At 36.8% G+C, this 116,012-nt stretch overlaps 4 protein-coding genes across 7 annotated transcripts; 2 read left to right on the top strand and 2 right to left on the bottom strand.

Annotated features, from left to right (window-relative positions):
- Nucleotides 1-1,145: 1,145 nt before the first annotated feature.
- LOC127158868 (amine sulfotransferase-like) lies at nt 1,146-2,876 on the bottom strand. Its single transcript, XM_051101841.1, is given in 6 exon segments — nt 1,146-1,273; nt 1,368-1,542; nt 1,656-1,750; nt 1,856-1,984; nt 2,148-2,351; nt 2,729-2,876. Coding segments are annotated over 6 exon segments (873 nt in total). The 5' UTR covers nt 2,871-2,876.
- A 462-nt stretch (nt 2,877-3,338) lies between these two features.
- On the top strand, nt 3,339-10,160 carry LOC127163176 (GTPase IMAP family member 4). The gene is made up of 3 exons (XM_051106270.1): nt 3,339-3,530; nt 5,824-6,600; nt 9,408-10,160. Exons 1-3 carry the CDS (start codon nt 3,497-3,499, stop codon nt 9,500-9,502), a joined length of 906 nt encoding a protein of 301 aa, XP_050962227.1. The 5' UTR covers nt 3,339-3,496; the 3' UTR covers nt 9,503-10,160.
- Nucleotides 10,161-10,278: 118 nt separating this feature from the next.
- Nucleotides 10,279-18,084, bottom strand: apol (apolipoprotein L). 4 transcript variants are annotated; one of them, XM_051106250.1, is made up of 6 exons: nt 17,955-17,969; nt 16,377-16,904; nt 12,121-12,180; nt 11,924-11,959; nt 11,710-11,808; nt 10,279-11,610 (listed from the first exon to the last, which is right to left on the bottom strand). In XM_051106250.1, the coding sequence occupies exons 2-6, from the start codon at nt 16,778-16,780 to the stop codon at nt 10,677-10,679; spliced, it is 1,533 nt and encodes a 510-aa protein (XP_050962207.1). In that variant the 5' UTR covers nt 16,781-16,904; nt 17,955-17,969; the 3' UTR covers nt 10,279-10,676. The 4 variants fall into 4 exon arrangements, with proteins under 4 accessions (XP_050962207.1, XP_050962206.1, XP_050962205.1 ...); XM_051106249.1 differs by lacking the exons at nt 11,710-11,808; nt 11,924-11,959; nt 12,121-12,180 and adding exons at nt 15,899-15,997; nt 16,101-16,136 and having other exon boundaries at nt 16,317-16,904; nt 17,959-18,083; XM_051106248.1 differs by lacking the exon at nt 12,121-12,180 and having other exon boundaries at nt 16,317-16,904; nt 17,959-18,082.
- Nucleotides 18,085-33,175: 15,091 nt separating this feature from the next.
- Nucleotides 33,176-115,649, top strand: cacng2a (calcium channel, voltage-dependent, gamma subunit 2a). The gene is made up of 4 exons (XM_051106269.1): nt 33,176-35,123; nt 82,412-82,495; nt 108,800-108,940; nt 113,569-115,649. Exons 1-4 carry the CDS (start codon nt 34,898-34,900, stop codon nt 114,111-114,113), a joined length of 996 nt encoding a protein of 331 aa, XP_050962226.1. The 5' UTR covers nt 33,176-34,897; the 3' UTR covers nt 114,114-115,649.
- Nucleotides 115,650-116,012: the final 363 nt, after the last annotated feature.

Here is a 116,012-nt window from a genome sequence, read left to right as displayed (position 1 = left end):
AACTTTACTAGCTCAACACTGGTTTGCTTTATCTAGCCAAGAGCTGTAGTTTGCGTATCATATGCTCATGCAGCAGTCAGGTGTTTTGAGCCGACTGTATTCTGTATTTCACACAGTGCAATGAAAAAAGGCTTAAGCGGCTCTGAAACACAGAAAATCACAAGAGAGATGGTGCTGTTATTTATTTATTTATTTATTTAAATTTTTCATGTTATTTCCCATATTAATTATATGTGAGAACCACTGCATTTAACAGGTAAATAGTGTTTAAAGGGGTCATCGGATGCCTATTTTCCACAAGTTGATATGATTCTTTAGGGTCGTAATGAAAAGTCTCTAATATACTTTCATTAAAAATTCTCAATGGTTTTGTAAAACAACACCTTTTTTACCTTGTCAAAATGAGCTCTGCAAAAATCATCTCATTCTAAAAGGTTGTTCCTTTAAATGCAAATCAGCTCTGCTCGCCCCGCCCCTCTCTTCTCTCTGTGGAATGACAAGCTTGTTTACATTAACCGCGTTTAGCCGCTAAACTTCGTAACTACCACGTTATAAGGAAAGGCGACCACAAAGATTCATGAAAAAGGCTTATACTCACTTCTGCTGTAAGTGAAGCTGGATCATGAAAGATTTGCGCGAACATAGACGAATATATGTAGACCGGGAGGCGCATTCCTTCACAAACAAACTTAATCTACTGCATCTTCAGCAGTCCAGATGTCGGAGTAAATGACGACCACTATTATATTAGATATTAGATCCAGCAGCACAACACCTCAGTCGCTCAATCTGAGATATTCTTGTCTACATCCCTGCTCCAGCATCAAAACATAGTAAGTTACTGGACTGTGAAAGCTGGTCTACGGTAAGAGCTCATGTCAATCAACTATTGTGGGAGCGGCCTCTGTGGGTGTGACAGCACACCAACAGGCATCTGAGAACGGCTCGATTTGAAAAATGGGATATTATTTTTACAGATTAATTAAAAACCACTGCATGGATTTTTATCATTACAGGGTAGATTTGTACATACACTGCCAACACACATTAATGTTCAAACAACATGAAAAAGTGAACTTAGCATCCGATGACCCCTTTAATATCCACCGGCAAAACATGCTGGTTCTTTTGTTTTGTGAATACTTTCAGTTTGTTTTGGTGTCTCAGTCCCAGATGAAGCGCAGTGGTAAGTTCTTCATTCTTTCTTTGAAGATCCGGTCAAACATTTCACTTTGTGCCACAGTGAATGTGTTCTTCCAATCTCCTACTGTGCCTGCAACAGCAAACCCAAACCAATTATAACAACAGAATAAGTGAAGGATACGACCTGTCTACACTTTACAAGACTGCAGTCTTTGAACACTGACCTTTGCGCATAAATTCGGGCTTAAGCAGTAGATCTCCAGAAATAAATTCATAGTTTGCCTTCGGGTCCTTCTTCATATTTTTAAAAGTGGCCTTCTCCACAGTCTGTGCGATAGCAGCGTCATCCAGATTTTTCTCCAAAAACTTGCAGATTTTCTCCACTGCTGTCCTGAGATCCTGAACATGGTGCCAAATACATCAGTATAAGGTATAAAATAAATCTTAAAAATTCTGAATTAAAGAACATCCTGTAATTGCTTTTGACATATTTTTAGGCTGTGATTACTTACTTTGACCATGTCCTCATATGACAGGAAAAGGATGTTATACTGGTCTCTTTTAGTGTACCACTCTCTGACATGATCAAACCAAGATGCTCCGCCAACTAAAACATGAGGTATGAATTGATCATTCTGTTTAAAGTGAAACCTACTGTACAAAACTTGTCCTCAATTTGTTGTTTTTACCTAACATGTGCTGTAAGTCTTACCATTTCCTTCTAGATACTGCTGCAGAAAGTCTTCAAAGCTCTTGGGTGTTTCAAGCTTGGCCCAGACGTGGCTAAAGTGATAATATGACACTGCATTGTCTTTTGGATTTCTAAGCACGTACACGATCTGTTATTTAAAAGACATGATGAGCAGTGAAGCTTAGAGCAAACAAAAATGTATCCAAAATTTGATTTTGCAACCAAACAAGTGACAGACATTGAATTTGCTCACACAAAATAATACATTATTATTAAAGTTCTTGATATTCTATTTTGCACTGGAGACTTAACTTTGCTCTCTTGTCCTTAAGGCCTGGTGGCATCAGTGTGGGTGTGAGATGGGAGGCAAATAACCGTGGAGACGGGCGCAAGGAATAGTCAGGCCGGCCTTCACGGTACTCTAACCAAGGCATCTTCTCAAGATTGTTGGGAAAGTTTGTTTTGTCTGTGGGATCCTCACAAATTAAATTGATGATGTTCTGTGCCCATATTGTACCTGTATAGTTCAGTATGTTAGAACCATAAAAACCACACTCACATTTCTTTATGGTTAGCAGCAAACTTAATGAGGGAGACTGGGACCAGATGTCATGGCAGTTACTTGTGGTGTTTGCTACTAGTGCAGTATCTTAGTATCAGATTTTGAGTCAAAGTAGATAGATAACTATCTAAGCTTGGCTTTTTTTTTTTTTTTTTTTGGCAATAACATTAACATGTGCCTATACAGACAAATGACTCTCCCGTTAGAGGTTTTCACAGTAAAACATGAAATTTCTGTCTCCTGTCTTGTCCCTCCTTGATGAAACCCAGTATAAGAAATTTATTTATGTCAAGAAAAACACATTTTTAAACTGAAATATTTGATACTCATACCTGACTTGGGATATGTCACCAAAAACACATCACTGTCACGAATCTCAAAATGCTGAAGAGAGTCAATGTACTCCTCTGTGGTTTCACCTTTTGCGAAAACATAGCCTTTATATTTACATAGATAGTTGTTAAGGCTTTCCATTATGCTACAATTCTATCCACCTACAACATGGAGAAACTGACAAAAGACCTTTGGAATCATTGAGGAAGCATAGTTTAGTATGCAAAAAGTGACGTTTCTTCAGCACAGTATGGATGTTAATAATTAATCACGATACTAGAGTAATATAGCGTCCATAGCATACATTATACTTTATCAACTGTATTATTATAGCTAAAAAGGTATATTTACACATAAACACAGAATAACATGAACACTGCAGGGTAAAGTGTGACTTTATATTTTATAAATAATAGGTTTTTTTTAAAAAAATTAACAACTATAAATTGATTTGGGGGGGGGCAGGAAACATATATAAATTCCTAAACAACATTAAAGTTAGCTTGCAAGCAACAGGCGTGGTCTTCATAGTTTGTACTTTGGATATGTATGACAGTAAAAGAGGTTGTAAACAGCCTGATCAGAACTGATACAGGATTGCTCATACAATATACGGGAAAAACAATATTTAGATAAGAGGACGGATAAAATATGTTTCTGACCAACTATTTCAGCTGCAACAGATAATCAAGTCATCAGGAAATAATGAATAATTTGTAAGGAGAGCAGCAGATTTGACCAAGAAACACTGAACAGACTGGACGAGAATGGATGAGATAATAGAATTATCCAACTGTCATGGTCAGTACACTCTTATAGATAGACTGTCTTTATTAAACGCACAAGTTACTTCATAGTATAGAGCTAAACTGTTGTAAACTGTCGTAAAAACATGGATTGCAATTGATTGTTTAATGTAGCTGTTTTATTTTGTAGTGCTAATGATGTGTTTGTTATGTATAATATCCAAATTAAGAAAGTAGACTGTAACTGCCACAGATGTAGTTAAAAATACAATTCTGAAACCAAATCTTTCAAGAATATTTAGCAAGTATCCAAAGAACTGCTAAAATACTACAGTATGACTATTACAATCAGTGTTAATACTGGAGAATTTATTATTTATTGCATTTTACAGAACTTGCCATTTTTACAAAATGTTCTATTCAGAGATGATAGTAAATTTAAGACATGTGTTAGTCAATTTCACATTCTGTCTTCTTGATTTTTTTAGTGACAGCCAGCAGTAGTAACACTTTTTTTCTCTTTTAGTCAAATAGATTTTGATTACTGCTATTAGTATTTACCCAACGTAAATTTCACCTAAGGCTCTGACGTCAGTAGGTTGTCATAGCAGTAAAATAAGGCCATAATTATGTTTATCAGATGTTTGGTAATGTCAACAGAGGTAGACCTACAGTGTGTGATATTTGTACTGCTTAATGAAAAAGACCTATACTAAACTTCCCAATCGATAAGGCATGCACCAAATAAAAATTGCCTTTTTATTACTGTCTTTACTGCTACCAATTCAGACCAAGCAACACAAAATTGTAACATAACTAGAGGAAACGGCTCATATGGGAGGTGGTAGAAGATTATTTATGCTTAAAATGACTACAGTATTACTTTTATTTCAGCTGTCCCCTTATTATGTACTGTACAGTCATTATAGTAAAATAAACCCTGACACCAAATAAATTAACCTAAATTTAGGATTTATGCATTTGAAGTACATATAACATTTCCAACATGTACAGTTTCTACATTAACTAATAACTTAATGCATATTTGTCAGTAATACACTACCAGTCAAAAGTTTTTATGTTTTTTTAAAATAAGTTTCTTCTGCTCACCAAGCCTTCATTTATTTGATCCAAAGTACAGCAAAAACAGTTAAATTACTGAAATATTTTTACTTTTTAAAATAACTGTTTTCTATGTAAATATATTTTAAAACGTAATTAATTCCTGTGATTTCAAAGCTAAATTTTAGCATCATTACTCCAATCATATGATCCTTCAAAAATCATTCTAGTATTCTGATTTGCTTTCTGATTATGTTGAAAACAGCGGAGTAGAATTTGTTTCAGGTTTCTTTGATTAATAGAAAGTTCAGAAGAACAGCATTTATCTGAAATAAGAAATCTTTCCATAACAAATGTCTTTATCTTCACTTTTAAAGCAATTAAATTTACAGCATCCTTGCTAAATGAAAGTATTAATTTCAATATTTTCTTTAAAAAACATATACTGAGCTTTTGAATGGTATGGTGTTACAAAAGCTTTTTATTTCAGGTAAATGCTGATCTTTGGATCTTTCTATTCATCAAAGAATCCTGAAAAAATGTATTAAACTGTTTTAAATAAATAAAATGTTTCTTGAGCAGCAAATCAGCATATTATAATGATTTCTGAAGGATCATGTGACACTGAAGACTGGAGTAATGATGCTGAAAATTAAGCCTTGATCGCAGGAAATAATTATTTATATAGTAAAATGTTACTGTTTTGCTGTATTTTGGATCAAAGAAATGCAGACTTGGTGAGCAGAAGAGACTTCTTTAAAAAACATAACAAAAACATACTGTTCGAAAACTTTTGACTGGTAGTGTATATTGATACAAGAGATAGATTTCTGTATTACTAATAATAAACTGAATGTGTTTTAAACACACAATATCCAGGATCATATATATATATATATATATATATATATATATATATATCAAGTAATAAGTCACTTTGTTTCAATGTAATTTTTTTTTTTTTTACAAACTGAATATTGCTTGTTTCACAGCTCTGTATTGTTCCAATACAATTTAGAACAACTTTATGCTCATACTATGCAATCTGAATAAATGCATTTTAATAATGTGATTATTTAAATAAAATCAGATAGATGGAAATAGTTCATAACAAACTATGCCATGATATTTTTGAGTGAAACTTACCTGTTTCACTTATCACAGACAAATATGCATTAAAGAAGTGTAATTTGTATGGTAAAACTGTAATTTAAAAATGAATTAAAAAATGATATGCAATTTAAATGCTCAAATCTTTGCCTTTTGTCATATCGTTTTATCCACAGAGCAAGGTATCAGTCTTTCTGACTGTCCTAACCTGAGAATTGTCCTGATTGGAGTGACAGAATCTGGGAAAAGTGCTGTTGGTAATGCCATTCTGGGCAAGAAAGCCTTTGATGAGGTCGGTGTAAAGACCCGGATGAGTTTCCCGTGCCAGGGTCTTGTGAGAGGACAGGAGGTGCTGGTGGTTGACACCCCAGGTTGGGAATGGTTCAATGTCAATGGCTCCTCTGCATCAGTATGGTCAGTGAAGAAGGAGATAATGAGGAGTATGAGTCTGTGCCAGCCTGGCGCCCATGCCCTGCTGCTGGTGGTGCCGCTGTCATTCTCGTTCTCCCAGCGTGAACGTCGTGCCGTGGAGGAACATGTAGAGCTGTTCGGTCCAGAAGCCTGGAGTTACAGCTTAGTCCTCTTCACCATCTTAGACAGAAAGCAGTTACGTGGCTCCACCTTAAAGCAAGAAGTGAAGTTGAACGTGGAGCTGAACAGGCTGGTTGAGAAATGCGGAGGCCGTTTCCATGCTCTGTACAGCAATCGCAAAGCAGGGGAGGACCAGGTGGCCGGTCTTCTGACTAAGATCAAGACAATGATGGATACCAATGAAGAGTCTATGATCTCCAGTGAGAAGGTGTTGGAACAGGCCAGAGAAATGGAGAAAGAAGAGGTGAGAAAATTGAAGGAAGAGCTTAAGAGAGATGAGCAAATACAACAAGTGAGAGAAGCAATGAAGGCAAAGCAGTTAAGAAGGTCGAGAAGGAGAACGGACCAACACACACTGGATGGTAGGACAATATTTTTGTCCTTTAAGCTCTGGATATTAAACACTGACTAGATGTTAAAGCAGGGGTGCCCAAACTCAGTCCTGGAGGGCCGGAGTCCTGCAGAGTTTAGCTCCAACTTGTCTTAACACACCTGCCAGGAGGTTTCTAGTAAAAAGCTGGTTCAGGTCTAATTGGGGTTGGAGCTAAACTCTTTAGGACACTGGTCCCCCTGTAATAAAGGATATTAATATTCTTAAATATTTTGAAGAATGTGGTTATATTTGTAAAAGGTACTAAACAAGTTGAAACTATCAAAATTTCAAGTCAAATGTAACGCTTTAAATGAGAAGTCCACCTCCAAAACAAAGATTCACATATGACGAGTTCAGATGCAAAACCAGCTAAAAGCCATCTCGGTCAAAAATGAGATAATGATAATGAGTGAATGTTCCTGACACACAGTATACGTCCATCAAATACTTTTACTTCAAATTTGTTAAATTCCAGCTTTAGCCCAATCAGAGGTACCAATTTTAATATTTTCATTAAAAAAAAAATACAATTTAAATACTTTTTAATCTCAAACGCTCGTCTTGCCTTTCTCTCCCTGAACTCTGTGTGTATTCTGGCTCAAGACAGACATACCCTAACTGTCATGAACCGGAACAAAAACAGTCCAGGAAGAGTAAGACAAGATAAGCGTTAGACATTAAAAAGTATATAAATTGTATTATTTTAATGAAAATAACCAATCGTTTCGCTAGATAAGACCCTTCTTCCTCGGCTGGGATTGTTTACAACCACATTTGGGATCATTTGAAGCCGCATTTAATCTGCATTTTGAAAGTTCAAAATTGGGGCACCATAGAAGTCCACTATATGGAGAAAAATGCTGAAATGTTTTCCTCAAAAACATAATTTCTTTACAACTGAAGAAAGAAAGACTTGTTTGTTTGTTTGTTTTTTTCCCATTTCAGAAGTGGTTTTGTTTACTTTCCATTTGTAATTTTGAATAGTCTTGCTGTGTATTTGTCTCATATTTTATGAAGTTTGCGTCGATTTGTTACTTAGTAGGCTGTGAAGCTGCTATGAAACATGAAATGTTGGCAAAGAAATAAGAACAAAATAATAGTAATATTAGTCAACATAGTGCCATATTTAATTATTGACAGAAAATGAGGCTGTGACAAACGAGTGCTTTACATTTTAATAACACACCGTTAACAACGTTCCGCTAAAACGTCTTTTCCAAAAAAAAAATCCATTAAACAGCTTTAACAGTTGTGAGTTGTGTCAAAATTATGTTATCTAATACGTTTATACATTCTGTGCCACTGTAAAGGCTTTTAGTCTGTCCAGGGGCGTTTCTAGAATTTGAAAACATCAGGGGCCGATGGCAAAACATCAGGGGCTAGTGGTGGTGGATGGGAGCTCACATCATAATTACGTAAGATTTTGTTAGACACAGGTGGGTGAACCTGGATCCTTCTAGGGAGTATATATTGGATATATTTTAAAGTTAAATTCATAAATCTGGTGCACTTTGAGAGTTCAAAAATAAGAGCTATAAGGTAACCCATGTTCAGCGTGCAAATTGAACAAAGAAAAAAGGTGGATGACCTGACTCACCCCTCTTCTGATACTCTGAAAACATTGGATCATGAACTCATCGTGTGAGCAAAGTCATATTGTGCTTTCGATTTTAGTTCATTTGACAAATACTTTGCCAAAGCAGTGGCACAAAACAACATTGTTACACTATGAAAAAATAGTAAATAGTAATCACTGCAAATATAAAAAAATATCAAAGTATTATCACAAAATTATAACTTTACAAAAATATATTACACAAATAAACTAATACATTTAAAATATATATATTTGCATGCAAAAATAGACATTTTTTTCAAATTCCATTTTCTTTTTTTTTTTCTAAATTCGTTTTTTTTCTGTTTTAATTTTTCTGAACTCCTTTTTAATGGGTATATTTAATTGTATTAATCAAAAACATGCCTAATTAATTAAAACAATGAAACTCATACAATTTAATGTCAATTTATTAAAAGTTAAGTTATGTTTAGGGCCCTATGAAGTGTTTTATTTTTCTCACCTTATATTTTATTGTTACTAAATTTGTTTTAGCACGTCTATTTATTTAAATGCATAAAACAACTTATTTAACTTATTTATTTCTACATCAGCCTTATGAAATTATGTGTTGTGTATTTAAATTTTTCTGGTTATAAAATTAATTAAGGCATAAAATATTAATTTATCTTTTAATTCATGAAAATTAAATTTTATTTTTGGCAAATAAAGGGGATGCACTAATAAAATGTAAAAGAGGGAAGAAATATTGTGTAGCAAAGTTTTATTAATTTTTCAGCAGTAGTAGTAGTATTAGTACTGTAGGTACACAGTGTCTATAGCTAAACCGAACATTTATTTTGACGGGTTTCCGTAAAATACCTTTACATTTCTGTGAGTATATAACCCTAGTTTACTCAAATGAACCAGTGAACTGCTCACGAAAGTACTCTCAGAGCAGTTCTGGAGATGTTTTTTTTTTTATTTTTTTATGGCAGACGCTGAAATCACCGAGAGATATCACCATATTTACAGATACTAGTCCACATCGCTATTTGTTTAAAGTGTAACGACCGACTTATGAGTAATTCATTCAAACTATGACAATTCGTGAATTCTCAGAAATCATAGGGCGATACAAAACATTCGGGGCTAAAGAAAAATCTTTTTAGCCCTAACGACGCCCCCGAGTCTGTCCCTCACAGTCACGGTTTGTGGATGTTTTTTCTTGTTTTCTACAGAAACGGAACAGAAACACTCAGCTAGGTACAGTACCAGCAGTGACCAGCCTCTCAGTGACAGAAGTACATTTCTGCAAAGCTGCAAACAACAGTGAACGTTGGAAAAGCACCTCACTTAAAACACCATTATCCACCACTGCAACTTCCACAACTCACCACCAGAGGCCATCATAACTTCGCATCTGAACCTGATCCAGTCAGCACAGTTATAACAACCTGTGATATTAAAGCAACTTACAAATGAGGAACATAAACTTCTTTTTTTCTTAACCTTTTTTAACACTTAAAAACTCAGTCATAATATATGTTGCAATGTTTTGCATTTAAACTTTCCTTGCTGTGAAAATACTCTGTAAAGGTAAACGAATATATGTTTTATATATCAAATATCATAATATATCAAATTTTTAAAAATGTTTAGTGTGTATAATGTGTTTGTGCAATCCACAACATTTTGCTCCTTTTTTGCTAGTTGTGGGGTTTTAAAAACATTTGTTTTAATAATGTTTAAATACTGAAATGTGTGTGTGCGTTTAGATAAATTCAGTATGCAAAAGTTGCCTGTGCTTCTTATTTTTTTCTGCTTGTCTTTGATGAGGAGCATTTTGCAAGATGTGACATTTGTAATCATTCCTTTGCTGAAATCAGTCTGTGGCTTTCAGAATTTCCCTTCATGCTTATACACCCATTTTATCATATCACTTGATCTGTCAATTTTTAACTGAAGCACGTGAACCTCCCACCACTCCAAGAGAAAATAACACATGGCAAACGGCAAACGCTTTCACTTGTTCATAAGATGTAACCAGACCACTTATTCAAAACACTCCATTATGAACTGAGTCCTTGACACATAAGACACACACATTAGTGCATTTAATTTTTTTTTAATCAAAGTTATATACAATTGTTGTTTGACGGTGTAAATGATATGTACACATGCATAATAAACAGATTTTTAAGCTTAGACTAAGCTTAGACCAGAATGTAATAATTTTCACGTTTTTTATTTTTTACTTTTAACATACATTTACTATATGCTATAAATTGAGCAGATCTCAGCAAGGCCTACAAAATTCATAACATGAATTAACAAGTCAGAATGCTTGAAAATACATAACTGTTGATAACTGATTAGCGTTACAGGACAGAAGATCTAACTGTAATGGATGCAGTCATTTCATTCAAATACAAATATTTAATGTTCATCTCAACTTGAAATCTTGAATCTTGAAAAGTGCTTTAGCAGCAACTTGCTCTGGAACTAATTTAAGGGAGAAAGAGTTGCTCCAACACATCCTGGCTCTTCCTAAACCTCCATATTCCAATGCATAAGGAATCATGGATCTTCTGCCAGGTCTCCAGCTCAGATTTCCACAGAGCTGCTCTGGAGCGGATGAGCTGTGAGATTTCACTCTTGCTCCCTTTGGCCAGACTTATACTATCTTTGCAAATAAACAGGACATCTAAGCCAATAAAGAGGGCATTTAGAGTGATGAATCCAGCTCTAGCAGACTTTGAGAGCGCTAGTGGTGTCCCTTTTGCCAGCTGCCCAATGTCAGGCAGGTCTGCAGCGAGTTTGGGAATGTTACGACCACTTTGCGCCTCCTGGAGTCCAACCTTGGCTGCAGTTGCAATCACCTCTTCGCTTTTGAGAACTTTAACAGCTGAAGCTGCATCTACCAGAGCATCAATACCTTTGGCCAGTCCTCCTGCACGAGCTATCAGCTTTCCTGCTCCAAACATATCTACAACATCAATTCCCTCTAAATGCTCCTCATTACTGGCCTGCTCCAGACAGTCTAGAATCTTCCCCATATCATCCATGAAATTCTTAAAAATGTTCTGTGCATTTTTTCCATGGTGGTTGTTGACTGCTGCCTCAGTGATGCCTGTGACCAAACTATTGACACCGCTGGTGACCCCCAGACTGACACCGGTCAGAGTAAGAGCCAGTGACACTCCTGCGGTGACTGGCGCAAGAGCAAGGCCAACGATGGACAAAACACCCCCTGCTATCCCCACTGAACTGCCAGCCACAGTGGAGATATTGGCCCCCTTTTTCATCCTGTCCAGCTGAACTGCACTCTCCTCCAGATCTGACAGGAACTGCTCCATTCTAGAGCGACGCTGACTGAATACACCAATGAAGTGCTGAGCGTGTTCCTGAAAAATGAAGGTCATCCTGGTGTGCTGGTCCATCCTAAACAATAATATAAAAGATACAGTTTACAGCCACCACTGACAATGCAACTGAGAGTGAAGAAAACAGCTGATCATGATAAAAAGAGAAAGGTCTTACCTTATTTTGCACAACTGCTTCAAATGATCAAGCATTTTCTGCATGGAGTCCTCACTTAAGTTCAAACTGAACTTTACTAAGGGCTCACCCTTCTTAAGACTGTAAAGAGTTTCAGAATTATTAACAAACACTCATCAAACACTCCACACAAACAATAGGTTTTTAAAGATGTTTGAATCTAACCTCTTCTTAATGCATTATGTTTGTTACTTACCTATCAATATCACTGAACCAAAAAACACTCTTAGATCTGGGAGGGAAAAAATACATAAATGCATAAATATATAAACAATCGATAAAATTATGGAAGTAAGCCTTAGATGATTTAGTAAATACAACTGAGGTGATTCAATAATCTGTGTGTATTAAGATGTTTGTCAAATAACTATTGCAAGAACATCAGAAACTTACTTCTTCTCCATCTTTGCACAGATCTGTTCAGTGATTCGTATGTATTTGTCTAGCTGAAAGGCCAGGACATCAAGGTTACTGATTGAAGGTAGGAAGAAAGTTTCTGCATTGCGTTTAAAGTGGATAAGGAGAGGAGAGGCCATTCTGGCAGCTGTGATGACTGATCGCACACTTTCAGGACTCTCTCCCTGTGGCAAGAAGCTCCGTTCAGTAAAGACAAACAGTGAGGTGACTGTGAGCTTCTCCACTGCATCCAGAAAGTGGTCAAGTTTCTCCAGCCCTTCAAGTGTGTCCTTCAGGACTGGCGCCCAGTTCCTTCTCCAGCTCCTGATATTTGGAGTCAGCTGTGACCTGAGTTATACCACTCCACAGGTATTCACCAAATGCCTTGGCTTTGTTCTCAGAGCGCTTAATATGGTCAAACTTAAGACTGACTTGGTCTGCTCTGTCCTTGATGTTTCTCATATTATCCAGCTCTGTCTCTCTCTGAAGGGACCATTTTTGTTGTTTGTCACAGAAGTCCCTCACTGTTGAAATACAGATGAGTGTGTCCTCTACATACTCTGACAGGAGCTCCTGTAGTTGTTTTCTGAGTCATAAAATCAAAATCACAAATCAAAACAGCTATTAGTTAGTAACAATGGTATCTGCCATCTGAATAAATACATGATTAATGCATTTTAAAACAGTTTGGAAAAACAGCTGCTAAACAAAATGCTGCCTTGTCATACAAAACAGCTATTCTGAAAAGAGCTATTCTGTAGCTCCTTTTAAGATAATATCTAGGTTAAGTTCTTGACTACAGTTTGTTGTTGGGTGTTTAGTTTCATAGCTGGGTTTCACAAGCTCGCGAGTTCAGGCAAATACATATTTGGCAAAAAACTTGATTCATACTAAGGATGCCAAATATTCAAGTTCAAGAATCTGTTATTAAAAAATAATTTGTCTGAACATTAATAGGATGTGTCTAGGTTGGTCACAGTTCTGAATAATAGTATTTGTTCCTGGAACTTGTCAAAATGCATTTATTTATTTTATTATTAATTTTGTTATTATTATTATTATTATTATTATTATTATTTATTTATTTTTTACATATATGATACCTATGTACGTTGCATCCTCTAAATGTATATTATCTCATCTGTATGTAATAATTGTCAAACAAAATGCACCATTTGATCATAAATGCGAGTTTCAGTCTATCTGCTTGAAACGCATAGTGTTAATAATAATTGTTGTTGATCCAGGATGTTGAAAAGAATGATGAAGAGGAAACGGACACGACACCAATACCAAAAGCCATAAAGCCATATTGTTAAAAAAATAATAAATAAATAAATAAAAAGTCAACATTTTTAAATTTAAAACCGAACTGTAGTTTCACTGTATTCCACTGTGAATTTAATGAAACTCATATAGCCAAGCCAAGCAGAAAAAATCATTGTGGTAAATTAAATACATTAAAAGAAATTTTTCACAGTGCAGAACCCAAAGTTTTTCAACCCAGCAAGAGCTTAATCAAACGTCCATTAAATTCCACACCCCAAACAAAACTATACTACTACAGCTACATGGAAAGTAAAAAAGAGCTAACTTATTTTCTGCGATCCAGGCTTTGTAATGTGATGGTAGCTTATCTATAGAAAATAGTGTTTAATTCTTTAAACGTCGTCACACTAGTTATAAACGATCTTAATTCACGTTAAAACGTAAGACTTTAACGTTATGTTGATTATATAACTTGTCTGACTTTGTGTGACTATATAACTTATAAATCCGAAAATAAGATAGATGTATCTAAAGATTACAAATAATACCGACCTGGTCTCCATCGTTTTTAGAGTAGTCTGCAGAAAGCTCTCCTTCTGACATTTGCCAAACTGAAGGAGGAAAGCTAGAGAATCTTTTTATTTGCTCCGGATGGAAGTTTAGGTTTCGCTTTCTTTTTGTTGCTCCGCCCAACACAGGTTCGAGGGTTTAAAAAAATTACGCGTTAAAATCTGTTAAAGCACTCAAAACAGTAAGGCTACTCTCATGAAGAGTACGTGTTAGCTCAGTGTTTTCAGTCACAGGCCCGACAGTGTAAAAAGCGCATTGCATGGATGTACTGATGACTCAGTCTGACATTCCACAGCTCACAAATCTTTTGGGACAATGTACTGTTTGTTCTGCCCATATGAGGGCGCCGTAAGCAAAACTCGTGTCTGCCTTAGGGTGGTACGAGTACAATAAACAGCAAAACGCCATCACTCTGAAACAGAAACTAAATGTTACCAGAAAGTACCAAAATATTCTATTGCTTTGACAGGACAGTGATTCAAGAACGACACATTGCTGCAGTTCCATTTTTTAATTAGTTTCTTGATTTGACATTTTGAAATACATATTGTCAATATGTAGTTATATAGGATGAACAGAGAGCTTCAAACTTAGATCTCCGACAGAATGACAACAACAACAACAAAAAATACAACTAAATATTCAGTTACTGTAAACACAATAAATATTCACTGAAAGAAAGTCAAGCACATCTCACTAATGTTTTTGTTTGTTCCTAACATACATTATTCATGATTGCTACTCAAAACTAGTCTAAAAGTAGTCCAATCATGTTTTTGAGGGCTGTCCCCTTGGGAAAATAACGCTCTGGGGAGTAAAATACATGTTGGCAGGATTCCCCTGCTAAATTAGCATTGCAGGGGCTAAATTTTATGTTACTGGGGTCGCTTCAACCCATGAAAGATATGAAAAACAACCCGTGGCAACAGTGTTAAAGTAGCCCAATTCCGTGGATAAACCATGGACTTGGCAACAATGGTTGATGTGTTAGATGGCTGTGCCATCCATTCATATACAAATACTCAATGCTAATCTCAAATTTGCAAAGTGTTTTCAAAGTATTCTAAGGCAGAAAGAGTTGCTCCAACACTTCCTGGCTCTTCCTAAACCTCCATATTCCAATGCATAAGGAATCATGGATCTTCTGCCAGGTCTCCAGCTCAGATTTCCACAGAGATGCTCTGGAGCGGATGAGCTGTGAGATTTCACTCTTGCTTCCTTTGGCCAGACTTATACTATCTTTGCAAATAAACAGGACATCTAAGCCAATAAAGAAGGCATTTAGAGTGATGAATCCAGCTCTAGCAGACTTTGAGAGCGCTAGTGGTGTCCCTTTCACCAGCTGCCCAATGTTGGGTATCAACTTTCCTGCTCCAAACATACCTACAACATCAAGCTCCTCTAAACGCTCTTCAGTACTGGCCTGCTCCAGACAGTCTAGAATCTTCCCCACATCATCCATGTACCTCTGGAAAATGTTCTGTGCATTTTTTCCATGGTGGTTGTTGACTGCTGCCTCAGTGACGCCTGTGACCAAACTATTGACACCACTGGTGACCCCCAAACCGACACCGGTCAGAGTCAGAGCCAGTGATGCTCCTGCAGTAACAGGGGCAAGAGCAAGACCAACGATGGACAAAACACCCCCTGCTATCCCCACTGAACTGCCAGCCACAGTGGAGATACTGGCCCCCTTTTTCATCCTGTCCAGCTGAACTGCACTCTCCTCCAGATCTGACAGGAACTGCTCCATTCTAGAGTGACGCTGACTGAATACACCAATGAAGTGCTGAGCGTGTTCCTGAAAAATGAAGGCCATCCTGGTGTGCTGATCCATCCTGAACAATAATATAAAAGATATATTGACACTGACAATGCAACTGAGAGTGAAGAATCTGTTGATCTGTTGATCATGATAAAAAGAGAAAGGTCTTACCTTATTTTGCACAACTGCTTCAAATGATCAAGCATTTTTTGCATGGAGTCCTCACTTAAGTTCAAATTGAACTTTACTAAGGGCTCACCCTTCTTAAGACTGTAAAGAGTAACAAACACTCACCAAACTCTCAACATGAGTGAAACGTTTTTTAGGATGTTTGAATCTAACCCCATATTAATGTATTATTTATGTTACTTACTTATCGATGTCATCATACCAAAAAACACTCTTAGATCTGTGAGGAAAAAAAATATAATGCACAAATATATAAACAATCGATGAAATTATGGAAGTAAGCCTTAAATTATTTAATAAATACAGCTGAGGTGATTCAATAACCTGTGTGTTTTAGACGTTTATATAATCAAATAACTATTCTTTTACAATGAACACTGCAAGAACGTCAGAAACATACTTTTTCTCCATCTTTGCACAGATCTGTTCTGTGATACGTATGTATTTGTCTAGTTGAAAGGCCAGGACGTCCAGGTTACTGAGAGAAGGTAGGAAGAAAGTTTCTGCATTGCGTTTAAAGTGGATAAGGAGAGGAGAGGCCATTCTGGCAGCTGTGATGACTGATCGCACACTTTCAGGACTCTCTCCCTGTGGCAAGAAGCTCCGTCCAGTAAAGACAAACAGTGAGGTGACTGTGAGCTTCTCCACTGCATCCAGAAAGTGGTCAAGTTTCAGCAGCCCTTCAAGTGTGTCCTTCAGGACGGCATCCAGTTCCTTCTCCAGCTCCTGATATTTGGAGTCAGCTGTGACCTGAGTTATACCACTCCACAGGTATTCACCAAACGCCTTGGCTTTGTTCTCAGAGCGCTGAACATGGTCAAACTTAAGACTGACTTGATCTGCTCTGTCCTTGATGTCTCTCATATTATCCAGCTCTGTCTCTCTCTGGAGGGACCATTTTTGTTGTTTGTCACAGAAGTCCCTCACTGTTGAAATACAGATGAGTGTGTCCTCTACATACTCTGTCAGGAGCTCCTGTAGTTGTTCCCTAAGTCACAAAATCAAAACAGAGGAATTTAGATCGTAACAATGATATTTCTGAATAAATATGTGATTAATGCATTTTCAAATTGTTCTGGAATAATAGCTTAAACTACTAAGTAGGCCATCCACAGCTGCTATGCAAAACACCTATTCTGTATTTCCTTTTAAGATAATATCTAGGTTAAGCTCTTCACTGCAGTTAGTTATGGGGTGTTTAGTTTCATAGTTGGGTTTTTTTACAAGCTCACAATTCAGTTTATGACATAACTGGCAAACAACCTGATTCATGCTAATGATATGAGCAGTTTGTACTGAAGGACAACTGATTAATAGTATTTGTTGCTGACACTCAGATTTTGTGTGTGTGTGTGTTTGGTATGTATTGTATAGCTCAATACATCAAACAATATACACCCTTTGTTCATAAATTTCAGTTGTCACGCAATGGGTTGGTCAGACATTCTTCTGGTCCAGGATGTTGAACAGGATGATAAAGAGGAAACACTGGCAAACCACCAGCAATACCAATAAAGCCACACTGTTAAAAAAAAAAAAAAAAAACTACACTGACATTTAAAATCTGCTGTTTAACCGAAGCCCAATCAAACTCGCACAGCCATGCCAAACAAAAACATGATTAAGTTAAATAGACCAAATCTTAAATAATTTTTCACTGTGCCCAAAGTTTTAACCCAGTAATAATAAGAGCTTTATAGAATTTAAATTAAATATCACACCCCAAACAAATCCAGCTACTATAGCTACACGAAAAATAAAGCTAACTTGTTTTTCTACATTCCAGGTTACTGTGTTTTGTAATGTGATTGGTAACCTGAAGAAAACGTATTTAATTCTTTAAACTTTGCCTTTATAGACAACCTTAATTCATGTTAAAATGTATTTTAGACTTTAATGTTGTTTACACTTTGTCTTTTTTTCTGTTTGAGAAATATAGATTCTGACATGGCTTTTTATTTTTGACAACTTTTTGTGACTGTAACTTATAAGAAAAAATAAAAAAGAACTGTATTGATTTAAAGATTACAAATACTACCTACCTGGCGTCCATTATTTTTCTGAGTATAGGCAGATGGAAAGTGCTGGTACTGACACCTGCCAAACTGAGGTGAGAAACCTACTGTAGAAAGCAATCTTTTGTTTGTTTCCTCTGGGCGGAGGTTGAAGTTTCGCTTTCTTTTCTCCATTTTCATTGCTCCGCCCGAGTTCAAGAGTTCAAAACAACACTCGAAACAGAAATGCTACTCTAATGATTTTTTTTTTTTTAAGATGTCACTGGCCCTTTAACATATAAAAGGCACATTGTATGTACTGGTGACTGACATTCCACTGCTCACATGCCTTTTGGGTTGAAAACCCCTGCTTTAAAAAGTACTTTTGTTAACACTTTAGAATACTGTTTCGTCATTAATGAATAGCTACACAGAAACAAATGACAAATGCACTATTAACATTCTAGTCTACTAACTAACAAAGAATGATTAATAAATCAGTAGGTTTTGATGCAAATATGTCGTCCATGGATCACTCCTTTTGATCCAAAGTGGCTGTGGATCAAAAGGGGCGATCCGTGGACTACACGAACTACATAGACACATCCCTGGCTGGGTCGTCTGAGCAAGGGTGTAAGATGTTGAAAGACCCGAAACACCCGATGACCCCAGGTTACATCACTGATGATGTGTCTAGGATGCACCTGGAAGGTGTGTGTCAAAATCGGCCTACTAACTAACAAAGAACGATTAACAAATCAGTAAGTAATAGCACTCAGTTGAAAGTGGTAGTTCACTATTAATATTTTTTTTTATATCTTCCGGATAACTACTACAGGTTCATAAACAATGTGAATAATGCAAAATGTATAACTAATTCTAAAGTGAAGATCATGGTAACCCACTGGTAATAACTCAAATATTACCAAATCCGTCAGAAGGAATTACTAATTATTTGGATCAGTATTTTAAAGTGAAGATCATCATCAAACTCCCTAGTAATGACGAAAGTCATTGTAAAATTTGAGGTTTTTGTAAGGTTCTGGATAGTAATACTTTGGATGGATTTGGTAACACCTGAGTCATTACTAGTGGGTTACAATGATCTTCACTTTAGAATACTGATCCAAATAATTAGTAATTCCTTTAGAAGGATGTAACACTTGAGTCATTACTTTACCAAACTGAATAGAAAACTGATCCAAATAATTTGTAATTTCTTCTGACAGATTTTTTAATTATTACTAGTGGGTGACCATGATCTTCATTTTAGAATTAATTACACATTTTGCATCATTCACATTAATTATGAACCACTTTAAATTGAGTGCTATTACTTACTGATTTGCTAAGCACAGTTTCTTTTTGGTTAATATTAGGTACGAAAATGTTAATAGTGCATTAGTCATTTGTTCCTGTGTAGCTATTTATTAATGACGGAACAGTACTGTAGTGTTACTGTACTTTTAAACAGCGAAGAGAGTTGAGATAGGCATTAAATATTTGCATTCAAATGGATGACTGTATATAGCGACATTCAGTTAGAGCAGGTACCCTAGTCTGGATAAAACACTATCCAGACTTGTAACTGGTTAATAGTAGCCTACATGTTAGAAAAATGTTACTTAGATCTGCTTAATTTACAGCACATAGTAATGATTTAGCATTTAAGATTTTTTTTTTTATTTTAATTTGACAGCCGTTACATATTATGCCTCTATTATGATTCATTTATTCTGTACACATATATACAAATGATTAAGAATGTCAGATCACATAGGCTATAGCTTTAATAATAATGGAACTGAAGTAATGTGTGTGTATACACATCATTATTCTGTCTGAAAAACACTGCAGATACAGAATATATTACCTGTTTGTTTCTGATGCAGAGTGTCACACCCCTGGACTTTTTAGTTGGTTTCTCCCATCATTTCCCCCTGCAGCTCTGTGTATTTTGGTTTCTCCCTCATTGTCTGCACCTGTGTTTGTAATCAGTCTGTGTGTGTATATATAGGGTGTGTTTTCCCTCTTGCCTTGTCAGACCTTATCGTTACCTCCCTGTGTTTCCTGTTCCTTCTGCTCTTCCTGCAGTGTTGCTGTGTTAAATATGGCTGCACAATCTATTCAGATTCACTTCCTGGCTTTTCCTAAACATTTTCGCCTCCACAATAGCCACGTATTGTTTTGGTTTTAGTACAACTTTGATGAAAGGTTTTGATCGAATTCAAATGTTGACTACCATACTTTTAGATTACTTTTTATCTAACTTGTTTTAAAAACATCATATTGATATGTAAAAAAAAAAAAAAAAAAAAAAAAAAAAAAAAAGCAATGAGAAAGAAAATAACATTACATTAAACCAGGTTTTTCCAAACCAGACTTCATGTAAGAATTGCAGTGGGTTTCCGAGTTGGTAATAATAAATAAAATCATTTAATTATTAGATTTAATTAAATTAAATTAAATTAAATCTAGGGTAGGGAGAATGTTGATGTACTTGCAAAGTTACTTATAGTCAGTTTGTCTTTTGGGGAACCATCAAAATAAAGTGTTAGCATATATTTAGCAGACATACTACTAATACTCTTATGACTGCTAGTTGACAGAGTTACTAATCAACAGGTGACTAAAGGGTACCATCAAAATAATCAAACTGATATTACAGTAAAATAGTTCAAAGCAAATGTGTCATATTACACATTCATCTGATCTAATATCTGATCTTACAGCTGTTTGAGAAAAAAAATATATTATTATTATTATTATTATAACTATACTTATAAGGCTGAGATCCTGGGCTATAAACAGTCATATAACATTATATAAAGGGGTTATAGGTTATTTGCACACAAAACAGTTTAAATAAAATAAAACCGCAAAGTTTCACTTTGCTTGATATAAAGACTGAAATTTCAGACATTCACATTCACTAATATGCTTTTATATTTAAAACTGCCATGTGAACTTACCATACACCTATGATATCAGAAATTCAAAACACTCTTGGTTCTTGTGTCATGTCTGATTGCGATTTATAAGTTTAAATATGCAGAAGTGTAAATGAGATTTTAGAGCAACAGTGGAGGAGAAGAATTCCAGACAGGATGGTCTATTTTCATTGGAAAAGAAATGGGGAGAAAAATGTCTCAGACATTAACCAAAATAAACATAGTACTTTATGTCAAACACATTAGTCTCCCTTAATGGTAAAATGAAAGCTACACCCCTGAGCAGAAGATGATGATGATTTTTATATGGTATTTGTTGCAACCACATATGTCAACGGCATGTATCTATATGCAAATTTATTAAAACAACATACACTAGAAGTAAAAAGTTTTTGAACAGTAAGATTTTAATTAATTTTTACTCTTTAAAATAACTGTTTTCTAGTTTAATATAATTTAAAATGTATTTTATTCCTGTGATTTCAAAGCTGATTTTTTTAGATTTGCAGCTCAAAAAAAAAAAAAAAAAAAAAAAAAAAAAAACAGCTGAGTATAATTTTTTCAGGTTTTTTTGATAATTAAAAAGTTCAGTAGAACAGCATTTATCTGAAATATAAATCTTTTGTAACATTATAAATCGCGTTTGATCAATTTAAAGCATCCTTGATAAATAATATTATTAATTTCTATAATTTCCACCTGCTGTGCATCATTGATGCATTCATGCACATTTGTACCCACTTTGATATATGAAATGTAATACTTTGCTTTCTGTAGGTTCACTGACCTGTACAATACAGTCCACACGAGGGCGCTGTAAAACAATTGCACAGCATACACCACAATAGTTGTAAAACAACGTTTTGTCTGTCAAATCATTTTCTTTTCGACATTAATCATTACTCTCGTTAAATAATCGCTGTTGTAAACGAGAACTTAGAAACTTAGAACTTATAAGAACCCAGAACTTAGAAAAGCTCAATCATTCTCTGAGAATTCATTAACCATAAGTGTCGGAAAACTATCATAACATGGAAAACATGGAAAACTTAATGTCTTTTTTTTTTTTTTTTTTTAAACGTGAATTACAGTTAAAGTGAATGAATTATGCATGTGAATGATTGGCTATATGTGTGTGAGAGTATGTGTGGAGGCCTCCCGCTGTGTGTTTATAGTACTCAGAGCTGGTGTAGTGGTGACACACTGTTAGACTAATTGGATTGGATTGTGAAGTCTTCCTGGGAAAGGAGTAGTTGGGAAGGTCAAGTATCCCAATATCACTGAAGCAAGCAGAATTTGATTGGTCACAGCCTGTGTGCATGTTTGCACCCATACCCCTCCCTTTTTTTTTCTTTTTTTTTTTTTTTAAACAATCTTATTATTAATTATATGGAAATAAACTAAGAATGTCAGCAGCAGTGCTTGTTTTGTATAGCTGTGTGAATATAATATGCATTCATTTGGATCACTGCATCATCAATACATTAAACTGGCTTTCAGGTGCAGGATAAAGGGCTATTGAGCATCCATCTTTCTTTCTTTCTTTCTTTCTATCTTTCTTTCTTTCACATTGTGGCAGATGGTAAACGATGGCAAGTCCACATTTGTTTCAAAGCAGAGACAGCGTTGCAGATGGACAAGAGCGTGGAGGCTTTATTAAACATCCAACCTCATGTTTCTGCATATTGCAGAGCAATGGGGGTCATCTTAATCAATTTAGTCAACTTAATAAAAAAACTAGGAGACAGCAGGAAAGATAAAATTGTAAATTGCAAAGCGTTATTCATCTTGAAAAGCCACCGTTAGTCTCATACCATAAACAAGCGGCATCAAGTATGCCATGAAACAGTTTTACAATCATTTTACACACCAGAAAAGATATTCTCTCTTGGGGCATCAATGAGATTAAAGTCAAAGAATGAAGAGATCCTTACCCGGGGTGAGCTTTATGATACACGCATGAAGAGGCATATAATACCTGGTATTTATCAGTGTCTGTGTGAGAGAGTGTGTGTATGTGTGCGGAGGGGTAAGGTTATGTCTTCCATTGCCATGGAAACAGAGCCCCTGTGTAAATTTTGCCTATACTGACGCTTTATTTCTTTGTTTCACTGATCTCTCTCTCTCTTTCTCTCTCCCATTCATACAGACCGCATCACACAGCAGCAGCACAAGTAACTTTATTCCTTGTTGGGCTGGTTTGTTCCTTTATTTCCATACGGGTTCAAAGAGACAACAGCAGACAGTATGGATTTCTTAGATAAATATGGGAGCAAAAAAATAACTTGAACTAGTCTTGGTCTAGAGAGTCTTGGACTATTTATTTTTTTTTTTTTATTTTTTTCCAGAAGAAAATGTAAATCGTGGTTGCCCAAACAAAATTTAGCATCACAGTGCTAGGGTGTTCTGGGTTTCTAGGTTTTTGTGTGGTTGCTAGGGAGTTGTTAGATGTTTAATAAGATATTTTGTTGCTACGGGTTGCTATGTGGTTGGAGTAAGACACTGCTATATGGTTGTTGTGGAGTTGCTATGCTATTCTGTGTGGTTGCTAGGTGTTTGCTAAAGTATGCTGAGTGACAGGTAAGCTGCGTCTTATTTCGCATCTTAGGTCACATTTAAAGTCTGCATTCGTCATCAGGGCAATGTCACTTAAGAAAAGTCACTGTTAAATTCCAAAGTAAAAAAGAAATTACAGAAATTACAGGTAGAAAGATGGATAGATAGAAAGATAAATGATGGAAGGATGGACAGATGAACAGATAGATGGAGGGATGGACAGACAGACAGATGGATAGATAGATAGATAGATAGATAGATAGATAGATAGATAGATAGATAGATAGATAGATAGATAGATAGATAGATAGATAGATACATGGATGAATGGGTGGATGGATAGAAAGGCAGATGACAGACGGACGGACGGATCAATGGATAGATGGAGGGATGAAGAGACAGATAGATATGGGTGGGTGGACAGAAAGATAGATAGATTGAAAGATAAATAGGAAAGACAGAGGACGGATGGATGGATAGATGGATAGATAGAAAGATAGATGAAGGACGGATGGACAGGCGAATGAACAGATAGATGGAGGGATGGATAGATGGACAGATGGATGGATGATAGATAGAAAGATAGAGGATGGACGGACAGATAGATAGACAGATAGATGAAGGACGGATGGATGGACGGATGGATAGATGGATAGATAGACAGATAGAAAGAAAGATCGATAGATGAAGGAGGGATGGATGGATGGAGGGACAGATAGATAGAAAGATGGTGGACGGATGGACAGACAAACACAGACAGACAGACAGACAGATAGATAGATAGATAGATAGATAGATAGATAGATAGATAGATAGATAGATGACAGATAGATTGAGGGATGAAGGGATAGATAGATAGATAGAAGAGATAGATAGATAGATAGATAGATAGATAGATAGATAGATAGATAGATAGATAGATGAAGGATGGATGGACAGACAGACAGATAGATAATAACTGGATAGAAAGATGGATGAAGGACGGACGGACGAACGGACAGACGGATAGATGGATAGACAGATAGATAGAAAGAAAGATTGATAGATGAAGGACGGATGGATGGACAGAGAGACAGATAGATAGAAAGATGGTGGACGGATGTACAGACAGACAGACAGACAGACAGACAGACAGACAGATAGATAGATAGATAGATAGATAGATAGATAGATAGAAAGGTGCTAGGATGGATGGATGATGGATGGATGGATGGATGGGTGGATGGATAGATAGATGGATATATAGAAAGATAGATGATGGATGGACGGATGAACGGCATTGAATTTTTCCATTCTGATTTGGCTTACATAGTGGTAATAATTACATAATGCAGTTATGACCTCATATTCAGCATGAGCTAATGACAGTTGTAACAGGCTCCAGCAGCTGGATGTTTCAGAGATGCCGTGAACGGTGGTGGCAGTGTGGCGTCTCTCTCCCTCGTTCTCTTGCCGAGAGACTTAGAAAGAGCAGAAGCTGTAATTAGAATGCGAGGGAGCAAGTCGCTGCTGCAAATTGAAAACATATTGATTCTCCCTCAGCTCTGTTCTCCCTAGCCTGAGAACAGGATGGAGATTCACACACAAGGTAACGGCGAGCAGGAAAGAGGGGTTGGTGGAAAAATCGAGAGAATATGGAAGAGAGAGAGGGAAGGAGATTACATCATGCGCTGGACTCTTTTTTTATTCTGAAAAAGAAACAGCAAGGATTTTTCTATAAAAAGTTTGAGTTGAACCAAATCTAGACAGGCAAATAGCTCCGCCTGTTCATCCAGCTAAATTCTGCCCCACATAAGACGAAAAGAGGGCATTCTAGTCCACTGTACTGACGTCAGGGAAGTAGTTACAGCAAAATAGTTTGCTAGGGGGAAGATTGCTAAGGTCCCAACGTGTATGTGTGTGTCTGGGTACAAGCACCAAAATAGGAGCAGAATTGGTGAAGGCAGATGGTAAGTCAGAAGTGTGAGGCTGTCAAATGCAGTCATATACTGTGTTGTATGTCAGTGTCTCCCCTCAGGCAATACAATAGCTTCCTTATCCAGAGCAGTGTATCACCACTCTACAATCCTCAGGATTCCAATGACAAGAAAAGTGAGTTTTCCGCAATGCCTTTTTTAGCATTTGATTCGTATTCGTTTATTTAGAAAAGGAACTGAATAAAGCATTATATCGCAATGCAAATATGTAAAGAACTGCTTCAGGGCACTGCTGTCAGACATACACACCTGCTGCGCCCTCAGTAGCTGGTGTCAATGAGTAAAGCAACAAGCTATAGACACCAAACACAGCCTGTTGATGGAGCCATGTACTTAAAGTACTTCCACAGCAGAGTTGAATGTTTGGTGGTTTCAGGCTGTGCATTGGGGTTTCACATCAGTAATTTGCTAACGGTTGTCAAGTTTCAGATGAATGGTACTTAAAGCAGTAGAGCACACAACAGCAGCAAAAACCATACACAAGGAAATTCTAGCAAAGCAAATAAAAAATAGTTTTTATGTACTTAAAATGGAAAACATCATGAAAAGTAAATGATGTGTTCTTTTTGTGTACATATATTTGTGACCCTGGACCACAAAATCAGTCATGAGTAACATAGGTATATTTATAGCCGAATAGCCGAAAATACATTGTATGTATTATTATTTTTCTTTTATGCCAAAAATCATTAGGATATTAAGTAAAGATCATGTTCCATGAAGATACTTTGTAAATTTCCTACTGTAAATATATTAGAACTGAATTTTTGATTAGTATATGCATTGCTAAGAGTTTCATTTGGACAATTTTAAAGACGATTTTCTCAAATATTGATTGTTTTGCACCCTCAGATTCCAGATATTCAAATAGTTGTATCTCGGCCAAATATTGCCCCATACTAACAAACCATACATCAATGGAAAGCTTTATTCAGCTTTCAGATGTATCAATCTCAAAAAGATTGACCCTTATAACTTGTTTTGTGGTCAAGGGTCACATTTGTGTAAGTTAAAGGGATAGTTTACCCAAAAATAACAATTCTGTCATCATTTACCCACCTTCACATTGTTTCTAACCTGTAAATACATTTATTTCTTCTGCAGACACAGAAGTTAAAATTTTGAAGAATTGATCAGCATTAAACCCCACTTGCTTTACCAAAACTAAACACAAATATAAACAAAAATATTGCATTTTGTGATACACAGAAGAAATGTGATTTAAGTTGACAGAATTTTTATTTTTAGTTGCACTGTCCCTTTTACTTTTTAAAATTAGGACTTAAAGGACGTAAAATTTTGTTATTAATTACTCACCCTCAACTCCTTCAAAATTCATAAGACCTTCATTCATCTTTGGACCACAAATTAAGATATTTTTGATGAAATTAAGAGTATTGTGATCTGGCATTGACAGTAATGCAACTGAGACATTCAAGGCCCAGAAAAATAGTAAGGACATTGATAAAACAGTCCATGTGACATCAGTGGTTCAACCGTAATGTTATGAAGCTACGAGAATACTTTTTTGTGCGCAAAGAAAACAAAAATAAAGACTTTTCTCAACAGTTTCTTCTCTTCCGTGTTCACGACAGTTCACGTTCATGAAAGACAGTACCACAACGCATGTCAGAACGAACAAAAAGAGAAGAAATTGTTGAGTAAAGTCGTTATTTTTGTTTTCTTTGCGTACAAAAACTGTTCAGGGATAATAGCCACCTTGACTTTAACTATCACTTTAACGTCTCTGCTAATAAACTCCATGCACCTTAAAATGTTAGCTGTAAACTGATAATAGGCACAGTGGTAGCTCAGGTAATATTTCACACTAAATATAAATATCTGTTGCCTACGATAGGCTCACTTATGCCTTTCTGCACATGTGTGAAACCTCATAAAAGCTCAAGGAGTTGAAATAGACGGAACAGACATCAGTTTTCAGCAATTCTTTTGGCAGGATCTTTTTTTTTTACGGAAATATCTCATCATTCACTGGTGCGTCCATGTTGCGCTCACTCATGTTTGATCTAAAACGCAACTGCCCTAATGTTTTGCCACAGGACAGCAATTGTGAGTAAATTTTCCTTTTTTTTTAAGATTTACTTTTTGGAATTTTGCCTTTGTTACAACAGGACAAATCAGAAGTGACAGGAAGCGAAGTGGGAGAGAGAGATGGGAACAGGTTCAGGAAAAGTTCTCGAATCGGGATTCGAACACGGGACGCCCGAACAGCAACGTCGCTGTACGTCGGCACGCTGCCCACAAGGCTATCGGCGCCAACGTGAGTAAATTTTTTGTCATCATTTTAGGACTGTAAAATGAAGAGTGTACAAAGTAAAATATTTAGTAACGGTGTAAAAGTGAATAGCACATAACAGGCACAATTACCGGTATAAACATAGATGTCTATCCGTACAATATGCATGCGTTTTCAAAACCCTCAGTTTACACAGTCCACATGGCGTTGTCAAATTTAGCCACTTTGGAGAGCGTTTTCAAAAAGCTCAGTTTTCCTTGACAAAAATGCCATCTCGGTATGAACGGAAGGCCAAAACGGAAAGAAAAATATGTGTTTTCAAATGAAAATGTATTAGTGTGGACATGACCTGAGTGATTTATTCAGACCTCAAAAAGACTAGATCTAGACTCCTGCATTAGACCAAATGCATATGGCAACACAAAGGCAAAGTGTATTCAAACCAGTCTATCAATTATCTACGGGACCTTCAGGAGAGGGAAATGGTGTCTACCCCTAAGACAGAGTGTGCCCCGAGGCGAGTTTTACCAAGTGACTCCACATAATCACATCCAATTTACGAAACCACAAAAAAGGGAGGCAGTTCAAAGAGCTACCTTATCCTTTGCGTTTCCACAACTCATTCCGGTTCCCTCTCTCTCTCTCTTTCTCTTCTGCAGAGCACAATTCACTTTAAGCATTGCTTAAGCCAATGCTCAAGGGGTGTTTTAACAAGCAGTTGATTAGCGCTGGTCTTTTGCAGGCTAATGTTTAGCTGACATTAAAGGTCCACGTGGGAAGTGTGCACCGTGAACACAGACCTCAATCGTAGGGAATGAATTCCAGAGTTTTCCATGTGCCAGTGAGGCCCAAAACCAGCAGGAGCCACACCATCAGAGAGCCGTTTTAGCAGCAACTCCAAAACCACACGATGGCCCCCCCACTGCTCAAGGATAATGGAGCCGCGCTGAATTTCACTATCACTTTAAAGCCTCTGATAATAAACTCCATGCACCTTAAAACGTTAGCTGTAAACTGATAATAGGCACAGCGGTAGCTCAGGTAATATTTCACACTAAATATACTCTGTTGCCTAAGATAGGCTCACTTTAGGCAAATTTCTGCAACATGGCTGGGATTTTATATCATACATTGACACTATATACACCAATACGCTACAGCATTAATTACACACTTCTGTCTCTAAAATACCCATTTACTTATGTCCATTTAATCATTCCCTGCTGGTTCACAGTAGATCACATACTCAGGCTCAGTGGCCAAAGCCAGAACTCCTGTTTGCTCATTGTTCATTCCAGTGATCATGACACAGCTAATAGAGGCCGGATTAGTGTGCAGGAACAGAGTGGGCAAACACACACAGACTAATGATGGAGACCAGCCAGTCTGCACCACTTCTGCACTGCTCTAACACCACCTCTATCATATTAGTCTGTGCATATTATGGTTTTGGCATGCACTAAGTTAGTGTATGATCTACTTTATAGTTTACCCATTTACACCCATTCTTCTGCCCCCACTGCTAACCATAGCTTTGGATGCATTTATATGCTTTTTTATTACTATAAATGTCTATATGCTATATTTTTTCGCTGCAAAATCTGAAATAGCACTCCCCTATTGCATGCTTCAGTAAATCTACTACCCTACATATTTCCGTCCCCTTCCTCTCTGTATCTGCCAGTGTGCTCTCCTCATCTGTCATCTGCGCTTTGAATCCGGAGTGGTCCAGCACTGTACCAGACTAGAATTTTAAGCATGTCCTTTGGTCAGGAGAAGGGGGCGGTAGAGTCGGTTGCTGTATGCATGAAACTTAAAAGGGCTCTAAAGGCAGCTCTAGCACGGTAACGTGCTATATTATGCGGCTTTGCATTCCTTTGCACAGGACTCGGTGCATATTTGGGAATTAGCCTTTTTCTCTTTTTTGTTTGTCTTTTTTCATGTATGCTTTATGAAATGGGCAATAGGACGATGAATAAGGATGATTATTAAGGACATACAATCAACATGAATAGCAAACAAGCCAATAAAAATGTATTGATAGAGATGCAGGAGGCGATAGCATTAAAAAAAAGGCTTATAAGACTGCATTGTGTGAACTGCATTAAAAATGCTGGAAAAGCTAGAATGACATGATTCTTTAAACCATACATGAAATAAAATTATATATATATTTTCTAATTATATTTTAATTGATTATAATATAATACACATACACACACACACATTAGGGCTGTCAGACGATTAAATATTTTAATCTAATTAATTACATAATGTTTCGATTAATTAATCTAATTAATCACAAAATAAATTTGACTGTGAAAATACCCACAAAGATTATTTAAAGCTATTTTTGTGTTAAATGAGTTAATGAGAAATTATCAATTGTAGCTTTTTTATTTTAAATTAAATGATACTCTAAATAAGAAGCTAAATCTGCCAGCAGGTGGCGGCAAATGTCTTAATGAGTTATTTACTCATTCGATTTGTTCAGATGGCTGATTCATTCAGGAATTAAGTAATTGGCTCTCTTTATGAATGGGCTTTTGACACTTGCTTGGACACCTGCAACAATTCAGCTGTGGCTTTAAAGGTAATATGTTCTCTGCAAAATTGAGCAAAAACCCAAAATATTGTGTTTAAAATATAACACAATATCAACTTCTTATTTACTGAACTGTTGTATAGAATCACATTTAAGCTTGTGATAGATCAGGACAAAATCAGCACTTGTGTCATATTGCTCTTGCTGCCTGTGTGATATCATGTGATATGTGATATATATACTGTAAATATGAGACAAAACACATACATGCTCATTTTTTTGCACCAATATCTTGAATTTTAGGGCACAACATGCATTTGTGGAGTTGTTGCCCTGCATCATATTTGTCAACAGATAAGAAATATAAGATGACATTATATTCCTTATTATTATATAAGAAATATAAGATGACGTACAGGTCTGGGTGGCTAGTGCGTTAACTGCGTTAAAATATTTTGAACATGTTATTAAGTTAACATGTTAAACTGACAGCCATATATATATATATATATATATATATATATATATATATTACACACACACAGTCAAACCAAAAATTATTCAGACACCAGAATTTTTCATATTTTTACTAGTGGGCACAGGAAACTATAGTTGATTTATGTAAGTGAAGATAGCAAAATAAAGTAAACTGTGACATATTATACCCCACAGTTCTTCATACAGTCAACTACCAGTAAAACTGATACAAATTTGGGACCAAAAATTATTCAGACACTTTGACCTTACTGTGTTTTTTCTTTAATTGCTAATGCAAACTTTTTACACTGTAGACTGAACAAAAAGTTATCTGACATAATCAAGATGAATTTGTTCAAGATGAGTTCTTGTTATATTTTATTACAGTTTTCTAAACTATAGTGAATTATCTGTGTGAAATGTTGAAGGTGTCTGAATATATTTTGGTTTGACTGTATGTGAGCAATATCACACGAGTAGATGTGAGATAAGGCTGTATGTTGCCATGGCTGTGATTCTGCCATAGGCAGAAACAAATGTTTAACCACTATACAGTAGTCAACACTTGAAGTGGATCAAAACCTTTCATGAAAGTTGTTCTAAAACAAACAATACCCGTTCTTGTCTTAGGATAACTTTAATTAACTTTTTCGATCCACTTTAAATGTTGACTACTGTAGAGACAGGTGTGTCTTAGGCTGGCCACTCTAAAATGTGCAGTTTTACTGTATTGGGGGTGGCGGGGGGGGGGGGGGGTGTTGTTGTGTGTCCGAAAACCAGTCAGTATCTGGTGTGACCACCATTTGCCTCATGCAGTGCAACACATCTCCTTCGCATAGAGTTGATCAGGTTGTTGATTGCGGCCTTTGTAATGTTGGTCCACTCCTCTTCAATGGCTGTGTGAAGTTGCTGGATATTGGCAGGAACTGGAGCACGCTGTTGTATACGCCGATCCAGAGCATTCTAAACATGCTCAGTGTCCGGTGAGTATGCTGGCCATGCAAGAACTGGAATGTTTTCAGCTTCCAGGAATTGTGTACAGATCCTTGCAACATGGGGCCATGCATTATCATGCTGCAGCTTAAGGTGATGGTCGTGGATGAATGGCACAACAATGGGCCTCAGGATCTCGTCACGGCATCTCTGTGCATTCAAAATGCCATCAATAAAATGCATCTGTGTTCGTTGTCCATAACATACGTTTGCCCATACCATAACCCCACCTCTACCATGGGCCACTCGATCCACAACGTTGACATCAGCAAACCGCTCACCCACATGACGCCTTACACGATGTCTGCCATCTGCCCAGTACAGTGAAAACCGGGATTCATCCGTGAAGAGAACACCTCTCCAAAGTTCCAGATGCCATCGAATGTGAGCATTTGCCCACTCAAGTTGGTTACGACAACGAACTGCAGTCAGGTCGAGACCCCTATGAGGACGACAAGCATGCAGATGAGCTTCCTTGAGAAGGTTTCTGACAGTTTGTGCAGAAATTCTTTGGTTATGCAAACCGATTGTTGCAGCAGCTGTCCGGGTGGCTGGTCTCAGATGATTTTAGAGGTGAAGATGCTGGATGTGGAGGTCCTGGGCTGGTGTGCACGCTCCCTTAAACTTGCGACATCTGTGGCATTGTGCTGTGTGAAAAAACTGCACATTTTAGAGTGGCCTTTTATTGTGGCCAGCCTAAGGCACACCTGTGCAATAATCATGCTGTCTAATCAGCATCTTGATATGCCACACCTGTGAGGTGGATGGATTATCTCGGCAAAGGAGAAGTGCTCACTAACACAGATTCAGACAGATTTGTGAACAATATTTGAGAGAAATAGGCCTATTGTGTACACAGAAAAAGTCTTAGATCTTTGAGTTCAGCTCATGAAAAATGAGGGCAAAAACAAAAGTGTTGCGTAATTTTGGTCAGTGTATAAACAAGTACATTCCATCCTAAAAACCTCTTAAAACTACATCCCATGGCACAAAAACAGTAATATTATTACAATTATAATATTATAATTTGGGCGTCCGCCATGACACTCGCTGAAAAAAGAAGTACCACAAGCGGAGTAATACAATCAAAACCAATACTCCCTACACGCAAAATACGCAAGCTGTGTAGGGCCCAGAAACACCAGGGGGCCCCTTTGCTCTCAAATTAAATTTTTTGCTCTCAATTTATTTTTAGTTTCCTTTTTAAAGTGGGCCAGCTGTTATCAAAACATGAATGTTCATTTCTTTTAATGCGGTACGCTGTCACTCTTTCTATGTAAAAATCAGTTAAATCATCTAACGTGAATGTCATACAGTCTCGTGCTCGAGACTAAAAAAACGTGTTGCGTACCAAGGTTGCAATATGCTAAAAGAATCAAGGTGGTAATAACAGCAACAGTACGCTTATTGAGCGTTAGAAGTAGTATATGATACAAAATAGTCCTGTCATTATTGTTTTAAGAATAATTCATTTTATTTTATTTTATTAACAAAAATGCGTTTTTAAAACGTTGTTATGATAGCTGACGATCCTGTATCATGTAGGCTGTTATAATGAAAAGAACTTGATTTTTGTCAAAAAACTTGATTACATAATCTTCATAACATGTAGTCGGAAACAACCCAGCACCTTTAGTCAGCATGTAAGTATCGATTCAAATCGACGATGTTCGTCCGAAACCATGCCGAAGCCTATATATCCGTATGTTTCGCTCGGTTCAAATGAGAGTTTTAACTGCACCCTTTTCTGTCGCCGCACATCCCTTCTCTGTTGTATAATTTTCTCTCTCGCTCTCGCTCTCTCTCTCTTTCTCTCTCCCTCCCTCTTTCTGAGCCACAGCACGCCTGCCTACATCCCTCTCCCAAATCTTCACTAGCACACAAGCAAAGGGGACCGAAGCAGACCCGTATCCTCCTTTCCCAGCACACCACGTTCCTCATTCTCAGGTCTTTTTGTCTTTTACATGGCGCAAGGGTTCTGCAAGCGGGACGGTTCTGGGTGCGAGAAAGCCAACGCGGATTTGGATAAGCGAGCTTCAGTGGCGGGTGTAGAATACGGCAGTTCCGGCGCCTCCGCCTTCTCGGTCTCCTCTAGCCGGCTCTATGACGAGTAATGGTCGGCTCGTTCTGCTGGATGCTCCCTGCTCTAACCGGATCTTCGACGGCACCATATTCAGCAGCAGATTGCCATTTTCGGAAGAGACCTTCAAAGAGCTAGGAGATACATATGGAAACTGGGGATCAGAATTTTAGGAAAAAGGATATACAGTAGTGCTTTATTTTATTGTTCCATTTTGCTCATTTATGTTTCGTTCTCGATGAATTTTCTCATTCCATCGTTGACTTGATTTGTCAAATTGAGGCGAGAGCGGCAGCAGCAGATTTAGATTCACCTGGACATTCTTTTCGTTGGTTTTGAACTGGACTATCCTGGCCATCCATCCATCTATCCTATATTTTTTTCCGCTCCTGCACTTCAATAGAGCTTTCCCTGTCCTTTCTGTTTTCTCTCTCTCTCTCTCTGCGTCTTTCCCTCTTGATTAGAATAGACTAGGATTTGCTTAGCCATATTAAGAGAGGACGGCGTGTTTGTTAAGCAGCTACGTAGGTCAACAGTTGTTGTAACACATCGAATTGTTTAGATATATTCCGATCCGAAGCAAAGCCTTCCATTACTCCATCAACGCCAGTCTCAATTCCATATTCTTCCTAAACCAGTATTTATCCTCAATTCCTGACACATCAAATGTACGCGCCTAAATTGTCATAACTAAAACCGAGAATTGTTCAACACTGGCTTAATTGCTGTGGCGTTTGAATGACATGCTCAGGCCATTATTAAAGGCCTCGGCAATTAATTATTATCTTTGATTAGTGGCTTTGCAGCGTGAATGTTCGTGCAAGTTTAAGCTGTAGCACTAGCTGCTGCATATCTTACCTCGTTTAGAAAAAAAGACAAGGACAAACGATTTAGGACGGCAGAATTGCTCTTTGTTGGAACAGTGCGGAAAGCGTACCGTTCCACTCCAACAACAAACGAAAAAGCCAGAAAGGCTCACCTATTTCTTCCTTAATCGGTTCTCACCCAAACGCAACCATAAGGTTCCTACCGCATCCTCCCCCTTCCCCCTCCTTTCGCTCAAATATATCCCATTTTTTTAATTTGGTTTGGTCCCGTAAATTTTCAAATATTTATTTCCTATACATCAAAAGGAAAGGGGGTCCCCCTTTCATGGAATGCGGAAACATGGGTGTGTTTGACCGCGGAGTTCAGATGTTATTGACCACGGTGGGCGCGTTCGCCGCCTTCAGTCTCATGACCATCGCGGTGGGCACGGACTACTGGCTGTACTCGCGCGGCGTGTGTAAGATCAAGACCAACAACGAGAACGAGACCAGCAAGAAGAACGAAGAGGTGATGACCCATTCGGGACTGTGGAGGACATGTTGCTTGGAAGGTAAGACGACTCTCTCATGCTCTCTTTTATCCACCCGATGACGTTCAGCGGCCCCCCATTTGCATTAGAGGGTCCATCTCAGCATGTGCACACGTGTTCCTGTCGGTTGTTAAGGAAACGCATCTTAGGCCTGCTGCTTTCATGATGGTTCAGCGGCTCCGCATTCAGAACCACGGACAGCGACAGCGGCGCACAATACTAAAACTGACGCGTAAAGATCTTAAAGAGGGTCTGCTTTGCCAGACTTTCCAAATACAATGCAATAATACAGAACTTGTTAATTGGTTCTTATTGGTCTAAGATGGCCATGTTCTAAAAATTGCAGCTCATGACCAACTTGGACCAGCAAATGACCATCTTAGGCCAGAAAGAAACAATCTACCACAGCTACCAGCTTAAAAGATTATTTTTGGGTTCAACCAAAAATAAAAATGCTGTCATCTTATGCTCACCCTCACGTCATTCCAAAAGACTTCTTTCATCTGAGGAACAGAAAATCCTGGGGATAAAAATCACTAAATCACTGTATAGATAAAAAAAAAAAAATAATAATAATAATAATAATAAAATAAAATCTTTTGTGTTCCACAGAAGAAAGTAAGTCATACATGTTTAAAATTAACATTTAAGAAATAAACATTCTTTTTTGGCATCTATGGTTCCGAAAAGAACATTTCATTCCTTTCAAACCTTTTTTTCAGAACTCATTTTTAAGAACTGTACACTGAAATGTTCATAGGGGAACCAAATATGTGACCCTGGACCACAAAACCAGTCATAAGTAGCACGGGTATATATGTAGCAATAGCCAAAAAATACATTGTATGGGTCAAAATTATCAATTTTTTGATAAGATTATGTTCCATGAAGATATTTTGTAAATTTCCTGCCATAAATATATAAAAACTTAGTAATATGCATTGCTAAGAACTTCATTTGGACAACTTTAAAGACGATTTTCTTAATATTTAGATTTTTTACACCCTCGGATTTTAGATTTTCAAACAGTTCTATCTCAGCCAAATACTGGCCATCCTAACAAACAATACATCAATGGAAACTTATTTATTCAGCTTTTAGATGGTGTATAAATCTCAAATAAAATAAAAAAAAAGACCCTTATGACTGGTTTTGTGGTCCAGGGTCACATACGGTTCCTCTACGGCATTGCTGTGAAACCACCCTTTTTAAAAACCTTTATTTTTAAGAATGGATGAGTAAATCATGATGAAAGGTACATTTTGGGGTTAACTATCCCTTTAAGATGGATTTTCCCACAGGGGAAAGTTATGGATGTAAAAGCAGATAAATGCATGTGTGCACTACTGGGACTTCCACTGGGTAACACCTGGGAAAAATCTCTACTCACATGCACCATGTTCAGAAATGCTCTCTGTAAGTCAGGTCAACATACACAGACTGTTGATTTCCTGTCATGCTTCAGTGGCTGCACTGACTGCTGACTTTGGCCTAGCAATGTCACCTTGTGAGGTCACAGAGCATAACAAATCCTCATCCTCACCAGGGCTAGGAAGAGGCCTGGGTCTCTGAGGCACACGGCCATATGCTATCTGTACACATCCTTTGCTGCATCTAAAGCACAGGAAGATCTACAGTCGAATGAGTTCAATTACAAGGCATATTGACAGATTGGATGTTGATCTTGATCATCATTATGACAGCATGAGTTCTCATAGCCATATGTTGACTAAGGCAGGACGAGTGACTTTGACCACATTTGCGAGCGTGTCCTCAACATCTGCTTTTTCATTTTATCCTTAAGGTCTGTCTGTCAAATGACCTGAAACACTCAAGGCTTACAACCTTGATAAGTAGGAATATCTTGGATCAAAATGCGCTTTGTGAGAACCATTCAAGTGGGCTCTGATGAACATTTCCATGTAAAATATTTTCTAATAGCTTCTAGTTCCTCTGTGTGTCATTGGCACCACCAAATTCCACATGGTAGTCAGTCAGTTGTAATTTGTGATTCATTTTAGCTCTCAGTTACACAGATATTGCAGACAGAGGTCAAATTCTTTGGAATAGCAATACGGTTTGATTCGGTTCAGCTATTAAACTCTCTGTCACAAAATAAATCCTACAGTTTTTGAACTGGCAAAGTGATCACTGGATAAACAACACACTTAAATAGCAGAACATACACTTAAATTGTTGATTACCGTCAGCTCATTTGCAAAATTAAGTGTGGGTCTATGATAAGTCTTAATTAGAAGAGGATTGCACTGCTTGAATTTAAAGCATCTCTGTTCCTTCTGTTCTCAGTTCAGGCTCACACAGATCTCACGCTCAGACTATGACAAAAGCAATTAGCTGCAACAGTAAATAACACTTATCCCTCAACCTACACGGTTGTATCCATCAACCAGGTGCCGCCTCTCAGAGCTCGTCTTGCACTGCCATCTCATAGACTGTGTGTAGGCAGGCCAGGATGTAAATCTCAGTGGTCAGTGCAGAAGATGATTTGCTGGGGAGGAATAGATTTACAGCATGCAGGTGGGCAAGAGTGTTAGTGTAATCTGTCCCTGGAGTGCTCCAAACTGATGAGAGAGGGGAAACACCCTACCCGGACTGTCCTCAGCAATATTAGCAATGCTTCAGATATTTAACATCACATCTACTCTCGCACCCACCCACGTATGAAGTACACTATAGACCAATCCAGAGAATCACACCTACAAAAAGACTTACTTGGTTCAATCAGATGCATTATAACTTCCTAAGTAACAGAAAAGAACCAATGTATATTACATTATCTACATTAAATGGTTCTTTCCAATTGGTGTTAAAGTGCCCCTGTTATGCCATTTCGAATATTGCCTTTCATGCAGTGTGTAATGTACAGTAACTGAATGTGAGTGAAAACAATTTGCAAAGTTGTTAAGCCGAAAGTTATTGTCTCTGCACAGCCTGAACGAGTCGTCAGTAGTTCGAATCCCACTTCCATGATGGCTACACATCATGGTGTAAAACATTTGCATAATTACCACCTATGTTCTACGTTGGGTGGCAGCGAACAACTTCAACTTCCGCGACCCTCAAACATGTCATTTTACTGACACCTGCTTTTTTAATCTCGGGGAGTTCAATGCGGGATTCACAAAACGCTTGCTCTTGAAAGATGGCTTAGTACCCAGTTTATTTGGAGCAGCTGGCTCCACTGAATCACAACCTGTAAGTATGATAAATAATAGATGTTTGTATTTTTTATTGAGCGCTTCAAATATGGAACTATGACAATGGGTGTATCGTTTCTGACATGCTCTGTATGCGGTAGACTAATCACAACAGACTGGACCATCTGACCAATCAGAGCAGAGTAGGCTCATGAAAAGGAGGGGTCAGAGAGACTGAATCTTTGAACTGCTTGAACGAATCATTTGAGAATTGTTGGAAAATGAGGTAATTTCAAATGCATATTTTGAGAAAACAAAAGTGTTATTTGACCTTCCGTGCATGTAAACCTATTGTAGGACACTTCCAAAATAGTATTAGGAACCTTAAAAATGGCATAATATGGGCACTTCAAAACATAAAATGTTAATTTTTAACAGCTATTACTTCACTTTTTACTCTTCAGAAAACATTTAATATGCTGATTTTGGTGCTCAAGATGAATAGAATGAATAGAAAGTCCAAAAGAACAGCATTTATTTGAAATGAATTTTTGGGAGCATTAGTAATGACACATTTTATAAATGTAATGTATTCTTGCTAAATAAAAGTAATACTAACTCCAACATATGAACAACATTTTACTTACTCCAAATCTCTAAACATTAGATTAGTATCAATAATGGAAGTTTACACCAGTCTGTATTGAGCTATGCTGCAAAAATATTTATAGAGAGCCTTGTTTATAGAGATCCTAATGCTATTCTTGTAGCTGGCTCATGTATCCATTCACTCTTTATTCTTATATATTTCAAAGTTTCAGTGCATTTGCATTTATATATAATGTAGGCAGATCCATTTTGTTCTTAAAGAATTTAGAATGTTTAAAAAAAAAAAAAAAAAGTGTTTGAACACCTTAAAGGCGCACTTAAAAACATACGGATGTCATTAGATAAAAAAACCCAAGAGGCATTTATTAAAATAAATAGCACAAGCACACTCATTTTCTTCAAGCCTAAAACACACTATGCACTGCATATTTTAAAACACAGGTAAAACAACTGTAGTCATTTTTATAGTAAGAAATGTGAAGTTACAACTGCAAAAAAGTCTAGCATCATTTGTTCGCAGATGCCACTTAGTTCCACTAAAAATCCATAAACTTTGAAACTAGGCTTAAACGTCCAAATACTTTTAATGGCCAATGCACATTTTTAACTTATAACTTTTTTATTTCCATCCTCAATCACAAAGCAAAGTCAAACCAGATAATTAGGGTGAAGTTTTTAAACATTTTTTTCGACACAAAAGCAAAGCACAATGCGCACTTGCTGTTATCGCACCTCTCAGTGAATGATGACAGCTTGTTAAGGTCTTATTCTGGACACCCACGGAGCCATTATAGTGCCACTGCAGATTACAATGTGTCCCTCTAGTAAGTGGAAGCAAATATGAATCAGCGTGATATTGCATGTACACATGAACAAACTCTTAACACAAGCTAGAATATAAGGTGGGCCACCATTACCGTAGTGACTCAAACCCAAGTGTACTTCAGCAGAACTACAGGTAATCTGCGTTATTAATCTTCATTACGCTAACAATGGATGTGAGGGTACAGCACTGCGAGAGCGCAGCAACAGCACAGCAAAGTACAGTGACAAAGGAGACGCAGTTATATTCCTCGCATACCCAACACTTATCATTCCGAATCTCTGCGACAGCAACTTTCCCAAGAAGACTGATCATTCTCCTGAATGCTTTGAGTCACTGTGAATATTTCCCGGGCCACGGGGGGCTGCTGCTAATGAATGGACTTCCTGCGCAAGTTTTCTATTCGCATGCGGCCAAAGCGTGTGTTTGAAGAGATAACCAGCGCCGTCTCAGCAGGAGGGGTGAAAAATACTCGCGTTTTTCTCACCTCTCGCTCTTTGTAATCTGCTCTTTGTAAGCAAACGTGTGTGAGGTCTCATGCCCGGTGTTCATCCAGGTCAACTAATCCAGTGTGGCCGTGTTGTGCTAGTATTTGTGAATCATGGGAATCAAAATGATCATGTGTGAGGCTTTTTGGTTTAAAAATGTCATATTTTTAAGTATGTGTCATATAGACAGACAAGCCATGGGTTTTAGTCATACTCGGCGCTGCTGTAGAGACGGATTACGCTCATAAACTGATCAGATAAGGATTACTAGCCTGGCATGGATCTGCCCAGCTAATGACCCAGGTCCAGAGTGGCATTACGCAGTATTACAACACTACTGCATGCTTCAGTTCGCTCACACAGGCCACTTGCCCCAAAAACAATCATCCCAGTTCAGCTCTACACTTACCAAAGGAAAAACCCAACCATTTTTTCTTTGGCATGCCCACCCTCTGTAACACTTCAATACTATGATCCACTTATCCTATAAACACTAGTGATGTGATGAACAGTAGGGGAAAAAAACTGGAAGCCAGCATTTCCACTGCCAAAACATCCTCTCAGGTTAACTTATAAGAGAGGAGCCGTTTCATTCAATGCCTTTTCTTATTGCTATGTCAGATGATCGTTACAGTTGTGAGGTGTCATATATCTAGCCAAAGTGAGTAAATGATGACATTTGATAAAATGATAAAAGTTACCACTGGAAGTTCACAGAAGTTCATTAGGTAGATAGATAGCAGTGAATTGAACGATGTGATAAAGACATTTCACTGTTATAAAAATTCCATCGTGATGTGCCTCTATATTTCAACAGCGTACCTAATGTACGAATCACTGCCGTTTACAGTTGAATTGAACACTAGAGGCGGTCTGACAGCTTTTATTCCTTTTCACACAAACATGTACAGGTACAGAGTTTTCACAAAATTACTTGCATAACATTATGACTTGACTTTAAAACAATTTTAATATCCTGCACGATTTGAAAATTGATACTTTTGAACATTGTCGTCACATATACAGCTTTGTATGCATAAGTTTTCTAATTCAGTAGGTTTGCACGGTAACTCACGCAATATGGCGTTCCACTTGAGTAATGAAGAGCTCTGGTACGAACCCAGTAAACTACGGTTCGACAAAACAGCTCAAATCCGCATAAGGAAGTTAAAATAGCACAGCTGCTTCAACAAATGTGTTTTTCTATCACTTTTGCACTCGTTAAAACTGTCGGGTACACTGTAAAAAACTAATATGTTGAGTCAACTTAAAATAATTTGTAACCTGGCTGCCTTAAAATTTTAAGTTCAGTCAACTCAAAAAAAAGTTTATTCAACTTGAAATGTTAAATTATACTAAGTGAAAATGTATTATATTTGAGTTGAGTCAACTTAAAATTTTAAGGCAGCTGAGTTACTTACCCATCTGTTAAGTTTAGCAAACACAAATATCTGTTATAAATAGTAAATAGTAATATCTGTTATAAATAGCAAAACTTAACATTTCAAGTTGACTAAACTTATTTTAGTTGACTGAACTTAAAATTTTAAAGCAGCAGGATAAATTATTTTTAGCTGACTCAACGAATTGTGTTTTTTACAGTGTAGATTTAGGGTTGGGTTTGGTGTAAGGGATATTTCCAACACGATAGAGCATTAACCTTTAGCGACACTACCTGTATATTTGATTTCTAATCAGCTGCAATATGTACCTCAAGCAGCGTGATAAAAACGCAGCAATACGTGCCTTTACTGTGCCTAATGTGATACAAATGTGCCACGGTCGCATATTGAACGTGTGTTTTAGCGCCACTCTTTGGATATTTTACTTTGAAACTGTCACAAAACGTGCAGCAAGGTACGTAATCACTATGTTGCAGAAATGTATTTAGAGGCACGTATTTTCACAAGCCTGGGTCGAAAACTTCTGTGTGACCCTGAAGACTGCAAATTCAATGTTACAAGAATTAATTACATTTTAAAGTATTACAAAAGAAAATATAATTTGACAAATTAATACATAGGCTACTATAATGTATTCATGCATTTTTGACCAAATAAATGCAACCTTTTTTCAAAAACATGGCTGTACTAAGTGTAAATAGCAATATATTCTGTTTACACTACGCAAAAATAGCAGTCTTTTCTGTTATTTATGCTAGTGGCAAGTATTGTATTACATTATAAAACAGTATGCGGTAGTAACTTATTTAGTGTAAATCATAATTTTTATTAAAATTGTTAAATCAATTCCGCCTTATTGGGACAATAAAGCCCTCCCTACACCTACCCGATATTTTTTATTTCAACTTTTTGATTATTTCCTTCATTTTTATTGAAAATAAATGCCTTTCCAATGTGATATGGGATGTGAAAAGGGAGACGTTTGGCAAAAGGTGGACTCGAACTTGGATCGATTTTGTCAAAAAGATGCATGACTCACTTTACCATCTACACCACTAGCTATTGTTATTTGATAGCTGTCTTTTGTAATATTGTCTACTCCAACCATACGTTGTTGGGTAGAGTTAGTGTAAATAGCCTCTGCCAACAAGGCGAGCTATTTGCTCTTAGCATTTAAAAAATATCTTACTGACTTTTTAAATAGTAGTGTATCTTTTGCTACATTTTAAAGGGGTAATTTCAAATTGTGACATCATTTTATGTCCACATGTCACTCTAAACCTGATTTTTCAAAACATTCACCATTAAAGCATCATAAAACTTTCCAAATTACTTGTGTTTTATGTTCCAAGTCTTTTGAAGCCAATTGAACAGGTTTACGTTAGCATTTATTCATTTAGCAATTAGAAAAGTGCAGCTTGAACATTCTGCTATATCTATTTTTGAGTTCCACAGAAAAATCAAGTAATATGGGTGACATAAGGGTGAGTAAATGATGACAGAACTTTCATTTTTTGGGTGCACTGTCCATTTAAACAATGACAGAAGCCATTTGTTTTGAAGAATAATGATCTTATTTAGAGCTAATGTACTGGCAAGCCGGTTCTCATTTTGAACTTCTCAAATGCAGGACACGCAGTCGAAAAAGCGGATCTTTTTTTTTTTTTTTTTTTTTTTTTGCGACATCTAGACAACCTCTGCCAGAATCAGAGGACAAAATTCTCCTCTGCCGCTCAGACAGGAGGGAACATAATGAGGGTCTCAGGGGCATTATTAATATTGGATTGGGAGACGGCCCGGGTGGAATACCACTTGAATCATCCTCATTCTGATTCAGCTCTGAAAGCAGGTTGAATGTGACGGCAGTGATCAGAGTGCAACAGAACAGTCTGTTCCACATTCTGATTTCTCGCCTTCTCTCTTCTCTATTGCTTGCTTTCTCTCTCCTGCTTTTGCTTCTTTCACCTGAACACTAGCAGGTGTGTGTGTGTAGGAGTACTCATGCTATTCTAGAACTTCTGTTTCCCCCACACAGTTGACCCTCTTCTGGGGATGCACATCTGCATGTGCGAAATCCCTTTTAAGAGCTGTTCTGCATTCATTTTACTTCAGTTCTTTCTATAAGGAAAGGCTAAATGATCATAGAGCCCCTGTAATAAACTATACATGGTATGGTGAAATTAGAAAGGACCATAAACAGAACTGTTTGACAGTCCTGTCATGGGTAGGAGGAGCCGAGTGGTGTTATTCATCATTCCTCCAATCATCTTCTCCAGAGCTGCGGGCTGCCTTCATCAGGGGAATCAGAGGGATTGAATGACACAGGCTTGCTGGTTGCGTTTGGTCCGGGTGCGCTGTGTGATTTCTCTGCACTTTGACCCAGGAAACAAATCAATAGAGGACACTCCCAGAATGTGTGTGTGGGAACGGCCTCTAGTCACTGATTATAGCTGATGAATGAATGCAACATAAAAAGAGATGTTCAACATCTAACATTTTGAGCTACATGCCAGATAGCCACATGCCATCCTGTCTTTTGTGGAACACAAAAGGAGATGTTTAGCAGTTTTGAAACTGTAATTGAAAGTCAGTGGTGCTAGGGTTTTTAAGCTGACAAAAGAACACCATAAAAATGGCAACATATGACTTCATGCATCAAGTCTTCTGAAGCCATATGCTTTTTTTTCTGAGTGAGGAAGAAGGGATAGTTTACCCAAAAAAGAAAATTCTGTCATTAATTTCTCACCCTCGTGTCGTTCCAAAGTCATAAGACCTTTGTTTATTTTGAGAACACAAATTAAGATATTTTTGATGAAATACGAGAGCTTTCCCTGTATAGACAGCAACGCAACTGACACATTCAAGGCCCAGAAGGGTAGTAAGGACATGGTTAAAATAGTCCATATGACATCAGTGGTTCAACCGTAATGTTATGAAGCTACAAGAATACTTTTTGTGCGCAAAGAAAACAAAAATAATGACTTGATTCAACAATTCTTCTCTTCCGTGTCACTGTAGCTTCATAAAATTGCATTTGAACCACTGATGTCACATGGACTATTTTACCAATGTCCTTACAACCTTTCTGGGCCTTGAACGTGTCAGTTGTGTTGCTGTCTATGTAGGGTCAGAAAGCTCTGGGATTTAATCAAAAATATCTTAATTTGTGTTCTGAAGATGAACAAGGGTCTTACGGGTTTGGAATGACATGATGTTTTTTTTTTATTTTTATTTTGGGGTGAACTATCCTTTTAATATATACTATTGTCTATACTAAAATGTTATATAGTAATGTTTAAAAGTTTGGGGTCAGAACATTTTTTAACATTTTTTGAAAGTAGTCTTTTATGCATTTATTACCAAAAAAATAAAAGTAAACTCATTTCTATTTTAAAATGTCATTTATTCCTGTAAATGCAGGAGAAAAACAGAATTTTCTGCATCATTACTTAAGTCTTTAGTGTCACATGACCCATCAGAAATCATTCTAATCTGTTGGAAACATTGATGTTGATTAATAGAAAGTTCATTATTTATTTGAAATAGAATTCTTTTGTAACAATGTAAAATATTTACTGATACTGTTAATCAATTTAGTGCATCCTTGATGAATATAATGATTAATTTCTTTCAAAAAACAAAATCTTACGGACCCTAAACTGCCGAATTGTAGTCTAATCTACATTTAATGCATTTAAATATATTCAGATATGATGCATCAAAATATGTTATGGTGCATTTAGAATCAGACATTGAGATTCGAGACCAAAGGTGGAAGAGAAGATTTTTCTGTCTGTTCTTCACTGATCTAATCACTTCAGAAGACCTGGAATATAAATAATATATTTTATTTTAATGCTACTTTTTGTGATTTTTTTTTTAAGATTAAGAACCTTTGGTCTCCATCTACTAATTGTATGGAATAGAACATCATGAACTTTCTTTTTACATCTTACATGATGTGCTGAAGAAAGAAACATCAAAAATGTACTTGGAATGGCATGAAGATGAGTAAATGATGGCAGAATTTCATTTTGGGGTGAACTATTCCTTTAAAGAGATTCTGTCTACAGCACATAGTTCATTTAAAATAAAGAGTAGATTAGTTTGAAATGTTTGGTAAAGACGCAGAAGGGATTTGACTATACAGCAGCTCATTTCATGTCTCCAATTACCACAAACCCCTTATTTTTCCATGCAGAACTTAACATGCACATCTACACAAAGAGGTCTGTGGTAATTTAGAAATTCACTCTGTACTTCTGCGTGTAGTGTTAAAATCTCTGTGATACTATTATACTGAGCAAGAGCAATTATATAGAATTGATTTCATTTCCACTGTTGTACACTGCACAGTCGACATTAGCCCAATTCTGTGATAACGGTTAAAGGGGATCATTCATTTATCCCCCCACCCCCCTCCCCCTTCTCTGACGGCCATTTTGCAGATTTAAAGCACAGAGAGGAAATCCCGCCATAAATGCTGATTAACTCTATATCTGCTCCATTCATTTTAAGTCAAAGCGTTTTGCTGTTTTTTCCCCGATAGCGGCGGTGGAATCTGCAGCCCTCTCAGGTGTGATGAATTGGTGGTGTCCTTGGCACAGTTCATTTGCAATCCATTACAGCGCATTAGCTTTGTGTCAGAGAGGAACCCAAACACCATGCATCACTAAAGTGAGGGGATGCGCTCAGATACCCCAACTTACACCCAGCATTGACTTGCAAAGCAAGTTTGAATTTCATTTGGTCTTTTATAAAGTATGTTGAATTTAGGCCAGAACTGTTTAAGGGAATTGTGAAATATATAGAATCAAAACTGAAAAAGAAGCTCAAAAAGATGTTTATTTATAGCTTATGAAACTTAATGGTGATTATTATGCTTTAAAAGTGACATGTCATGAAAATCTGATTTTGAGTGTTATAATCATGTTCCCAGTGCATCTACCAACCCAGAAAATGTGAAAAGGAACAACCCAGTAACTGTTTTGATAAGCCTTTTTCTGCAACCATGTCGCTCAGATTTTACTCCCCTGTGACGCAGGAAGGGGATCTTATTATAATATTACCGCCCCTTAATCTGCATGTTTCCAACCACGGTGCCACCATTCTGTTTTCACAAGCAGCAGCGGTGTACCAGTTCTAACGCCATGCCAAAAGTTTGAGCAAAGCATGCTAACTTTTCTGTCGTTTGTTTCCAGAACAAGCACAGAACACTATTTAGAGTCCCAGCCTCAGAGGAGAAGAGAGCAGTGGATTTATTGACTTATTTACTGTATATTACACTGCTGACACACACATCTAATATAAACATGCAATTTCTTTCCCAGCTGTTTACCTTCACAGACATAACTGACTGTTTCTGTAAGTCCTGTGTGTTTTTTAACATAAACTTGTATTTAACCATTTAAGTGCAATAAGACATGATAGAGAACTTAGTTTAGTACTCACATGCCATGTGACAGCCGCTTTCTGTGTGCGTGCTTCGGATGTGTGTGCTCAGAAAACCCTATATCAGACGTTTGAACTAATATGGTTTAAAATGCATGATTTCAGCACAACAGATATGATAATCAAAACCAAACAGATGTTTTTTAGCGGAGTATCTGAGGTAGGAGCTGTGAAGGCATAGTCCTATTCTAGAAAAGGGGGCGTGGAGCAGCAGATCATTTGCATTTAAAGGGGTCATCGGATGCAAAACTCACTTTTACATGTTGTTTAAAAATAAATGTTGTGTTGGCAGGTTGTGTGTACACAACCACCCTATTATGATAAAAAAAACACTCAGTGGTATTTTTGCAATCTTTATAAGAAATATCTTCTTTTTCAGATCAAGCCATTCTCAGCTTCTTATCGGTGTGACGTCACACCAACAAAGGCCACTCCCACGATAGTTGATTGACATGACCATCTTACCTTATACCTGCCCTGATTGAGCTGTGAACAGTTTGACTCTGACTGCCATTGTTTTGACTCCGGTGCAGGGGAAGACAAGAATGTCTCTGATTGAGCGACTGAGGTGTTCTGTTATTGGATATAATAATGATCATAGCAGTCGTCATTTACTCCCGACATCTGAGCCGCTGAAGATGCGGAGGATTAGCCTTACTTTCATTTTAGAAGGAAATCTACATCTACATAAATGTTCACGCAAATCATTTGTGATGCAGCTTCACCTACAGCAGAAGTGAAGGGTTTTTATGCATCTTTGAAAATTGCTTTTCTTAATAATGTCCTAGTTAGTAAGTTTCGCAGCTAAACCAGACTAAACCAAGCTAAACGTGGCTAAACGCAGCTAAAGTAAACAGACCGGCTTGTCACCCCACAGAAGAGAGGGGCGGGGTGAGCAGAGCTCATTAGCATTTAAAGGAACATGCAATAGAACGGCTCGCTATGAACAGGGCTGATTTTAACGAGGTAAAAAGGGTGTTTTTTACACTACCACTGAGAATGTTTAACCAAAGTATATAGACTTCTCATTAAGACCCTAAAGAATCATATCAACTTGTGGAAAATGGGCATCCGATGACCCCTTTAAAGAGACGAAAACAGCGTGTTACTTCTTCCACTCAAAATAGGCTTTTTCAAAATGATATAATAAATGATCTGTTAAGTATTTTTAGCTGAAACTTCACAGACACATTTTGGTCACCTGTGACTTTAGATATTAGATATTGTAAAAAAGAGCCATAATAGGTCTCCTTAAAGTTTCACCTTTGTATTTAATAAGTGACTGATATAATTTTTAACATGCAGGGGAAGTATATATAGTATACAATATATAGAATAGACAGAGAGTATATACACCACATATATACACTATATGTGGGTCAGTCAGATTTTTGTTTTGTTTTAAAACGTCTCCTGTTCTCACCAAGGCAGCATTTATTTGATCAAAAATACAGTACTAAACTACAATAAAAACAGTAATATTGTTATAATTTAAAATTTAATTTTCAGTTAGTTTTCTTTTATTACATTTTCAGCATCCATTCAGTTTTCAGTGTCACACGATCCTTTGGAAATCATTCTAAAATGCTGATTCATTTCTGTGTATGTATATATAGTGCTCGGCTCTACATACACATATGTGTGTTTGTGTATATATATATATAGCATCTGCTGAGCACTTGTTTTCTCAGATTTTGTCGTTCATCCACCCTTTCATCCATCCACCCATCCACACACAAATTATTCTGCATACAGCATAAACTGTTATTGCATTTAACAATTTGTTTTTCTATTTTATATAGCATTTTTTGTGTATATATGCATATGTCTGCATGTGACAATCTCAGTGCAGTGTGTGGCATTGAAATCTGTTTTGACACTCTAAAAAAGACACATGTGAGATTACTTGAGTCTTTTACTCAAGAGAGCAATTTAAGAAGCAGAAGACTCCATTTGCTCTCCATTTTCTCTTATTGCCGTTGAATCTCATTGCTGTCAATTGGAAAATTAATGAGCTCTTTTTTTCTATCCTATGGGTGAGTCTCACCTTGGAGAAGATCATATCTTAGCACACACTGCTTAGTGTTCACTTCAGTCCTGATGTATTACAGGCCTCAAGTGTAATGTTTCATATAGGACAACACTCAGACAGTCCATTAGGATGTCCCTAAACATTACCATGTGTGATGTCATGTACATTTATTTATGATCTTATTTCGTGCCATGGGTACTCACATAATGAGCATGTGTCTTCTCGTTGAGGCCCTGGCTCTGTGGAGGACGGACTGAGATGTTTCCACCTCTGCAGACCCGCGGTTAGCACCTAGTTGGCGAGGTGCTGACAGTCACGCTCCTCTGTCCATGCAGGAGCATACGGCCAAATCCGCCCCCCTCTGCGGCTGTGTGCTTGGGGGGAGGGAGAGCCGGAGGACGGCGTATGCACAGGGAGAACTGTGGAAGAGAAGCAATAATGAAAGTGATTTCTAAAGTCACACAAAGTTGCACAGTAAGTTCTTTAGCCTCAATGAGATGACAAAGTGAGTTCCTTCCCACAAAAAAAAGGAAAAATCCCAAAAGGCAACATTAGCTCAATCTGTATTTTAGTTTATTAGGTACAGAGCAGCAGGGCTCATTAAGTACATTTTATTAGTTGGCTTTCAAGATATGTGCATTGAGCTACACACTGCATTTCCATGTCCCTTCTGAATCTGAAACCACATGACCATTTTAACTGCAGTTAGTTAAATTATGCGCTTGTTTAGCATGAATTACTGAAACTACAAGATGCACACTATAGTATCCGGTTTCATATAAATATATAGTCACCTTACTCCTATTTCCTTTCCTTCTCTAAGTGGGAGATCAGGTATAACGGTCCACATTGTGTCTGTATTGATTCCAGCTCTGCTAGGGACTTTGAAGACTATTGATGGGAAGTAAATGGTGCCCTGTGTCTCATTCTGATGGTACGAGCATCTCCTCCCACCTCGTTTTTTGAGCGTGTGTGTCCCACATTGTCTTTTTCTCTCGGGTAATGGCACCCAATTCAGTGCTGAAAATTCGCACCCAATTTTAGTAGCAATTCTCAAAGCCATTGAATGGTGGTCTGGGTCCAAAGGGGCCAAGCAGTGCTGTGGTTGAGCAGAGCTGCTCAGATGGCTGTGTTTACATCAGGCACCAGTGCTGGCAAAGCCTCCAGTCACAGCAAATGGTGCTGTTGGCTAAACATACTGCTGTCAGGAGACTGCCACTGTCAACTTCATCTGGGAGAATTCAACAAGACTGGCTAGCTCAGGGAAGCCAAAGTCTTGTGGTGCACTGTATATTTCAATGTTCAGCCTAGAAATCAAGCTTATATCTTTAGACTGAAGCTTTTCAGAAGAATATCCAAGTGCAGTTTGACCTTACGAAACTCACCGACATGATGAACTGTTTTAATGTGTTGGTATGTAGATAATCGGAGTGTTTTTGCATGTTTCTATGTGGTTTGATAATTTCTTACAGATGGGATATTTTACTAGTTGTGATTGCTACTGTAGTTTGAGCTTAAACATGTCGCTTTTGTAGTATGTAGGTGTTCTAAGTGACTTCAGTGTCTGTGTGGTTGTTAAAATTTTAAGGTGCTTTTGTGTGTTTCTGTGTGGCTTTCTGGGTGTTTTTTGTCTGTTTTTATGTAAGTAATTTTAGTGCATTTCTGTATTGTTGCTAAAGCTTTTTGGGTGTTTCTAGCAGGTTTTAATGTGCTTTCTTAGGTGTTCTGAGTGTTTTTGCATGTTTCTGTAGTTGCTAAAGTGCTCTTAAAGGGATAGTTCACCCAAAATTGAAAATTAGCCCATGATTTACTCACCCTGAAGGAATTCTAGGTGCATATGACTTTTTTCTTTCAGACAAATACGATCAGAGTTATATTTAAAAAAATAAAATGCCTGGGCTCTTCTAAGCTTTAAAATGGCAGTGAGGCCCTTTGAAGTGAATCGATGCATTTTTGTAAGAAAAATATCTATATTTAATACTTTATAAACTGTAATCTCTAGCTTCTGCTAACTGTCTCATGAATGTGCATATGACAGTTTAGCAGAAGCTAGAGATTACAGTTTATAAAGTATTAAATATAGATATTTTTCTTACAAAAACTCAATGATTTGCTTCAGAAGGCCTTTATTAACTACCTGGAGCTATATGGAGCACTTTTTATGATTAATATACATATGTTTTTTTACTTCAAAATCTCAACAGTTAGGGCTACACAATTAATCAAATTTCTAATCAAGATTACAATTACAGATGCCACAAATATGTAATTGTTCAAAGGCACAATTACAAAATATAAAATAAAATAAAAATCCACGTACATTACTCTGCTTGATTAAGATGTGGGGATGGGGTGGGGGTGTTTTTCTTACAGGTTATCTATGTTTTTTATTAGTTTTAATTTTTACTTTTTTATTTTTAAAGAAGAAACCATATATAAAAGGTGTTATGCAGTGCTTCAAACAATGGTATAAAGCTAATCAAAACATCATTAAATGTAAATTGTGATAATCGCCATTAATAATTGCAATTACAATTTCAAGGGAATAACCGACAATTATGATTTATGTCATAATCGTGCAGCCCTATCAACAGTCAATCACTGCCATTATAAAGCTTGGAAGAGTCTGGACATTTTTTTTTAAATATAATTCTCATTATATTCACCTGAAAAAAGAAAGTCATATACACCTAGGATGGCTTGAGGGTGAGTAAATCATGGGGTAATTTTCATGTTTGGGAGAACTATCCCTTTAACAGTGATGCTTACAATCATTTTAAGAGAATGAACTGAAACACTGCCCAAAAAAAAATAAATAAATAACTAAAAAAGTAACTGGTCTTTATGACATTTCCTACATAAAGTTGTTATTATGTTGTAATTCGGAGGTATATTTAGATATTTTAACTGTAAAATAATTGTAATGAACAATAGGACTGGTTGATTGGATTGTAAAAAGTGAGTTTTGCATACCAAAATGGAGGCTGGCCAATGTGGTGGCGTAGCCTTGTTTATATTTTATAAAAGTTTATATTTTACATATTTTACATATACATGTATGTGTGTGTGTATGGATAAGTGCATTGTAAATCATTATAAGACTATGGGCCAGATTTACTAAGCAGGCCAAATTAGCGTTAGAGCGCAATTCCATTAAAGAAGCCACCAAATCATTTCTACAGATGCAGCCAGATCATTTCCACAATGCTTTAAGACATGCTTTTTTTTGGCTGTTAAATAATGGCGCAAATACCAGTAATTTAACGAGCACATATGTTGGTAAATCGCATTATGTGACTCATTTTAATACTCTCCTCCCATAAATTTTGCATTTGAAAGGGAAACTCCTACAAATGTATATTCAATAAGGTCAAGTGCTGTTTCAGCGCTAATTCTTCACTGTGCGTCTTTAGTAAATCCTGACAGTACTATTTTAACGCTGGCGCAAGCTGTTAGTAAATATGGCCCTATAAGTCCAAAAACGTGCAATCAGGAAATAAATACGGTTAATTGGTATGAAGAACACTGATGTGAAGTCACTCTGAAAGTAGAAGCTGTTCTGAGTCTAGTGCAAGAAATGATGTGCACCTGGTATCATAATTTTGCAGACATCAAATAATTCATGTGTAAAAAAAGCATTCAGTATGTGCCAGGACACGAACGTTAACGCTTCACAGAACAGCTGACGAAAAGCTTCTCTTCTGAAGATAACCTCAGGAACAGGTTGCACGAGATGTCAACAGAGACTGCTGCTATCATCTCTCTGTGCAGATGTGCCCATAGATAAGCATGCGTTTGGGTCATGGAGGATGATGATCTTCCTGTCAGCTGTGTCATTCGTGCCCTCCACTCCTGCTTTCCTCTACCCGTCTCGGATCTCTGCTGGGTTCCGAACTTGGAATAGGCCATTGTGTGTGTGTGTGTATGCCTGTGTCTTTTTCTTAGAGTAATAAGGAACAATATGAATTTTTAATGAAGAGCGGCATGGCTTCTCTTTACTCTCTCAGATCGCTTTCCAGGACAAGGAGTCTCTAATCTTCACATTGCCTGTATGTATGTTTATGCATGTCTGAATGCATTCACACGCTCAGGAGGCAACACAGACTGTGCAGCTTAATTTTGAAGTGTGCCATAATACTTTGTATTATGCAGAGTCAGCTATAAGTAAGCCATTTGTATACTGGTTTCCTGAAAAGTATAAACACAGTGGCTCTGATGTATAGAGCACAATAGGATATTTTTCTCCATAGGCATTTCAAAAACTTCAATAAGTAGCAAACAACACAACATTTGATGCAAAGTTGAGAAGCATTTGAAATTGTAAATAAAAGATGAAAGATATTCACCAAGCACATATAGTGAGAACTGCACATCCCAAAGCCATTTTATTCCTGTACTGGCAAAGCTGAAATTTTCAGTCTTCAGTGTCACATGATCTTTCAGAAATAATTCTAATATGCTGATTTGGTGGTCAAGAAACATTTCTTATAATTATCAATGTTGAAAACAGTTGTTCTGCTTAATATTTTTATGGAAATTGCCATAATGATTTTTTAATAATTATGAAGTTCAAAAAAACAATGTTCATTTAAAAGGATCATCGGATGCAAAATTCACTTTTACATTTGAACTGTAAAACAAAATGTGTCTTGGCAGTGTGTGCACACAACCACCCTATAATGATAAAAACCGACCCAGTGTAAATAATTAAAAACGCTTTTCTTAAATCATGGCATTCTCAGGTTTTTGGCAGAGGGACATAGTTTTGCACAGGCCCCTCACATGATTGTTGATTGGTGTTTTACCTTAGACCCACTCTGAGTGAGCTGTGAACAGTCCGCCATTGTTTCGACGCCAGAGCAGGGGTAGACAAGAATGTGGATTACTTTTGTTTTTGAAAAGGGAATGCGCTACCACGATCTGCCAAAATGCGTCTATGTTTGCACGAATCATTAGTATCTTTGCAAATCATCTGGTTAGCAAGTTTTCTGTAAAGTTTACAGTGTCTCAGAGAACAGCTGGTCACCCCACGGAAGAGAAGGGCGGGGTGAGCAGAGCTAATTAGCATTTAAAGAGGCATGCACCAAAACGGGTCGCTGTGAACAGAGCTGTTTTTTACAAGGTAAAAAGGGTGTTTTTTTACACAAAGTATATTATAGGCTTTTCATTAAGACCCTAAAGAATCATATCAACTTGTTGACAGTGGTCATCCAGTGACCCCTTTAAATCTTTTGTTACATTATACATGTCTTTGTCACTTTTGATCAATTTAATGCATCCTTGCTGAAAAAAATGTATTAATTTTAAAAGAAAAATCTTACTGGTCAAAACCTTTTTTGAACAGTAATGTGTATTTGTGTGATATATATTTTAAAAAGATTATATTGACTTGAATGTAGTATTTGCAAATGGGAGTTTGGTTTATTTCTGTTGGTGGATCTATAGTTAGAGTAGATCTTCCTCTTGACAATATAAAAATAAAGCTGAAACCATGCTAACTTGTTGCGTCTACTCTCGCTTAGTCATGGCACTCATAGCATTGTCCAGAAGGCTTTATTTTTATTCATTTTCTCTATAGTGCCTTAGTGACACATCGTTTTACGTAAGCAACATGGATGATTTGGTTTAAAATGCATGTTTCGGGTGGCTAAAATGACCGTTTAGCAGCCTGCATGGGCCTTAAACATCCACATTTGGAGTTTTGCTACAATATTTTGAAAATTTGATGCATTTTAGAATAATAGTTTGAACTAAATTAATTAAAGGGATAGTCCACCCAAAAATGAAAATTCTGTCATTAATTATTCTCATATCATTCTAAACACACAAGACTTTCATTCATCTTCAGAACACAAATCAACATATTTTTTTCTTTGCACACAAAAATGATTCTCATAGCTTCATAACACTGCAGTTGAACCACTGACGTCACATGGACTGTATCAATGTTCTTAATACTTTTCTGAGTCTTGAATGTGTCAGTTGTGTTGCTGTCTATGGAGGCTCAGAAAGCTCTTGGATTTCATCAAAAATATCTTAATTGTGTTCTGAAGATGAACATGACAGAGAGTAATTAATGACAGAATTTTCATTTTTGGGTCAATATCTAACTCAACCGTACCGGTTTGTTAAAACAATTGAAGTGTCTGGGAAACCTGTTTGGAAACAGTCATTATTATTTTTTTAGTGGTCCAGAATCAAAAAACTTCTGAAAGGCTTCTGTCAGTCTGTGCTAAGACAGGAATAGGACGTCAGAGGCAGAAGTAACAGGGGTCCAGGGACACTGACCTCTGACTGTCCACAGTGCTTCTACACGCACTGCGTCCCTGTGCAGCCCTGCATGAGCCTAATTAAAGCAATTAATCAGCTGAATTACGCTGAGATCACACACCGCTCCACTAGCAGTTCCCTCGGGGCCTCTAGAGTGACCAAAGCTAGCATGGAAGCTAAAGCTAAGTGAACCACTGCTTGAGTGACATCAGGGTTTTTTGGGTTAAAAGTAGTGAAGCGCTTTAAGTGAATTTTTACAAATCGAAATGCCAGGAAGTGTAGTGAAGTGTAGAGCATTTAGGCTTGAGTGACAGGCAGCCATCTTGGATTCATATCTTTTTCTATTTCGCTCTCATATTTGCTGTTCTATCACAGACCCATAGCCGGACACACAACGCAGACATGCTACATGCTCTGAGGGTCACAGTGGCGGTGCTGGCACAACACATTCCCATCGCAGTACTCGGTTTGTGCGTGTGTGTCTCTGCGTGACTTAGACACTGTGTCTCTGTGTTTGGAGGGGACCAATGGCAGACGCACTACGTCAAGCTGCTTTGTGTCACTATCAGGAAGTGATCAGATGAGAGGACAGCGTCACGAGTCACGGGCTCATAGCAACAGCAAGAAAAGGGACAGAGAGAGGAGGAGTAGGAGGAGGGAGGGACAGAGGGAGAAGAGAGTGAGGAAGATAGTGTGAGAATGAATTAACACCTTTAACGGCAGCAGCCTATTAAGGCTGCAGAAAAGCAGACAGGCACAAAGAAAGAGAGAGGGAGATTGAGACACAGCGTAATGAAGCAAGAAGCATGCATATTGATAGTAGTGAAGAAAATTCAACGTGTTGAAATGCAGCATACGTACGGCAGATGTGGGGTGGCTTTTTGCAATGCAAATCTATGCATGCAATGCAACACAGAAATGGCTGAATAATCAGTGCTGTTGTTGTGTCATGTCTTTGCTGCAAAATCAGTGTTTTTTTCTTGGTTTCCAGTAAAAATATCCTTAAAACAAGGTCAATTTAGTCCAACTTAAAAAAAAAAAAGTTCTAAAACAGTAAAATTAATATATTAAAATATCAAACTGTTATAAAAATAGTTCATATTGTAATCATTTTAATAAAAAGACAGTTTTACAAGTTAAAACAAAAAGGTAATACACTTTACAATATAGTTCCATTAGTTAACATTGGTTAATGCATTAAATAATGTTAACAATGAGTAATGCATCTGTTATAATATTTATTAATATTAATTTTAATAAAGTATTAGTAATAAAGTATTAGTAAAAGTATTAGTAAATGTTGCAATTAACATTAATGAAAATTAATAAATACTTTAGAAGTATTTTTAACTTACTTAATGTAAGTGTTGCCACATAAATAAACAAAAATAAATTAAAGTCTAATATTTAATCTTTAAATGATTACAACAATTATTATATAAACATGATATTAAACTATTATAAATATACAGTTAATAGGTTAAAATATATATATATTAAAAAAAAATAAATCTGAGAATATATCAAATCAAATTCAAACCACTTTAGCAAATAGTCTTGTATTCAGCATAAATCTAGGCAAATGTAGTGATTTATTGTTAACATTTACTTAAAAAAATAAATAAATAAAAAAATTGCTGATGATTTTTGCAGTGTTAGTGTAAAAGATATATATATGCAATCTCAGAATTCCAGTTGCCAAAGAAGATAAAGACAGTGTGCAAAAGGGAAATATGTATGGATAAAAGGAAGTATGATAAAGTGGACTGGAGGAGAGAAAGTGAGGCAGAGGGGAGGTGGTTTGACGCATCCAGACTGCAACCATTGGCTTTTTTCTTCATTAGGGATCAGAGGAAAGAAAAAACTGCAGCGAAGCAATGCACTGAATCCTAGATGCATTCATCTCTCTCTGTCCTTCTATCCATTCTTCACATCCATCCATGCACATCCATCTACTGTCATGACTAATGTTTACATTTCTTTGTCTCTGTCTTGTTCTTTCAGCCCCCTCCTTTCCTTCACACACTCCTTAAAGAGATAGTTAATCAAAAATAAAAAATTGTGTCATTTACCCACCCTCATGTCATTCCAAACCTCTATCTCTATTGCTCTATTTGAAATCTTACTTGCTGCCTAAACAAGCCTGTAGATAGCTTGTTCAGACCAATTTCTAAGGCAGAATCAAACATGTGATGCACTCAGAGAAAACAAAAAACCTTTCATTTAAAAACATGTTTATTTCAATTTGTTCATTTTGAGACACTAGCCGTGTTTCCGTCACCCTGTTTTTATGCGCATTTTGAAGTATCGCATCAGAAACGAGCGATGGAAACCAAATTTCTAAAGAAAAACCCAGAATTCGCAAAAAAAAAAAATTTACGCATGAGATGGCATAACCTGACTAACCAGCGGACCATTCTTGTTGCATAGCATCTGAAATGTTTTGGTCATTCTGAAATTCCTGAACAAAGTCTGTCGTCAAAATTTCTGTATAATTGCCTGCCAGAACTGTCTTACATGATGTCTTGTGTTCCCAAAAAGCAGGCATCAGTGTTGCCAAGTTGGGCTACTTTTTTTAACACTGTTGGCATGGGTTGTTTTTTTGTTTTTTTTTAACCCAATAACGTTATATTTATCCCCTGGAATGCAAACTGTACCATGGGAACCCCTCCAAAACAAACATGTATTTTATCCCCCCAGAAAGCGATTATTACTGTGTGACCCCCCCTTAAAACGGGGATAGTTTTTGGCTAGTTTTGAGTAGCAATTGGGCAGGTTTTGTTGTGAAAACCTGGCAACCCTGGCAGGCATCCACCTCAGAAAGCAATGGCTGCATTTATTGTGTTTCGTCTGCTCACTCTGAGGTGCAAGTAATTTTTTGTATGTGACCCTGGACCACAAAACCAGTTATAGGTAGCACAGGTATATTTGTAGCAATAGCCAAAAATATGGGTCAAAATGATCGATTTTTTTTTTAATGCCAAAAATCATTAGGATATTAAGTAAAAATCATGTTTCATAAAGATATTTTGTAAATTTCCTACTGTAAAAATATCAAAACTTAATTTTTAATTAGTAATATGCATTGCTAAGAAATTCATTTGGACAACTTTAAAGCCTTTTTTCTCAATATTTCGATTTTTTTGCACCCTCAGATTCCTGATTTTTAAATAGCTATATCCCGGCCAAATATTATCATCCTATCCTAACAAACCATACATCAGTGGAAAGCTTATTTATTTATTTCTTTATTTATTTCAAAAATTTGACCTTTATAACTTGTTTTGTGGTCCAGGGTCAAACACATATGAAAATTAGTGGCTTCTAATACTTCTATTAGCAATATTTATTGCCAGTTTATCAGAAAGTAACGATTTTATTCTTTTTGACTCGTTGGGTGGAAATAGTGCTTATTAACAAGTGTTTTATGTGATATTTCAGTTTTGCGCATATGTTAAATTTGCAACTTTAAAACCCAGCTATGTCCTAAAACTATGTCCATCTAGCACGTGTTTGCATACTGTATAAAAACAATAGATGCAGTGTAGTGGAATGTAAAAACTTGTTCTGTGTGAATGTCCTGTTAGAAGTGAACTGCCTGTGGATGGGGATCAGGGACAGTCATGGTGATAGAAGTGATCACTTTTATTGAATAAAAAAACAGCTGCTGGAACATTTTACTGTAAATAACTTAATTTGTTTTCCTAAAACACACAAAAGAAAGTAATATGGGTATAGAATGACATTAAGCTGATAGAATTGTCATTTTTAAATGAACTGTCCCTTTAATGTCTCCAGTGTCTCCTCTTACCTGTACATCTCACACACTGTCTTTAACTTGTCCGTCATTCTCGAGTCGCTCTCTGTTCCTCTGTTTTCTCTTACATACATGCACACAGACTCTGTGTGCCCCCTTGGTCGCTCTCTGGGCTCAGGAAGAGAAATCAATAGCAACAAATTAATCATTCTGCCTAAGGCAATCCAGTAGAAAGGGGGAGGGTTGGAGAGGTGTGCATGTGAGTGTGTGTGTGTTGCTGAGGAAGAATTGGCAGTAGTACATGTTCTGACATTTGATTTAAGCTCTCCTTATGGCTAAACCAACATTATTTCATATTGGGGGTGGAACTGATACTGTTACCCTAACGCTTATTTTGCTTGTTGTGGTGTTTTGTTATTGAGCTCATTTTTCTTGTTCTGTTCAGATCATGTCAGTCAGCGTTATGTACAAATGCAGGAACCTGTAGGAAAGGATATCAGGATACTTCTGTGTTTTGACTTGAAATATTACACCTTTATCTCCCTGCTGGATTAAAAAACCTCAAACCAGCTTAAACCAGCCTAAGTTTGTTTGCTTATCTATATGGAATCTTATTATTATTTTTCTTTCTTGAATTTTCGTGTGATCTCAACCTAAAAATAGTTTTTTATCATGACTTAATTTTCTTGTGATCTCGACATAATAGCGTTTTCTTGTGATCGCTACTTAATTTTCTCGTGATCTCAACATAAAATAGTTGTTTTTTGTTATCACAACTTAATTTTCTCGTAGTCTCAACATAAAATAGTTGTTTTTTGTTATCACAACTTAATTATCTGATAAACGCAACATAAAATAGTTGTTTTTTGTTATCACAACTTAATTTTCTCGTAGTCTCAACATAAAATAGTTGTTTTTTATCACAACTTAATTTTCTCATAAACGCAACATAAAATAGTTGTTTTTGTTATCACAACTTAATTTTCCCGTAGACTCAACATAAAATAGTTGTTTTTTGTTATCACAACTTAATTTTCTCGTAGTCTCAACGTAAATTGTCGAGCTGTTTTATCATGATCGCGACTTAATTTTCTCGTGATCTCAACATAAAATATATTTTTTGTTATCACAACTTAATTTTCTCATGATCTCAACATAAAATAGTTGTTTTTTGTTAATATAACTTAATTTTCTCGTAGTCTCAACATAAAATAGTTGTTTTTTGTTATCACAACTTAATTTTCTCATGATCTCAACATAAAAATAGTTGTTTTTTTCATCACAACTTAATTTTCTTATGATCTCAACATAAAATAGTTGTTTTTTGTTATCACAACTTAATTTTCTCGTAGTCTCAACACAAAATAGGCTCAACGTAAATTGTCGAGCTGTTTTGTCGAGCTGTTTTCTCATGATCACAACTTAATTTTCTCATGATCTCAACATAAAAATAGTTGTTGAATTGTGAAAAAAAATCTGAATTGTGAATATAAAATATATCATAATTCTGAGAAAAAAAATTTGAATTGTGAGATAAAAAGGTGCAAATACCTTTTTAGTTTTTGAACTCTGTGGCAGAAACTGGCTTTCATAATTTTAATTTAAAACTTGCTATCAAATTTCATGAATAATTACAAAGTAATTTTGAAATTTTGAAAACAATTCTGTTTCATTTTTTTTTTTATATCTTTTTTTTTTTTTTAAGTCAAAACATTTTCCCTTTTAAAATACTATTATGAACATTTTAGTGGTAAAAAAAACAAACAACCTAAAGCAACTAAGAGCAAAAAACCATCTTATGCTTGTTTTTGGGGGTGGGGGGCGTTGATGGGGGGTATTATATAAGTAAATAACAGGTAAGGTTTGCGCGACTAATCATTTTTACTAGTCATCCATAAAAGAGGCTGACTAAGAGATGGCTCAATATTTACCTTATGTAAATGACTCATCATACGCCATGCAACATCAGTGGCCTTTGCTGTTTCTGGCAAGTCTGTTAATGGAGAGTGTGTGAGTGGAGCGAATGAGATGAGAAACGGAAACACTCATATCTTCACTGCCAGATTCATTCTGCTTCTACTGTCATAAACAGAGTAAAAAGTCATATACCACTTATAGTTTCTGTCAGCCTGTGGGCAACGCTTGATTAGTTTCAGAGCAGTTTGCAAGAATTTTGGCTTGTATGTGTAAGTGAACACTTTAACTTCTGTCCACAGCCCACATAGTGCGGGGCATGCTTTGTGAACTCAAAGCATCCTGGTTCACTTTATTTGTACTTCTGCGTTATTCCAAACATAGAAACAACAGCAACAGTAATAATATATTTATGGTATATTTATATATTTATTTACTTAATATCCTAATGTTTTTTGGCATAAAAGAAAAATCAATAATTTTGACCCATACAATGTATTTTTGGCTATTGCTACAAATATACCTGTGCTACTTAAGATTGGTTTTGTGGTCCAGGGTCACATATCTGTGTGTCGACACTGTAAGGGGCTGGTCCATTTTTTTTCTGTGTGAACGCGCTAGACGGATGTGTATGACCAGTGCTCCCATTTTGCGTCTTTTGCAGCGTCTCACATAACTTTCACATGCAGCGCCGGTTATCAATGTCAATTCCAGAACAGTGGACCAATCAGAAGACCCCGGAGGCGGGGCAAGTGTTGCAAGCCTTTGTTTACAGTAGCAAGTTAACATAGCAACATTTTTGTTTTTTTGTTTTTTGTTTTTTTACAGCAACATGGCGGAGGAGGCATTCTGCCCTGTGCTTAAAAAAAAAAAAAAAAAATAACATTCCATCCATTTTTAGATGCAAAGATGTGTTCTGTGTGAACGGCCCCTAAAAATGATTGTTATTATTTTTGTACATTGGGTTTTATATTATATTATATTATGCTGTTATATTCCTGTTTATTGCATTATTTTAATGTTCTGTGTTTTTATGACAACATTACATGGAAAGCTTGACGTAGCTTTATCTTTACCACCTGTGTTTTTAAGGAAGTTGTCAGCTAAATAAATATACTTTTTAACTGTAAATTTAAAGGGATAGTTCACCCAAAAAATGAAAAATCTTCATTAATTACTCACATGTCATTCTAAAACCGTAAGACTTTCTTTCATCTTCAGAACACAAATTAAGATATTTTTGATGAAATCCAAGAGCTTTCTGACCCTGCATAGACAGCAACACAACTGACACATTTAAGGCCCAGAAAGGTAGTAAAGACATTATTAAAATAAAGGACATCAATGGTTCAACTGTAAAAATACAGTGACTTTTGTCGAATGTGTGTGTTTGAGGTGAATGCACACACACATAATTAACACATAAGCTCACACTAATGCATACCTTTTACAGGAGTCACTATAATGACATACACAGTCATGCCATTGGAAAGGTTTCAGCAATTGCGTGTGACACAAAGTTAAACACGCTCCACTTTAAAAGTGCTGTGGTGTAAAAGTGAAAGACTGCAAATGAGCTATTCTACCTGAGAGACAGAGAAAATTACACAGGAGGCATAATAGCAGATGTTATTGATCCACCCCCTCAACCCAGCACCTGGTTAGCAGCGAAGCTGCCCTGCAGCCCACACGCACCACAGGCCACTGAAAGCAGTACCTGGGGCAAGTGCACAAAATCAGGGATGTTTATACACACATGCACACAGGAGGTGAAGCAATGCACTTGCACATGTAACATCGCATGCTTTTGACAGAATGAGGGAGGGAGAGATAAAATGCCCTTGGATGCTGAAAGAGTAAAATGCTAATCTGGTTCATAATGTGGTCTGTGATAGTGGGTTTTTTTTCCCTCTGTGGTTTGCATAGGTGCACAGATGTATCACAATACACTCTAATGATAGAAGTCATTACACTGGTAAGCTTGATTAGATTTTCTTGGTGGGTTTCTTGTGTGATGTCAACATCAAAATAAGAATGCAATGATATAAAAATTGCCAATAATTATTGTCATAATTACTAATAAATAATAGCTTATTTCCAATAATTGCTGGTATTACAATTACAAACTGCATTGCTATTTAAAATTGTAGGGATGATAAGATTTGTCTAAATGTTTTTGAAAGAAGTCTCTTCTGTTTGCCAAGGCTGCATTTATTTAAACAAAAATACAGTAAAAACTGTAACATTGTGGAAAAATGATTACAATTTAAAATAGCTGTTTTCTATTTGAATAGTTTGCAAAATTTTTAGCATAATTATTCCAGTCTTCGGTGTCACATGATCCTTTAGAAATATGCTGATTTGATATATGATGCGCAAGAAACATTTATTATAATAAATGGTCAAAACCGTTGTGCTGCTTAATACTTTTATTGAACCTGTGATGCAATTTTATTTGATAAATAAAAAAGTTCAAAAGAACAGCATTTATTTCAAATTATTTCAAGACAAAATTCATACAGACCCCAAAACTCTGAATGGTAGTGTATTTTTTCTATATAAATTAAAAATCTAACACTTAAAATAAAAATCTGTTGTTTTAAATGAGTCTAGTCATCACAGCATTATAATGAAAAATGAATATTCATATTGAGATTTGCTAACTTTGCATTTAACAGTTTTGTTGAATTATTAGCCTTTTTAAAATTAATTTAGGTGAGCATTAGATGACAGCAAAAGTTATCTAAATGTAATATAGTATAATATATTATATATTATAATAACAGTATAGTATAATATATTATATATATTATACGTTTTTATGCTCATAATGGCTGCATTTATTTGGTAAAAAATGCAGAAAAAACATTAAAACAATAAAATAATAAAAAACATAAAATATTTTTTTTTTCTATATTAATATACTTTAAAATATAATTTATTTCTGTGGTGGAAAGCTACATTTTCAGCATCATTACTCCAGTATTCAGTGTTACATGATCTTTCAGAAATCATTCTAATATGCTTATTTATTATCAGTGTTGGAAACAGTTGTGCTGCTTAATATTTTTGGAACTTATTGATTCTTTTTTCAGGATTCTTTGATGAATAAAAATAGCATTTATTCAAAAAATAAATCCTTTCTAACAATATAAGTCTTTACTATCAATTTAACACACATCAAAAAATTCAAAAAATAAATAAAAAATTAAACAGCACAACTGTTTCAAACATTGATTATAAATCAGCTTTAGAATGATTTCTGAAGGATCATGTGACGCTGAAGACTGGAGTAATGATGCTGAAAATTCAGCTTTGATCACAGGAATAAATAACATTTAATGTACATTAAAAAAATAGAAAACAGTTATTTTACATGGTAATAATATTTTACAAAATTACATTTTTTTCTGTATTTTGCAAACAGCACTCTTTCTAGTGTGATATAGTGTAAATATTATTCAAGCGGCACCCAGTGATAAAAGTGGCATCATTCAATGGTGTTGCTCTTTTTTATCAGCTGCACTGCTTCAATGTGATGAAGAGTCCAGAGTTTACAGTTTCATCATGTCATGATGCTGAACTAAATCAAGAGCTCCTGATCCCGCACCCCTTCCCCTTATACTCCTCTTTCACCCTGCCTTCTTTCTTTCTCATCTACACTCTTTCCCTCCACTCCTCTTTTTCTCTAGGTGGCTGCTTTGACTGTAATCTTTATATTCTAGGGACACAGCAACATCGATTGCCTTTGATTTGTGATCTTTTATGGTCACTAATAAAAGCAGTCCAGCAGATCCATGCTCTAGCATATACCTGCTGCTGTTAAAGGAGGCTGGAGATCCAGCTGATTTACATATGAGTAGAGTCCTCTATGTGATCCAAGGCTGGCTGTTTTAAATGACGATTTATGGGACTCAGTAGGTGCCTGCGCTAACTGTGCACATTTTAACGATGATAGCTCAAGCTATTCCTCACCGAGATGATGGATATCAATATTTGTAAGGGCCGCAGCGGGTCCCAGTGCTTCCAGCACTGTACGGGAACGCTCTCAGATGTTACTGAATGATGCATTGACTACTCAATCGCTCCTTCACTGCATGACAATTCACAGGCATGTACTGAAATAAAAATACAAACTAGTGCAACTGAGAGAAACTGAAAGCAAAATGCATTTGTAATACTGTTCAAAAGTTTGGGGTTGGTAAGATTTTTAAAATATTTTTGAAAGAAGATTGTTGTTGAGACTTTTTAGATAGATATTTATGGCATATATGGCATGTGTATTTGTGATGTTAGACTAGAGGAGCAGGTTTGACGGGCTGTGTCTCAGTGGTAGAGGAATGGCCGCTGTGAGCTAAATCAAATTAGCACCTGGTCGGTGAGGGTTCTTGGCTGGCCAGTGGCTGTGTTAATGAGAGCAGCCTAGCCTCAGTCACTCGGTGTGTTTTACAAAGCATGCACCGCAGTGAGCCTGCACACACGTGTACACACGCTGTGTAACGGAAGTGTGAACACACCCCCTATCAGCCATGTGTTTTCAGAGCTAAGCATGTGTGTGTGTTCCCTTTGAAAGCCTCACATCTGCATGACAGAAAGCTAATATCACACAGCCTTCTTTGGGATAAGAATAGATGGAGTTATGTGTAAATATTATTTAAAATGAGAGCAAGACAGCACTGTATTGATATTCCTCAAACATTCTGATAAGAGTTTGTGTTAAAGTGTGAAGTGTTAAAAAAGTGTTAAATTCAGGCCATATAATTCAGGCCGTAGAAACTTTTGTTTTGTAGATCATTTTTTCTGTTTTTATTTTTCCTTAAAATTTTACATTGATATACTGGGTTAAAAATAGCCCAGCATTGGGTGAAATATGGACAAACTAAAATATGGAATTTGTTGTGGTTTTTTAAGGTGCTCTTGATACATACATGCATACATACATATCTGAAATGAGAACAGATTTAAATAAGTAAGACTTAATAAAAACTAATAATGTGTATGAATCTGGAACAGAAGATTTATGTACAGATAATGTGCATAATTTATTCTATACACAGCATAATATTATGTAATATTATGATGACATCAGCATGACATGACATCTGTTGACTACATTTTGAATGCTACATTAAAAAAAAATGCTGGGTTAAAAACAACCCAGCGCTGGGTGAAATAAGGACAAACCCAGAGATTTGGTTGTTCTGGCCCAGCAATTGATTTAAATGTTTAACCCAACCTAGAAAAAAACATTACTGATGTGCATCTTGAGACAATACAAAGGTATTGATATATTTTAAGATCAATCAGTGCAAGTTTCTTTCAGTTGAAACAGCTCAGACTAACATTTTAGTCTAGGACTAGGCTTAAGCCTTGTCTGTGAAACTGGGGGATAAACTCGCAATTCTGAGAGGAAACATCAGAATTGGGAGATAAAAAGTCAGAATTAGTTTTTTTATTTTTATTACATGTTGAGGTGAACTCGGAATTACAAATAAGTAAATAAATAAATATAAATATAAAGAGATTTGCAACTTTATATCTCACAATTCTTAATTCTATGAGTAGTTCTCAGATTTGCATGAAAAAAAAGTCAGAACTGTGAGATAAAGTTACAATTACCATTTTTATTGATTTACTTTTTTATCCCATGCTTCCATCATTTACTCAGCCTCACATCAACTTGTGTGGTTTTCTTACTTCCATTAAGACAGTTTGGTTTGGTTCAGTTCGGTTTGGTTTGGTCTGGTCCAACAATATTTTTTTTGTGTAGAAAGTCCTACAGGTTTGGAATATGAGTAAATGATGCAGAACCTGAGCCCAAAACAATAAACTACCCAAAAGTGTGGCATGTGATTTTTTTTATTATTTATTCTGATTTTCATGTATCTGTGTCATTGATCGAGTGCAGATTTAAAGTTTAGCAAAGGAAGGCCTACAGGACTCATCACATTAGTCTTTAACACAGTCAAAATTCAGATATTTGATAAATCAGGATTTGCGTAGTGTGCTATAAAAAATAATTTTCTTAATCAGCATCAGAAGCAAAGCTGCATGAGATATTTGCATGCATTTGCATAAATCTAACAAAATGAGTGTGGTTTAATCTTAAAACAAGGGGGAAAAAATGCCTTCGGAGAAGGAAAAATAAACTTAGCTCAAGATTTTGTTTTGAGCATGTATTTGTTTTAAGGAGTTAAAAAGACAAAAACATAGATAAAGAAGATTGTTTTTCTAGTGTGTATGTGGGATTAAACACCTTTCGGGTGACATGAACACGGTGTGCCGCAGCCTGATATAGATACTGAGAGAAGGAGAAAGAGAAGAGAGAGGCGAGAAAAGAACAGCACATGCAGATCTTTGACCAGCTGTTTTTAGAACGCCCTCCAGTCCCCATTGGCTGTATGCCCCATTCCTCTCCTCTCTATCCTCCTTTTCCTCTCTCTCCGTGTGCTCATTCACATTTTTTAACCCCATCACCCCAAACCCGGTTTTACTGTGTATTGTCTTTCCCATAGTTTGGTGAAGAACCATGCAAATACTCCATGCTTGCTGGCCTCTTTCCTTGTGCTAAAGTTTCTTCCTTGACGCCACATCCTGACCTTTTCTTCTGTCTCGTTCGCATGTGGGTCCTGTGGCCCTTTGTTTAATGAATCTGTCCATATCATTCATTCGGAGTTCTGCTCTGTTCTCTGCGCTTTTCTTGAAGGTGAAAAATGAATTGAGGATGACCCAAAAAAAAGTTTGCCTGGAAACTAGGATAAGAACAACTGTTGTCCTACTAGCGACACCATGTGCGGTAAATAGACAGGGTGACATCTGAAGTGTAAGCTCTTCATGCTTCCCTCTTCCCTTGTTTATGTACATGTTCAGGAGAAACGGAAAGGAATAAGCTAGTTTAGGAGTCGCTGGCCAGTGACATAGTTCACACACCTATTTTTGAGGGCCACCAGTAACTGTCCTGAGACATGGAAAAAACACTATTTAGAGTTCTAAAGTTCTAAAAGAACTGTTTATATTTTGCATGCAAGCAGACCTAGATTTTAATTCCATGTTATTCATATATATATATATAGAGAGAGAGAGAGAGAGAGAGAGAGATAGATAGATGTAGATTTACGATAATAAAAATATTGCAATGTAATACCAAATTATTCAAAATATATAACATAAATCAATAAATTATTATTATTACAACTTAATAACAATAATAAATATACTATATCATTTGTTAATTACAATATTATATATATTTAATTAAATATATTTACAATAATAAAAATATAATGTAATACTAAATTATGTTATACATAATATATCAATATATTATTAGTAGTAGTAGTATTACTAGTACTACTACTACTACTACTACAACTTATAATAATTATAAAGTCAATTTGTTGTTAATTTATTTCATTAAAAATTATATTTAATTTAATATATTTACAATAAAAGCATTATAATGTAATACTAAATTATTTATAATGTATATGACATAATATATTATTATTATTATTATTATTACAGCTTACAACAATAATAAATAGACTATATAATTCCCTAGTTTAATTTATTTGATTAATAATATTATATATATTTAATTAAACATATTTACGATAATAAAAATATAATGTAATATTAAATTATGTTATACATAATATACCAGTATTATTATTATTACTACCACTACTACCAATACTACTACTACTACTACTACTACTACTACTACTACTACACTTAAAGTAATTTTATAGTTTATTTGTTGTTATTAATTTATTTCATTAAAAAATACATATATTTAATTAAATATATTTACAACAATAAAAAGAATAAAATGTACTACTAAATTATTTAGAATATACAACTATATAACAACTATATAATTTGTTAATTAGTTGAATTTATATTTTATTAAAAATATTTAATATATATATATATATATATATATATATATATTTACAACAGTACAAATATTATAATGTAATACTAAATTATATTGTTATTATTATTATTATTACAATTTAACAACAAATGGACTATATAATTTGTTAATTACTTTAATTTATATTTTAGAAAAAAATATTATATATATTTAATTAAATATTTTTACAACAATAAAAAATATTACAATGTAATACAAAATGTTTCATGAAAAACATTATATATTTGGCACATTCCACCAGTTTATGTGGGAATGACTACAGCTGAATCATCCCTTGACACTGATTCTCTACTTTCACTGATGAGATCTTTTTTATATATTTTTTTTCCTTTAACTTTTCTCTGAAATCTACTTTTCCCACTTTGCTCTCTGCCATCCAATCTTGCATTCTCTTCCCCTAAACATTCTTTTCCATCTCTCCTTCTCTTGCCACCTCTTTTCCTCTTCCTCTCTTTCTTTACTTGAGCATCCTGTCAGCTCTGATGACCTGGTTCTTGGTAACCGGTCTGGAGTCTTAGATTAGCTCTCCAGTGGAGGGAAAGAGCGAAGGATCATCTCTATAGCTTTGATGTGAATTTCAGCTGGGTCAGATACTCTTGACTGCAGTCCCAGAGTAGCCCGTTTTGTATTTGCTGCACAGCGGTACCAAAGGCATAACATTTTAGGAATTTATAAGCTTTGGTTGAGATAGAACATCAGCATTTCACACACTTCACACGCTGTCACCGACGTGAGGGCCAGGTGGGGACGCGAGAGGGGCGGGTGGGGTTAGAAACGTAAAAGAGAGAAAGCTGATATAAGTGACATAACTGAAAAGGAAAAGGAGGGAAAAAAGAGGTCATATGAGAAAAGGAAGGAAAAGAGCTTAAAATCAAGTTTGGCAGAGAAAGGAGGTCTGCCAGGGGAAGGGGGGATGGTAGACGGAGAAGAGGTGATGTGTGTGTGTGTAGAGATAGAGAGAACACCGTGGTGATGGAGTGATAGAAAAATGACTGTGGGGTGCAGGCCTCTTTTAGCTGAGCATCAAAGCTAATGCCCAGGGATCTCTGATCCTCAAAAAGTCAACACAAAGAGGATGTGTGTGTGGTGTGTGTTTGTATGCTTGTGTTAGCACTGCAAATCACTGTCTAAACCTTCTGAAGACGCATTTGTTTCGGAACTTAAAGGCTAACAGTTCAGGAGGAGCACGTAAGGAGCATTTAATCCAAAAGGTTTGGAAACTGCAGCCCATTGAAGTCCACTATATGGAGGTAAATCCTGTAATGTTTTCCTCAAAAACCTTAACTTCTTTTCAACAGAAGAAAGAAAGACATGAACACCTTGGATTACATGGCGGGGGGAGTAAATTATCAGGAAATCATTGTCAAGGTATAACCAAGTTGATCCCAGTCCTACTGGTTGGTACACTGTAAAAAAAAAAAAAAAAAAAAAAAAAACACAATTTGCTGGGTCAACTTAAACTAATTTGTTACCCTGCTGCCTTAAAATTTTAAGTTTAGTCAACTGAAATAAGTTTAGTTAACTTGAAACATTAAGTTGTACTATGTGTTAGATATTTGAGTTGACTTAACAAAAAAGTTGGTTTGTTAAACTTAAAAACTGGGTAAGTTACCCAGCTGCCTTAAAAAGTTGAATCATTTCAAGTATCTAAGTTGTCACTTAGTGCAAATTAACATTTCAAATGGACTAAACTTATTTGAGTTGACCGAACTTAAAATTTTAAGGCAGCCATGTAACAAATTATCAGGTAATCAAATTATCAGTTCTAACCAGCCAGTTTGTCGGAAGCTCGTTTTAGCTGTTTTTTTTTTTTTTGTTTGTTTTGTTTTTTACACCAGGAAAAATGGCTATAGCATTTACAGAACATCCAGTTTTTGAAGCTGTTACACCTAACCTGATACGGGTCCAAAACACACCCCACCTTTACACCAAACCAGCATCATTATTTATGGCAGGGCACATGCACACACAGATAGAGCACCTGCTGGGAATGGTGAGAGCAGAGCTCTCCTGGCGATGTACTCCAGCGCGCACCTCACCAGCAAGATTATTGAGATTAATAACCGGTGATTATTAAGATGAATACACCGATTATGTCTGTTGTGCCTTATGCTGCCACTGTCGTTAATTAAGGCCACATCGTTAGCACACCACCAGCAGATATTAACCCCATACCCATCCATCCCCATCACCGAGGGCAACAGTAACCATGGAGTCCTCGCTACACCTTGCTGTGGTTTTGGTATGAAGTCTGTGGTTATTAAGATACAGTACCAACATTAGGGGCTCTTTAGGCAAAGCAAAGTAATATTCATATTGTTCAGTAGCTTCTCTGCTGAAAAAACAAGCTTAAACCAGCCTAAGATGGTTAGATGGTCTCCCTGCCTGGGCATGCTGAATAGTCTAGTCTGTTTTAGACAGGTTGAGGGCCAGCTAAACTAGCTAAATACCAGTTTGGCAGAATAACCACAGCTTGGCCTTTGTAGGAGACAGTGCTGGGTACTAACTGATTATATGTAATCAGGATTACATAAACAGATTTGAAAGGTTATTTTAATAATTGTTTTAATAATAATTTGATTCATTTAATTTTACATTTGAAAATACTTGCCAGATGTCGGCGCCAATAGCCCTGTTGGCAGTGTGCCGATGTATGGTGCAGTTGCACCTTGAGTGTCCCGAGTTCAAATCCTGGGCTCAAGGACCTTTCCCGATCCCACCCCACCCCTCTCTCTCTCCCACTCACTTCCTGTCTCATCTCCACTGTCAAAGAAAAATGGAAAAACTTTGTTCTTAGAATTGTATGATATAAACTCACAATAGCAAATTATAAAGTCAGAACAGTGAGATACAAACTCACAGTTCTGACTTTGCAAGTGAATCTCAGAATTCTGAGTTAATAAGTCAGAATTGTGAGATATAAACTCAAAATTCTGAGAACATATCTGTCGTTTCTCCCTCTTTAGAACTGGACTTTTATATCTCATAATTCTAAGAAACAAATCTGAATTTTGAATTCTGAAGTCAGAATGGCTAGATATAAAGTTGGAATTGCGAGAAAAAAGTCAGAATTGTGAGATATAAACTCAGAATTGCAAGAAAAATGTCAGAATTGTGAGATACAAACTCTGAATTGCGAGAAAAGAGTCAATTGCGAGAAGTAAATTTGGAATTGCGAGAGAAATTCATAATTTTGAGATATAAACGGAACTGCGAGGAAAAAAGTCAGAATTGCTAGATAAAAACTCAGAACTGCAAAAAAATAGTCAGAATAGCGAGATGTATTTGTAATTGCTAGAAAAGTTAGAGTTTTCGGAATTCGGAATTGTGAGAAAAAAGTCAAAAATATAAGAAATAAACTCAGAATTGCAGGAAAAGAAGTCAGAATTGCGAGAAAGTCAGAATTGTGGGATATAAACTTGGAATTACAAGAAAAAGTCAGAATTTGGAGTTATAAACTCGGAATTGCAATAAAGTCAGAATTGAGATATATAAAGTTGGAATTGCAAAAAAGTCAGAATTGTGAGACAAACACCAATCACCTTTATTTTTTATTCATATATATATAGTGGGTATGAAAAGTATTCAGACCCACTTAAATTTTTCACTCTTTGTTATATTGCAGCCATTTGCTAAAATCATTTAAGTTCATTTTTTTCCTCAATAATGTACACACGGCACCCCATATTGACAGAAAAACACAGAATTGTTGACATTTTTGCAGATTTATTAAAAAAGAAAAACTGAAATATCACATGGTCCTAAGTATTCAGACCCTTTACTCAGAATTTAGTAGAAACACCCTTTTGATCTAATACAGCCATGAGTCTTTTTGGGAAAGATGCAACAAGTTTTTCACACCTGGATTTGGGGATCCTCTGCCATTCCTCCTTGCAGATCCTCTCCAGTTCTGTCAGGTTGGATGGTAAACGTTGGTGGACAGCCATTTTTAGGTCTCTCCAGAGATGCTCAATTGGGTTTAAGTCAGGGCTCTGGCTGGGCCATTCAAGAACAGTCACGGAGTTGTTGTGAAGCCACTCCTTCATTATTTTAGCTGTGTGCTTAGGGTCATTGTCTTGTTGGAAGGTAAACCTTCGGCCCAGTCTGAGGTCCTGAGCACTCTGGAGAAGGTTTTCGTCCAGGATATCCCTGTACTTGGCCGCATTCATCTTTTCCGCGATTGCAACCAGTCGTCCTGTCCCTGCAGCTGAAAAACACCCCCACAGCATGATGCTGCCACCACCATGCTTCACTGTTGGGACTGTATTGGACAGGTGATGAGCAGTGCCTGGTTTTCTCCACACATACCGCTTAGAATTAAGGCCAAAAAGTTCTATCTTGGTCTCATCAGACCAGAGAATCTTATTTTTCACCATCTTGGAGTCCTTCAGGTGTTTTTTTTAACAAACTCCATGCTGGCTTTCATGTGTCTTGCACTGAGGAGAGGCTTCCGTCGGGCCACTCTGCCATAAAGCCCCGACTGGTGGAGGGCTGCAGTGATGGTTGACTTTCTACAACTTTCTCCCATCTCCCGACTGCATCTCTGGAGCTCAGCCACAGTGATCTTTGGGTTCTTCTTTACCTCTCTCACCAAGGCTCTTCTCCCCCGATAGCTCAGTTTGGCCGGACGGCCAGCTCTAGGAAGGGTTCTGGTCGTCCCAAACGTCTTCCATTTAAGGATTATGGAGGCCACTGTGCTCTTAGGAACCTTAAGTGCAGATTTTTTTGTAACCTTGGCCAGATCTGTGCCTCGCCACAATTCTGTCTCTGGGCTCTTCAGGCAGTTCCTTTGACCTCATGATTCTCATTTGCTCTGACATGCACTGTGAGCTGTAAGGTCTTATATAGACAGGTGTGTGGTTTTCCTAATCAAGTCCAATCAGTATAATCAAACACAGTTGGACTCAAATGAAGGTGTAGAACCATCTCAAGGATGATCAGAAGAAATGGACAGCACCTGAGTTAAATATATGAGTGTCACAGCAAAGAGTCTGAATACTTAGGACCATGTGATATTTCAGTTTTTCTTTTTTAATAAATCTGCAAAAATGTCAACAATTCTGTGTTTTTCTGTCAATATGGGGTGCTGTGTGTACATTATTGAGGAAAAAAAAATGAACTTAAATGATTTTAGCAAATGCTGCAATATAACAAAGAGTGAAAAATTTAAGGGGGTCTGAATACTTTCCGTACCCACTGTATATATATATATATATATATATACATATTTGATTTTTTTTTCAAATATGTGGGACATGTTTTTTCTCATGTTAGGCTGAGATATCCATTTGATATAACCATCCAATAGGCCTAAACTGTAACCATGGAAACTCAGACTAATAATGCACGGCTCACGAGGCTGCTGGTAAACTTTTTGAAACTATTACACCCACCTGCAGCAGGCCAGTAAAAACGATGAGATGGGGCGGAGTCCGCTGGAAAAGCCAAGCTTTCCCTCTCACAGAGAAAAAAAATCTGGCCTACTCCTCCACCGAGCTGAACTGAGCTGATTGACACCCCCTACACACACTCTCTCACACACAAATACATCAGATACATACACACACGAACCCTCTTCAGCTCTGTCTTTAACTGTGTGGGCAACAGCATTGATTTTCTCTTGAGCTGAAGGGATGACATCACTGTTAGAGGGGAGCAGCATGTGGGCGGCTCTTCTGCACGCCTGTCTTTAGTCGAGCGGACGATGATAGGACAATGCCCGCAGAGGGGTCGTGCGAGGGACTGTGTGAATATCCTTCTCAAGCTTCAAAGGGGTCAGTTATTGTTTTCCAACCATTAACGCATACCGTGAGTGAGAAGGGCTGCGTAGTGACACTGACTTAATGGGAAGGCGACTTCAGATATCTAATGAGCTGCATGAAGGGTGCAGATGAGAAGGGAGGAGGACTGCAGGAGAATGCTCCCAATTATCTTTAATAATCCCTCTGTAATCTTTCACACTGAATGGAAATTGTGCGGAAGGAAAAAGCATGGGAAGATAAAGATTACAATTAAAGTAAAAATCACATTTTTTCCCGTGCAGTAATCTGCCATCGTTGGGCAATGAGCTTTATGGTTTTTCTGCGGTCATTCATCTCTAAGACGCTGAAAGGAATAAAATGGGAGAATGAAACAATGAGGACAAAAGAGGGAGGACAGCTACTGTGGCTATACATATTATGAGTTACTGAGTTGATATTTTCAGTAGACACCCTGCTGAAAAGACCAGCTTAAATCTGGTTTATCCTGGTCCAGCATGTGGCAATACTTGGCTGGTGATGCTGATCTATAAACATGGCATTTCTAATGGTTGACCAAAGATCTTGCCTGGATAAGCTAGTTAAGAAGCATAACAGATTGGGTATTAAGACCATATTTCAAAATGTACAAAAGGGAAAGAAAGACTGAATTATATATATGAAGATATACATAATTTTGTATAATATATATGGTCTTTTTAAGCCAAACTGCCTAGCAATGGTCATGTTCGCAACCACAATTTTGACAAAATATACATTTTTAAGCAATCTATGAACCTTCATTTTGAACTGAATTGAACTCGGGGCTTGTTTTGAATTAAATGAGTGTAATTGAGAGAAAGTGGGAGGAAAAAGTAAAGAGATGAATAGCGAGGAGTTTGAGCAGGGAGAAATTGTCCCACTTTAACCAGCAGTAAATCCCACGCAGCACAGTCTTACAATCCAGCACTTACTCAGAGAGACGGATGAGAGAAGACCGGGGGGAAGGTGCGTAAATGCTCCAATGGCTTGAGCACAGAATGAAAACATTGCTGTAGGGAGAGTGTGCTGGAATTAACTTCACATCTCAACATCAACTGTATTCATTAATAAAATGCAAAATCTCTCAGAAAAACAGGGTTTATCTCTTTGTTGACATGCAAAACTAATTACATTAATGTGTGTGTTTCTTCAGCTATCTGTACTTAATTCTTGTACTTGATACTGTGAACCATAAAAACAGTTTTTTTGCACTCTCAGTAGTTTAGTTTAATTTATCCACTAGCAATATCCAACAGTGGACATGAATATCAAAGACGATATGTATTTTTTCAATAGCAAATTATGGAATTTGGATTAAACTAGCAGACATTTTTTTCTACTGCTAAGGCTAATTTCATAGCTAGCATTTCATTACAACTTTACAACTATATAATATTTTAAATTGTGCACAAATCTACACGATGAAACAACAGTGTCCACAAATTATATTTTCTTTATTTTTCTTTTATTCCCCCATTAATCTAACAATATTTCCTCTCAAGAATAAGTGCCGTAGAAAAAAAACTGGGCCAAAATTGTGATGGATGGATGGGATATTTCAATGACTTTTGTTGTAAAATATTGTGTAGATCATTATAATTAAAATAATAATAATAATAATAATGACGCAATATATAATTATGTAATACTTTTTGTAAATTCTGGGTCTGGGACAAGATTAAAAACATTTTTATTTATTTATTTATTTATTTATTTATTTAGTCTTAGTGTTAAATTGTGTTTGGGCTCACCAAGACATTTCAGACAACTATGTGGTTTGGCAATAATTAAATAAATTGAAATCGAAATTGAAATTGAATACATTTGAAAAAATAACCTAAATATATAGATCAGTAATAATTTCTATATATAAAATACATTTGAAAAATAATCAAAATATGAAGAATTTATTTGCAAACACATTAGTTAAAAATTATGTTTTTTCATTGTGCATTCCAGTTAACCTCAATCAAACTGCAGTTGGGTTATTTTTGATTAAGCAAAAATAACTAAACAAAACTAAACAAAATACAAAATACATCTAAAAACTGAAAACTAATCAAAATATATAGAAAAGCAATAATTTCTATATACAAAATACATCTGAAAAACAATCAAAATATAGCTACAGAGAAGAAACATATTTCAATATTTGAAAAATAATCAAAATAAGTGCATGCTGAAGATTTCAAGATGGTTACTGTCATAAAATATCTGATATTTTAATACAAATCCACCTCTGGGACATAAAAGTGCATGTAGTTGAAGAAACACCCACATACATGTGATTGTACCCAAGCAGCCTCAGTTCTCAGGCAGTGTCTATGGAAACCGAATATCCACTGACGTGAACAGAGAGAAATAGCTAGGAAATGGAGAACACAAGAGATGGAGGTTCATCGACTGATGGCGACTGGGAAAGCCTGGTGCGTGGGCTGACCGGGGGTTTCTGCCGCACAAGCACTCATAAATTTGCTGTCTTCCCTCCATACCAATCCCTCCCTCCCTCTCTCTCTCTCTCTCTTTACTTCATTCCTGACCCCCTCCCCTTAAGCATAATGATAATTGCATGCTTTATGAGGAACTGAAGCAGGAGGGCAATGCATAGCTCATCTGCACGTCACAAGATGGGATGGGTACGACGACCCCTCTCAGCCATTACAGTGATTAAATAAGACGGACTCTGTCCCTATATCGGCAATGCAGATCATGGGCTTCTTCAGCCCTTGATACAGGAAGGTGAACAGATTCAACTTTGCTAGTGATAGACGTTTAATTCATAACTGTATGTCAGTATCATTTTATGAAGTCTTCATGAAGTCTTTGAGATACACACACAAGCATGGCTGTTCTCCGTTTGATGGGGGCTGCTACGGAAGCTATAGGCCTAGAAAAGTAAGGTTCCAAGGTTTGGAACAACATCATGAGTTTGCTTGTTTGTCATTGTCATTTTCTTATTTAGTATTTTTGTCTTGTTTTCCAATTTAAATGTCTAAACATTTATAAATCAAAATACAAGCAAAATGACATGAAATATTAGCACAGTTTTCTGATAAATGTACCAAAATTAAATGTTTAAGCTTAAAACAAGAAAAAAAAATCTATTTAATTCAAAGGGAAAGGAAGTTTATTATTGTTACCACACTGGAATTCTTCTTTTAAGCTTAACATTTTACAGAAAACAAGATTTAGTATCTTATGCCATTTTGGTTCTCAAAGATATGTTGATTAAAGAAACATGATTTAAGTTTAGATATTTGCACTGAAAAACAAGTCAAACATGCTATGACAATTTTTTTGGAGTGAACATTTGTCTATGTGAAATACATAAGCATAGCTGAAGTCCAGATGACAAAATGTTAAAACTCCGTAACTGACATTTATATTTTCATGTTTCTCTTCTGACATGTTTCTCTTCTCTTTTTTTTTTTAAATTGTGATACATCACCTGAAAGCTGAATAAATAATCTTTCCACATTGATGTATGGTTTGTTAGGATAGGACAATATTTGGCCAAGATACAACTATTTAAAAACCTGGAATCTGAGGATTAACAAAAAAAAATTCAAAACCAAAATATTATATATATGGAAAATCGCCCTTAAAGTTGTCCAAATCACATTCTTAGCAATGCATATTACTAATCAAAACTTACATTTTTGATATATTTATGGTAGGACATTTACAAAATACCTTCATGGAACATGACCTTTATTTAATATCCTAATGATTTTTGTCATAAAAGAAAAATCAATAATTTTGATCCATACAGTGTATTGTTGGTTATTACTACAAATATACCCGTGCAATTTACGACTGGTTTTGTGGTCCAGGGTCACATATACATTTGGACACAAAAAGAACCTACAGTACAGAACACTGCAGCTGTGAGGACGTTTGTATTTTTGAGATACAGAACTGTTTACAGTATCAATACGCAATACAATCTTATTCTCTGTTTTACCTCAAGGATACCTTTTCCCTTTCATTCTATGTTTGTAATCTTTGTTCGGTTCTTCCTTTTCTGTCCTGTTCTTCCCTTTCATCTTCACCTTCTCTCTCTTTTCTCCCACTCCTGCTCCAGCTAATTGCCGCAGAGCTCACTGATAGAAATCAATGTGCAATGTTTGATTGTGAGCCAAAGCACAGGAAGGTGAAGCAGAGCAATGAACATCACAAATACACAAACATACACACTCAGCACTTGCATATCTGATCCTCGGATGATTAAGAGGTGTCTCACACAGCACTGTGTTTGTGTTGGGCTTCCCACAGAACCCCTGACTAAAGCCCTCAATCAATCTGACCATAATGCTATTAACTATATTTGAGCATGCATATTATTCATTTATTGCATTAAAGTCGACCTCAAATAGCTTTGAGCCGCAGAAAATGCAATAACTGACAAATCCAACAGAGTAAAAGAGGCTGGTACTGGTACTAAAGATCTGTCAGCAAACCTTTTCAGCCTTTTTACATTGAGACTCCAGAGATGGGATAGTTAAAGGGATAATTCACCTGAAAATTATCATTCTCTCATTAATTACTCACCCTCATGTCCTTCCAAACCCGTAAGACCGTTCTTCTTTGGAACACAAATTAAGATATTTTTGATGAAATCTGAGAGCTTTCTGACCCTGAATTTTATGAATACTTTTTGTGTGCAAAGAAAACAAAAATAACAACTGTATACAACAATTTCTTCTCTTCTCTGTGTGGTACTCTCATGGACGTGAAATTGCTGAAAGAAGTCGTTATTTTTGTTTTCTTTGCACACAAAATTATTCTTGTATCTTCATAACATTTCATTTGAAGCACTGATGTCACATGGTCTATTTCATCAACGTCCTTACTACCCTTCTGGGCCTTGAACGTGGTCGTTGCGTTGCTGTCTATGCAGGGTCAGAAAGCTCTCAGATTTCATCAGAAATATTTTAATTTGTGTTCTGAAGATGGACGAAGATTTTATGGGTTTGGAACAACATGAGGGTAAGTAATTAATAATAGAATTTTTTCTTCCTGGGTGAAATAACCCTTTCATTAGCAATTATTAAATAATTATTAACATTACTATTAATACATCAAAAGAACCTAATTTGCAAAAACGCCAAACAAAAAAACAAACAAACAAGAAATAAATCAAATCAAGATATCTAATTTCATTATTTTTTCCCCTCAATAGCTATTGTTGCTGTTTTTTCCCAAATTCTGTTCATAAAATAAAAGAATAAAAACAAGCAGTTTTCTCATTGCAGAAATACTGGAGGAAATGCCTTAACTTTTATTAGGGCTGCCCTCGACTAAAGATTTTTCTGGTCGACTAGAAGTAATTTATTTTAAACATTAGTCGACTAATCACACGCTTATTAATAAAATAATTAAATCATAATAATGAGTCTTTAATTGCCTACATACACTAATAAGCGCTCAAGCGTGCACATAAAGCTTTCCACAGTGCACCAGCAGAAGTAATGATTAAGAATGTGTCAGTGAAAAACAGTAAGGAGTAAAAGAGTTTAATAATTTATCAATAAACTAGTGCTTTCTTTGTTTCCGACAAGAGATGAAGTCGTCAACACTGTCTCGTCATCTTTGCAGTAGTGGATGCGCCTGTTTGCATGTTTTATACAGATTACATAATCAGAGAATTTTTGTTTGTCATTTGAATTGGTTCATTTGCAATTAGACATTTCACTCTCTATAGATACATTTTTAATGTCCAGGCAGATATACATGGAGTTTCAGTTCATTCTTTTTAAGTTCACAGAGAAAGCATTTGCTTTCGTTATTTTACAAAAGCGCAATGCTTGGTTGTTATTGTGAGTGCACACAAACAAATGTAGAGTATTTACAGATTCAAAAAATGTATTGCTCTTATCTGTATGACCAAGAACAACAGAGTATATTTTGAAAGCAAGTGACCGCATCAGCGCCTCCATCTGTCATGCAGTGAGCGCACTGTGTTCAGCTTCCACACTCCATAGCGCACATTTTTCTACGTTAACATTAAATTGAGCAGCCAAGCAAAGTTGCTACTACTTACATATTTCAGATGATAAGCCATATTTGAGGTTGATGAATGATAGGCAAGCATTTGGATGTCCTACCCAAATCACAAACCAAAGCTGTTAATGATCTGTCCATCACAGACTGTGTGACTTCGCCACTTACTGTGGATTTTTATTTTTTATTTTTTTCTCGACTAAGCGACTACTAAAATTTTGGTTGACCAAGCCTTGTATTTGATATTGGATACTTTGGGGTCAAAAAGGTTGAGAACAACCGGCTTACCTGTCATCGTAAAAGTAGCAGCAGTAGTCATGTATTCTGACAAAATAAATCATATTTAAATATAATATAGTCAGTTTTTTTTAACCAGTGACCAGTTCTTTTTAAAGGACTCTTAAAAACAACAACAACACTCAGGACAGTCACTAGTGAAGTTCTTGTGCTGCCATCAGCCAATCAGCATGTTATTTTTCAGTTCTAGTGTGATTAGTCACATGGCATTTTACAACTCAAGCGATTGCTCATGCCAGCTCAGTTCTGAACGCAATAGTTTCTGCAAATTTCAAGTCATGCACTTTCAGTTCCAGCTAATAAGCAGCCATTGAGATGAACGTGAATGCTAACGTATTTCTCCAGGTATTACAGACCTGCTTGGTTTGACAACAGTCATTACGCTTGGCACAGAAATTGCACACTTCACCTCTAAGTATTCTTTTAAAAATCATTATTCTATTTTCCTTACGCAAAAGCTGTCATCTCGAAAACCAAAATGGAAACCAAAGATGACAGCCAAAAAAAAAAACGACCCCTAATAGACTAACCCCACGAAAGCAGAAGGTACGGCTCGCCTGCTATCTTTCTTCTCGACCTGAAAGCCTAGTGAAACAGACTGTATGGAGCAGAGAGACTAGTGTAAATCTGTCTCCGACATGAAAGCGTCTTTGATAGGCCTCTACTCTCATCTCATCTCCACAAGCATGCCACTAATGTTCTGCCTCCCAGCCAAAATATCCCCAGCAACACCTGGCACCATGAAGAAGAAAAAAAACTGATTAAATCATTAGAGAAACACATGGGAGGACGGAAAAGAGAGAGCGGGAGATGAAGGAGGGAGAGCGGAGAGGTAACGGGGGGGAGGGATGAACAACTTCATAAGCTTGGCACTGCGTTCCTGGTGCCGTGCCCGTTGTTTATGTCCACACACATCAAAGGCTACGGTAATCGCTGCTGTTTGCGGGCCCACATCTCCAGTTCACCTCGACTGGCCTGTTATACGCTACGGGCCACAGCGGTGCCCGAGGACAGCGGGTTCCTCACTGAGCAGGCCAAGAAGTGTCTGAACCTGGGCGCTAGAACGCCAACACGTCTAATGAACGACATTAGGAGATGAGCTTCCCATAGCACAGCGGTTGGAGCAGCTCCAGGTCTTCACCAGCTGTGCTGCTCTTGTTTACAAGCCGCCGCCTGCTGCTGGAGTGGCCTCGCAAAAGGCCTCCACTCCGAACCGCATCCTGGGGCTCGCTTGAGCAGCCGAGCCCAACCCGAGCGCATGTGTGCTGGGTCTAAGCGTCAGTCTGCGTCCCTCAGTGCCATACAAAAACACTGTTAAGAAGGATGTGGAAATGTGGTGTTTGAATTCACAAACGTAACTCTGCAACTATGTTTCTCTCTTACAGGAAACTTCAAAGGATTGTGTAAGCAGATAGATCACTTTCCAGAAGACACAGATTATGAAGCAGATGCCTCAGAGTACTTCTTACGTGAGTGCCTCCTTAGCGTTTCTGTGACAGTATTCATGTTCTCACCATCTTGTTCTTTCTTGTTCAATCTGTGAGGTATTTCAAGTAGTACTAGATATGCTATTTTTGCCCAAGTGCTGAAACAAAGGGAACAAAAAATGTAACCTACATGTACAATCTTTGAAAAAAAAGCACAAAAGTTTGCAGAAGGTTATTACCAGGCCCGCAGAACTCTGCAGAAAGTTATACATATTCTGTGCTAATACTTAAATTAAATATTAAAAATGTTTTATTATTAATATGCTGTATATTTTCATCTTTCAGCAACTAATGAGAATGTAGCGCTATAACCACTGTTTAAAAAAAATAGTTATTCTTTGTTATTTTTTAATTAAAAATGTTAATCAAATATTACAACTGTGTTAATAATTAAACTATAAAATATTGTGGATTATTGTAGCAACCAATATGATTGTAGTACTCTAACCGCTGTGAAAAATTTCTTTGCTTTTTAATTAAAAATGTAATAAATTATTAAAATGTTATTAATAATGAAAAATATTAAATATTGTGGATTATTTTAATTTTTTGTTTTTTTCAGTTACAAACAGGAATGTAATGCTTTAAGCACTGTTTCAATTAATAATTTGATTATTTTTATTAAAAATGTAATCAAATATTAACATTGTAATATTTAAAAATACAAAATATTGTGGACAGTTTTAGATTTCAACAACCAATAAAAACGTAGTACTATAATTGCTGTTTATAAACAGTTATTCTTTATTTTGTAATGTACAAATGTGACCCTGGACCACAAAACCAGTCATAAGTGTCAATTTTTTTTTTAAATTGAGATTTACTTCGCTGAGATACAACTATTTGAACATCTGGAATCTGAGGGTGCAAAAAAAATCAATATATTGAGAAACTCACCTTTAAAGTTGTCCAAATGAAGTTCTTAGCAATGCATATTACTAATCAAAAAGTTTTTATATATTTACAGTAGGAAATGTACAAAATATCTTCATGGAACAGGATCTTATTATCCTAATGATTTTTGGCATTAAAAAAAAAAAATCGATAATTTCGACCCATACAGTGTATTTTTGGCTATTGCTACAAATATACCCGAACTACTTAAGACTGGTTTTGTGGTCCAGGGTCACAAATATAAAATGAGAAGCTACCAGTAAGCATGAAATGTTATATAACACATTTTACAATGTTCTTTTTTGAAAATTCAGCAGATTTTCTCAAAAAAAAAAACCTGTGGTGAAAATGCAGAAAGAATTATACAAAATGAATGCAACAGAGCTGTATTTCAAGTAATCTCCTAGTCTTTACTTTGTTCCACCTATCTTTGGTTTTGTCATGCTGTTCGGCCGCGTAAGGATGGTCTGTTGTCTCTGCGGGAGAGTGTGAATGTTTCCTCACTCTGTTTAGACTCTCAGCAGCGGCAGACTCTCTAGCTCGTACAGTACGGCTCAACTAGGCCCGATTACAGTACGCTGGCTCCCTCGTAAACACAGAGCATTGATTTCCACTCTTTTTTCGTCTGCGCAAGCAGACCCGGGAAGTGAGTGTCAAACAAGCCACATGCATCAATCCTAAACTCACAAGCAGGACTATCAGTTACTGTCATCAAAACAAGGGCCTGAATTGACCAGAAACAACATGGTAACAACCAAAAGTAATTAAAGAATCTGGAAGCGTTGTGCAAGTAAACAATGGCGGACTACTGGAGAGAGAAGGAAATTAGTCTAAGGGGCTGTTTATACAAGGTACGTCCTGGTCTCGCTGCACTGTTTTTGGATTGTTTGAAAAACAATTAAAGGGATTTCATGTGTTAAAGGGATAGTTCATCCTAAAATTAAAATTGTGCCATTAATTACTCACCCTCATGTTGCTTCAAACCCATAAGTCCTTCATCTTCAGAACACAAATTAAGATATTTTTGGTGAAATCTGAGAGCTTTCTGATCCTAGACAGCAACACAACTACCATGTTCAAGACTAGTAAGGATGTTATGTTATGAAGCTACAAGAATAATTTTGGTGCACAAAGAATACTAAAATAATTACTTTATTCAACAATTTCTTAACTTCTCTGTCAGTCTTTGACTTGTGTTCAATAATGAATACAAAACAAAAAATGTGCATTATGATGATAATTATATACTGTTCAGAAGTTTCGATTAGTATGATTTTTTTAATGTTCAGTCCACGGCTGCATTCATTTAATCAAAAATACAGTAGAAACAGTAATATTTTGAAATATTATTAAAGTTTAAATTAACAGTTTTTTCTTTTAATATATTTTAAAATATAATTTAATACTGTGATGACAAAGCTGGATTTTCAGCATCATTACTCCAGTCTTCAGTGTCATATGATCTTTCAGAAATCATTTTAATATACTGCTTTAGTGCTCCATAAATATTTTTTCTTATTATTATTATTAATAGGGAAAACAGATGTGCTGCTTAATATTGTTGTGGAAACCACGATGCATAGTTTTAAGAGTATGTAATGAATAGAAAGTTTAAAGGACATCATTCAATTTGTATCCTTGTGTTTTGTAAACACTTTTAATTAATTTAATGCATCCTTGTTGAATACAAGTATATATTTCTGCAACAACAACAACAACAACAACAACAAATCATATTAATCATAAACCTTTGCATGGTAGTGTACTGTAGACAAAAAATAAGGAATATTAACAATGAACTAACAAACAATAATCTTTAAAGAAAAACCTATGAAGAATGTGTGTTGATAATCCAATCATGGTTAAAATGACCCTAGTAAAAATTCATAGATTTAAAACGCATTTATTTTATACCAGGTATAGTTCAAGTCAATTAACATATCAATGTCAATGACATATATTATTTTATTTTTAAAAAAAAGTTTTTCTTTATTTGCACAATGCACATTTCTTAATATTAAGCCTAAAATATGTTTTAATGTCACTATTGATGAGGATTGTATGATCTTTGAATAATATTGTAAATACATTCTTTCTGTAACAACAAAGTAAAACACATTCAGTGAATAACTAAACCTGGCTGTTGTGACACATTTTGCACTGTTTTTAAAATGCTGTGTCAAGTAAAACACTTGATACACCTGCACTTTGTGCTATTTTCTGTCTCACTGAATGACCACTAACTGACCAAAATCAGCATATAACACAAACTTTTCAACTGTTACGTCTTTAAATCTTCTCAGACTGTAACATTTATCAATAATAATAATAATACGTAAGAATGTTATGTTCAGCCAAAAGTCTCACAGCTAAGGAATCAAGCTTATCCTTCACAGCATTTGCCCATCCAGTCAGAACCGTTTAACCTACTTAACCGAACACCCATTGGTAAGATGATGATATCAGATAAAAGACCATACAATTATCCCAGCTCAGATCTTTCTTCAGTATCCAAGCTTCATGCATCACCCCAAACAGGTGGCTGACCTGCCATAATTGGCTCTTCACTGAGCCTGTGATTATAGTTAAACAGCACAGGTTACGCAGTTATGCGGCAGCATTGACCCCATTGCGGTTCATCGTTACTTGACACTGTCATAATGATGCGTTCGCTTTCTGAACGCCCGAGCCTCAGTCTGCACATCTGAGTCGGATCTGTCCAAGCGTGTCTCGCGCTTTGGGCTGCTAGGTGGGTGCCGAGCCGGTCACATTGCATGCAAACTCCACAGATAAAGCCTTGCCAGTGAGTCTCGGCGCTTAAGCCTTTGTGCCATCCCATATGCAGTAATAAAAACAGTTATGATAACAATTTCAAACCAAACGACGCCTAGAGAAAGTCTCCGACATTGGGAGTAGTTGACCAGGAGTGGACGAAATGACACCCAGGCCGGGACAGAGTGCGCGCGAGGTCTGCGGCAGTTCTAAGTGTGTGTGCTCACGTATATGAACGCATGTGTGTTTGTCCTTTTCCTTAGCTGCAATTGGACGAATAGGCCGCAACGCTCCCAGTGGCTTGTGAATTAGGACACTCACTTCCATAAATATTTCAGCCTCTTTCTTATATAGGTCAGCTTTCTGTCTCTCTCACTTTCTCTCCTCTTCTTCCTACTTCTCTTCTCCTTGCATGTCTTATCTCAGACATCTGTTCTGTAGTACTTTTGGTCACCAACTGTGGGTTAAAGTAGAGTGATGGGAGATCAACGGAGTAAGCAGATACAGTGGTGTAGGTTTCAATAGGATGTCATGCATCAATAAATAACTTGATATTGTCTCATTTTTAACAGTACAAGGTATAAACGTTATGAGCATGAAATAGGTTGTAGCTAACCTTAATACCAAGTTGTTCTGAATCCTTCAAGAGCAGTGCAGACGCTGAAGGACAGCCTATATGCATGGCAAGAACTGACTAGCTGAATATGCAGTGCACACAAGTGCAAAATTAGCATTGATTTTTGCTTGTGTGTTGTAATACAAAATGTAATACAATATATAGGCCTGCAAAGTAGTTTACACTACTGTTCAAGGGTTTGAAGTCAGTAAGACTTTTCATTGTTTAAAATACAGTAATATTTGGAAATATCACAATTTAAAATAATTTCTAAGTCTTTTTTTATGTTTTTACTATGATGTTAAACGCTGCATTTTCAGCATCATTACTTCAGTCTTTAGTGTCACATTATCTTTCAGAAATCATTCTAATATGTTAATATATGGCCATTCAAATTCGAATATGCTCAATATTCTATTATTATAGTTTAAAACAGATATGCTACTTAATATTTTTGAGAAAACCGTCATATATTATGGATTTTTTCATTAATAGAATTTTAAAAGAACAGCATTTACTTGAATTAGAAATTATTGTAACATTATAAATGTCTGAACTGATCAATTTAATATGTGATCCTGGACCACAAAACCAGTCTTAAGTCGCTGGGGTATATTTGTAGCAATAGCCAAAAATACACTGTATGGGTCAAAATTATCAATTTTTCTTTTATGCCAAAAATCATTAGGATATTAAGTAAATATCATGTTCCATGAAGATATTTTGTAAATTTCCCACGGTAAATATATCAAAACTTAATTTTTGATTAGTAATATGCACTGCTAAGAACTTAATTTGGACAACTTTAAAGGTGATTTCCTCAACATTTTGATTTTTTACACCCTCAGATTTTTAACTAGTTTAACTAGTATCTCGATCAAATACGGTCCTATCCTAAGAAACCACACATCAATGGAAAGCTTATTTGTAAGTCTCAGTTTCAAAAAATGGACCCTAATGACTGGTTTTGTGGTCCAGGATCACATACATGTTTTCTGAATAAAATTATTTCTTTCAAAAAAAAAAAAAAAAAGGTACTGACCTCAAACTTTTGAATGATATGGGTGACAATCTGTCCAAATACTGATGCTTATTCATATGGTGTGATGCAATGCCAATATTTGATTGATGCATTTACTGATTTCATTCATACTTGCATGGTTTATTTATTTATTTAACTTGCACTCAGCAGTTTGATTAAAAAACATAAATAAAAGTCCAACTATACAACTTGTGAGCTTACAGGAACCCTTTAGCTAAATACTTCATTTAGCACTGTGATGCAAGATCCTATCCTCTTCCCTCTATGCTTGTTAAATAAATTCAAAATTACAGCACATTATCATGCTATCTTATATAATAGCTTTTCTTTATTGGTAAGTGCTACACATACTGTATAGGGTGTGTCTCAATCAGCTCCCAAGCTGCTGAATGAATATATCGTGTACATGAATCCAGGCAATGGTAAAGACTCTAGTTCACTACACATTGGGACAGTGATTACTCAATTTCCAGTGACATGACTACGCACAACATCAGCGGACAACAGTGTAGAACATCACCGCTGATATTAATCAACAACAGACTAGACTATGGGCCAGTTTTACTAACAGCGCCAGCGCAAACCATCTTTTGGTGTTAAAATTGTACTGTCAGGATTTACTACAGACGTGCAACGATTAATTAGTGCTGAAACGGCATGGAAAGTTATTTTTGCGCCTGATCTTATAGAATATGCATTTGTAGGAGTTTTCCTTTCAGACGCAAAATTTATGGGAGGAGAGTATTCAAATGAATCACGCAATGCGATTTACTAATGTTTGTGCTCGTCAAATTACTGCCATTTGCATGTCTTAAACTATTTCGCGCTCGAAATGGCTAGCAGTTATTGTTGCTAGGAGGAGGTACTGCAGAGAACAGAGAGGATTTTTTCCACATGTATTAATTTATTTGGAATGGCAGAAGAACATATTATGAGAACATATCGTTTGCCAAACCATGTTATTTTTAATTTGCTTCAGGAAATAAAAGACGACTTGGAACCATTAACTAGGAGTCACACAGTACCAGGTCAATCAAAACTTCTAGCAAATCTTCATTTTTTGGCCTCCATACTGTGGCTTCTTTATTTCTTTATTCTTTATTTGTGACTATGCCAATTTGCGCTGCACTTAGAATATTGTGTTGGTTGATATGTAATGAGATGTTGTGTCAATTTGTGCATTGTTAAAGGAGAAGTCCACTTCCAGAACAGCAATTTACAAATAATTTACTCACCCCCTTGTCATCCAAGATGTTCATGTCTTTCTGTCTTCAGTCGTAAAAAAAAAAATTATGGTTTTTGAGGAAAACATTTTAGGATTTTTCTTCATATAATCAATTGTGCCCCCGATTTTGAACTTCCAAAATGCAGTTTAAATGCAGCTTCAAAAGGCTCTAAATGATCCCAGCCGAGGAAGAAGGGTCTTATCTAGCGAAATGATAGGTAATTTTTTTCGAAAAAAAAAAATTTGTATACTTTTTAAAGCACAAAACTCACATAGCACAGGCTCTCGGGTAGTTCTTGAACAATTTGTTCATTTTGAACGAATCTTTAATGTGACGAGTCGTCTCAGGGAGTGATTCGTTCAGTCGCGGATGCGCAACATCCTATTAGGTTCTGTGCTGGAATTAGTTCACCTATTTCGAGTCTTCAGGTTTTTCGAGTTCATCTTATAGGGCTGTCACATGATGCTGATTTTGCTAAAATAAACGAAATGACTCGAAAAAAGATTTGTTCATTTTGCTGAACGAGACTCAAAAGTCTGAGTCGGTAAAATGATCCAAACTTCCCATCACTACTACGAATCACATCTAAGTTCATCGTCTGTGTACTCCAGCTAAAAAAGGGTACAGAATGGCGAAAAACTCCATCTTATTTTCTCCTACAACTTCAGAATCGTTCAACAAGTTGTACCTTTTTGTTTGTAAACAGCGTTCGACTTACTTGCACTTTCTTAGTCTTTGCGCGTTCGCTTTGTAAACACTGGGTCTGTAGACCCGCCTACGTTCAGCATGACCTTTCGACCTGATTCAATAGTACGTAGCGTCGTGAACGTGCATGCCAGAACCTGTGCTACACAAGCTTTTGTGCTTAAAAAGTATACACATTTTTATTTTCCGAAAAAAAATTACCGATCGTTTCACTAGAAAGACCCTTCCTCCTCAGCTGGGATTGTTTAGAGCCTTTTGAAGCTGCATTTAAACTACATTTTGGAAGTTCAAAATCGGGGGGCACAATTGAAGTCCATTATATGAAGAAAAATCCTGAAATGTTTTCCTCAAAAATTTCTTTACGACTGAAGAAAGAAAGACATGAACATCTTGGATGACAAGGGGGTGAGTAAATTATTTGTGAATTGTTGTTCTGGAAGTGGACTTTAATATTTTAGCCGAATATTAATTATAAATGTTTACAGAGATGCGTTCACTACCCATCTAGCAAAATATACTAAAAATATTTAAAAAAATGGTTTGACTTCAATCTTGACTTCTATTGACTTCTACTTCAATCTTCTATCGCGTGTCATTATGTTTATCGAGTTGTTTGTGTGGTTTATGTTTTGCACTTTAAAATTGTGCCGTAATTTCTGGTAATGAAGCATAGTGAGCATCGATGCTCCTTAGTTTTTGCAGTGCATTGTGGGATTAATGCTGCGTTCACACCATGTAATTACTGCAATTATTAGCTACAAGATTCCAATGTGTAAAAAGTGTTCACATTCTCGTAACTACAGCTTGTAGGGTGGGTGTTTTAGAAAATCACAGTGTATTATGGTCAAAGATTTTTTCAGTTCAGACTCATTCCATCCAGTCGGAGGAGATCAGACATGTTTGATATTTTCAGCCGATTTTAGAAAACATATTTCTGCATGAGTTTGTTGTGAACTGAACAACTTTAAAGTCTGCTAGTGTACGATCCTTTGTCGTGTACTGTATGATGGGCAGTTTTCCTTTGTCAGTAAGTGTATGATGCCTAGTGTTCAGATTTAAAAGCTGTATAGTGTATTCCAGCCTAGAGGCTAAATTTGGAATCACACACTACCACTGCTCTTACTTATTCTGCAATACTCTTACATTTAGTAGGAGTAGACACTTTCATCCAAAACTGACTTAAAAATAAGAAACATCAGAAGCAATTTGTCATAAGGTCCAACAATATTTGTGGTACACAACACAATAGTAAGATTATGCAAGTGTGTTATTCAGCCTAATACACGTTAAAGTGTTTTTCTATCATTCTAATCAGACACTAAAGCATGCAAGTACCCATAAAAGGTTGCCTCAGCCAATGGAGAAAAGGGAATATCTCTCTGTGGGGGAGAGCAGCATCTCATACAAAAGACGTTTCAACAATTCACCCTCTTCCAAACATTTGGGGATCTACAGTAGTAAAATATACAAAGAAAGCCTGGAGACCTTTAAGCTACTATCATGTCTTGTGCTTTAGCGGGCACTGTGGTTTGGATGCTCTCATCTCCACCACTCGTGAAACAGTTATGTAAGAAATCTGAGCCTCGACCGAGGAGCCACATTAGTGAAGTGACACATAAGTGATGTCATAGAGAGCGTCATACAGTTCAGTGATACGGCAAAGAATTGACGTTTACTTAAAATACACACCAAGATACGGGGAAATAAAAACAGGTCACCGTTCGCATTCGTTCAAACACTGCACATAAAAGCGTATGTATATTCATGCCTGTATTTTTAGACCCAAACATTTGCATACTTACATGCAAAATTACTGTATGGATTCATGCACATTTGATTATGAGGGAATTGCGCGCTGATTCTCGAGCACCCACAGGCATACGCTCGCAGAGGGTTATCATGAAAGAAATATCTACGACGTAGTAACAGCGCATCATCTGCATATGTATTTACAGCATGCGCAAACACACAGGCACGCACACACATTCGCACAAGCCCTATCAGTGGCAGGCTTCTCTTTGCTGGAGTGATCACGGGTATGCAGCCTAGGCAGTGGAATCAGGCAGTTCACACATCCACACACAGTTATATAAGAGTGCTGAAGCATTCTGAAGCGCCAGTGGGTTTTTAGATCATGCCGTGTCAGAGCTGCAATCTTCCACAGAGCTACCGAGGACCAAACAGCGCTGGGAGAGGGGGAGGGGAGGACCAAAAAGCAGGAATAAAAGCAACTGAGAGAGCGAGATAGAGGGAAATTTTAAGAAAGAGAGCCAGCTGGTAGAAAAGATGTGTTGGAGGAGAATTCATTTCAGATGTATTTTTATTATTATGCCCTCTGTTTGTTCCTTTCCGCTTTATCACAGCAATTTTGCTTTGCCTTTATCCAGTTAATGGGAGCTGCACCGTTAGCATGTTTCAGTTTAAAAATACACTATTAATGGGATAGTTCACCCAAAAATGAAAATTCTGTCATTAATTACTCACCCTCATGTCGTTCCAAACCCGTAAGACCTTCGTTCATCTTCAGGACACAAATTAAGATATTTTTGATGAGATCCGAGAGCTTTCTGACCCTGCATAGACAGCAACGCAACTGACACGTTCAAGGCCCAGAAAGAAAGTGAGATAGTAATTTAGTAACATTGTTAAAATAGTTGTTCAGCCGTAATGTTATGAAGCTTTGAGAATACATTTAGTGAGCAAAAAACAACAACAAAAACAATGACTTTATTTAACAATTTCTTCCCTTCTGTGTTAGTCTTTGATGCGTGTTCACAAGACTACAATACAGGGTGTCATGATTTTTTTTTTTTCAACGTAAAATATGTGACCCTCGACCACAAAACCAGTCATAAGGGTCAGTTTTTCAATACTGAGCTTTATACATAATCTAAAAGCTGAATAAACAAGCTTTCCATTGGTATATGGTTTGATAGGACAATATTTGGCCGAGATACAACTATTTGAATATATGGAATCTGAGGGTGCAAAAAAATTAAAATATAGAGAAAATTACCTTTAAAGTTTCCAAATGAAGTTCTTACTAATGCATATTACTAATCAAAAATTAAGTTTTGCTATATTTACAGTAGGGATTTTACAAAATATATTCATGAAACACAATCTTTACTTAATATCCTAATGATTTTTGGCATAAAAGAAAAATCAATAATTTTGACCCATACAATGTATTTTTGGCCACTGCTACAAATATACCCCAGCGACTTAAGACTGGTTTTGTGATCCAGGGTCACATATCATTTTTAGGCCTAACATGCCAATTTCTTATATTCACATTCACCAACTTTGAAAATATTTATTTCATTCTTATCAATAGTCTTTAATAGTTATATGTGTATATGTGTGTATAAATAGACACAGACTAAATTATATAGATATATACATGTAAATACATGTAAATATTTTCAATATATATACTGTATGTGTGTGTCATTATTTATACGTAATAAATATACATAGTACACACACATATTTTATAAAAGCCAAAACTTTTATTTTGCATGCGATTAATTACAATTAATCGTTTGCACAAATTTTATTCAGCAAGGATGCATTCAGTTATATATACACACACACACACACACACACACACACACACACACACATGTTTGTTTTTGTGAATTGTGGGGACTTTCCATAGACTTCTATAGATTTTATACTGACCAAACGATATTGTCTATCCCCTAACCCAACCCTAACCCTAAACCTAGCCCTCACAGAAAACATGTTTGCATCGTTACACTTTCAGATAAACATCATTTACTATTTTTAATAATTTTTTAACATTGTGGGGACTGCAGGCCGGTCCCCACAATGTCAAAAATTTCAGGTTTTACTATCCTTGTGGGGACATTTGGTCCCCACAGTGTAGCAAAAACAAGTACACACACACACACACACACTTCTGTTCAAAAGTCTGGAGTCGGTCACATTTTTTAAACTTTTTTTTTCTTTTTTGAAAAAGTCTCTTAAACTTGTCAAGGCAACACTGTAAAAAAATCCATAAGAATAGGGTACAATGCACTGTTAAACTATTAATATATAGGAAGTGTGCATTCATTTGCTCAAAAATACAGTAAAAACATTACAATTGTGAAACGTTATAACAGTTTTCTCTTTCAATATATTTTAAAATATTATTCATTCTTTTAATGCAAAGCTGAATTTTCAGCATCATTTCCCCAGTTTTCAGTGTCACATGATCCTTCAGAAATCATTGAAATATGACATTTTGTATTACTATAAATATATATATATATATATATATATATATATGTGTGTGTGTGTGTGTGTGTGTGTGTGCGTATAAAGTGTTCATCTCAGATATCAGGTACACTGTGTTAATGGTTAAAAACCCCTGATGTGACATAATCAAAAACAGAATGTTAGAATTATATACTCAAAACATCTCAAAACATGCCTCTGCAGTTTGAGAATGACAAGGCATTAAAATTCACTGAGTAAAATATTTAATCACAGCAACAGTACACTACACAATTTCATCAAAAGAGACAAAAGTTTCATAAAGACAAAGGGTTTGTAAATTTCAGTATTTTGTAGTTGTCATAAATGGTGTGGACTGCTGAACCTACATGTCGACTATCAGCAGGCGGTTTGGAGTATCAGTGTCTGTACGGCTCTCACCCTCAGGGGCACGCGGCGTGGCCAAAACTGGCTGTGACTGGATGACCCAGACACACACACAGACGCGCACATTCCGAAACGCTGGCCGATAAAATCAATGAGGCTGGCCGAACAGCAACGGGTTTGCATGTGCGGAGGCTGCAGTAGGTTAGCTCAAGGCAGAGGATGGACTGGTGCGATAGTAGACGGCAATAAAAGAGGAAGACGCCGCCCGGCATCACAGCGAATGGCCTGATCGCTGGGGCAAGCGGGGATTTAATGAATCCTCATTCCCTCACCACCTCTTGTTCAACCGCTCTCTCTTCCAGTCACTATCTCTCTCTCATTTTCTTACTCCAAACACGACAATCCATCATAGGGCTGGCAGGGGGGATGGGGCACATGCCACTGAAGCCTGAGGCACTGGGCATAGAGCACACACACACATGCACACACACACACACACACGAGAGTCCAGGCCACTGCTTGTGTCACCTGATATGACATCGCTTAGCCTATAGAGAGCCCACGCACACAGCCGAATGGCCTATGATCATAATAGCAAAGACCATGCTCTGCATTATTGATATATTTAGACCACAGTTGTCCTGTAGGTCATGTGAATTGCATCACTGTGTACCGTGCCGGATTCCCAGCATCACCAGGACCACAGCAGCCGCTCATTGAGCTTGAGAGGGGTGAAATATAGGATGAGCCTGCATGTTGTGATAGAGATCAGTGGAGCTCAATGGAAATAGGTGAAGGATTTTGTAAAGGAGACTTAAATAAAGTAGGTATAGTAAGTAATCTGTAATGATATGGGTGTTTTAAGGCATTAGCAATATGTAATGGTCTTGAATGGACAGATAAAACACTTATTGTAACAGAAAGAGGTAAAAACAGGCAGTGATTGTGACAGGGCGTTGGAGTAATTCCAAGTTTATCTATTAATGTAATGATTTCTAGGCTAGTAATGAAAAAAAGTTGTGAGGAGCTGTAGGGCCCGTTTCACACTAGCCACATAAGCAGGGTGTTTTTTTCAGAGCAGAATCTATTTTTGCTGGGCTGTTCATGCTGAATTAAAGTGACAGTGCAATGTTCATGGTCAAAATAAACATGGGCTGACACAAAAAGTACCATAAAAGCATGTAAGAGAAGTGTACTGTGTTTCACAGCCACCATATGACACCATTGTAGCAGCAGTTGCAAAACTGACCAAAGCATCCCTAGTGAAAAATAAATACATTTAAAATGCATTTATTTCATGCCAGATTTATTACAAATATGTGTACATATTATGTACTTTAAAAAACTGCAATTGTACTTTTTGTATACTTTTTGTACTTTTAGTATACTAAACTGGTATACTTAAAGTCTGCTAAAATGGAACAATTAATTTAGTGCTTAGTGCACTTTAACTGTGCAAAAGTAGTATTTAAGTCCAACTAAAGATATACTGAAGTATTTTTGATTGTGCTGAAGAGGAACTATTGCAAGTATATCTTAGGTACACTTTAAATATTTTGCATTTAAGGACAGATATCATTTAAAGATCATACAATTCTCATCAGTATCATTAAAACATCAAAATTTTAGGCTTAATATTAAAAATGTGTATTGTGCACAAGTAGTACTCAAAATAAAATTTAATTACAATTTTTATATCAGTAAGTCTCGAGCGATACGTCAGCAAATATGTTAACAGACTTGAACTATACTTAGTATAAAATAAATGCATTTTCAATCTATTACTTTTTTTACTAGGGATGTTTAAATGACTACAAGTAATGTTTAAGTTGAAGACTTGTATTCTCATACAAACTACACTACACAGCATGTTATATGGTTCAACATGTTATGTGGGGTATGCCGGCAACTCTAAACAAAAGCATGTAGATCGAGGACTGCACATTCAGCAGCGGTTCAGTTGCGTGCATGAAACACCACCAGTATGAAAACAAAAAAAAGTTCACGTGTTGCTTTCGCTCTGTATATGCATATGGTGTGAAAATGGGTCACAGCTCTGTTTTTGTAGGATTTTAGGGGGAAAATAATGCTAAATGCAAATAATACTGCAGCTACATTTAACAACATAAATAGGCTTTCAAAAGGAAGGAGAAACTGCTTCCCATGTCTTTTATTGTTAATGTCATTGGCAATGCATCAAATCAAACTCTGGTATTTTGCTGCAAATTGTCATTACCATTGTTCATTTACGTGTCTCTTGGTAAAACAAGCTAAATGTTGTTTTTTATAGTTTGTGTAACATCCACTCATCCTTTTGTTAACACTTAAGATTTTCAACTATTATCGTACTTTCCACTTGAAGAGTTCACCCAAAAATGAAATTGTCTGTCATCATTTACTCACCCTCCTCTTACTTCAAATTCTCATTTGCTGAGAAGAAGGTTTTTTGAAGAATGTCGGTAACCAGACAGTTGACGTTAGCCATTGACTTCAACAGTACTTTCCCATACTAAGTCAGTAGCTACCAAAAACTGTTCTGTTAGCAACGTTCCTCAAAATGCCTCTTTTTGTGTCTAACAGCTGAAGGAAATTTTAAGAAAATTATAAAATGTGGTGTGATGAAGGGTCATTCTCAGCCATTGTTTTAAATGATTTTTTAAATCATTTTATCGGAGAACATTACAAATCAGACTAAAATTCTATCAAACAGCGTGAAGTCTGAGTGTACGATTAATTATATTCCTCATACATACAGTTTCCTGAAAACGACCATGAAGCACATTTTTATAGCATTTAATGACAGCTTTTGTAATTACTGGCAGGGACCAGCAGATTGTGGACCAGAGTGTGTAATGTAGATCTGGGTGATGTCATCATGCAGGGACTACAGAGGCACATCAGCTTCTGGAGCTTTACCCGGTTGTGGCTAGAAAGGGTACAGCTCTGACCGGAAACTAACAATGAAATGAATTGTTATTGGATTGATTTTTTTAACATCTACACCCACCCCAACCCTAAACAATTTTATTGTTGTACAGTGTGACAAAAATGACATTAGATTGATGTGCGCATGCCCAGTAGCTAGAGCTGTATTCCTTCTAGCCTTAACCGCTTTACCCTCACATGCTGTATCAAGTGGGCTGTCTTGCATGCTTATAATTGAGGTACTTCCTACTTCCAAAGTGTTTTCACTATAACTGTGTTTTCTTAAGAGCAATACTCACCACTTGCTTACAATTAACTGAAGTGTGGACTGGTTTATGCACAAGTACTGTCAATGTGATTGTGTCTGTTCACACTTTACTCAGAAAAAACTGTGACAAGAAGAGCTTAAGCTTTGTTCAGAGAAATTGCACTTTCACTGATAAAATGTATTAATATTAGAGCCATACAGAGAGAAAATGTTGGGTTGGATTGGTGCAGGGAGACAAATATACTTCACACTTACTGAAAGATTTAAAGGCTTTTCTGATAGAGTATGTGCATAGTGTGTAATATCAAAATAATATCAAAATAGACTAAGTATAGACAACCAACATGACCCATCTACTATCTAAGCCTCTCTAATTGTGCAACCAAACAAATCTTGAGTGTCCTGCCATGAACGTCACAGGCTATTTCATGATAAAAATAGTCCAACTTTTAAAAACCAGTCACAAAACCTTGCTTTATGTTCCCTTCTTCTGCAACCTGTGTAGATGTTATTGAACGCCAGAACACATCTTGTGTGAACACCCCTTGAAAACCGTTCAGGTCTATTTAGGGTCAAATGAACCCAAAATCAACCTAATTATACAGTTCTGCCTTAAGACTGATTCATTGACTAGTTTTCAGACAACCCACAGACTAGTTGGTTTTGTAATGCATAAAAAAATATGTAATTTTGCACATTCTTAATAGGTAGATGGGTGATGATAGAGTTACAGTGTGTGTGTGTGTTTATGGTGAGAGGGCAAGATGCTGGGGCAGGGCTAGATTAATAAGCGTTTGTAGTATTCAATCAATGTGCCTGCAAGCTAAAGCACCTGATTAGCATGACCCTGTCCTGCACATCAGCACATTCAAGCCTGTGGGAGGCTGATTAAGTGTGAATGCTAATTTTCTCCCACAATGCTGTCAATGAGCGTGAGAGAGAGAGAGTGAAGAAAAGACTGAGAGCAACGGATAGAAGGAAAGTTCAAAGACAGCCACTGTCAAGAAGAAAGTGTATGTATTCATGTCAGTGTGAGAGAGCATTACATATGCTCCATGTGTAGCAGCTCAAGCCGTTGGTCACATATTTCATACATGCAGCTTATGCATCGAGGATCAAGAGGAATCAAGGTTTAGTTGGTTAGCATTGCCCAGTTAACCCCTGTTAAGTATCAGAACTTAAGGTGAATGGGAATGCTATCAGAAAGCTAAACCTGATGTCCTGTGTTTTGAAAGCCTCTCATCATTATGTGTATGTCAGCCTCAAGGGTCTGCTCGAACCGGCAGCATTGTGACCTCAGCTTAAATAACAAAAATGACCTCACAGATAATCTCCAAACCGCCTTTCTGATCAGATCTTCCTCTCTTGTCTTCTATGGGACAAGAACCTCCGTTCACACCCTCTGATGTATGCTAGCCATTAGCAGGGCGAGAGGTGAGAGTGCTAATTTGGCCCAGATCATTGTTAGCTGTGAGTCTGGGAGTGACAATACGTTCTCCACGCACTGTGTGCTACAGCGTCGCTGCCGAAAGCATGAGGGTTGTTTATTTGAAAAAGGGCTACTTTACAATGGACATTTTATTAGACAGTTAACAGGGTTGTGTGACATTCAGAATTGAATTGAGAAAGACTTTTAAATTCGAGCTGCATTTGAATTGGAGCAGCCAATATGGGGCACAACAGCAATTCTCATTTGAACGCAATTTAAAATTAACTGAAATAATGTTATGACTATTTTTTTTACTAGAACCAAACTTTGAATGCTGGCATGACAAAGCCTTGTTTAAAAGATTTAAGTGTTTAAAGCTGATTTGAAGGTTTATTAGACAGAGAGAGATGGATAAATGGACGGATGGACGGGGGATGGATGGAAAAACATTATGGGCAGATGTACGGACAGCAGAGATGGCAAAAGTACACACAACCTTCAAGTAGAAGTACAGATACTCATGTTTAAAAATACTCTGGTAAAAGTAGAAGTACTGACTACACTTTTTTACTTAAGTTAAAATAAAGAAGTATGGGCTTAGACATGTACTTAAGTAAAAAGTACCCATTACTACTACCTGTGTTAGGGTCATACTGACCCATTAATACAAAATAACTTACATTTAAAATTTGTTAGTTAATGAATGTATCAAGGCCAAACAACCACCATATGGAACAGGGCCGGACTGGGAAAAAATTTCAGGCTGGGAAATTTCACACTCATCCAGGCCATCCCATAAACCCACATCCCATAAATTCTGAAAACATGGACAACCCTATCACATTTAAATAAATGTTTAAACCTTAGGCTGGGGCCATACAAAATAAGGAAAAGGCTCTCTCTTGAACTTCCATTTTCCTTTTCGGTCTCTTCATTTTCCATGATATCTCTCTGCATCTCACTTTGTATGTGTTTTCTTTTTCACTAATTTTCTTGTACCTGTCACTTTTCGCATCAGCCATTTACTGTTATGAGCAGAACTGTCTCCACCTTGCTGCAAAACAACCACCTCTTTATATTCTATTTGCAGTAACAATTTTATTTAAGTTCAATGTAAAGTATCACATTATGACCAGATGTTGATGTTTTTATCTTAATATCGCTTAAATACTATAGATTTAACAAAACTGTATTTTCTAAATTGCCCAAATGTCAAAATTAGTACAATACTGATTACATCATGACAATATCTTCACAGAATAATCCTAATACTGAACGTGTTATTACATTATCATGAGTCATATTTTTCTCTTACCAAAATTAACCATGGTTTATTCCATGGTTTACTACAGTAAAAGTATAGTAAACACACTTTTTTTTTTTTTTGGCAGATTGATTACAATCTGTTTTAATTTACAACCATAGTTTTACTACACATCTCATGGTTAGTGTAGCAAAACCATGGTTCATTTGTGGTTACTATGGTTTAACTATAGTAACCATGGATTCTGGGTTTAATTTTCATAAGGGTTGTGTTGTTATCTGCCCTAGCTCCCTCTGAACGCATTACAAAACAATGTTTTATAACATTTGTTTGCTAAATTACTACTGTAACTTTACAGTTGATAATAATGATGTCCTTTAGCATAGAGTATTTTGAGTGGTGATAATAATTTAGTTTAGTTTCGTTTATAGTAACACAGCTGTAGTTTTGTCTTTGTTTACTTAGCATTAAACTGCTAGCAACTCTTAGCAGCCCGTTTACAGATGAAACTGACCTGTCCTGAACAGGTCAGTAGTTTTGCCTCTATGATCCACCTGGGCGCTTCCACTCCATTTTCAAGTCACTTGCAATGATTACTCTGATAAAAACCGTTTGGCGAAGACACAGAGCGTGCATGAGCCATATTGTGTTGCCTAACTGATCCATGATTTACTATAGATTTGTTATCGAATGGTGATCCACCAAATGCTGATTAAAATAAAGTAACAAGCCTAGTTTGAAAATTTAAGAAGTAGAAAGTACAGATAATTGTGTAAAAGTGAGTAAAGTAGGTGAGGAGTAAAAGTGAAAAGTAGTCAAAAAACGAAAATAGTGAAGTAAAGTACTGATAACAGAAAATCTACTTAAGTACAGTAACAAAGTACTTGTATATAGTTACTTCCCATCTCTGACGGACAGAGATAAATGGATAAATGGATGGGGATGGAAGGATGGGTAAACGGACGAATGGACAGGGGACAGATGTACGGACAGACAACGGATAAATGGATGGATGGACGGACAGAGATAGATTGTTAAATGGACTGATGGATGGATAGATAGAGTAAGTTCCACTTCCTGTCACTTGAATTCAAATTCCAATGTGACTTCCTGTGGGACGTGACTAATTTTAGTCATGTTCCAACACATGAATGGACCCTTCGTCGGGAGTTTGACTGACAGACGATCTGACCAATCAACATCAATCATAATGCAATTTTGTCCGACAAACAAACCAGAGAGAAGAGTAGATAAACATTAGTGAACTTGAAAAATGCTGTGTATTGACTTCTTTCCTTAGTTAAAACAAATACCTTTTGATGTTTATTGACATTTAATTCATGCTGTAACTAGTAAAGAGAAAGAGGTGACCAATTCACGTGCTACAGCGATCTGTCACACATTAAAGAGCCACAAAATGGTATTTATTGTTTAAATTTTCTTTAAAAATTACAAAATTAGAAAGCTGAGACTTTGTTTCATACCAAAGGTAACCTGTCTGTCTGTTGGCGTGTTGTCAATGTCCTCTTTTCTCTGCAATGTATTTTTTACTGTGTGAGAGCATGATGTGTAGCGTCATAATGCCATGCCTTGTCAGATGTAGCAACAGTAACTTAGCAGGGCAGGTCAACTGAGAGAGATTCAAGTTTAATTGTGTTTTTTCCCCAAACCCTGATTGTTCTAGTAGAATAACCATAATCCTAAAACCAATAAACAATAAAATCCTTGCAAAGATTTAAAAAGCTCCTGTGAATAACATTGTAGAACTGCTAATAAAATGGTATCAAGGTATTATTTTGGACATCTACCATAGCATTGCTGTGTCCATGTTATTCTTTGAAATACCATGGCCCATAAACAGGATAATCATTCAGCACTGTGGTATATATATATTAAATCATCATGGTATTACCTGATAGCACACAGCCCAGGCCCAGTACTTTTTATAAGGGTAGATTAATTTTTACAGTGACCTCTTTGAAAAGCATAAATGAAAGAACGGACTGGTAATATAACTTAAGCAATAGCCCTGACTGTGTGCAGCTCTGAGACTGAGAACAACCTCTGATAAAAGCCCCAGTTCACCAGCACAGAGCACTTCAATAGAAGGCGGCATAACAAAAAACACTGCTGCTTTGCTCCTCTCTTTTCCTTGCTTCAGGCTTGACTTGCCCCTGACTCCTCTCTCCTCTTCGCCTATTCCACCATGTTAATAACAACCCCGCAGGCAGTGTTTCTGCCCCTGACAGACCCTCAAACGCTACACTGGGCTTGTGTGAAAATTTCCCTGTGCTCCGTGCCAGTGTCATGCCTGGGGAGTCCGGGCATATTGCCGAAAGAGACGCGCTTACCCTGGGGCATCATTATCAGTCCAGCTCCCCAAGAAACCTCCACCCTACAGTGTTCAGTCCACAATAGCCTCACAGTCTCAAGTGCAAAGCATAGAAGATGAAGAAAATGTACATATTCATGCATATTGTAAAGTGAGAAGCCTGTGTGTTTGATCGCTTATTACAGATTCAAGCCAAAGTCACAACAAATGTGAAACATGAAATGGATCATAGACATCAAGTATATGCACACCAAGACTAAATGAATATTCACAGGGCTAAATTATAATGAAATTCACTCCTGTACACTAGGTGGCACTGACCAGCAAATACATTTAGTCAATTTACAACAGGTGCATGCAACTTTCAGCTTATGGGATGTCAAAGTGAACATTTTAACATGCTTAATGGCATTTCTTTCTAATACCTGTGGAAAATATGAAAGATTACCTTCATAAATTACTGAGGAAAATTATTATCTTAATTGTTGCGGATTTACACTTCCCTTGCTTTAATGCAGTTAGAAACAGTTGTTATTTTCTGTTAATAAGAGGAGTACAGGAGCACTTGCAGGACACAACTCTGATATTTTTTTAAAGGGCATTTATTATTTACATACATATTTATACCATTTAAAAGTAAGATTAGGATTTTTTAAAACTTTTGAATGGAGACTGTTATTCTCAGTAAGGCTGCATTTTTGATCAACGGTAAAAACAGTAATATTGTAAAAATAATTACAATTTAAAATAATTTCTACTATATTCTACTATATTTTAAAATGCAATTTATTTCTGTGATGTCAAAGCTGAATTTTCAGCATCATTACTCCAGGCTTCAATGTCACATGATCCTTCAGAAATCATTCTAATATGCTGATTTGCTGCTCAGGAAACATTTATTATTATTATCAATGTTACAAACAGTTGTGTTGCTCAATATATTTATGGAAACCATAATACATTTTCCAGGATTTGATGAATAGAAAATTCAAATTCAACATTTATTAGCGTTTATTTGCAATAGAAATAAAGTTTTTATTGTCACTTTTGATAAATGTATTAGCTCTTTGAATAAAAGTATATGTGCAGTTAGGATAATAAATAAAATAAAATAAAATAAAATATGTGTATATCACCATACGCTGAAAAGAGACCAGGTTTACCAAGCATTTATGTCATCCAGCAAAAAGTCAGTTGCAGCTGCTCTAGATCAAAAGCTCATATCTCATCGGTCAGTCAGTTTTCTTTAATGGACTAAAAACTAAAAATGGACTGCATGATGTAGAACAGAAACCCATTGTATCTACTCTAAATCTTGTTTGCAGTGAAAATTCGCCAACAAATGTTTGGTCTCTGTGTGAAAAAGCCCTCAGGCTGGTCGGTCTCCGGCTGTGATCAGTGCAGGGAGCCTGGGGAGAATCTGCTAAACTCTCTTCCTCCTCCAGAGCCTCTGCAGCCATGGATACAGCGCTGCCGCCTGATCCGAGAGGTCAAAGCCAAGGTCACAGAGCTGCGAGTGCGCCAACTTGAGATTTTTATGAGTGAAAACGTGTCTCTATGAGCCCACGTGTGTCCACAGGGCTGATTAGGAATGTATGAAGTCTGTGTGTGAGATTCACACCATTTGTATGAACATCTACAACCTGTCCATCTCAGCCTCTCACTGACCATATAGAATTTTAACTCTAAGAACATAGCATATTCTTTCTCCTGCTACATTAAAGCAAGAAAATGTTAGCTGAGACTCCCATTGACAGTAGCTGAAAATCAACACAGCATTCTGGTCTCCAAGGACACTTCTGTCACCTTCAAGCCTGTCGTTTTAAACGCTTGTGTCAACAATCAATAGATTTAGGTTATTATCTTTTCCTTTCCCACTTTCACATCCTGCCTCACATCCTTTCCTGCCCCCTTCCCTCCTGCCTTGTGGTGTCTTTGTGAATGAGGCTGATGGATGAGAAGGAGTGGTGTGTCTTCTCTGTGCTGTGACTGGTCATGTCAATATCCTCGGGTTAATGTGAGATTGGGGAGTGTGTGTGTGTAAGAGAGAGTGTGTGATTTGGGAGAAGGTTGTTACAGGGCAAGAGGACTGGGGTCAGCACCCAGCACACCTTAATATTTAATCAGACCATTCCCAGCAACTCTACACCCTACAGAGAGAGGGATGAGAAAAAGAGAGGAACACAGGATAAAAAGAACCCGCAAGGACATCTAAAAAAAAAAATCCACCTTTATTTAGTTGCAAACAGCATCCAAATTTAACCTTTCTGCCAATGGCAGCGTAATAGAGAAAAATTACAGGCCATGAAATGCTAATGCTGTCAGCTGATTAAAACTTTGATCAGTGCAACCTAATTAATAAAATAATATGCTGATGAGTTCATCAAATCAAATCACAGCTAACTGCAAATAGTAATATTTGCTAACCCTAGGCATCCAAATAAAGCCAATTTAAAAGCATTACATTATTTTGGCATACAAGTCAAATCTGCAATAAATAATACAGAGCCTTTATATTTAAAGGCATCTAAAATATTATATAGTTTGCATATATAGTGAATATTTCTGACAAACAAATCATTCTCAAAATGGACCTTAGTCTTGGTTGCAAATGAACAAATCACAAACAGATTTAGATGTACAAATGGCAATTTCTGGCCTCGTATGGTTTTACTAGTGGAACATCACGGTGGGAAAAGATAGCAGAAGACATTGAGAATTATTAGGGACTCGGTTAGATTGAGTGGATATAGAGAAAAACAGAGGGAAAGAGACAGATAGGAGGGGACGGAACAAAGCACGAGAAAATTAAAATGCCGTTCATCACTTCGAGTGAAGTCTCGTTTAGGTTTCTCAGAGAGGGAGAGAAGAACTGCGGCAAGTGCACTAGAAAAATCTCACCTTATATAACATGCAGCAAATGAGATACGGCCATTTAGCGCAGCGCATATCCAATGCATTTCCAAAGTAAAATATTCATAAATGAACAGTGTACGAGCTTGTATGTATCTTAAACACTATGAGCTGAAATGTACCATACATACATTTGTGGTGGCTGACTTTGGCTTTATATGTGATCTGCAGCAGATTGCACAAGTACAGTGGTTTAAGGGTGGAGGTGAGGGCAGGATAGTAGGGCAGATGACCTTCTCAGGGGGAACTTAAGTCCCCACTTTAGCCAGGAAGAGTTCATAGTACTGTCATGCTGTTCACACATCAGCATTTACAGCGCAGTAGAGAAAAAGAGAGAGGAAAAAACTGCTGAGCTTGCGGACTAGATGGAGTGGTGAAAATTTAACTAACCTGATGAAAGCATAACTTTGCATGTCAAGTATTTTAAAAAAGAGAGAGAGACAGATAAAGGAGGAGAGGTAAGAGATGAGTACGCAGTAAGAACTGAGAAAGGAGAAAAAGGACAGACTATATGATGTAAGCAGAGTAAAGTTTAAATTATACTTCAGTTTTGACATGCACATAGTATGTGTACAGCCAGACACATAGCCTTACAAAGTATACTTTAATACAATGCAATGCAGGAACCCAAGCACTCAACACGTGAAAATTAAAAATTTTAAAAATGAATTGAAATTCATATTTGTCCAGCGTCTGCACTATTTCGCTCCAGAAATTATGAATGATAAAAGTGTTTTTGTTTTCATTTAAACTTGAGTCTTATGTCTGACTCTATTAATTCATTGCGTCAATGCAGGCGTCTATTGTTGTTGCCGTTTCCAGTAGTTTGTTGTTGTTCTTTCTATAGACAAAACACCTCAATCACTTAGAAGACATTCTTGTCCACGTCCCTGTTACAGCATCAAAACAATGGTGGTCAGACTGTTACAGCTCATCAGGGCGGGTCTGAGGTAAGACGCTCATGTCAATCAACTATCGTGGGAGCGGCCTGGGTCTGTGTGACATCACACAGACAAGAAGCTGAGAATGTTTTGGAAAAAGGGGATATTATTTTTAGGGATTAAAAAAAAAAACCACTGCATGGATTTTTAGCATTATAGGATGGATGTATACACACACTGCCAACACACATTTATTTTCAAACAACATGTGAAAGTGAATTTTGCATCCAAGTCTTCAGCCTAAATCTATTAACCCTTTGCATCAACGCAGGTGTCTGTTGTTGCTGTTTGCAGTAGTTTGCTGTTGTTCTTTCTGTTGACAGAAACATTTGTCTGTACACGTACAGTATAAGCATACTATGCTGATGATAAAATGACATCATGTACACTTTAGGATTGAAATGGATGGTTGGAAAATCATTTTCTGCTTTGAGCCAAGAGGCAGAAAGCCAAAGTTTGAGTAACTACTGTAAATGCTCCTCTGATCATTTCAAACTAGCAAAAATAATATGGTAGCGATAATAATACAGCATCATTCTTCCTATAAACCCATAAATTATATATTCAATACAAACAAAGAAACAAAGACATACTTTGATGATGCCATAATTGAGTGTGGAATCATGGGAGTTGTCGTCTTCATCCCCAGAGCCAATGCAATCCGTCAGCACTTGGGCAAAAATCATGTTCATGGATGAGCTAATGTGTTAAGGATTTATTAAAGGGGTCATCGGATGCAAATTCTGCTTCTGCTCCTACCGGCCATGCATATGTGGAGTAAAGCAGCAATGTTTTATCATACTAGATGCATTTGAGTGTGTTGAAAGTTGGGTTATAATGCTACTCTGTGCGTTCATCTCCTGTCTAATTAAATGCATAACATATTAAATCAACTTTGGTGTTTCCATGTTTTCTACAAAATAAAACCAGAAATTGAGGATGTATGACGTTATTGACAGGCGACAAAATGGCACGGTCTGTTGCACTCGTTGAATTCTTATTTTTCTGGATTTAAACATTCTTGGAATAATTTGGGATAATGTAAGCACACAAGTCAACAAAATATATAACCCTGTTCTACTGGTTTTTGGATATTTTAATTTAAAAATCATACATATTATGCCTTTAAGAGGATTGTAAAGTCTATGAGTCTTAATGGGATAGTTCCACCAAAAAATAATAATTTCTCATCTATGTCATTCCCAAATGATCTGATTTTGATCACTAAAGGAGACATTGTGAAGAATATTTCTAGCAAATGAAACTTAGCATGTCAACTTAGTATTTCAACTTAGTATGCACCATGTTTGATCCTAAACAGCACTAAACAATACTGGCTTTTGCTTTAATATGTTTCAGTTGTATACAGAAGGAAAATATTTATGACAGAGGAAAGATTTAAATGAAATGTGTCTGTAATTTTGAACTCATACAAAGCTACCGTATAGCTTCAGAAGACTTGGCATAATAAATAAATAAATAAATAAATAAAAAAAAATAGAGGAAAACTGAGATGATTGGTACTTATTTGGTACTTTTATGGAGCATTTTTTGGGGTCATTATAGGTTTCCTGTAGCCCCAGTATCATGGGTTTAATTCCCTGAGAAAGTATGAAAATGCATACCTTTAATGCAGTGGAAGTTGCTTTTGAATAAAAGCATCTGCCTAATGTAAATATAAAATGTCAATTTGTAGCTTAACACCTTCTAGTTACTGTGTGCTGTCATTGTATGGAAAAGATCAGCATTAACATTCTGCATCTCCTTTGTGTTCCATGGAAGAAGGAAAATGGGTCTAGAAAGACATAAGCATGAGAAAAAGATGACAGAATTGTCATTTTTGCATGAACTGTCCCTTTAAGCTGCACAAACTTTGAGTTGAAGAACTAATTGGTGAGTTGAAGGCTTGGCAGTCTGTCCTAAAAACATTCATTAACACGTTCACTTGTCATTTCATGGCTCGAATGAAGCCAACTCCTGTTGAAGTCTCACTACAAACATATTTTGTTAAAGCGTGTGAATAGCAGCATCTGTAAATGTCTCTGGTCCCGTTCAGTCATGGAGTACGAGAGTGTTTGTGTTAGGCACAAGTGTTTGGTGAGACTCTTGACCCGGGATTGCTCTTCCACAATTTTAAAGGGTGTGGGAGCTGTTTACTCTACTGGCAAAGTGTTGATTGGCTGTACTCAGTGTGCTCAGAGGAGAACAGCTGCTAAAATCACCCAAAATGACAGCTTTCTTCATCCATCTCGTTCGCTCTCTCACTGCCTTTTACACAGATTCAACAAGTAACAGTCTGGAATTCAAAACATCTTAACCCACCTTTTTTTCTCTCTCTCCATCTGTAGGAGCCGTACGAGCGTCTAGTATCTTCCCCATCCTCAGCGTCATCCTGCTCTTCATGGGCGGCCTGTGTATAGCTGCCAGCGAGTTCTACAAGTCCCGTCACAATATCATCCTCAGTGCAGGAATCCTCTTTGTGTCTGCAGGTGAGTCTATGGAATGAATCAAGTAAACAGTACACCTGTAAGGATTCTTACTGGATTCTACTTAAGAATTCTTCTTCTACTTAAGACCATTTTAAAACTTTGTTGAGCCCCTGCAGGTCACTGACAAGCATCACACACACCGTTTGGAAAAACATTACGCATCATGCTCACATAATACAACTCCTACAACAGCTGCACATCTTAAATGTAGTATTATTTCTCACAACACAGGTTTTCAGTTTTCAGCTTAATGCATTAAAGGAGAAGTTCACTTCCAGAACAACAATTTACAGATAATGTACTCACCACGTTCAAACCTTTCTTTCTTCAGTCATAAAGAAATTTATTATTTTATTTTTTTTGAGGAAAACATTTTAGGATTTTTCTTCATATAATGGACTCATATGGTGCCCGGAGTTTGAACTTGCAAAATGCAGTTTAAATGATCCCAAATGCGGTTGTAAACAATCTCAGCTGAGGAAGAAGGGTCTTATCTAGCGAAACCATCAGTTATTTTCATAAAAATAATACAATTTATATACTTTTTAATGTCAAAAGTTTGTCTTGTCTTGCTCTTCCCGACCTCTGTTTTTTTCTGGTTCATGACAGTTAGGGTAAGTCGAAAAACTTCCATCTCATGTTCTCCCTCAACTTCAAAAATCGCCCTATAATCGCTGTTTTACCTTTTTTGTTAAGGGTGTTTGATCATCTTTGCATGTTCACTTTGCAAAACTGGGTCGGTACTTCTGCAGCGATGTTTACACAGAAAGTTCATAAACATTGTCAAAAAATAATGGCATACATGGAAAAACATTACTAATTTGTTTGTCATTTTCAACCTCATCTTACTCATGCTAGCACAAACTATTTCCAGCATCATATAGCCAGTCAATTTTACCAAGGTGACAAGTTGACAATCAGAATTTGCAACTGAAGGTAAAAGAAAACCTGATGTTTAAAGAATTAGTTCACTCCTGAATTAAAATTTCCTGAAAACTTACTCACCCCCTAAGTGATCCAAGATATTCATGTCTTTCTTTCTTCAGTCGAAAAGAAATGAAAGGTTTTTGTTTTTTTTTCATATAGTGAAGTTTCAGTGCAGCTTCAAAGAGCTCTACATGATTCCAGCTGAGGAATAAGGCTCCTATCTAGCGAAACAATTTTAAATAATTTTTTATGCGTTTTAACCACAAATGCATGTAGAGCCCTTTGAAGCTACATTGAAACTGCAATTTGGACCTTCAACCCATTGATCCTCATTGAAGTCACTATATGGAGAAAAATCCTGGAATGTTTTACTTAAAAATTTCTTTTTGACTGAAGAAAGAAAGACATGAACATCTTAGATGACATGGAGGTGAGTACATTATCAGGAAATGTTAATTCTGGAGTGAACTAATCCTTTAGGCATGGTTTAGTTTAGTCAACTGGCCTAAAACTCTCTCACGTGGGCCCTCAATACTGTTTAGCAGTGCAATTCGGTATAACAAACATTTTCTGAAACCAACAGCTTTGGCCTTAATGCCCAGATCAGCACAGTATCACTTAGACACAAAGTCTTGTGCTCGACTTTTTCGAACAAGCTGCCTCAGTGCTATACAGTAGCCAGTTAGCGAGTCGATTTCTTTTTCTCTGTCTCTCTTTGGTCCTGATTCTGTTGCTAGGCTTAGAGAGGCCGTTTGGGATTAAACTCTAAAAATATGGTGTCCCTGACACACTTTCCCAGTGATCCATCATGGTGGTTTCACTCTGTCACAGACAACTTCACCAGAGTGTGACTGAAGTCAGCAGTGAGCCACAGATCATGTTCCTGTGAGGTCACCCACTCCAGTCTCGGTTATAAGCTCACTTCTTCACTCTCATCTCCTCATTTACTTGCTCACTCTGACAAATTAAGGCACTCAGCGTTTAGTTTATGGCTAAGGGGTTAAGGATATTGTGAAACCAGCTGTGTTAACCTTACCATTTAGAGGGCAGTTACACTTTATTTTGTAAGGCAGAGATGACAGTAAGGTTCTGCCATCCCCAGCTACATCCAGAGTCTAAAATTAACTTTTTGCCAGATAGTAGAGAAAGTGTATCAGCTGTGAAACTCTATTTTCAACTACTGTTATTTAAATTGTATAGTTTTGTAATTAAAATGGGCTCATTTAAGCCATTTCACTCTTTGTTTCATCCACAGTGAAATGATTCGACAAAGACAAACTTCTGATGATAAACTCACCACTGAGGTTTAATGTTTACGACACAATGTATTTTAACGTTTTCTTAAAAAAATATTTTTATATCTTTCTATGACTTCACCCATGTGTAATATTGCAAATCTTATGTTTAAGATCTATTCAAGAACACAAACATTCATACAGACAGTAGCTTTAATAAACCTCTTCTATAACTGTTTTTGAATTAAAGTTCATTTAAAAATTTTTGTGGTTATTCAAGTCAAAAGTTTTGTCCGACAACTCAATTTGTGCCCGGGTTGAAATGTCAAAATAGCTGCTGTTCACCATGTATTGAAGCCTACGGCCTCCTAGCATTAGCATTAAATATACAACTTTATTGAACACAGTTCATTCCTATGTGATGAGGTGGACATGCTGTCCTGGACAAAACATCTCAAACATAAAAACCACAGCAAATACGAGAGTCAAACTTACCTTTTAAAAATGGCTCCTCTGACGGCCGATGTCACTTCCTTAAGGCCTTGTCCACACTAATACGTTTTCGTCTGAAAACGCATCTTCTCTCCGTTTTGGCCTTCCGTCCACACTGAGACAGCGTTTTTGGTCAAGGAAAACTGAGCTTTTAGAAAATGCTCTCCGAAGTGGATAAATTTGAAAACGCAGTTTTCGCGTTGCAGTGTGGACTGTGAAAACGATGACACATGTTTAGTCATGTGACACATATTGTACTAATAGATATCCATGTTTATACCGGTAATTGTGGCTGTTATGTGCTATTCACTTTCACACTGCTGCTAAATATATATTTGTACACTCTTTACATTACAGTCCTAAAAAGATGACAGAAAATGTACTCACAGTTGCTATCCTGACTCCTGCAACTAAACGTGAGGGCAGCTGCTTTTTAGATCATACATGAGAGTCAGTGAATGATTTCCGTAAATAAAATGATCCTGCCAAGAATTGCGTGAAAGTGTATTATGTCTCTTCCGTCTGTATCGTCTCAGTGGGTTTTTATGCATGCGCAGTATGGGGAATTTAACGTTTTCCTACGTTTCCGTATGGATGAAAAACTTTTGGAAAACGCTAGTGTGGACGAAGAGCATTTTAAAACGAAAAACAGTTTTCAAATGTATCCGGATTAATGTAGACGTAGCTCATATCATTTAAAGGGGCAAGCCACTGTTAAAATAAAAGTAAATAAGAGGAGAATAAGAGGTGACGTCCTTCATTTGGACAAATAGTTATATAAAAAAATGTCCTGGCTCTTCCACTCTTTATAATGGCAGCGAATGGCTGTTGAGATGCTATAGTCCAATAGAGTCCAATAAAGTGCATCCATTCATCATAAAAAGTACTCCACATGGTTCCAGGGGGTTATTTAAAGAATTGAACTGTTTAAGAAACCATCCATATTTAAAACATTCCTGTGGATGATGTAGGATGCAGGCGCAGTGTAAGCTTCTGTGAGAATATGCTAGTCACGCAAGACGTGAGAACCAAGTTTTGGAGCCGTGAGAGACACTTTTTATGATGGATGCTCTTTATTGGTCTTCTATTGGACTGATAAATCTCAACAGCGTTGACTGTGTTTCATAGCATTTTATTTACATCTGCTTACACAAAGCTGTTGAGCTTGCTAAGGCCACATTTGACTGCTTATGACAGCCACAGTCTAATAGATTACCCCCTAGATTCAATATGAAACTCTTACTAAAACAAAATAGTGATCATAATAATGCTGAGGCTGTGTCGTTTTTAAAAAGTCTTTAAAGTATGCCACCTTGCGCATATGACCTGCTCTGTACTATTGCGTCTCTGGACCGGAGCCAAAGTCCGAAGTAGGCTGTGCTTGCTGCTGCGGTTTGCGTGACACAACGTGAAACCAGACCTCATTTGCCCTCATCGAAAGCATATTTACACTGTCTGAATCATTCCCTATCGCCTACATTGTGCACTACATGCCATTCACCATACAGAAAATACTAGCTCTGTGAACAAGTGACCCATCTCAGCTGCAGATTCAGAATCTACTTATAGTGTAGGGGGCGGGACGCTTCGGATTCTAGAGAGCATTTGATTGGACAGAAAGTTTGCTAAACAGCTGAAGTGCAAGGTGATGTCATCAAAATCATTGATCCATATTGGCGAAAGTTAGAGACTGCCGGTTTTAAATGCTTATATCTTTTAAACGCGAATTTTGATGTTCTTTTGGAGAACACTAGCTTAACCTTAAAACTAACATATTCATACTAAAAGCCCAAAAACTTTCATTTTGATTTCATGAGGACTTTAAGGGTCAAAGAAGGTTAAGGATAAGGGGTACCTTTTGAAAGGGTACCACCCCAGTGACAGCTTTTCTACCTTTTATTCTAAAAGTGTAGATTGTGAATAAGCATTTTAGCCATGGCTATGGGGTTAACATATCTCTTCTCTTCCCGACAGGCCTCAGTAACATCATTGGCATGATCGTGTACATATCAGCCAATGCGGGGGATCCCTCAAAGAGCGACTCCAAGAAGAACAGCTACTCGTACGGCTGGAGTTTCTACTTTGGTGCTTTGTCCTTTATCATGGCTGAAATGGTGGGCGTGCTGGCCGTGCACATGTTCATCGACCGGCACCGGGAGCTGCGGGCGGGCGCGCGGGCCGCAGATTACCTGCAGGGCTCGGCTATCACGCGCATCCCCAGCTACCGGTACCGCTACCGGCGCCGCTCCCGCTCCTCATCCCGCTCCACAGACCCCTCGCACTCCCGCGACGCCTCGCCGGTGGGCTTGAAGGGTTTCGGGGCTCTGCCCTCCACCGAGATCTCCATGTACACACTCACCCGTGGGGGCGACACCCTAAAGGGCGGCCACGGCACCCCCACCGCCACCTACAATTCGGAGAGAGACCACAACTTCCTGCAGGTCCACAACTGCATCCAGAAGGACCTGAAAGACTCATCCCACACTAACACAGCCAACCGACGCACCACCCCCGTATGAGGCACAACCTCCCCCCGTACAGATAGCAGGGCGAAGGAGACGGGAGCAGGGCAGAGGAGGGGCGGAGGCCCGAAATATTACAGATCAAACTTCATGTACCATGCGTTTTCACGATTCGGAGGAACCGGGAGGATTTTTACGTTTCGATCAAAGATTACACATGTATGCATGATTTTGCCATTTGCCATTGACAAAATGAGACGGGTTTGAAACAGAGAGAGGCTCTAAGAGATATGCAGAAGGGTTCTTTCGGCCCGTGACACGGGAGCTGTAGCTTGTGGCACTGATTTGACATGTTTTGTTAAGGAAGCATTTCACCACCCATCGGTCTACGTGGATCAGCAAGCTACTGCTCCCTCATAAGTCTTCTTCCCCTCTACACTATATTCATCATATTTATTTATTTGTTCATTTGTTACTTGCATAAAAAAAAAAAAAAACTGTGAACCACTGCAGTAAGGTATTCAGTAAGAAATAGCCCGGTCTGCAATCTCTTACAAAAGGTACGATATATATACATATAGTATATATATATATATATGTATATATTAATTTTATAAATAAATTAACATAATAATCAAGACTTTTCTGAGGCAAAAAAAAGTCAAACCGCTGTTTGCTGGGTAATGATCTGTTGGAAGAGAGACTCTGTGTTCCTGAGCTGCGACCGTAGCCGGACGACGGACAAAATCACGGAGGATCTTCACCGCAAAGCTGCTGTAACACGAGACTGACAAAGACGTTCAACCTTAGACAAAATTCTATTCTTTTAAAAGAACCTTCTCATCTTTTTCTCAGTCCCCGTTTGCTTCCTTTTTTTTCTCTACTCTCGCATTCGGTCGTCATGGGAGCGAACGACAGAAAAACAAAAGCGAACCCCTGCGCTGGCACGAGCAACAAAAAGGGGGTCAGAGTTCGCTGAAAGACTCCAGAAACGACTGCCAAGACGAAAAAAAGGAAGGAGGAGGGGGGAGGAAAAGAAGAGGATGCTGAACTCTAAATAAATACTTGCAAGAACGCAAGCGACAAATAAAGTACGAAATATTACGAGAAACGAAGCTAAGTGACTCACGAATACAAAGATTAAATGCATGCTATAAATTTACAGCAAACCTGCTCTTGAAACTTAAGTTTTAAAGGATAATGATAATTATAAAGGGAAAAGCAATGTTAAAAAAGTTAAATATTAATGTTTTGTGTACTCTTTCTGTTTTGGTTTTTATTATTATTATTAATTATTATTATTATTATGATTAATCATTATAATAATATACTTTGGTGATAAACCAAGCAAACAAATGATGACAAAACTGCTTTTTTTAAATTCTGAGTTCTTTGTATCCACGTGCATTTCTTTTACTCATTTCTTTTTTCTCAGAATCACACGCCTTAGTCATTTCGTATTTCTTTGGATTCATTTTCAACGTGTCGTTTTATTTGAAATTAAATCTAAAGGTGCCAAAACAGAATGACTGATCCTAAACTTGGATGCATCAAGTCCTGATGAATAAACAGACAAACCCAAGGGGGAACAAACTCGCTACTGCTGCTTCTCTGTGTTTGCAAACCCTCACGCACCTGACGGAGTCTCGAGCGCCATTCAAACCAGCAGGAAGGCAGGCCGTGTTGTGAGCGAGCACGAGGCTTTCCAAATGAGTCAGACGTGAGTAAGTAACAGTAGGGAAGTGAAGTAACAGGCCACGTAATTACTCATCTGTTCCAGGCTCATCTATATGTGGGAAACGGTCTCTTAAGTATGTAATGTATCTGTTGCGCTAATAATGAGTGTGAATGGTTCGGCATGATTTGCTTTGCCCTGGTGGAGCGAACCCAAGAAAAATGGAGGGGGGAAAAAAAGAAAGCGCCTTGTGACAAACAAAACACAGGTCTGTAGTAAAA

Source organism: Labeo rohita, chromosome 3 (assembly GCF_022985175.1).
Source record: "Labeo rohita strain BAU-BD-2019 chromosome 3, IGBB_LRoh.1.0, whole genome shotgun sequence".
In the NCBI taxonomy this organism is placed as follows: Eukaryota; Metazoa; Chordata; class Actinopteri; order Cypriniformes; family Cyprinidae; genus Labeo; species Labeo rohita.
The sequence above is the reverse complement of the archived record's forward strand: the minus strand, read 5'-3'. Positions and strand labels throughout refer to the sequence as shown.

What these genes read in the sequence shown, in the direction of transcription:
- LOC127163176 (XM_051106270.1), top strand. Translation starts at nt 3,497, where the DNA reads ATGGATGAGATAATAGAATTATCCAACTGTCATG. An exon ending in AGAATTATCCAACTGTCATG is followed by an intron (nt 3,531 to 5,823) that starts GTCAGTACACTC and finishes TTTTATCCACAG; the next exon opens with AGCAAGGTATCAGTCTTTCT. An exon ending in GGACCAACACACACTGGATG is followed by an intron (nt 6,601 to 9,407) that starts GTAGGACAATAT and finishes TGTTTTCTACAG; the next exon opens with AAACGGAACAGAAACACTCA.
- apol (XM_051106249.1), bottom strand. An exon ending in TGGTATGATGACATCGATAA is followed by an intron (nt 15,998 to 16,100) that starts GTAAGTAACATA and finishes TACTCTTTACAG; the next exon opens with TCTTAAGAAGGGTGAGCCCT. An exon ending in AAGCAGTTGTGCAAAATAAG is followed by an intron (nt 11,611 to 15,898) that starts GTAAGACCTTTC and finishes ATTATTGTTTAG; the next exon opens with GATGGACCAGCACACCAGGA.
- cacng2a (XM_051106269.1), top strand. Translation starts at nt 34,898, where the DNA reads ATGGAATGCGGAAACATGGGTGTGTTTGACCGCGGAGTTCAGATGTTA. An exon ending in TGCCTCAGAGTACTTCTTAC is followed by an intron (nt 82,496 to 108,799) that starts GTGAGTGCCTCC and finishes CTCCATCTGTAG; the next exon opens with GAGCCGTACGAGCGTCTAGT. An exon ending in AATCCTCTTTGTGTCTGCAG is followed by an intron (nt 108,941 to 113,568) that starts GTGAGTCTATGG and finishes TCTTCCCGACAG; the next exon opens with GCCTCAGTAACATCATTGGC.